Below are 144,179 nucleotides of genomic sequence, written 5' to 3'. Positions count from 1 at the left end.
TGGGGCCCCACAAACAGCTGTGGCACCAGAGACAAAGGTGGGGAGAAACTGGGCCAGCGGAGTGTGTGGTGCTGAACCGTGGCAAGCCCTGCAGGCCCGCCACGCCACTCCCAGAAGAACGGCTGGCTGCCGTCAGCCCTCAGCAGGGGAGGAAGCTGCTGGGCATCTTCGCTCTTAAAGGAAGGTGGGACTTGGGGAGGTGGCCAGTGGGGGAAAGGCAGGAAGATTGGCAGGGGGATAAAAGGAGGGGTGGAGGACCAGTTGGGGATCAGTGATGAACAAGGAGTGGGGTTGGAGCCAGAAGCAGACCAAGCCTTACTGAAAGTGAGAGAGAATGTGTGGGCTTGCAGCTGTAGGCCAGCTAGAGGGGCAACAGGGTGAAGCAACCCGGCCCACCACCCAACCCTGAGACCTCCTGGCCACCCAAGGGAGGGAGCTCAAGGGACCCCTGGCAACAGCAGCCCAAGGGGCGGGGCCCCCAGACCAGGCAGGGAATGACACACACATGGTGCTTCAACTTTTATACTTGCTGTTTCCAAATCTGTTCTCATTGAAGATTCAGGCTTTCAGATATTAGATGTCAATCATTATTACACAGATCTAGATTAAATGTTAAAATCTGGAGGAAGATTTTTAATTCATTTGTGTCATATTTATTCTATCTCCAAAGGATATTTATTCCCTCTCCCCAGCATTCATAAGATAAACTTCCTGTACACACACACACACACACACATATTTCACGTTAACTCAAAAATATAAACAAAAACAGAAATGACACTGCCCAGCAAACATTCTCACACCTAGGAATGAGTCACCACAGTCCAGGAGGTCTCATTATTGCCTGGATATTATTTGAATCACTCACTCATTGCAGACTAATGTACAATGCAAGACTGTTAATGTCATATGTGTCATTGCTTTTGGCAGCTCCAATTAGCTGAAGGTTAACACCTCTGTAAAAACAGAGGATGGGTCAAATTGAGAGGTGAGTGGGATGGGTATTTTACTGCTGTGCATAGAATGATGCTAAAATGTATAGAATGATGCTGAGAAGTAAATTAGGTGGAAAAGAACAAGGAAATACATGTCCTTTTGTTTTTCCTAGACTTACAGCAACACCAGTTGGCAGGCAACTTTTATTAACTTTTATGGCTATCCAGACCAAATGGCCTTCTAATTTGTTACACTGTTTTACCATGTGATCCTAGCTTTTTATCAGTTTGCACTCTTAACCCACCAACTACATGTATTTCAGCCCACTGTACCTTATCCCCTCATCTGAAGAAGTATGCCTACATATGAAAGCTTACATTCTGAATAAAACTTTGTTGGTCTTAAAGGTGCACTTGTCTCCTACTTTGCTTTACTTCTGTGCATACACAGAAAAGTGCATTGGATGAAGAAGCTTAATTCTATAATTCTATCATTTCAAACAGAAAAGCACCTGGAGGTGATGTACAAAGATTCAGAGCAGAAAATGTTGTCCATCTTATCATGTTTAAATCTGGAAAATAATTACTATGGGTGGAATTTTATTCAGTGTCAGTGAAACAGGCTGGCTGAAGCAGATTTTACTCCACTCCCCTTCCCCAGCAACCACTGATTATCCTTTAAAAAAATTAAAATGATCCAAAGAGCTGAGGTACGTGAACATATGAAAACTCATACAGCACAGCTGTATCGACAAGGGAAGCATTTAAAAATGGCTTGTTTGCCCCTTTCCTTCAGTGAAATCCATTGGTGGGACAACTAGGAGAGACTTTTCCCCCCTGCCCTCTTCAGTGCAGCCATCTATGCTGCATTGGTAGAATTCAGTTGTGTGTATCCTAATTATGGAATGCAGTGACAACAGTATCCTTTCAAAGTTTTTATGCCCCTATTTATAAAGTTAAACATGTGAGAATGGAACAGAGGTAATATACAGCCTTTATTCCTCTGGCTGGTGACAGGACCCAGTGTCCATAATTCCTCCAGTCTCTCTGTACAACTACCAGTGATTTGCATGTTGGAATGTAGGTACTCACAGCATTCCCTTAACTGAATGGCATTTCTCTTTGCAGAAGAGAGGATGCTAATTTCTGGTGATTCCCCTCCACCCATTATATATCTGTCCTCTATGCTATTCCTGAGGGTTCACTGGATCCCTGGAATAACATTTGAGGGGACTCATTGGGTGGGAAAAGGATGGAAAAGTGGGGGAATCATACCTTATGAATCCATCCCAATACTATGAATTTATTGTTTTCCATAAAGCCAATTTCCATTAGGGTTGTCAGGTACTACCTGGCTGTTGGCAGGGGAGTTCCATAGTGTTTTATACCAAAATAAGGGAAGGGATGGTGGCTCAGTGGTAGAGCATTTGCTTGGTAAGCAAAAGGTCCCAGGTTCAATCCCCGGCATCTCCAACTAAAAAGGGTCCAGACAAATAGGTGTGAAAATGCCACAGCATCCCTGTGTGACATGCTTGTTGGAATTACATCACTTCCAGATGACATAATTGCACTGGGCACATCAGGCACTGTTGGAGCTCTTCAGGGGTGTAGCTCCCCTGCCAGCCAATCGTGTGTCATTGGGTTGGAGGCCCTGGGTTTAGGGGAAAACCCAGTCCCAGAGGGAGGTTGGGAACCCTAGTTTCCATGCATACACAAGATCCTTGAAGGAAGGACTCCCTCTACCAGCTCACCCTGCTGCTGCTCAGCTGGGTGGCAGGGGAGAATTCTAGGGTTAATGGGGGAGTGATTGGTGTTGCCAGCAACATTGTGACAATACTTCTGGCATGACCAGGAAGTTACATTATTGTGTCAGGTGGCTCTCTAGAATTTGCCCCAAGCTCTGTAGTTAAACCACAGTGTTCAACACGAATGCTAAAACAGTAAAATGGACTGCTCCCATGGGTATTTTTTCCACTAGCAAAACCACATGAGATAGAAAGGAAGTAATCATGAAGCTCCATCACTACACCATGCTTGAGAGATGATTCTCCCCCTACTATTTTTAAGATTACATGTTAAATACAAGTTAAGTTGATGTTTCCTCCAGTTCAACTTACATTTCATCTATCATCTAATCAGGCCTCAAAACCTGATCTTTCACTGTCAACATCAGTTATCATCTCTAGAGAAAGTATTATAAAATTTTGAAGTTTTAGCATGCAAACGTTTGAAAATGTAGACACTAGAAAGAAGTACATAATGTTTCTTCATGTAAACATGACTCAGTGAAAAAATTAGAAACTTCTGAATCTTGATATAAAAAGTTAGAAGTAGAAGTTACAGAATTGGATTATATACCCTAAATTTGGGGGTTTGACCATTCCAATTATTAATCTGTTTGCTGAACATGAAATCTGATTCCCTTAATTAAAATTCATTATTTCTGTTCCTTAGGGTAAAGGCACTAGGAAATATCTTCTTACAGAACCAACCCCAAATCAAACTTTTCCCTGCAGCCACTGTGGCCGGATCTGCCTGTCCCGCATTGGTCTTGTCAGCCACCAGCGAGCCTGCAGCAGACGTGGACTACTGCACCCTTCTTAAATCTTCATTCGCGAAGTCAAGCCGAGAGAGAGAGAGTTGAATATTATGCCCACTTTTTTGTTCCTTAAAATAAATATTTCCAGATCCTTCATGCTCATGCCATACATTCCTTGCATGAAAACTCCTATATATTTTTTCATATTTTTCTTGGGGTAATTTCCAATCTTTTGTATGTCTTTGTGTTATCTTTCTCAAATGTGGTAATCAAAGTTTACTATAGCTCTTCAGCAGAGACTGTTATATTCTTAAAACAGAGGGAAATCATACTGGATGGCACAACATGATGTTTGTCAGTTCCACATATGACAATGACATCTGTGGAAAGTTCAGACACAACTACTGTGGCTCCACCAGCAGACAAATATTCTTCATGACAAGAATTCTGGAAAAAATTCCTAATGTTGCCTATCTTTAGAATCATGCTTCTGATACTAAAGAAGAAACCAAAGATACAAGTAACACTTGCAGATGGACAAACAGTTAACAGTGAGTGAACAAATTATTTCAATAGTTACAGAACAGGAAGCACCCATCAAATGTAGCTGGTTTGGCTCAAATTTGTATACGTTTTTTTCTAACTTTTTGAAGTTTACAGCCATTACTTTCTGTGAAAAAAGATAAATATACAAATTGGATGAGGTATCCTACAAAAACATCTGAAAAAGATAATTTTGATGTGATTGATACTTCTTTCCGTAACTCAGAAAGATAAAATATCATAGAAAACAAGGAGATAAATGAAAGAAAAGTTCATATAGGGCCAGAAGCACCTCCACATCAATGGATGAAGAAACAGGTTAAATATATTTTATCGAGGGGGGGGGGTATCAGTTTTTCTCTACTTAGTATCTCTCCCCACCCATCACCACCCCTGATTGAAACTTTACATTATTTCCTGTGCCCTCCACAGGGAGGTCACTTAGAAGAAATTCAAATTATTGAACAAAGGGTTAGATAATGACATATAATAAGCTCACTACTTCAGTGAAGTTGAGCTTTTATTCCGGTAAAACAACTCTGCCACGTAGCTCAGTGATGGAAGGCTTGAAGATATCAAAACAGTACCCTGCATGATGCACTTGAAAGGAAGAGTTTAATTGAGCTACAATGCCAGGGTCACTACAGAGACAACCTGGGTTAATAGTCTGAGAAGATCGTTCAAATGAAGGGGCCCTGGCCATATCTCTCAATATAACGGCCAGCAGCAGCATGCAGGTGATAAGAGCCCTTTGCTCAGTAGTTGTCTAAATATGATGAACGATCATAGATTTTGCATATTATCACTAATATATGCAAGAGTTAGTGTTCCAGGGCTAAAATGAAACCATAAAACTGTTAAGGGGTTGTTAGGTGAATAGCATTGATGTGGGGCTGTCTTCATCTCCATTTAGAAACTCGCTGACTGGAAAGGTCATTCTTCGTAACAATCCCAAATCAGTCGTAAACTTATTGACTAGCGTAATTTAAAACAGTGTGATTTGTGCATATTCTTAAAAAAAAAAAAGCCAAAGCTCACAATATTAATTCTGTATTTACTCCCTCCCTCTTGAAAATGAAACGCATTTCCTTCCATAGCATTTTTTAGCAATCTAAACTGTGAGGTTCAAAACAGCCATGTAATGTGATTTGGTAGCACTGATTCTAGAGTAAGTTAGTTTTACTGTGGAGTAATAGCCACCTGTGTCATATTACATTACAATCATTCACTTCCTTTGATAGTTTCTCATGCATTTAGATTTTACATATGGATGCTGAATAGCAACAGTCTTACAGTTACGTAGAGATAAATGCAGTGGTATGCTTCTGTATGGCAATAATAGAAGTAACTCAGTTCAGAGTTGCATTGCACACATGGAGTCTCATATAAGCAGGAACTTATCAGCTGCCTTTGTTATCAGGGGCAGTGTACATTTATCTCATGTATGTACCACTGTGGATAATATGCCTGTGTCATTCCTGTTCACATAATGCTGTTATAATCTGTCATGTACATTGGACTAGCTACATGTCCAAAATTCCAAGATCCACATTATTTTCATTGAAAACACAAGCCTCTAAAGGCCTTTTGCAATTTCTTTAGAAATACATTTCTTTTACTATATACTTTAGAAATACCACTTATATACCAATCTTGGTACAAAACTGAAAGAGCATTTTTATTTTTTTTTAAGTATTTTCCCTAATACTTTCTAGAGTTTAGTTCAAAAAAAGAGAAAAATAAACATACCCTAGTACTATTGGTCACTTAAATACCAAGTCCTGCATAAGAAAAAAGTGAGTATGTTCTTTAAAAATCTCCCCTAATTTATCAGCTTTGTTCAGTAGCAATAAAGCAAGCAGTATGCCAAAAGTGATTTCATAAACCCTGAAAATATCTAATGTATACAAAGAGAGAAAAGCAAATGATGGTATCTTTTAACATATATTTCTGCCCAAACAGATTAAAAACAGATGGTTTGGAAAAAAAAATAGTCCTTCATATAAATTAGCTATTCCTAAATTCTAATATAATATTAAATTTATTGTGGTTGTGAAGTTGGCAGGAAGTCATCTTGGCATGAAGGCTAACTTTTGTTTATTGATTTTAAAACCTGAGAATAATTTATATTTTGTGTAGAAACAGGCCCAAAACTGTAGCCCATATACTAGAATTACCATAGCTGAGGATAAATATATATGTTCATGTCCTAAAGAGGAGATAGTTGAGTACAGGTTAATTCAGGCTAATTTCAACACTTTGAAGTTCTATTGATTGCAGTGAGACCAAATGAAGACCAGTTCTTTACTAGAAGTCACTCTGCCCCTGGGCTTCTGCTTTCCTTGGATCAAGTGATCAATTCCCCACTCATCACTGTGTGGCTGCATTTTGACTCAGGGCACCCTCCAATTTCCCCCACAGTTTCTGAATCTTTTCTTTTTTTAATAATAATAAAAAAACAGAGCAGGAAGCTATGGGAGAAATTGGAGGGCGCCACGGATCAAAATGCACCCGTGTAGCATCTGGTGAGGAACTGATTGCTTGATTCAAGGAAAGCAGAAGCCTGCGGGTGCAGAGCGACTGCTAGTGAGGAATTGGTCTAAGATATGCTTTCTTATACTGAAATTAATGGGACTTACAATTGCTGGAACTGTAGGAATTATCTTTGTATCTTATCATATAACCCAGCCTTATGAAGTTTACTCTTTATAGGATTAAGCAGTCTTAGAGGCTGTTTGTGGCAGAAAGGGGTGGGGAGGTGAGGACAGTAAATATGGGTAGTTTGAATTTAGCTAGCTTGATTCAGTTTGCATACAAAAACTGTTTTTAGTACATGGACCAACTGGAGGTATAAAAACACGCTACCTGAAAGGGGGAAAGTATTTGCATCATGTAATATGTAGCCATCTTTCATCTTTCATCCATCATGTAATATGTAGCCATCTTTCATTTAAAAGGCTGCATAAAAGCATGGGTGCATATTGGTCTTCTGCTGTTTTGGTACCTCTCTGAATCAGAGTAATAATATAAAATCAGATTAACTGATTTATTTAGAAATTTTTGGAGAGAAACCACTGATATTCTGGATATGGATAAATGGTAGGGTTGCCAAGTACCTTCTGACAACTGACAGAGGGTGGGAGGAATTTCTAGCAGAATAAGGAGGGCCCCAGGTCACATTGCCAGCATCTCACCAGAAGTGACATCATCACACCAATGATGTCCAGGCAATGCTCTGGTATTTGGGCAAAAACTCCATGGTAAAAACGCCTTCTACCATAGAGGATTTTTTTTTTTGTCAAAATACCAGAGCATCACCCAGACATTCCTGGCTTGATGATGTCACTTCCTGTGCAATGCTGGTGATGTGGCCTGGGCCTTTCTCTTTCCCCTGATAAGTCCCCCTTCCAGCCAGCTGAGGGGGCAGGGTCTGCTTGTGGGAGACCCCCACCTCCAATGGCAACCCTAATCAATGGTGCTAGAAGTCAATTTAAGAAGGTTAAACCCTATCAGTTAGAAACTGTATCCATTCTGATTCCTGTGTGTATATTTCAGTGAATTTCATTTAGGCTCCACCTTTCTTCCTAATGTCAGATTTTGTAGGTTTGTAGCAGTTTCTGTCATTTGTTCATGGCTCTGTTCTTTGGATTTAAGTGTCCACAAATGAGGCTTTGTTGAGAATTTGATATATTGACAGAGGACCAACAAGAATTTGTGAGGACATCTCATTCCCCCACCTTAGTTCCTCTTTTCCTTCCCTGAAAGTCCCCATAGCCTCTGCCCTTTTTCTGCTTCCTTCTCTCTTTCCCACCACAAGCCAACCTACCTTTATTTGCACCCATGTCTTCAGATCCCTCTATCCCTCCCCTAGCAGCCTCTGCCTAGGCAAACTACTACTGAATCGTGCAGTGCCAGTCACTGGGCTGAACCCAGTTGCATGGTAGGAAACTTCCAAGGACTTTCAAGGAGCACCTCATTTCCCCCTCCATACTCTTCCCACAATATTTCCTCTTTCCTTCCTGCTGACAGTCCTTATATCCTCCCTTTTACTGCTTCCTTTGCTCTTTCCCACCCTCCCACATACCTTTTTATCTGTCCAGCAACTTCAACTGTGTGTATTATTTCTTTAATTCATTTATACTTCATCTCTGCCTACAATGGGTTTACATACAGCTTACATAAGGAGTGGCCAAATTTGCCTAATGTAAGAGCCACACTGAATAAATGTGAGATGTTCTGGAGCTGCAAAATATGAGCATCAGCTATTTGAGAGCCGAGGGAGGAAAATAGATGGGAGAGGGAGAGAGAGGTAGAAAGAAAGCACCTTTACCTATAAATGCATTCTCTGACTGGCTTGGCTTGGAGAAGTTATTTTAAGAGAAAAATTCCTATGGGGCAGTGGCAACTTCAAGAGCCGCACAATATGTGTGAGCCAGATGTGGCTCCCAAGCCACAGTTGGCCACCCCTGTCATACATCATTCCCCTCTCCTCCAATTTATACTTCCAACAACCCTGTGAGGTAGATTATACTGAGAGTGTGTCACTTGCCCAAAGTCACCTACCAAACTTCCATGGCAGACTCTGGATTTTAACCTGAGTCTTCCAGATCCTAATCTCACGTTCTAACCACAGCACCACGATGGTTTTTGTGGGATGGATGTTTCTGAATAATAGTAAACAGCCCAGCTTGGGTGAATTATGCAAGTCACATTGTAGCAAGTCTCTCTATGGTTGCTACTTGGCCTTGCCCCATTAAGTCCTCCCACAAAGGCCAAAATAACTCTAGAAGGGCAGGTGAAGTTTCCCCTCCCTTGTCCAGATTCCTACTAGGGATGGACACAAATTACCTCACAAACTAATGTTCATGATGAATTTTGGACAGTTATTGGTTCACAAATTAAAGATTGTTGCAGATCAACTGACATAAACTTCCCATGAACTTTCAAGCAGTTAATGGAGATTCATGAATGGATACATTTTCAGACAGAATGTCTCCACTTGAACAAAATGTTTGCCAAACTTTAAAGCAATATGTAGGAGAGAGAGAATTATCCAGCCTTGGAAAAAGATTTGTCAGTTTCAGTCTCATTTCCCTTTCCCTCTGCACAACAGACACCCTGTAAGGTAGGTGAAGCTGAGAGAGTTCTCCAGAACTGGTCATGAGCAAAACAGCTCTGTGAGAACTTCTTACTGATCCAAGGTCACATCAGCAGGTACATGTGGAGGAGTGGGGAATTTATCCTGGTTCTCCCAGGTCTATGCGCTTAACCACTATACCAAACTGGAGAAATGGATGGTGAAACCTTTGCCTCTCTTCCACTATCTGCTTTCTCCTAGTACAAGCAAAGCAATTGCTGCTCTTGCAGTTAAGCTAGTCAAATAGTAGACATAGTTCAGGCAAAAACTAACCTGAATAGAATGGCAGTCTTAAAAAGTGGCCCACTGACTAGGCAAGACTAGGCATTTTTTCTAGGGCAGCAAAGGAATTGCATCTTTGAGGGGTGCCCAAAAGCCCCACACTGAGCTCCTTGGTCCCATTTGCTCTGGTGGCTGGGACCTGCAATTGCCTACTCAGTGGAGTCGGCAGAAGTGCAAGGGAGAGAGAGCGAGAAGGGACCATGCCTGTATGTGGCTATTAACTTGCCAAGCTTGTGTAATTTGACAGGCGAAGTACACTGACTAGGAAAGCTTCCAGACAACTAAGTCAGAGTGTGTATTCACCTTATTACTCATCAGATTCTAGCATGAAAAGTGACCATTTTTGCAAGATGTGGGGTATCCATCCACTTTGCCAGACCCCCCCCCCCCACATCCTCAGCTCATCTGTGCAACTACCCTACTGCCAAATATGCTGAGAGCCGAGCTATATTTCCAAGCTTGCTTTCCTCCCAGGCATCCAGAGTATGGTTCTGTTCGCCGTTTCAATCTCAGAAACTCGATTTGTTGGGAAATTGTGAAACAAGCAGTCTGGTGCTTGTTAAATTAAGTTTACTTTCAAAGTCATATTTGAAATCCTAGGAGAAGAAAAAAGCTGCTTGTTATCATAATTGCACAGAAGCAGGCAGTGAAAAGGTTAACAGCACTGTTTCTGTGGAGTCATGAGAGGTGATGACACAAAAGAATTCTACTTTTAAAACCATTGCAAATGGATTGTTTGCAGCAAGCCAATAAATAAGTCCTTTCTGGAAAGCACTATCATCTGGAAGTTCTGCTGCTGAAATGGTGGAAGGGCCTTTGGCCGAGTGGTGAAGTGATTCTAAAGTTGTGATCTTAAACAGACTTACCTGTCTGTAAGCTCCACTGAACATAGTGGATCTTACTTTTGAGTAGACATGCTTAGGGTTGCTCTGTAAGCCATTTTGAGAGTGGACAACCACAATGACAGTTTCTTGCTGTCCATTCCATTCCATTCCAGCAGTGCAGGCAGGGGGTGAAGTAAATGTTTTTACACATGTTCTTTACATAGACCCTGAGAGGACCAGACATACATGGTGAAGGTACTTAGGCAGTTCTGAATGAGGGCTGGAGGATGCCCAGGCTTCTCTGGGGCTTCAGAGGATGCTTTCTTTCACCCTTTCCTGAGACATGGGCGGCCAAGGTGGAGGTCCTTTGCTCTGCCCTGAATTATTATTAGGATTAATTACTATTTTTAAATGTGATTTTTTACATTTTTAATTATGCAGAGGAATTCACAGCATGGGTTAGTAACATTTCTAAGACTGTTTGATATGCAAGGTCTTTTGCTTCATAGTTAGTAACAAGAGTTCAAAAATGGAGTTAGTCATGTCAAGGTACAAGTTACAGAATACATTCAGCATAATAACACAATAATGCTCTCCAATGTCTGACACCAAGTCCTATGAGGAAAGGTTGAAAGAACTGGATGTGTTTAGCATGGAGAGGAGACAACTGAGAGGTGATATGATCACCATCTTCAAGTACTTGAATAACCTTCATGTAAAGGATTGTGCAGAATTGTTTTCTGTTGCCCCAGAAGGTCAGACAAGTATCAACAGGTTGAAATTAAATCAAAAGAGTTTTTGACTGAACACTAGGAACCTCCTGACAGTGAGAGGGGTTCCTCAGCGGAACAGGCTTCCTCGGGATGTAGTCGGCTCTCCTTCTTTGGATGTTTTTAAACGGTATAGATGGCTATCTGACAGCACTGCTGATTCTGTGAATTTAGACAGATCATGAGAAGTGGGGTAGGTTGGCTGTGTCAGTCCTTAGTTCTTATGGCCCCTTCTTACACACCCAAGGAAATGCTGATTGTCACTTTGGGGTCAGGCAACAATTTTTCTCCAGGTGAGCTTTGTCTTCCTTCCTTCCTTGGAACAGTGGAACAGGCTTCCACAGGAGGTGGCCTCTCCTTCCTTGGAGGTTTTTAAACAGAGGCTAGATGGCCATCTGAAAGCAATGAAGATCCTGTGAATTTAGGGGGAGGTATTTGTGAGTGCAGGGAGTTGGACTAGATGACCCTGGAGGTCCCTTCCAACTCTATGATTCTAAAGTCCTGTGAATTTCGGGGAAGGTATTTGTGAGTTTCCTGCATTGTGCAATGGGTTGGACTAGATGACCCTAGGGGTCCTTTCAACACTATGATTCTATTATTCCTTCCTGATTTTGGAGCAGGGGTCACTGAGTGTGTGTATAGGGAGGAGATGCTTGTGAACTTCCTGTACTGTGCAGGAGGTTGGGTTAGATGACCATGGAAGTCCCTTCCAACTCTGTGAGTATATTATTCTAAATGTAGAAACTTGCAAACATTAACATATTTTGTGTGTTTTCAGTAGTGCCAGATACAGTGGGACTTTCATTCCAGGCACAAATATAATTTACATTAATGCCACTGTACTGAAAGTTTTCCATACATAAAAAGGGGGGAAAGAGTTTAAAAAGAGAGAAAGAAAAAGAGAAAAAAAAGGGCAAGGAAACAAAAAAAAATATCAGAAAGCATATCTTTAAATTTTAAAAATAATTTCCTGGGGATAAAAAAACAAATATACTTGCTTATTGTTACAAATACAATAAATACATGATCATTTACTCATAAACAATCCATCAATCATCCTAGTTTCCTAAAATTAAAGTTTTCTTTACTCCTCAGATCAACAGATAATCAATTCACTTTTTTCATTTGCACGCAGAAAGTCAATGAGGGGTTTCCAATTGGCAATAAAGGTGGATAATGTATTTCCCACCCCCCAATCAAATAAATAAGTTTAGCTGTTTTGGCAAGTGCCAGCATCTTTAAGACCCGATCTGCTACTGTGGGTATGCAATTCTATGATTTAAAGCTACCAAGTAACTGGTAGTGTTCCCACTCACTCTAATGTGTAGAATATACCTTTGCCCAAAGCTCACAATCAAATTCACAGTTTTTGCTGAAATCGTAATAGTAAAGCTGCTGAATCTTGTTACTCGGTAAAGCTGTACCTTTGGCAAGAGAAGGGAATTAAGACTACAGCATAGCCCCCAGCTATTCCTCAGCATGTGTGTGTGTGTGTGTAGTTCTGGTTCTTTTAATCTACCAATCCACTGACTGAACAACCAAAAACCTTGCCTTTTTTCTATACTTTAGTAGTTCAAGGACACACATTATAATAAATAGCACTCAGTAACTAGCATAATTATTCACCAGTTAATTTCTCTCACTCTCTGTAATATTAGCCTCTCAATGACTCTCTCACTGTTGGAATACCATGATGCTAAAAGAAAGTGTCTCGGCTGTTCCTTGTTCTGACATCAAGCTCATTTCCATTTAGTGACACAAACTCTTATGCCCTTAAGACGGTTCTTCAAAAATTGGTTCCACAGAATTATAAGTACTGCCAACCTGGTTTTAGCTTTTCATGTCTTGGGAAAAGATCTCCCTTCAGTAAATTCTCTATGCATGCCACAATTCCTTGTATCTTTTCAAATGTAACGAGGTGACTTTTTTTTCTTATTAGGTTAATGAGTACATCACAAGAAGAATGCCACAATTATCTTTAAGAAGCTGGCAAAAATAGCCCTAAATTAAGGAAAGAGACATTACAGTTGTCTATAAATCTGTGTTCCTTTAAAAAAAAAGTTTCCATTTGTCTGTGAGTCTTACTAGGACCCTGAAATCTAATTGGAACCCAGTCATAAAAATTTCTTTTTTGTCTTATATGAAGTAGTAAATTTTAATGTGACAAATAGGGAGAGTTCTACAAACATTTTTTGGGCTGGTAAGCTTTCCCAAACCCTTGCTAAGACCATTTCAAGTAAGCCTAAATTACATTTCAAATAATCACAAATTAAGCTGGGTTTCACATTGTAACAACACCGTCAACTTGGTTAAATGTTCAGCTGCTCAGATTAAACAGTTTTTCTTTGCAAGGGGCAACCAATTAGTTCCAGCAACAATTAAGGTGTTCAAAGCCAAAACGCTAGCCCAAATTCTCTATGGTATGTCTATATGGATCTCAGCATTTACCAAGAAAGGGGAGGGCATTCAAGCCTCATTCTTTAGACAAATTTTTGGTATGCCAAAATGTGTGTCCTACTTTGCTCTCTGCTGTTTGGTGGAGACAAAAATGTGGATTGCAGTGTTTAAATTCTGGCTCAAAATTCACTTTAGAACAGATCCTAACAGCCTTTTTGATCGTATGAAAAGAGACCCATATATTTCATCCTGGACAGAAGTGCTTATGTCCAAACTTAACCAGTTGGGTATAGAGGTTGATGATTTTTTTACTTCTTTTGAATCATATATCTTCAGATGTATTAAATTGAGACTGTGGGAGTTGGAGGAAATGAAACTACGGCCAACAGACCCTTATATTTTTATATTCTGTGTATTTTTATTTGCAACTGTTATGCCATTAAAGGTGTGGTATGGTAAAGTAAGCCTAAAATACACACTCTGATTTATAGAGCTTTGGTCCAATCACTGCATGGATCATAAACAGGCAGTCTGTCACTTTCATCATGGACAGGAAGACAATGTATTTAAGGAAATATGTGCATTTGTTCTGGGTCCTGCACACCCACTACACTATCTTCTTCCAAATCTAACTTTTAGCTCAGCACACAATTTGTTCTTCCTCTCTTTTCTTCTTCCTCTGGCTGATGAGTCTGTGTTCTTAATATTCTTAATGTTAAGGGCAATGCAGTATTCTGTTGCATGTTAAGAACAATTTATTTATTACTAAATCATCAGAAACTTTCTGAGTTTCCTTCCTGTTTGTATCTGCCATTGCCACAGCCCCTTTCTCTATATAATTAGAGCATGTATCTTTTTAAAGGGATCTTGGAATTACTATCACATCTCAGGTATATCACGGAGATCCATGGATATCTTCCAGCCAATTGCACTAGCTGTAACAGGCAAGGTTTTTGAATGCATTGAAGAGTCTCTGGTGCTATTTAGCCAGAGCTTGAATTCCATTCCTGCAGTGTCTCATAACTGAAGTTGAGAATAAGTCCCATTGGGCTCAGTAGGGCTTACTACCAAGTGAAGGTGAATGCAGTTGGCTATACATTAGATTTTGGCCCATGTTTGAGGATTATGTGATATCGTTATAGTTGGTGTACTCTAATTGTTTCTGCAAAGTTGTGTAAATAATGTCTTCTTTATGGTATTTGAGCAGGACTTCATAATGAAAAAATCCAGCTGCCATCAACAAATTTACAATGCTAGATTGTGGGATTTTGCAAATACACAGACATTTTTATTCTTTACTGAGCTATAGTTTTGTAGAATGTTTGTAAAAATGGTAATTTTGCCATCAAAACAGTCTAAAATGCCAAGCCTACTCTGGTCTTTGTTTAGGAAAACAAATACATAAAAACCCTTAGTTCAGGGGTGAAGAAAAGGCCTCTGCAAACTACGAAAGGTGCTTGCTTCTTCACATTTACCAAGAAGAGCAAGACTTTGGTGGGGGGAACTGTCAGAGCTGGCCTGACCATGTAGGCAATCTAGGTCCAGAGCATCCAATTTTCAGGGACACTTAAAGAAACTCCATACTGAATTTCTAGTCCAGGCTCCAAACCAACTTCTTGGCTTTGTTCACCTTTGCTTGAGCTGGCCCTACTTACAACAGCTGATGCCTGCAGCTGTACACTCAGTGCACTTGGAAAAAGGGATGGAGAAGGTGCTGCATCTGAACCCATCCACCCACCAAGCCTGTCCATGTGACGGCAAGCTACCTGGAGCATTTGCAATGGAGGAAGCTCCAGGTAGGCTGCCAGTTTGGTGTAGTGGTTAAGTGTGCAGACTCTTATCTGGGAGAGCCAGGTTTGTTTCCCCACTCCTTCACTTGCAGCTGCTGGAATGGCCTTGGATCAGCCATAGTTCTTGCAGATTTGTCCTTGAAAGGGCAGCTTCTATGAAAGTCCTCTCAGCCCCAACTACCTCATGGGATGTTTGTTGTGGGGGAGGAAGGTAAAGGAGATAGTGAGCCGCTCTGAGATTCAGAGTGGAGAGTGGGACACAAATCTAATGTTGTCTTCTTCTTCTCCTCCTCCTTCTCCTCTTCTCCAGCAGTCCCACTCCATCACTGGGTTCTGTCCCGGGGTAAAGATCACGTGTACCACACTGAGGTTTGCTGGTTCTGAATGAGCCACGGCCCTGTAAATGGTTGAGTGGCACTACTTCAGATGTGGTGGGCCAGAGCCAGCACGCCAGCAGGACAGGGTGAAGGAAGTTGCCCAGGTGCTACTTTCCTGGCTCTGCAAACCTCTGGGAAGGGCTGCCAGCAGAGGCAAGATCTGGTGAAGTGGGAAGGAAAGATGGAAGATGGAGAGGTGTTATTGAGGCACCAGTATCAAAGGAAATGTTCCTTATCACTCCTGGGGGTGAGGAAGGGAGAGGGGTAAATACAACCAAGTTTTGTATGCAAACAGTAAGGACAGTATGTTCAACCAAATCTGGGTTTGGAGGTCTGGTGATAGTGTTCGGGTTAATAATTGGGATAGGTATTACTACAAAGTACATCTTTAGCCTTTTATTGTGTGGTGACTTGAAACTCTCACAACACCTCTGCAGCATACAGTTTGAGTGAGCAGTTTGGGGAGGGAATTTAATAATGTCTCCTAGACTAGAAATTGTTTCAGCACTTCTTAGCCAAATGGTCTTTTGAAGCAAAACAATATATATATTCTTCCCACTTTTGTCACTATTGAAGGGGTGAAAGAACCATACTCATAATTTGACTAGACTGTCAAAATTTTTGGGCCAGCTCTGCAGATTGTCAGGAATTCTGACTCTAATTAAACATCCAAATATGGAATCGTAGATATAATAAAAGCTGAATGTGTTGGCTCGATCCTCAATTTTTATTGGAAGTTGTGGCTATCACAGGAGTGTTCTTGCACTCTGTCACCACTCCCCGCTGTCATTCAATAGCCTTGCTGTGACCCACCTGCTGCTGTCCTTGTCAGGCCAGAACCCCTTAGGAGGCCGCTGACCTTTGAGCGAGACAGTTCTCTGCTGAGAGGTTCTCCTGGAGCCTTACTGATTACTACTGCCTTTCCTCAGGGCCTGTTGTCTCCCACACACACACACACACACACAAACAATGCTGCTGCAAAGCAAACAGTGAAACAAACAGTAAACTGTGAGAGCCATGTTCCTTGGACCCTGCTTACTCAGGCCCAGGAATGTTAACAGTCTTACCTCAGAGACAGCAAACTCTTCTCTGTGTCCTCTCTGTTAACCAGCCTTAGAAAGGGCTGTAGAGCTACTGTGGCCTCACAAAAGGCCTACCAGCACATGCAGCCTTCAAAGGCCACTCAAATAGCCAGGGAGGCAAGGCCCCGTTTATTTCCCCCCTGGAAAGTGGGAAAGAGGGAAAAGATGGAAAACTGAAATCAGAGAAAATCCCCTACAGAAAATACCTGCCTTGAGGTGCATACTCTATAACACAACCATGCCAGGCCAAAAAAAAAAAAAAATGGCACAAGCTCATGCTGATGCTAAACACCACAAGGCTGGATATGACAGGTAAAGGTGGCAACAATGCACTGCAAACAAAAGGAATGATGTGTTTCCGTGTGTGACCATCATGAATGACGTAAGCTGCTTTGGTGCCCCCCCCCACCGCCACCAATGTGAAGAAAGATTGTCCTTTTCCTATTTAGAAGCTGCAGGGAGGGGGAAAGCAATGGAAAGCTGAAAGAGGGACAGATGAAGAGAAAGAAATACGGTTGCCAACTCCAGATTAGGAAATTCCTGGAGATTTAAGGGGTGAGATTTGAGGAGGGATGAGATCTCAGACAGATACAATGCCATTTCCTCCAGAGGAACCACATTTGCCAATCTCCAGGTGAGGGCTGGAGACCATACAGAATTACAACTGCTCTCCAGATGACAGACATCAGCTCCCCTTCAGGTGTGTTGGGAAAGTGCATGCCTTCACTTGGGTGAATGGAAGACCGCAAGGGTGGGGGGCACTCGCTGAGAGTCTTTTTTCTGGAGCCCATTGTATTTTCTTCACAAATACAGGTCTATATATAAATTTAGATCAACGTGCAAATGACTCACAATTAGATGGAAGTGGATATTCTAAGCATGTGTCTAGAATTGCAAGGTCTTTAACCAGCTTTGTTTGGTTTGTTAGCTATAGGCATTCCTATAAACTTAGAGTGGTTTCATACGAGAGATTTGGCCCAACCAGCCCCATCTCCCATTCAGATTAAATGTGCACGATCAAACAAGCACATCTGCCCTCTGAGCCACACCTGTTCTCAGCCCATCTCCAGATGCCTCCCATCCAGATTAAAAAGCCTCCTGGACCATCCTGGTAGTTTCCCCCTGGATTGCATTTAAGTCACATAATCAGCAGCTATCTGAATACCCGGGCACAACTCATAAGCAGAAGAGCTGTGTGATCGTGCCAAGCCATTTCTGACATGGTTGAGGTTTTTTCTCCCTAACCTCTCTCCAAGGAGCACTTGTGCACTTCTCTGCTTGAATGCACACACTGGGAGACTTTTTTTTTTTTTTAAAGAAACCCTTTCCACAGTTGAGGCACATTAACAGTATGAATGGGCAACCATGGACTGCTGCCAGGATCCTGCCTCTTCAATGGTGGCTGTCTGATCCCTCTGAAACAGACCAAACTCAAGTGGTTTTTTTGCCGATAAGATAAAATAGCGTCAATTTCCCAGTGTGAAACCACTCTTTTGGCCTCAGCAATCAGGACCAATGTTGACCTGGAGGGGGCGTTTCTAAATGTGCTCTACCATTGCAAGATATTCAGTTTTTTAAGCAATGTCCATGCTTCATTTAATACAATTTATTGTCATTGAACTGGTCTTTAAATGCCTGCTTAAAACCATGTGGAGAAATACAGGAATATCCACTCTGAAGCAAGGTTATGCATGCATATTTGCATTTATGCTGCACTTGCTCATCTAGCATCTATTTCACATTCCCAGGTAGAGCTATTAGCTGCTAGACTACAGGGCCAAAATCTTTAATTGAAATATGTTTCTGAACACAAATATTCAATATGAGCCAGACCAAAGATATTCATTAGTATACTTTTCTTTTTTTTCTTTTAACTTACGCAAATAACTTCTGAGTTCAGCTATCTGGGGAGGGTTTGTCCTTGTTGTTTTGATCATCACTAAGCAGTAGAAAATTATTTTGAGCTGGTCTTTTCTGCCACACTCAGCAACAGCAGGTGTCAGGCAGATTGTCTTTGGAAATGAGTTGCTTTGGGTATAGAGAGAGAACAGCAATCTGTAGTGCCACGGTGGTTTTGGCAGACATGACTTATTAGCAGCCTGCCCTTTTTCTTCCTACCAAGGGAGTTATATCAATGTGAAATAGCACTGTTGCACTTGCGGGGAGGTGGAAATGAGCTGCCTCATGGAAGTTTTGGTTTCTTCCATTCTTTTTTTCTTGGCTGGATATCCACAAGCATTTCACCAGCATAGTTTGTCCACCTTGATTTTACATAGTAGCTATTATTAATTATTTAAAACCTTCCCTCTTCCTTCAATGGGGATTGTTTTAATAGCAGTAGGTGAAGCATTTCTAGATTAATGATAGAATTTTGTGTGGTAGTCCCTCAAACATCTCTAGTATTGGAACAATGAAATAATTTTAGACTTGAAAGAGGATGTCAAATCAAACTTTCTTCTCAGTGCAGGAAACCCCAACTCAAAGATCCTAGTGAACCTCCAGTGAAGAGTTCTGCCCCACACTGAAGTTTTATTGTCAAACTGCTCTTAAATTTCTCCTAATACTCAACTCACATTTACTCACATGTTATTTAAGCCCATTAGACCTAGTCCTTGTCCAGTGGTAAGAAGAACTGTAAAGGCCAAATTTCCTGACATTTTCTTTAACATTAGGGATTTAATGGGATGTTGCTTACTTTCATGCCATGACAGAAGTCAGGTGTCCATTTCCATACTTCTGTCCTGGGATCTGTTTTGTTCAACATCTTTATAAATGATTTAGATGAAGGAATAGAGGGGTGATACTAAATTGGGAGATGTAGCAAACATAGTAGGAGAGTCAGGTTCTGAGATGATCTTGACAGGCTGGAAAACTGGGCGAAAACAAATAAAATGAATTTTAATTGGGGTAAGTGTAACGTTCTGCATTTAGGTACGAAAAATCAAATTCATAATTATAGAATAGGGGAAGCTTGTCTTGGCAGTGGTATGTGTGAAAAGGGGTCTAGGGGTCTTAGTGGACCATACACTGAACATGAGTCAGCAGAGTGATGTGGTAGCTAAAAAAGGCAAATGTTAGAGGGGCTCATCAGTGGAATAAGCTTCCTTGGGAAGTGGTGGACTCTCCTTTGGAGGATTTTAAACAGAGGGTAGATGGCCATCTGCCAACAGTGCTGATTCTGTGAACTTAAGCAGATCATGGGAAGGAGGGCAGGTTGGATTTTCTTAGTGCTTAGTTCACGTGGCTTTTCCTTACATGCCCAGGGCAATGCTGATTGCCAGGAAGCAATTTTTCTTCAGGCCAGTTTGGTCAGGGATCCTGGAGGTTTGGGGGGGTTTGGGCCATCTTCTGGGCATGGAACAGTGGTTACTGAGTGTGTGTGTGGGGAGGGGAAAGTATTTGTGAATTTCCAGCATTGTTTATTATTATTTATTTATTACCTTTAATTTATACCCCGCCCTCTCTGCAAGTGGACTCAGGGCGGCTAACAGTCCAAATTTCAGACAACAAATACAAATTAAACATTCAAACTTCAAACAATAAACACTATTAAAACATTTTAAAACATTTTAAAACCATTTTACGGTGCTCTTAAATAAGTACCTAAGCGGGATTGTCCTTTACTAACAGTTAAACCTGGTTGTAGTTCCAACATCTCAGTAGTGTAGGTGGCAGTCCTTCCCGGTTTTGCAGGCCCTGCAGAATTGAGAGAGGTCCCGCAGGGCCCTTATGGCCTCAGGGAGTGCATTCCATATTTCAGGTGCTGCAAGGGGTCGAACTAGATGACCCTGGAGATTCCTTCCAACTCTATGATTCTATGAATCTATTTAAGGTACAGGGCATTTTTCGCCAGGCCAGCTGGCAACTCAGCTTTTGGGAGGGAGAATTTAACCCCTTGGACTTGCTGTGTGCCACTCATAGAATTAGTCTTACAATGAATATTTGGGATCATTATATTAGATATTTAGTTTTTGACATTAAATGTATGTCATATCTGCTTTACAGATTGCAGTATTAGGAACCAGAATATATGTCTGTGTTGTGTAGATTAGGAAAATCTGTAGATTTTCTAAAGCCAGGCTCTGATAGGATAGAGAAAAGCAGGGCATAAAAATTTCTTCTTCTTCTTCTCCTCCTCCTCCTCCTCCTCTGCCTTCTCCTCCTCCTCCAATGGCAAGATACATCTCAAGACTAATCTACATCCTACAACTTAGATTTATTAATTGCTTCTGCTTCAAAACACAGGTGAAAATAATTCTTTCTTGCTTCATATAATATGTATTCTAATGCCTCACAGACATATAATATTGCAGAGAACATCATCTCAAGTAATCAATCCATAAATCTATAGATAATTATGAGAAGGCAGCCACAAACTAAATGTGATATTTATTTACATATAAAAGTAAAGCCAAAACCTTTTGTCTAACATGAAGATCAAACTGAGATAATTTGACCCTGGAACGTTGTTTATAAAAACTTATGTTAAATAACTAATGTACTATAGATGAAATAAATAAAACACCTCTCCAGAGCTGCATGGATTAATTGTAGTAATAATTTGGGGAAAATAAATTATTGTGTAATTTAAAAAAAAAAATCTCAAGCCAGCATTATAGATATTCCAATAATATTCTGTGAATAATTCATTTACAAAGCCTTCTCTCATCTATTGAATAAATTATTCACAAAGAGATCACAAATAAATTTACAAAAGAAAATTAGTTCGTAACCTTTCGAAAGACTGAAAAGCCAATTGACCTCCAGTAAAACATTTCTAAAATAGGGAATTAAAAAGAGACTGTGTGATATGCCACACAGAATAAATAAGAAAATGAAATGATAAATAATCCAGACATAAAATTCAGGTTCTTGTACTTATGTTTGGATCCAGCAGTGTTTTTGGGGTCTGGAGAGCAATATCACAGCATCACTGCCAGTTTGTACACTGAAGTGACATTGGAATCATCTAGGAATTTGTACATCTCCAACTACAGTGATGGGGAAATTCTTTGAGCATCATGATGTCACTTCTGGGTACAAACTAGAAGTGAAGTCATGTGACACTGCTTCCTGGCCATGGTTTTTGCTCCTGCTGAAGAACTCCAGCAGCCCCGGGGTGGGAACTTGCCTGCTGTCCCCAAGGAAATAGCAAGCTAGTTGTCAATTTATCAGACTACTTGTGTTAGTCTGTGGATGAAGATGCAAGAGAGAACTGGTAAAAGTGCTCATCTAGTAAGAGATGAAGGGGGGAATCTGTGTTAAGCCTGTGTTGGCCTAGGACCATTTTTGTTTTGTAGAATGGTAATTTGTTTACATATTTATCAGATCTGTTGATATCCAGAAGATTCAGTAATAATGTTTCCTCACCTGGTCTTCAGTGCTAGTTCTGAGCCTTACCTAGACTTACGGTGCAAGAATCACAGCTTTTTAGGCATGCTGACTTCAGACCTAACACTTTCTGTCGGAATTTACATCATGCTAATGTATCCTTGAACTGATTTTCTCCATGCAAATTAGCCAGTAAGAAGAGTGACGGGCAAACACTACTCTGTTTGAATTGTAATATGATCACCAATTACAAGCTATATGTTTGTTAACTGAGCCCACAGAACTGTTCTAAATTGCAAATGTGCTATGCATGCACATTTTTGCATCACTTTTCTGAAGTTGTCACTGTCCCTATCCCCTGTCCCTATCCCCTGTCTGTCAAATTCACCTGTTGAGAAGGAAAAAGAGCTATTTTACTTTTCTTGATTATTCCAAGTCTGCTGGAGATGATGAAGCAGTAAGGTTTTGCATAGATTGCTTGACTATCATTCCAGCCTTGCGTAGTTAGGAAGATGAGTTGTTTTTTATACCTTGCTTGTCACTACCTGAATGAGTCTCAAGGTGTCTTCCCTTCCTCTCCCCATAGCAGACACCTTGTGAGGTGGGGGGGGGGGCAGGCTGAGCGAGTTCTGAGAGAATTGTAACTCAAGGTCACCCAGATGGCTTCATGTGAAGGAGTGGGAAATCAAACCCAGTTCTCCAGATTAGAGTCCACCACTCTTAACCACTACACCAAAGTGTCTCTTGCTTGACATGCAAAGCTGAGTGGGTTTGTGTTGGGTGTTCTAAACAGGTTCACAAATTATTTGTGTGTTCTTGTGTCTTTGCAATACTACCTAGTAACCATGGTTCAACCCTGCTATTTCCAAGCATGCACCAACATGTTGAATAATGTCAACTGCAGACCACAAAAGGAGCACAGACACTGAAAAGGTAGCTGATTTAAAAGAGTAATGACTGTGGGATGTCATCCAAACAGCGGTAAATTGTGGGTATGCGCCAACAGCAGCTGTCTGGAAATCCACCATGCTGATTGCTCCCAAATGCTCAAACATAAAAGCAGTCAAACAGCAGCTCATTTTAAATTACAAAGAAATCATCAAACTAATCATATGGGGTGTTCAGTTCAAGAAAAACTGGGCATTGTAAGGAAAGAAAGTTCAATTTCCAGAAATCTTATATGCAAAAATCAAATCATCAGTTGCAAATGGTCTGTTCCCAGCACCTATCAATATTGGGACAATAGCACAATAAAAGCTTATGCTGAGGACCCTACTAGCTCCTAATGAAAGAACTGCTTAATATCAAGGACTTGCTAAAACCCTCTGTTATTTAAATTCAGTTAGCTTTCCACTACCCAGTTCATCACATAATGTGTTTGGTGCCTGCACTGCTGTGACATGATGCTCTCTTTCATTTTAGAAGGCAAATTTCATTTCTCATCATATTTCGTATGGTTTGTAGCTGCATGCATTTTCAAACATAAGATTATGAATTACATCTTTAATGACTACCCTTACACCACTCCATTTACATCAGAGACTGATAAATTACCACTTCTGGTACTTCAGGTCTCTACTTCACATGTTGATTGGCACTCTGCTGATCATTCTCAGAGCCCTTAGTTACCCTGGTTACTTATTTTCTTTCCAGCAAAGAGATCCTGGTTCATCAGATTTAATAAGAAATGGTATTAATGTATTGAGACAATTTTTGCCTAAAACGAAGTACATGTTGAATTCTGGCGTCAAGACTGGTCTGTTAAAATTTTATTGGTTGAAATAGTTATACCCCTAAATTTCCATAATTGCTTAGTTATTAACTTTTTAGCAGTGGATTGTTCAGTGTATCACAAGCCTCTGCAGTTAACTGACATCTAGGTACAATGAATATGAGTTTTGTGATGTATTATGATGTATATTTGTGTGCGTACCTTTAAATGAGGTCTCAAAAGGTAGTTTCTGTTCTTCCCCTCTGGGATCATATGGGAGGGCTCTCACTCATGTCTTGTCCTATGTGTGTGTTGGTTGCAGGCTTCCAGTATGTGTCTTATTATTTTCCATCTGTAAGTATTCACTCCCAATTGGAAGCAATAAAGGTACGTCTCACTGAAAATACTGGGGCCTCCTGTGTTCTGGCTATTGGGCAGGACTGAAGGATGCTCTGATAGGTAAGTTTACCCCTATCCATCATGCCTCAGAAGATACCACAAGGCCAGAAAAATGGGATCACAGCAGTAGGCTGTGTCTTAAACTTTTATATGTTGATCATACCTTGCACATATGACAGCAGAATCAATATGTATGCTGCAAGAACCTATGCATATATAGCTAAAACAAACAAGGGGTCTTTACACAAGGTGAAATGAACAGTTGGAGTTACAAAAAAAGGCATGCTGCTAATCTCATCCTCCTTCCAGATGTAGGCTGTACATAGGTATCACTTGCCTGTACATTGTAATTTAAGGGGATCAACTGATCTAACATTTCATTTGTATCTTCATTTTCTGAGGCTATTACAACAATGCTATATTTTAGGAAACATAGTTGACTGGCAGTTTTCTGTGGTCTATAGGCTAGGAGCTAGTTAAGTATTAGAGATGCACAATTATATATTAATTTCTTTTGATTTTGTGCATGGGAACTGTTTTATCTGCTTTTTGTTGTTGTTTTTTGTTGTTGTTGCAAATTCTCCTTCTGTGACTGTCAACTATGGCCTCAGACTAGGTGACTGACTGTTGGCTGGTAGTCAATTTCCCAGGGATCCTTGGCCTCATAAATCACCAGGCTTACAAAGTGCCAGAAACCACTGCCACCACCTGTATTTCAGTCCCATTCCCTAATACCACTGTGCCTTTCAGACAGGTTTTCTTGGCTCTCCAGGGTTGCTTTGGAGATTATGGCCTCTGGTCCTCACTGCCCTGGCAAGGGTCCTAGTGCTGGGAATTTTTCTCTTGTGGCTGCCTGCCTTCAGTCTTCAAACCCTTCTCCTTCTCCCTCACCCCTTCCAAGTTTCTTGGCTTCCTCCTCCATTGGTGGGCTTGACTGTCTTCCTGGTCTGTTCTGAGATTTGGACATCTACATAGGTCCCACTGACAGTCCCCTGCTGCCTCACTCTCTATGCCTTGCAGACTCAGCCAGGCTACTAGATATCCTGACTTGGTACTGCTGTCTTCTGTCCATGGTTCAAGTGTGCTTTCCTCCTCACCTCTCCCCTTCCTTTGATCCCAGCTGCCTTTCAACTGTCCTGCTGATTGGAGCATTCTCCAGCCTCCTGCTGGCTTCCTTGCACTTTTTCCAACCTGCCCTGTATTTTTCTGATGAGGTTATCAGGAGTGAGTTGATGCTCTCAGAGCCCCAAGTTGCTGTCCAAGAAATCACACCTACCTTTTTATCATGTATTTGTATCCTACATGCCATCTATAAACAATTTATGTGCTATTCAACAAAAAAAGGCATCAATTTTAATAGCAGTGTTTTGATCAAGACGAGACCCAAGGATTCTTAGCTTATAGCTATGCTAAGTGAGAGACAGAAAGTGCAATCCTAAGATAGAACTGCCTTTTTTTTAAGGGGAGGGGGAAAGACCAACATGCTGCAGCCAGCTTGCACAATTTGCAAGTTCCAAAACTGAAATGCATCACACCAGCCATGCATTTGATGTATTGCTGAGTGCCACACACACACACACACACACAGAGTTTTTGCAGTCCTGGCAGGCAGCCCAAACAGAAGGTGTACTTTACTCTTGGCACAGACAGTGGCTTGATTTGGTTAGTTCTTCAGTAACTTGCAGTAACTACAATGCAGAACATCTACAGCTTGTACCATTATCATGTGGTCTTTATAGCAATATCGAAGGATACATTCTTTTTGAAAAATTAAACCCCACTGCACAAATCTATTGTAGTTCAAGATGCTACTTAGTTTTGGAGCAATATAAACATTACAGAAAAAAATATATTGCTCTCCTGGGTGCCATTTAATTAGGGTGAGAAGTACAGTTGATTCCTTCTCTCTTACATGTTTCAGACCACATAAAATAATATGGTGGGTAGGTGTGTCTTTCATCTGCACTTGAGGTGTGATGAAATTTCACAAGCTCAATTGACATATCCCTGTTCAAATTTTGTTTCTCCCTTGTGTAGATTGAAACTTGGTGCCATTTTCTGTTGTTGTTTTCCTGTAGAAGGTACATTTTAAAAAGTCATTTGTTTATCATTTCATTTCATTTCATTTTCATTTGATTTGATTTATATCCCGTCCTACCCCACCAAAGCGAGCTCAACAACTCAATGTTATACAGTATATGTGTATTTATTAAATATATGTATTTATAAATACTACATAAACTGCATAAAAGAAGTACTTGAATCAACAATACCAAAAGCAGAAATTGCCTGTGATGACAGTGTACAGTATATTTAAGGAGTGGGGAGAAACTTGCCCCTAACTGGGAGCTGCCACAAGGTAAGTGAAAGGCTGCCATAGCTCTGCTGCAGCAAGAAAAAGGTAGCCACTTAGCTGGTTCCAGAGAGAGACCTCCCAGCAACAAACACTCCCTGTCCCCAGTCTTTGCTCAGTGAAGCAGCAGGGTGGAAATGGGAAGGGAAAATGATGTTGATCATAGCCTGTTGATCATTTACTGTTTCAGAACAGGAAGTAACATTATGATGCTCTTGGAATTTTCAAACTTTTATTGTATAAACCACAGAGCTTCAGAAATCCCTGGAGTGCCATGGCACCACTTCCAATTCCAAACAGGAAGTGACATCCTAGCAGTTTCCACCTCCCCAATTTTGAGAAATGGCAACTCTGTCATCAAGCAGGGCTCATGGGTGGGTCCCTGATGTGCCAGAAGGGAAAGTGGCTCCCTGAGTCTTGTGAGGAGGCTCAGATTACTCATCAGCACATGGGAATGGCTAGGGGTCACACAAAATGTGAAGTGGTGCCTTTACAGTGACTTGAGAGGGAAGCACTGAGGAAGAAGTACCTGGCTACCCACCATACTGCATACAAAAAGAAATGGAGAGAGGACCAGGAACCAGGTGTTTTGCAAGCTCCTCCTTCTACTCACCTGAGGCCCTATAGATCAGCAATTTACCTGAGTGTGCAGGTTTCAGATTCTTCTCCAATGTAAAAGCAAGCAAGCAAACAAAAAAGACATTTCCCCCTCTATCTTTAGTCTGTGCACTGATTCCACATGTTTGCCATTACAACTGATTGCTCTCAATTAAATGTGGCAAGCAAAATAGTTTTGATAGAGCTCTATTGTTATCAGTCATATATAGAACTCACATGAGATTTGAACATTTGAATTAATCATTACATTTCTTTTAAGCCACTGCCACTCTGATGGTTGCACAGAAGAAGCATCTCTGGTTGAAATGTTCTTGGTCGTCAGCATATTTTCAGCCTCCTGTGCTGCCAACAAGCTATTTGAAACCTAGAAAGTGACAAGCATGGCAAGTCTTCCAATAAATAGCTCCACTCCATTTTTAGAATTTTAGTATCGTAGGAGCTCACAAGGAAGAAGGTGAAGGAGGGCAAGCAGCCAAGCAGCTATAGAGATTTTACAATCAATATCCCTTTATAGAAAAGAGTGCTCTTTTTTTCTGTTAATCCCTTTTCCCTTAAGGACTAAGCGCCAAAACAGTGACTTTTTCATTCAGTGATGACTCATTAGGTGGCAAATTTTGTAACACCAAAACACAATAGAACAGATAGCAGACAAGCTTGGCTTGGGCTGGAGAGGGGAAGGTTATTCAAAAAATGACTGCTTTGCCAAAGACAAATGCTGGATTACTACTTTGTGTTTTCCAGCTTCAAGTCTAGATGGTGCTATCATGCTTGGCTTTTTGCATTGTGTTTTCTGAACTTGTGATACTGGAGAGGAGGAGAACATGCCCCGGATTCTGTTTGTGGGGGCTGAACACAAATGGAAGCAACAATCTGCTGCTATGAACCATGAATGTCAGTACAAGTCTCTGTTCTTTTTGAATGCCACAACAATCAAGATTTTAACAAGTTGAAACCTGTGATAAAAACCTGTCCCTTCCTACAGTCTCGCTCTTCTCTGGGGAAGAGCGAGACTGTAGGAAGGGACTATCACTGTTCACTGCTGGAAAGGGTGGTCTCATACTCCTGTTAATTTGACTAGAGTTTATACAGTTTACCTGAGCAGTTTTGGATTGCGGATAAATTTTGTTTCCTTCTTGTTCTGGAATTTTGCTTTATGCTGCATTTCTCTGCTCTTGCAGTCCAGTTGAACTTGGAGAATTTCTAAAATAAATTCTGGAATCAGAACTGACACACTTTACCACAACTCTCAATTTCTTCCATGCAGCTGTATATTTTTCTCCCTGTGTGTTATATGTGCACATTGGGGGGAAAAAAATACAAAAAAGGCCCCTGACTTGAATAGCCCAGGCTAGCCCAATCTCATCAGATCTTGGAAGCTATGCAAGGTTGGCCCTGGTTAGCATTTGGATAGATGGGAGACCACCAAAGAACTCCAGGGTCATGATACAGAGGGAAGGAATGGTAATCTACCTCTGAACATCTCTTGCCTGAAAACCCTACAGGGGTCATCATAAATCAGCTGAGATTTCCACCATGGATACAGTCAAGCATAAATATTTCAATACTCTTTTTGTGTGGTGTTTTATTGATGAAGATGCAACTATGTGTTCATATTGATCCACATTTCTTTTTGTGGTGTTTTGTCAGGGAATAGACACATATCTGGAGAGGCAGGATTTTTGAGAGAATTAAAAATTATGGAGTGCTGTACATACTTTGTACAAAATCTGGATATAAAAACAGGACAATGAATGGATGGATTTATCTATTGGTCCCACTTCAAAAACTAGACTAGATGCTGAGAACTTCTGAAACTGGGGAGAAATTCTGGGGGAAAGGGGGAATATTGGAAGCTCATATCTGGCAGGCAGCTCTGTCCCATTCCTGACTTTGAATTGGTAGACTTTCTTAGAGGGACCAATAAAACTGATTGCCAAATACAGGATCTCTCCTTCATGACTCTTTGAGGCTCCCATGGGACTTCACTTAATTTTAGAAAAGATTAAGTAGCTGGCAAGTCCTGGCTATTGCTTAAAGGTTGGGATGCATTCCCCATCCTTTGAAAGGATGGTACCGGTGTGCTTTCTCTCTCCTCAAGCCTCCATGCTCCTTTCCAACAAATTTCATATTCTCTTTACCAACTGAACTTATTGCCTCCCTATATACTACTTCATATTATTGTGCTTTAACAGTTCATGCCAGTAAAGGAATATAAGCCGCAATCAATTTCAAAGTTATGTTCCACCCACCATGTCTTTCCCCCCAGCTAAGAACAAACTGTAGATGACTGGAGAAGGCAATGGCAAACCACCACATAAAAAGTCTGCCTTGAAAACGCTGTGATGTGAAGTCACCCCAGAGTTGGAAACGACTGGTGCTTGCACAGGGAACAACCTTTACCTTTAAGAACAAACTAACACTTTCAAATGGCCAAAATTCACAACTGCTTCCACACTAAGGCACATTTGCACAGCTAAGTCATTCCTTTCCACTAATGTTTTCAAGTCCCCAGCAGCCTCCGGCAGGAGACTTTTCTTGCACATGCAATGTGTGTGCGGCATGATGGCATCACCCAGAAATGCTGTCATCACACCAGCAGTGCCACTCGCCAGTCGCTCTAGGCATTTCCAGGAAAACTCTATGGTTTTCCCAGATGCTAAAGCAATTTGGGAGGGAAAAACTCTATGGTACCTCCCAAATTACTAGAGTTTCCGGGAAAACCACAGAGTGTCTGGGAAAACCATAGAGTTTTCCCAGAAATGCCTAGAGTGGCCGGTGTGCGGCATTGCTGGCATGATGATGCCAACATGGGCCAGTGGATTGGGAACCTCCAGGGCAGCCCTACTTTCCACAGTCAGTTGCAACAGCATTTAAAATTGGGTTGTCAATTTCCACAGCATTTAAAATTGGTTTATGGTTGCCAAGTCCAGGTTGGGAAATTCTTGCAGATTTGGGGGTAGAACATGAGGAGGATGGGGTTTATGGAGGGGAGGATCCTCCGTGGGGAATTATAGAGTCTACGCTCCAAAACAGCAATTTTCTCCAGAGGAATGATTTCTGCCATTGAGAGATCAGTTGTGTTTCCAGGAGATCTCTAGGCCCCACCTGAAGGGTGACAATCCTAAATTAGTTCCACACAACACTAACTAAAAGGTTATATTTCCCATTAAAATTCCAGGAATGCCGGTCTCATAGGTAGAATTCTATGTTCTATGTTACCTGCCCTGAGCCTTCTAGAAATCTAACATAATAAATAAATAATAAATACATCTCTTCATGAACATTTCCTTTTGGTCTTTTGTTTACTGCTGGGCTGTGGGATACAAGATGGTGTCAGACTCATAGCTTTTGTTTTATCCAATTTCTTTTAGTTCTTTTAGTTTACTTTTAATTCATGATACTTTAATACTTTTAATTCACTGTGTTTTGGAGGATATGAGACTATATTAAGGAGGACTTGCTCTCCTGAAGGTGGTTAGACTATTTCTGAGGTGCTATTGTTTACTGTTTTGTTTATTGCCTAATTATTTCCTGTTCACTCACAGCTTACCGCAGCACTCATGAATCAATGGTTAATTATCAGTTTTTTCCCCATAGGGTTTTTCTTTTTGCAGCAATTATTCATTTTTTTTAAAAAAAAAATGGTCTTAATAATAAACATTGTCACAAAGAAAAAAATATTCTTAATAATAAAAATGTGTCAGAAAGAGAAAAACAGTATGAAAGTTCCACTCCTCTGAGTCACAGAGAATAATAACTGATTATTAGCCATTAATTCAAAAGTGATCAGGAAGTAATGAGTTAAGCTGGAGGAAGGCGGGAAGGAGAAATATGTAAAGGAACAGTAGGTGCTGTAATAAGGTGTGTGCATGCTTTAGATCAGGGGTGGCCAACAGTAGCTCTCCAGATGTTTTTGCCTACACCCCATCAGCCCCAGCCATTACCCATGCTGGCTGGGGCCGATGGGAGTTGTAGGCAAAAAACATCTGGAGAGCTACCGTTGGTCACCCCTGCTTTAGATAATAAATCTGGTATTAAAAAGATGGTAGGGAAACAATGAAAACACTGGAGCCTCAAGTAATAACCTAATGCCTGAAGCTAGAAGGCCCAGGAGAAAAAATCTCTAGCCATTCAGTTCCAACTGGGGAGGGTATGATTGAAGAGAGAACCCAGGGAGAATGAAACATTGGACCTTACCTGAAGGTTCTTTCTCTTCAGAGGTGGTGAAATCATTCAAACTTTTTAGGTCAGTAGGGCTATGCAAATTTTTGTGTGGCTCCTATTGGAGATATCTAGGTTGACCTGGTCATGTCCAAGCCCTTCTGTTTATATTGTGGTTTTTGTTTTTGTTCTTTACAATACATTCCCTTGTGCTTTCTTTTCCATTATTTCTCCACCCCTTGTGTCTTGAATTATCTCTCTCCTTTTTGGGGGTAGGTGGGAAGTGAAGAGAAATAACCTTCAGGTAAGGTCCAGTGTTTCATTCTACTTTGGTGGTGGTGGAGAGTCATCCAAACTGTTTTGCTGTACCCCCAAGCTGTGTTTTCAGTTGGGCTCTTTGTCTGAACTTCATAGTTCCATCATTTCTTACAGCACCCTCCTACTGAAGGCTGTTTCTGCTGATGACACTTGATCTATAGTGTCTCACAGAGTGGAAGATGATTCCCTTGTGTCATCTTCCCTGCTGTAGCCCTGGTGGAGAAGTTTTGATGGAGTACACAGTGAAGACCTTTGGTGGTGTCAGACCTTATGCCTTGTATGCCTTAAAGATGCATTGCTTGACCCAATAGGTGACGGTGGACTTGACACCCTTTTGCCTTGGTTTTGTGAACAAAGTAAAACAAATAGCGTATCCAACTGCCAGAACATATCCATCCTGTCCAGGTACATCCACATCCAACTTACCATGCCCATCTTTTTGGGGACAGAAGAATGGCAATGTAACTGGCCAGCTCAGATGAAAGGCTGAATTTACCTTGTGTATGAAGGATGGATCCATCCACAGTGAAACAGATTGTTTTTGGAAAATGTACAATACCTTCCATAAGGATCATGCCACCAAGTTTGATACCCTCCTAGCTAATGTCACAGGTATCAGAAAGGTCAGCTTCCATGAGTTCTGTTTACTTCAGAGGCTTGGATAATGGTTTGATACCATGGATAAACTCCATGTAGGGAACCTATGTTGGACCAGTGGAGCCAATTGTCTTGTCCCTCTGAAGGACAGTAGTCTTTGTGGTTGATTTCGGTGAAAGGCTGAGTTGGCCGTGAGTACAAAGTAAGGGCTCGTTCTAAATGCTCTTGCAAAGTTGCCTAGTTCCCTTCTGGTAGATAGTATTGCTATTTTTGATGCCTTCCTGGTAGGCATTTATTTGTGGGGAACTCACTGTCCTTATTGGAGATGTGTAGGTGATCCAGTTCTTTGTTTGTTGCCCATCTTTGCAAGTTGACCACACATGTTAATATACGTGTGTGTGTGTTGTGGCTGGCCTGCTTGATGTACTGTGATTAATAAGATACTGGGCCTCAAATATGCCCTGCCATGTTTTGATTGTCAGTTGCAGCCAGGCTGGGCCTGGGTGAAAGGCAAGGCCCTGATGCACAAGAACTAATCTGGTTGGTAGCCTCTCGGGAAGTGGTCTATTTTTGTCCAAGCTCTGAGAACCATTGTTGTCTTGCCCAGGCTAAATCTACAAATATTATTTCCATTTCTTCCCCCCTCCCCAATACTGTCAAACATCCTGCTGATGAGAAGAATGGAGGGAAAGGCATAAGCCGTGCCTGTGGGCCATGGTCAAAACAAGCATCTACTCTTTTATTAATAATTTTACTTTCTCTCTTTTTCTTCAGTTGCCAAACCAAATATTTTCCAGGTTTATTTGCTCCCTCAAAAGATTTCTGCTGCAATCTTTTCAAATTCCGTTCCAGTTCTTTATTTAACAAATGTCTCATTTGTGTTTGTAATATTGTAATCTCCCTCATAATTTTCTTTTTCCCTGGCCTTTTTCTCAGTTCCCCTTCTTTTTTCTTTATTTCATTTTGGATGTCCAGCATCCATTTTTGTTTTGCCCTCTTGTCTTTATTATTCAATGTAATCAATATTCCTCTCATTACTGCTTTATAAGCATCCCACACCATCTGAAATTCTATATCTTCTTTATCATTTATTTGGAAGAAAGCTTTAGTTTCATTTTCTAGAGATGTCACTATTTCTTTATTCTGTAGTAAATCTTCATTCAATCTCCATCTTCTCGACTTTTTAGACAATTTTGTAATCCACATTATTGGGTTATGATCAGCCCCTATTTTAGGTAAAATCTCTATGTTCTTTGTTATAAGGCCTTAATCTTTAGTACCCCACAACATGTCAAATTCTGGAAAATTCTGGAAAAAGTTTTATGTCTTGCTGAAAAAAGGTATAGTCCCGCACTTCAGGATTAAATTTCCTCCATATATCCTCTAAGTTTTCTTGTTTGACCAATTCAAAAAAAGACTTTGGCAATTTTCCTTCCTTATTATTTCCTCCCACCCCAGACCTATCTAGTGTGTTCTTAATTGTGGTGGAGGGAAGAGAGGTGGTAGATCAAGAAGGAATAGAAAGAGAATTCTTTAAGTATTATGCCAAATTATTTAAGGGTGTTAAAATAAAGAAAGAAAAGATGGAAGAGTATTTACAAAAGATTAAATTAGCACCCTTAACAGAAAATATGGGAAAGTCTTGAATGATCCAATTGAAAAAATAGAAATTGAAGCAGCAATTAATGCAATGGAAAATGGAAAAGCACCTGAACCAGATGGATATACAACTAAATTTTTTAAAACCTTCAAAGAGGAGTTAATTCCGAAACTTCAGAAATTGATGAACATTATAAGAATAAAAGGGAAAATACCAAATACATGGAAGGAAGCTGTTATTTAATTGATTCCAAATTAAGATAGAGATGTCACGAATGTAAAAATTATAATGACTATAAAATATAAACAATAATCTTGGCAGAATGGCTTAAACAATATTTGATACATTTTATAAAGGAAGATTAAGCGGGGTTTCTCCCCAAAAGGCGAATAAGAGACAATATTAGAACTGTTGTAAATATTGTAGAATATTATGAAAGACATCCAGAAAAGGAAGTAGCATTATTCTTTGTGGATGCAGAGAAGGCATTTGATAATTTAAATTGGGACTTTATGTTTGCAGTAATGGAGAAAATGGAGTTGGGGGAAAACTTTATAAGGATGATAAAAGCAATATATACTGAACAATGTGCAAGGTTATGTATAAATGCAGATCTTACAGAAGACATGATAATTAGCAAAGGTACAAGACAAGGCTGTCCACTTTCCCCACTGTTGTTTATAATGACTCTTGAAATCTTACTGATGCAAATCCAAGAAGATAAAGAAATAGAAGGATTAAAAGTAAAAGGATTTACTTACAAATATAGAGCATTTGCAGATGATACAATGTTTATAAATGAAAATCCCATACAAGTCACACCTTTGTTGTTAGCTAAAATACAAGAATATGGGGAATTGGTGGGACTGTGTATTAATAAAGAAAAATCAAAACTTCTGTGTAAAAATATGCAAGGCAACAAACAAAAAGAACTGCAGAAGATAACGGGATGTGAAGTTACCGCTAAGGTAAAATATTTGGGTGTGGAGATAACAGTGAAGAATATTGACTTGTTTAAAAACAATTATGAGAAGCTATGATGTAAAATGGATGAAGATATGATAAAATGGAATAAACTTAATTTGTCATTGCTTGGCAGAATAGCTGCAATTAAGATGAATATTTTGCCAAGAATAATGCATTTGTTTCAAACTATTCTGATTGTGCAAGACAGTAAACAATTTAATAAATGGCAAAAGAAAATTTCAGAGTTTGTGTGGGCTGGGAAGAAACCAAGGATTAAAATGAAAATCTTAACAGATGCAAAAGAGAGAGGAGGATTCCAATTACCAGATTTAAAATTATATCATGAAGCAGTTTGTCTAGTGTGGATAAAAGAATGGGTGTCGCTGTTAAACAAAAAAACTTTTAGCGTTGGAAGGTCATGGAAATAAATTTGGCTGGCATGCTTATATGTACTATGGGAAAAAAAGATGGATGTTTTTTTTCTCTCTCACCATAATATAAGAAATAATTTGCTAAATACTTGGATGAAATATAAGAAGTATGGTGATGAGAGAAAACCGCTATGGATAGTGCCAGCAGAAGTAATAAAAATAACAGCTGAGATGGGTGAAGAAAAGTGGTTGTCATACAATCAACTATTAAAAATACAAAGTGGCAAAATAGAACTGAAAACTGCTGAGGAGTTGAATAATAAATATGATTGGTTCCAAATGCATCAAATAAAGAGCTTGGTGGAAAATGATATTAAAACTGAAGAAATAAGAAGAGAGCAAACAGAAATGGAAAAAGTTCTGCTTGGAGACAATGAAAAATTAATATCAAAATTGTATAAATTACTTTTAAAATGGTCTATGGAAGATGAAGTAGTGAAATCTCAAATGATTAAGTGGGCAATTAATGTAAATAAAGACATACAGATGGAAACTTGGGAATATTTGTGGAAGAATTCTATAAAGCTTTCGACGTGTCATAGTATTAAAGAGAACTATTTTAAAATGATGTACAGATGGTATATGACTCCTAAAAGATTGGCAAAGATGAGCAATAAGATGCCAGATAGATGTTGGAAATGTAAAAAACATGAAGGTTCTTTCTACTATATGTGGTGGACTTGTGAAAGAGCAAAAAAGTATTGGCAGATGATTCAACAAGAAATTTCTAGGATCTTGGGATACGAATTGGAATTACAAATGGAAAAATTTCCAAAAGAAGATAGAACTATAATCTGGTATTTGCTTTCAGATGCTAGGACACTGTATGCGCAGTTGTGGAAGCAAAAAACAAACAAACAGAAAAATGGGATTGGATTGTAAAAGTTATGACATGGAGTGAAATGGATAAATTAACAAGAATTTTAAGAGGCTATGACTTAGAAGTTTTTAAGATGGAGTGGAAAAAGTTTTGTTTGCTCTTTGTTTGGTTGAGTGGGCTAAAAAGGAGAAAGAGATTGAGTGATTGAGAGTGATTGCTGCTGATTGCTGAGGAGTGCCTCTGCTCCACCCTCTTTGCATTTTAAGCCAAGCCTTGCCAAAGGCTGAGCACATCTCACAGAGGTCTGAGAGGAGCAGAACAGGGCAGAGCAGCTGGAGAAGTTGCTGGGAATTTCTGAGTGTTGGAAGACTTCATTCTGAGCTTGTGGGGCTGCCTAAAATTCTGAGGTGTGATAGCAGGGGAACTTTGTTTGCTCTTTGTTAGGTTGAGTGGGCTAAAAAGGAAAAAGAGATTGAGAGTGATTGAGAGTGATTGCTGCTGATTGCTGAGGAGTGCCTCTGCTCCACCCTCTTTGCATTTTAAGCCAAGCCTTGCCAAAGGCGCGAGCCGAAGGGCGAGAGCTAAAGGGCTCTTGGCCTGTGGCTCTTCGCCTGGGGGCTCCCTAAGGACCAGGAACCTAAGGACCAGGAACTCAGATCCCTGATTTCCTTGTTCTCCCAATAAGGTAAGTTAAGGTAAGGTAAGTTGACCCTCCAGAGGGGGAGCCACTTAAACAAACAGCATTTAAAGAGGACCGTATATATATATATATATTCCGGAATATATATATTCTGATTCCGGAATGCCACCTGTCGACTCTGCAACAAGGAAGGCCACATCGCCTGTGCCTGCAGATCCACATCCCGAGCACGCGTCCCGCAAAGATCTGCGCACTCCGAAGGCCAGCCAGACTTCGAGACCGACGCTCTCCACGCCCACCCATACCCGGTACAGTACCTACCCTCGCCAGTCAGGCCCTCCAAAATCCGGGTCAATGTAGGGATCGGGGGGGTGCCCTGCCAAATGGAGGTGGACTCTGGGTCAGCATCATCTATTATAGCGGCACAGACATTTTTTAAAATCCCCACCAGGCTGAGGCCTCGTCTCAGGGACCCGGGGTTTACCTTAGTGGACTTCCAGAAGAATAAGGTGCCTATCTTGGGAGTGGGCCCGGTCCCAGTCCAATACAAGGGGTTCAAGGGCCAGCTACAAGTGCTAGTGGTCAAGAACCACCTTACAAACCTTTTGGGTCTCGACTGGTTCAAGCCCCTGGGAATAGAGATCAGGGGGGTCAATAAGACTGTCGGAGTGGACTTTAACAAGGTTTGCAAAGAGTTCCCGGCCGTTTTCGATGGCACCTTGGGCTGCTACACGGGTCCCCCCGTTACACTACACCTCGACCCCACAGTGCAGCCTATTAGGCTTAAAGCGCGGCGAGTTCCATTCGCGCTCAAGCCTAAAATTGAGGAGGAACTGGATAAACTGATTGCACAGGGAATACTAGAGCCTGTCACCCACGCAACCTGGGAAACTCCCATCGTGACTCCAGTCAAGCCCAGTGGGGAGGTGCGGATTTGTGGAGACTATAAGTGCACCTTCAACAAGGCTCTTCAGGCCCACGCATACCCTGTGCCCATCGTCAGCCACGTTTTAGCCACCCTAGCCGGCGCAAAATTTTTTGGCAAGTTGGACTTGGCCCAAGCTTACCAACAGCTGCCGGTGGATGAGGCCACGGCCAATGCCCAAACAATTGTGACCCACTGGGGGGCCTTCAGAGTAAAGCGGTTGCAATTTGGCGTGAGTGTGGCTCCAGGGTTGTTCCAGGAACTCATGGACTCTCTTTTAAAAGGACTTCCCGGAGTCACTCCATTCTTCGATGATGTGCTGATCGCTGCAGCCTTGCCTGAAGAATTCGTCGCCCGCCTTAGAGGAGTCCTACAACGTTTTGAAACAGCCGGCCTCAAGGTCAAACGGGAGAAGTGCCTCCTGGGCGTGGATCGGGTGGAATTCCTGGGGTTCTCCATCGATGCCCAGGGGGTCCACCCCTCCGACGCCAAGCTGCGTGCCATCAGAGATGCTCCAGCGCCCACCAACAAGCAAGAACTCCAGGCCTTCCTCGGCCTCCTAAACTTTTATCATGCTTTTCTCCCCCACAAGGCAGCGGTGGCCGAACCCCTGCACCGGCTTCTAGACAAGAACCGACCCTGGGCGTGGGGCCGCCAGCACGCTAAAGCCTTCCAGGATATCAAGGGCCTCCTGATGTCCAACTCCGTCCTTGCCCATTTCGACGAGACCCTGCCCTTGGTCCTTGCATGCGACGCATCCCCTTATGGCGTGGGGGCAGACTCCCTGATGGGACCGAAGTCCCTATCGCGTACTACTCGCGGACCCTCTCGTCGGCGGAGCGGAACTACGCCCAAATCGACAAAGAAGGGTTGGCAGTTGTGGCCGGCGTCAAAAAATTTCATGATTACATCTACGGCCGGCCCTTTACCCTCTATATGGACCACAAACCCCTCTTGGGCCTCTTTGCATCAGACCGGCAGACCCCTCAGGTGTTGTCCCCACGGGTCCTCCGTTGGTCCATTTTTCTAGCCGGCTACACTTACACCCTAGTGCATCGCCCGGGCAAGGCAATGGGCCATGCTGATGCCCTGAGCCGCTTGCCCTTGCCTGACGTGGATCCCGATCCAGCCCCGGCTCATCAGATCCTACTGATGGACATGCTTCCAGACAGGCCATTGCTCGCCCGCGACGTTGCTGCCCGCTCCGCTCGTGATCCAGTCATCTCCCGTGTCTTGGACTGGGTGGGGAGGGGGTGGCCCAAGGGCTCGACTGGGCCGGAATTTACTCCGTTTGCAGCCCAGAAAGATGAACTATCCACCCACAAAGGCTGCCTACTATGGGGCAACAGAGTCGTCATCTCCAAACCCTTGCAAGACCAAGTGCTTAGAGCCCTGCACGAGGCACACCCGGGCATAGTCCGCATGAAGGCTCTCGCATGGAGCTATGTCTGGTGGCCCAGCCTCGATGCAGAAATTGAGGCTTGGGTTAAAAGGTGCCCGACATGCCAGGTGTCAAGGCCTGACCCCCCACGTGGCCCAGTGCAACCATGGGAATCCACCAAAACCCCCTGGTCAAGACTGCATATGGACTTTGCTGGCCCCTTCCATGGGCGGACTCTACTCATACTAGTGGATTCATACTCCAAGTGGTTGGAGGTGGTCCAGGTGCCCTCGCCATCATCACAGGCGACCATCACGGCTCTGAGGGCCATCTTTGCAACCCACGGGTTGCCGGAGACCATCGTCACCGACAACGGCACAGCATTCACGTCCGCAATGTTCCAGGACTTCTTAGCCAGGAACCTCATCAGGCACATTCGCTCTGCCCCGTTTCATCCAGCCACCAACGGCCAGGCAGAGCAGATGGTGCGCACGGCAAAGGAGGCCTTGAACCGTCTGGGCCCCTCAGACTGGCTAAAAGACTTGGTGTGTTTCCTAATGGCCTACCGGACCACACCCACCGCCTCCACAGGTCGCAGTCCAGCCGAACTCCTCATGGGCTGCCGCATCACCACCCTGCTGGACAAGCTGCACCCTGACCGAGCCCCAGACAGGCGACCGGCGCCGGAACACCTTAAAGCCCCCAGAGGGTTCTACCCAGGTGAGACAGTGTGGGCACGGAACTATGCCACCACTGGCCCCGCCTGGCTCCCTGGAAAGGTGGACCACGTCACCGGACCGGTCTCCTATGCAGTGACCTTGGAGGGTGGACATCTCCTGAGGCGACACATCGACCAACTCCGTGGTCGCCTGCCTGCCAGGGAGCCAAGGTCAGAGGCTCCAGATCCGGACAACGTAAGTCCCCGTGAGCCTGACACGGAACAGGGTTCCGTGGAGCCCGCTTCGGCCCAGCAGGAGGAGACCCCCGACCACGCAGCTGAACCCAGGTCTCCCGGGGCCGCCGTCCCAGATGTCTCCAGCTCTGCAGCCGCGGAACCACCAACCGAGTCGAAACGCCCAGTCCCCTCGGAGCTCCGACGCTCGACACGAGACCGCCGCCCTCCGGCATATCTCCAGGACTATGTCACCTGATAGCTGGAACTATGGGGGGAGGGGTGTTGTGTCCTAGGCTCAAATGGGAGAACTGTTACTTTTGGAGGGAAGCTGAACAAGCCAAAGCTTGTACTCCACACCAGGGTTCCAGAGAAGGCCTAAGCGTGCCCAATCAGGGGAAGGATTGAAACATAAGTAGCCAACATCTAGGCTCATACTGCACCCTGATAGGCCCTTAGGCCCCTGTAAATAGCCAATCCATGTACATAGTTAAAGACCAATCAGAAGGGGGCAAGAATTGTATAAAGGAGCGGGAGGTTTGAATAGAGCTCAGTCTGTGTTGGTGTTCCTGAAGTAAAGCTTGCTGAAATCACTCTCCGACTCTGGTCTCTTACTGCGCCAACCCCAGTACTTTACACTGCTGTAATTGTGTGTGAATGGCATGTATTCCAGATTAAAGAGATGGTAACCCATGCTGACCTTCAATTTTAACTCTACAGTTTGACTTCATATGAATATTACAGAAGCAAGACATTTAACTGGAAAGTAGAGATGCTATAGCTCTATTCAGCCCTGTAGCCAGGATTTGAAAAATTGGGGGGCCCTGATTTTTTTTCAGGGGGCTCATAGTGGCCCCAACCTCCATGGCCTTCTCTCCTACCACCGCTGAGGAGGAAAGCTGACAGCTCGCTGCCATACAGCCTCCCCCCTCCCCACAGCTGCTCCAAGGTGATCCCTTTCCACCACTCTTCCAACAGCTCTGGTGGGGAGCCACTCAGAAGTTTAGATACGTGCCACATGGACTCTTGCTCTTACCTGTAGCATGATCCAACTAGGCAAGCCCAGTGGAACAAGGGGAGGGGGTGGAAGGCATCACCAAGTCGCAACTGACTTCTGGGGCTACAAGATCTCCAATTCGGATTTCTTCCTGTCGGAGAGCGAGCTGAGACTGCCCAAGTGCAGCTCCCACCCTCATTCGGGTGGCCAGTGAGACCAGGCCAGAAAACCCCTGCAGGTGAACATCACCTATCCACTGATCCCCAGCCCCAGACTGCAGCCAGGACCTCCACTTGTCTGCACCAGCCCCCTACCCCCACCACCCCACTTGAGGGCCAGAATGGCCTCTTCTTGCAGGTGCCCTCTAGCCCAACGTCAGCCCAACGTGGAGCTTAACTTTCAGTCCTGGGCGCTGAAAGTGCCCCCTTGTTTCTGCTTGCTGAGGGGTCAGAGAATTCTTTCAGCCCTTAAGCAAGCAGAAGTAACCATGTATGATGGCAAAATGGAGAAGGATGCAGCTGAGGCACTGGAGGCTGGTTAGGGGCCCCAAGTCAGGGGGCTGTGCCCCCACAGGCCCCCTCATAGCTATGGGTCTGGTTCTATTATTTGCCATGGGCAGCGGGAGGGATGATGCTGGCGTTTTACTAACTGTAAAGGCACACATGCCCTAGCCTTATCCATTCACAGAACTGCCACCTTAGAACTGAAACCACATGCATCCTTGCAAGTTCGGTAATAGAATAGATTTATAGACTCCTCTTCTTCAAGTGCAGATGTTTAATCTGAATTCTCTGACAGTCTGGCTGTTTTACAGCAAGCTGGATATCAAAGTTCCTTGAGACTAAGAAGCACAGGAGTAGGGCCTTCCCTGATTGCCTGATCAATATTCCACTTGAGTTAAGATATCAGTGACTGGTTATTGTGCTTTCTGATTAAATTTCACAGCCTCTTGCCTGACATGCAAGTAGTAAGAAGTTCTATTGCAGAACTAATTGCCAGGAGGACAAGTGATTTTCTTAACCTATAATTTTCTTTAAAGCACTAGGAATAAACCAGTGTCAAAAGATGCATGGCTACTATGCTAACATTAATGTTCCAGGCACTATAAAGAACTGACTTTGATCTTACAGAGCTAGGGGTGCATTCATATACACTAAATAACATGCTTTGCAACTGGATTTTCACTGTGTAAGAATAATCCACTTGTGAACAGTTGCCATGTAAAAGCAACCAATGTGCATATGCAGGCTAGGTTTCATGTGCATGTAGTTGTAACTTGCCTCTTCAACCATTTAAGCGGCTGTAATAGAAATTTCAAATAGGTTTATCTGAGTATGTATGAAGTTCTCCCCATCAATCAGATTTGTAATATTCTCTATATGGATTCAATTAAGCACTTTTCCACAGTGGGGTTGCACAGATAAATTTAAGCACATGCTAAGCATTTTTCATTGAAGTCAACTGAACTGTAAAACCATGGAATCATAGAGTTGGAGGGGACCTCCAGGGTCATCAAGTCCAACCCCCTGCACAATGCAGGGAATTCACAAATACCTCCCCCTGTCTGTTGTGAAGCTGAATGACATGCTAGTCCAGGGGTGTCAAACATGCAGCCCGGGGGCTGAATTAGGCCCTCCAAGACTCCTATCAGGCCTCCAAGCAATTGGCTGTCATCTGCTTCCTTCTCCCTCACTCTTTCTTCCTTCTGTATAACAACTTGCTTTGCCAGGCGTGCTCAATCACACAGGAGCTACAGAGTAAAGCCTGTTTTCTCCCTTGGGGAGAGGGATAGCTTGCTTTGCCAGGCTCTCTCAATTGCACAGCAGAACTACTGAGCCAAGCCCTTCTATCGACTGAGGCTTCTCCCCCTCCTGGCCCTCTGAAGAAGGAAGGAAAGAGCCAGAGCTTCCTTTGTCTAGTTCCCTGAATCCCATGGGAGAGATACAAAGAAAGCACCTTTAAGACTAATGAGTGCTAATGTTTTATGGTAAGGTGTTTTAAAAAAAAATCTTTAATTGTGTTTGTCTGTGTTTTTTTATAATGTTTATATCTCTGCTACCTAATTTTAAATAGGTACACACACGGCCTGACCCAACATAGCCCAGCCCAACAAAGTCTCATTTATGTCAGATCCAATCCTCATAACAAATGAGTTTGACACCCCTGTGTCCATTTGTATTATACCTCTTCTGTGTTCATTCTCCAATTTTTGGCAAAAATAACCTCTCGGTTATGATTTTTTGTTGTTGTTGTTGTTCTGGGGATCAAGGATGAAGATATTTCTGGATGCAATACTGACAGTGCAATCCTAAGTAGAGTTACACCCTTCTAAGCCAGTTGATTTCATTAGACTTGGAAGTATGTAACTCTGTTTAGGATTGTGATGCAAGTGCATTTTCTTACGTTAATTCCGTTAAATGAATGGCACTGAAACTGAGAATGATTAGGTACTGAGGCTGCATTTGTGTGCCTACACAACTGCGAGCAAATACCATTGAAGTTGTCTGGGTTTTGTTCTACATAGGTGTGCTTGATTATGCAAATTTGTGTGTTGATTATAAAAATTTGCAATTCTTCTTCTAACCAAGGCTAAACTCTATCTTTTAAGGCTAGTTGCTGTGCTCATCTGCCAGATGTAAAATCATATACTGTTGGGGTGTGTTCACACACACTCAATAACATGCTTTGCAAGTGATGACTTTTGCATTGATAGACTTATAATATTTATTCCTCTCTTACACTCCTCTTCCAGAAATATATCTTAGATTTGCAGTCACAAATATCTTTGTAGAATCCAGATGTTCACACAATCCATTAATTCAGTGCACAATCTGCATGTTTGGGCAACAAGCCCTGCCCTATGGTTGCCAGTCCATGGGAGACCAGATAAGACAGAAACATGGAGGAGGTTGTCAAGCAACAGCATGGTATCATTTGTAAGACAACCCATAAATGACCTAAGTTATCTCTAGGAATCACTGAAAACTCTATGGTTTTACCATAGACATTCTGGTGAGTCTTAGAGAGGTTTTCCTAGAAGTTGCATTGTACTGTTGCTGATGGTGATTTAAAAAAAAAAACTTCTCCTGTTGGGTGCTAGAGTGGCAGCAGGTACGACCCATTGGACATGAGAGCTCCAACCCCTAGTGGGCATATGGCAACCCTACCCTGCCCTAAGACTCTTCCTCTATGACATCTAATATGAAACAGTTTTCTTACAAATGCTTGACTATATGATGAGCTAATTCCTTGCTCACCAAAAAACAGGGGGCAGAAAAAATTACATTGTCATATAATTGTCATGGAGTATGTGGCTCTTCTGATCCTTCTCTTACATGATTGTAGTAGTGAGACTGCTCAGTGTTGGGAAAGTTTAAATATATGAACTAACTGGGGCCGTGTGACCTATTATGATGATCCGATCATCTTCTCCCTACCTTCCCCCCCACTCCATAGTGCTGAGTAAAGAGAATCCTAGTGGGATTGTTGAGGAATCAGACTTGGAGACAGAGATTAGAGTTTGCACATGAAATTCTCTGAAGCATCAAGATTAGCATTAGCAATGTGCATTGCTGATACAAGATGAACCCATAGTGGTACTGTCACTGACTCCTATTGAAACTATGAATCTCATTGAATAGTAGCCTAGGGGACATGAATAAAAAATATATGGAAAGAAGGAAAACTAAAAATGAAAGAAGCATTCAAGACATCAAGCTCCTGAGGCTAGAAGTTGATAGCCACAGACATTAAGAAACACCGATGAAGATAGCGTTGTCAGGGTGATAACAGATTATGAAATGCCTTTTTAAAAGTAAAAGGATTCTGCCACATGTCCAAATAAATCAACACTCACTAGGACTCCACTGGGCTTGATTTCTTCCTCCTGCTGTAATAAGCATGCTTGATTGCCAAGGCCTGCAATTCCTGGGGCCAAATCAAAGATATAATATTAACTTCTTTCAAAAGATTCAGCAAGCAAAGCAACAGAAGAATGCAAATAAATCAATTCTGCATGCTTAAACCCATCTCCCTTTTCAAGCATGCTTGGTGATGGAAAATGATTTTCTTCCCACCCTGTCTTATCATTTCTAGAGTTATGAAAAATAGATTTTTCTTACAGTAATGAAGCACAGAGGGAGGAGTGGCTTCATCTAAATTGATTACCTTTGAGATTGCAGGCTGGTTCTCATTAGCTTTGTTAAACTGGACCAGAACCTCAGATTGAAATAATCCTTGCATATATTAAGGGCAGTGACAAGTTGGGGCTCCTTGTACTCTATTAGACTTTTACAAGGGCCCTTTTCCTCCCCAAGAAAGTTTGCTAATGTATTCCTGGTCATTTGGGTGCTTAGCAGAATTTGAGGAAATGTCTAAGGTCATATTTAGATAATCAGTGAATGAAACCAGTCTGTGCATTCTACACCTATCAACAATTTATGTTACTGTGTGACTTTAGAACAGAAGGAGCCTCTAAGTGTGACCCACTTTAAAGTAGGCTTGCCACATCTTTCTTATTTCAAATACTCTTTCCTTCTTTACAATTAATAGAAGTTCTCAAGGAAGGGGAGAGATATGCTATAACTACTAAAAAAAACCCCATCCATACCCTACTTTAGCATTTTACAAGGATTGCAGATTTGAAGAAAGTATTGTTAATGTTCTATATGCACAATGCATCATTTTCTTATGAAATCACCATGTGTTCCTCATTCTAGAGCTCATCTGATCAGGTTGAGAAGCCTTGCCTAAACTTGGGAGCCAGGGTAACTTTCCAATCCCCTTGCTTCTCTCAACTATTATAACAGGACAGGTGAATGTAAAGCACCCCACTTACCTAGAAAAAGTATTATTTAACCACATGTGCTATCAAGAAAAAAAGAGAGATGTCTTAAATTCAAATGCACTTATATACAGCATGTTTTTTTTTTCAAATTTAAAAACCCTGTTGGGATAAGAAAGAAGTCAATCCAAAGCTTGAAGTTGTCATATTACTCTTAACAGCTGGCAGCTTTAAACTGAAGCACCCAGTTGTCTCTCTCTTCTGCCAAAAGAGCATAATCATTCTAAAGCAGAGGTGTCGAACTCATTTGTTACAAGGGCCAGATCTGACAAAAATATCACTGTATTGGGCTGTGCCATATGCACCATAAAATGCACATGAGGTACTGGATATATAAACTTTATAAAGCTGATTTTGTTAGCCAAATTGCCCTCAAAAAGAGGTTGGGGAATTAGTCTGACAGCCAAAGATGGCCAACTTAACTGGGGTTAGAAACCTGTGTATACAGGAGGTGGACTCCCAAGAATTTCCCTTTAAATAATGAGAATTTTGATAAACTATAATTGGTTTTATTAGAAAATTACTGAAACATACAAGGAAATAAAATCACTCATCGATCACACAGTTCCTAAGAAAAATAAAGATGAACATTACATAGAGAAACATATAAAGGAAAGACATACAGGGCTTATACTTTACTAATGTTAAAGATTGCAAAAGGAATGTTCCAGTAGTGAAAACAATAAGGGGAGACACGAGTATGGAAGGGCCCAAAACAGTTTTGGGGTGCAAGTCTGGTAGGTAAGACAAGACATACCAAACTGGCCATGTGCTGGCCTTGATATAGCCAAAATTGTGCCCTCAGGAGATGATGTCAGGTGGTCTGTGACATGTAGGTCAGATGACCTGTGACACTGTATGACACTTCTTATACACCTCCTTGACATCATCAAAAGGGGCAGGCTCCCAGGAGGTTGACCAGATTAGTGAGTCATGATGGGTTTGTCTAAGGTAAACTACCTTAAACAAAGAAAACAATTGGTCAATTTAGAGCCACATTGTAATCCACTGTAACACCATAACTAATACAATGGGAATGGTCTGCATGAAAGGATTATGTCCTCAGCAACAATTTTTTCCTAAGGTTTCTTCTTTATATACAGCGATCTTCTAAATGGGTGACAGGAACGGTCTTTGTTGCATGGGTGGGCGTAACAGCAAGCTCTATTGCAGGGGTGGCCAACAGTAGCTCTCCAGAAGTTTTTTGCCTATAACTCCCATCAGCCCCAGCCTTTGGCCATGCTGGCTGGGGCTGATGGGAGTTGTAGGCAAAAAAAAATCTGGAGAACTACCATAGGGATGTGCAAAAAAAAAAAAAATCGTAATTACACGGATTCGGAATTATACAGGGGGAAACATTTGGAATCCCCGTATACTGCTGAATACCGCACTCGGAATAGCCTCATATACAGTAGATGCACGGCTATTTCCGAATATACGGCCCTATTATACCCTATGGGCCATTAAAATCAATGGCAAATAGGGTATATTTGAAGCTGCCTGGAGGAGAGGGGGCTTGAAGGAGAGCCCCCAAATTTGCAGGAGACCTGCAGGAGACTCTCCCCTTCAACCCCCCCAAGTCCCAAAAAGATTGGGCCAGGGGATCCCATTCCAGGGGTACCCAAAGAGGGTGCCCCTATTCCATCATTATACCTTATGGGCCATTGAAATCAATGGCAACATAGGGCATCATTAGAGGCTACTGGGGGGCAGGGGGGTTGAGGGAGAGCCCCTAAAACTGCAGGAAACCTGCAGGGGACTCTCCCCTCTAACCCCCCCCCCCCAAGTCCCAAAAAGATTGGGCCAGGGGATCCCATTCCAGGGGCACCCAAAGAGGGTGCCCCTATTCCATCATTATACCCTATGGGCCATTGAAATCAATGGCAACATAGGGCATAATTAGAGGCTACTGGGGGGCAGGGGGTTTGAGGGAGAGCCCCAAAAACTGCAGGAAACCTGCAGGGGACTCTCCCCTACAAAATCGCCAAGTCCGAAAAAGATTGGGCCAGGGGGTCCCTGTCTTTGGGCTCCCCAAAAGGCCCATTGCTAACAATGATGGGGAAAGCCCAATTAGCCACTTCCTCACTGTAATTGTCGTGGGGAAAGTGGCTCTGGGGAGCAGGGGTTTTTGAGGAGACCCCCCCAAACTGCTGTGCAGCTTCAGGGCACTGTCCCACACAAAACCCACAAGACCAAAAAAAAAAAAATTGGACCAGAGGGTCCAATTCCTGGGGCACCCAAAGCTAAACCTAACTTCACACCAGAGAATCTCCATAGGACCCAAATGCACTACATCCCTCTATCTACTCTATGAACCCTGTAGGCCTGGAACAAATATAAACTCAGTTGCCAACATCACTGCCACAGAAAACACAATCGGCTCAAGGTCTGCTCTGCAGACCTGGCTGCAGCAAACCCAGATGCCAGGTCTCCAGCCCTGCCCCAAACAACACAGGGAGAGCTAGCCAACCACAACAAGCCTGCTGGTTCTGGGTCTCTCACCCAGGTGCCAGCTTCCCTGCCACAGAACACACAATCTACAGATGCCAGCTCTCCAGCCCTGCCCCAAACAACATGGGGAGAGCTGGCCAAGCACAACAAGCCTGCTGGTTCTGGGTCTCTCACCCAGGTGCCAGCTTCCCTGCCACAGGACACACAATCTACTCTATAAAAACAAGAAAGTGACCCAGCCCACACACACCCTCACCAACCCCCACACCAAGCAGAGGTAATTTAAAAAAAACAAAACAAAACCAGCAGAATCACAAAAGGCCAAGTGTTAAAAAAGTGGCCTTTTCACCAACAAGAAAGCTCAGGCCAAATAAGTCAACAACACCCCCCCCCTTAAAACCAGAACCAGGAAAAGGGGGACAAAAGTGGCCTTTTAAACCATGGAAATTAGGCCAAACAGGCCCCCCCCCCCAAGAACCAGAAGAGAAGAGTAACAGCAGCAGCACAACACAGCAGCAGCAAATCAAACACTGAATACTTTTAAAACAGTAAAAAAAATCACTTTTAACAATACAGGAACTTTGCCAACCCCTCCCCCCCAAAAAACCCCTTCACCCTAACCCCAAGAAATCCAAGCCACCCAAATCAGGAGAAGTAAAAGGACACTGCACTTTTAAAAGTCATCTCACTAAATTAAGATATGGGCAAATTGGCAAACCCCCCCACCCCAGGCCCCCTCCCCAAGCTTTGGATTGGCTACTGGGGCTCCTCTTCCCCCTCCCCCACTCCCTGATCCCAGGGAGGCTATGGGAGAGGCGGGAAAAAGCTACCAAAGGCGGGAAAGTAGACAAGCAGCTCCCCTGAGGCTGCAGAAGCCACTTTCCCACCTTTTGCATTGACATCAGTATACTTCTGAATATCTATTCGGAGGTATACGGTGAGCCGTATTCGGCTGCTGCATAATAGGTTCCAGTTGGAATCGGCTGCAGCCGATTTTGTATACAGTTCGGCAGAACCGAATGCACATCACTAATACCATTGGCCACTCCTGCTCTATTGTTTAGTGGCTGGCTACTTCCATTTTCATCTGAATTGACACATCTGGAGTATGTGCTGCTCTTGCTATGCCCACATGGCTGCTGTACAGCAGTGGTTTCCAACCTTTTTGGCACTGGGGACCGGCACCAGGGCCAGCCTGCCCACTGCAGCTGGAAAAACTGCCAACATAGCTGCGGGCAACTCGCTGAAGAAGCAATGCTGCCCTTGCCTCTTCTCCACTTCCTCCCCCCCCCCCCCCGCCCTCTCTCTCACCTCCAAAAGCAAAAGCAGCCCTGGAGAAGGAACCAGAATCTCTGTTTGTGTTTGTATATGAGAGAGAGAGAGAGAGTGGCTTGTCTTTGTATCTCTCCCATACAAAGCAGGAAGCAGCCACCAAGCTTTTGTGAGCATGTGTGTGTGTGATAGAGAGAGACAGAGAGACTCAGAGAGAGAGAGAAGGTGGAGTGAGGAAGGGAGATGAGAGATAGGAAATAGGAAGCAGGAAGCGAAGAGCCACTGAGGGAGCTGGGAGAAAGCAAGTGATGATGAGGCTGCTGCAGCAGACCTGGAAAAGGAAGCAAATTTCCAAGGAAGTTGATTGGAGGCCCACGGGCTGCATGTTTGACACCCCCATTCTAGAGGCTTTTTACTTCTTCCTGCATCTGCATTAGAAGACCATTAGTTTCTTTTTTACCTCTTACATACCATCTTTTTCTGCCTCTTTCCCTCTGTATCCACTGATGGAGAAATTAAAAATTTAACTGGGTTTAGAGAAGGTGTCCAAAATCACTACTAACAACTGAAGTAGAAACTCTTTTCTTTATTGATTGACGTGGAAACTGCACCACCGGGGGCATGGCTGGGACTAATAAAGCCCCTAACCACACCCCTTGCAAAGCCCCAGATGGAAAGAGGTCCGTTGGTCTCATCTCCATCCGGGATGGCAAACACGGCCCCCGCCCTATGCTGCCGTACGTTGGCGTGGGCGGGAAGGGGCTGTATTGCCCCCCCAGTCAGAATAACAAGGCACACACAAAGTGTTGGATAAACAAACAGGGCAACTTTATTGAACCATGGCATGGGGCAACCTAAACTACCGAACAGGCCAAGGGAAACCCCGGACCCTTCCCTGTCCGGTGAGGGCGAGCCACCCCACCCCCAGCATTAGCCCATTTGTACTGGCTAATGCCAGGCCGGCGAAGGCCGGGTATACCCTCCACTGCCCAGGCCCCACACCCTGGAGCAGCCTGACAGAGGAGGGAACCCTATGGTGGGCATCACAGCAGACAGCCATACAGCCCAGCTGCTGTTCCATCCTGCCACTTCCCCTGAAACAGGGAAAAAACTGAGGGTGCTCACCGGTGACCTACATAGCCCAACTCACACTCCTGCCACCACAATGCCAAGCCTCCGCTTAGGCAATTGCACCCACCGGTTGGCCCAGAGCCAACCGAAGCCCCAGCCGTAGTTCGTGCAAAAAGGCCCTGTTACCCTTCACGGACAGGTGGACTCTGTCCTGCCGATATAGGTTTGCCAACTCCAACCTTATTGCAGTGTGTGGCAAGTAAACGCCCAGGCCTCCACACAGCACCTTCTTAATTGCCCTGTTGGCCTTGCGCCTAGCCCTTTCAATCCCAGCAGGATCCCAGGCCATCCTCCACACCCTTCGATTTTTGTGGTCTGAAAAACTGAAAATCCTCCAGCTGCTTAAAGTTCTAGAAATGGAAGGGGAAGAGAAGCACAAACTTTTCTGACTACTGGAATTTAAGGCAGCTCAAAAAGAAGTAATTTTTTCATTGCAGTGTCAGGAGACTAACCACCCTTGTGGCCATAATTTCTATGTCTTCCTATACTCATTGCTGCTTTATGCAGCAAAATTGCTTGTTGAAGGATCTGATTCCTGCCTACCAATGTGATTTCTAGATTGGCCCCAAGGGTTCCTCCTGGTGAAAAGTTTTTTTGAGTGTCAGTTGTGATAATTCAAAATACCAGTTACTCCTATATCATCCAGGTCTGAAAAGAATTTGGCCCATCCCCTAGCCGCGCCACAACAGTGGCCGTTGGCAGGGGGGGGGCATTTGCCTCCCTGTCGGAGGAGGAGACGGCGTGCTTTTCCTCGCATCTGGGGCTATGGGAGGGCGGAGCGCCGGGACTATAAGAGTCCCGGCCCCATCCTCAGCCACAGTTGCTTCTGGCTCTTGGCCCACCCACCCGCCCTTCAGCAGTACAGGTTTAACCGGTCGCCTTATTAGGGGCCAGGTAGGATTTTTTTCACTCTCTCCTGATTGGCTTGTGGTGAGGTGTTTTTTGCCTACCTTGTACTGCTTGTTAGAGAGGGACAGTTGGTAGTAATTGGTTTAGTGTTGGCAGAATGAGCAAGGGGCTACGGAAGCCCAGGGGAGCACCCAGGGCACCGCACCAGTTGAGTGCAAGCTATCAGCAGGAGTGGCAGATGGGCTCCATGGCTCAATGTTGCAGAATGCCAATTGTGTGATCCCTCCCCACAAGACTGGCTCTTCCTGGGTGATTATGCCAGTGTGGGGTAGGATGATCTGGCCTGGCCGGCCTGCCATGAGCCAAACCTGTGGCTCTTGTCAGGGGCAGGGTGGCTCGCTCATACATGGACAAGGAAGGGTCAGGGGATGACCCAGGGGCTTGTCCGGTTTCTGGTAAACCTTGCCATGCTAGTTATAGTTTGGTTATGTTCAATAAAAGGCTCATTTTACCAATGTTATGTTGTCAGTCTCTTCATTCCGACCTTGGGGGGGGGGGGCAACATTACTTGTGCAAGCATATATATTCCCCCTCTCCCTAGGTAAATATGTCCCAGGTCACAATTACATACAGAACATATTGGAACCATTGGGACATGTTTTCTTTGTCCTGTTGTTCTACGTTGGGTTGTAAATGCCACTACAATGGATTATGACTCCCTTGGTGGAGCACAGAATACCTATATGTATGTAGAGAACAATGTTCCCTCTAAGCTGCAGAGTCTTGTGAGCAAAAATTCTATTTTGTGAGCTACTGGCATGCAAGTTGTGAGCTCCTGGCATGAAAGTTGTGAACTACTGCATAAATTAGTATGTTCTAGGGTCATCCTTCCTGTGCTAAGACAAATTTGTGTGAGCTGGAAGCTAACATTCTGTGAGCTAGCTCACACTAACTCAGCTTAGAGGGAACACTGGCAGAGAAATTTCCTTTTTTATGAAGATAAGATTCATTTTTTAAATTCTAAAATTGTTACATGATAAATGAGTAATTCCTGGAGTCACTTATGAAAGCTATTTAGCACTTCTGCTTACACAAAACTAATTGCATTAACAAAACAATGCAAAGTTTAAGTACAGGCTCATTATAGGTTGGATACTGGCCAACATGCCATTTGAGCAACTGCCTCTAAAAGGTTTTACAGAGATTGTGGGAATCACAGCAAAGTAGATCTATGCCTCTATATTTCCAGAAGCTAGCTTGCCTTCTGGAAATATAGAGGCATAGATATATCCAAGGTGACTCACAATTCACAAATCTCAAAATAGAATATTAAAAACAGCTTAAAATAATAACTCCTGAATTATTATTTTATGAACAAAGCAAGCTATACTATCATATTACATCTGGGCATGTTGCTGAAATGGATGCCCGAAAACAATCATACAGAGAAAAGTGATGATCAGCTCAGAGTTACAGTGAATTCAGTAGGCTTAGAAGTAAATGCTTTGGAATGCACCATATATGTACCAATCTAAAATGTTATTTAAAACTAAAGGTTAGCACCCTACTATAGATAAAATATTTAGAGGCTAGATACAAGGTCATCATACAGCAGTGTTACTGATCAGATCATCACACAGCAGTGTTACTAATAAGAGCCAAGTGTCTTCTCTAGAGTTTGTTATTCCAGCTCCAGTGTTCCCTATACCTTGTCATTGCCGCTGAGTATACAAGCGTGCTTTCCTCAGTCAGCATTGTTATAAGCACTCTTTCCATAGAATCTTGTTGAAAATGCTTATGTTCACATTTTCAGACATTAGCAAAATTTCATCTGAAAAATCCTATACAATTACCCCCTCTCAGGAAAGACAAAGGATCTTAACTTCATAGAGAATGAGGGGGGTAGTGGTGGTGGTGGTGGTGGTGGAAATATCTTACATTTTTGCTTACTCAGAAATATTATAGAATCCCATCCGCTGCCTAAAGGACAAATTGTTCATAAAAAGGAGAAGCAGTTCTCAATAAAATAGATTAAAGGCTGTAATGATGGTGCCATTAATTCTCTTACAATTCAATCTTGCCTTGATAAAAAGCACAAGTCTTACCTGACTATGTTTTAAAGTCTGATTTATGAAACAATCCCAGCAGCATTACTAATAGCACAGGTAGCTGTCAAAGTACATGAAATGGGTGACAGCAGTGCTATTAAGCGGGAAATGCAGATTGTTTGAATTCTATCACATTTTTATTTCCCATCTTGTTAATTGTTGCTTCAAATTATTAAGCAAAGGGCACAGACTTTACATACATTGGGTTAATTTATTTCTTCTTTTTATTCTCCCTCTTCATGGATACCCGGTTCTTATTTAATCCTGTTTGGCCTGAATAAAGTAACTTCTGATGCTTTTCAGCTCCACAAAATAACCATTGTAATTCTTCTGCTTGAGTCAGTAGGCCTTGCAGCAGCACTAGGATAGCATGTACATTTTCAGTAGTTTAAGAGATACAAAACTGAATTCAATGTGATAGTTATGACTTTTTAAGTCATTCATGACCTGGAACTCACATATCTAAAGAATGCATCTCTATCCATATCTCCCCATCTACCAGTTGCAGTCCTCAGGTTGTACTTGGTAGCTGTCACTCTGCTTAGCAATCCCACTGGCAATCATTAAGTCTGTGGCTTTTCCATCATAGCTCTATGAAATGGGCTCCTGAAAGAGGGAATGGGGACACTCTCTCTAGAAACTTTCAGGACTCACAACAAGGCCATTTTATTTGCCAGGGCAGGTAACTAAGATCATGGCATCTGGCCCCATCACACCTTGGCAAATAGAAGGGGAAGACATGGAAGCAGTGACAGACTTCACATTTCTGGGATCCAAGATCACTGCAGATGGTGACTGTAGCCATGAAATTAAAAGACATTTGCTCTTTGGGAGGACAGCTATGGCGAACCTGGGCAGTATAATAAAAAGTAGAGACATCACTCTGCCAACAAAAGTCCATATAGTCAAAGCAATGGTATTCCCAGTAGTAATGTATGGCTGTGAAAGCTGGACCATAATGAAGGCCGAGCGCAGAAGAATAGATGCTTTTGAGCTGTGGTGCTGGAGAAGAATCTTAAGAGTCCCTTGGACTGCAAGAAGATCAAATCAGTCAGTCCTAAGGGAAATCAATCCAGACTGTTCACTGGAAAGTCAGATGCTGAAGCTCAAATATTTTGGCCACCAAATGAGAAGGGAGCACTCCCTGGAGAAGATCCTGATGCTACGAAAGACAGAAGGCAAAAGAAGAAGGGGATGGCAAAAGATAAGATGGCTGGACAGTGTTACTGATGTAATGAAAATGAATTTAAGCAGACTTTGGAGGATGGTGGAAGACAGGAGGGCCTGGCGTGACTTTGTCTATGGGGTCACAAAGAGTTGTACTTGATTGTCCGACTGAACAACAGCATCTGGGAGGGAGGGATATTTGAAGTTTTATTCTGTATATTTTAAATTGTGCTTGTAAGCCACCCTAAATCACCAAAAGGTGGTATATAAATATTTTAAAGGATTATGAAATCAATAAGATGGGAGTCACATGTTCTTAAAAAAGATCTTGAAAATAATAATTTTTGCCATATGTCTTGAGGTTGTTTGAATTCTACCTTCATCTGTTGGGAGGGCAGGGGAGAGGGCATGGATGCTCCTCAGAGTCCATATGTTCCCTTCCCTTATGCCAAGGATTAGGAGGCAGGTGCATATTGTGTCATTTCAAACAAATTAATTTAATCTGGCAGGTAAAATGATGGCAAATATGGAAGCATATTGAAAGGGCAAAGGGAGATGAGCATCATTTTTGAAAGGCAAAGCTTTGTCCCACATGTGACTTGTTATGAGGGGGGAAAGCTTGTTTGTTACTCAACAGCTATAATTCCAGCCATCATCATATACCAATGCTGCCAGTGATCCCCTTGGAACACTTACTCAACTTCATTTATTGTAGTATCACCAACAAGGAGGCTGTTGTGGCAGGATATAAGAGGGATTTTATTAGATACCCATCTCCCCATACCACCACCATTCCTGCTGTGCATTGTTAGAAAGGTGATGCATGCCTGGCTTGGTTCCAAAATTCACATTCAGGAATCATCCTTGGAAGCCACACACTAGTTCAGAGCAACCATAGTGCAAAGGCAAATATATATATATTCTTGTTGACTTGATCTGTCAGAATATTACTTGGACCTCAGCACTGGCAATAGTGTGTGTCTGAATACTGTCACGGAATAAAAATAATTCACCATGCAAACTGTCCAGCTCAAACCGTGCATAGCTGTTCTACGATATGAGGAATTCAGCATGTCTTTATTCTGCCTCTTTCAGTCTTGCTACATCTCAAATGGACAAAGCTGCCTTACAGTGCAGTCCTGAGGAGAACTGCACACTTCTAAATCTATTAAATGTAATGGGCTTGGAAGAGTGTAACTCTGTCTAGGATGGCACTGTTATACTAGTCCTGTACATGTTAGAGTGAATGTGAGTATATTTGTATGTGCAAAAGATCCAGTGCAGATTCATTTGAAAACTAAAATCAGGACCCAGTATCTAGATAATTGTGGTGTTTACACTATGAATTTGACTGTATAAGAGTTGAATGCAATGCAACAATTAATGTGTGTACGAACAAAACGCATATATACATTAACTGTAAGTCAATTCCCTATACTGTGTTCAGGGTAACCTGCTTTGACCATTCATGATTGTAGGTTGGAATCTTGGTAAAGGATAAATGTGGTTTTAAAATAATACAGGCTTAGCTGTTGGAAGTGGAAAACAAGACTCTTACGTTATAATTAAGGAAGTTAAGAACATAAGAAGATAAGAGAAGTCATGTTGGATCAGGCCAATGGCCCATCCAATCCAATACTGTGGCTAATAGCCACTGTTGGACCTCTGCTCCATATTTTTATCCAATCCCCTCTTGAAGCTGGCTATGCTTGTAGCCCCCACGACCTCCTGTGGCAGTGAATTCCACATGTTAATCACCCTTTGGGTGAAGAAGTACTTCCTTTTATCCATTTTAACCTGACTGCTCAGCAAATTCATTGAATGCCCGCAAGTTCTTGTATTGTGAGAAAGGAAGAAAAGTACTTCTTTCTCTACTTTCTACATCCCATGCATAATCTTGTAAATCTCTATCATGTCACCCCGCAGGCAATGTTTCTCCAAACTAAAGAGCCCCAAGCGTTTTAACCTTTCTTCATAGGGAAAGTGTTCCAAACCTTTAATCATTCTAGTTGCCCTTTTCTGGACTTTTTCCAATGCTATAATATCTTTTTTGAGGTGCGGTGACCAGAATTGTACACAGTATTCCAAATGAGACCACACCATCAATTTATACGGGGGCATTATGATACTGGCTGATTTGTTTTCAATTCCCTTCCTAATAATTCCCAGCATGGCGTTGGCCTTTTTTATTGCAAACGCACACTGTCTTGACATTTTCAGTGAGTTATCTACCACGACCCCAAGATCTCTCTCTTGGTCAGTCTCTGCTAGTTCACACCCCATCAACTTGTATTTGTAGCTGGGATTCTTGGCCCCAATGTGCATTACTTTGCACTTGGCCACATTGAACCTCATCTGCCACGTTGACGCCCACTCACCCAGCCTCAACAGATCCCTTTGGAGTGCCTCACAATTCTCTCTGGTTCTCACCACCCTGAACAATTTAGTATCATCTGCAAACTTGGCCACTTCACTGCTTACTCCTAACTCCAAATCATTAATAAACAAGTTAAAGAGCATGGGACCCAGTACTGAGCCCTGTGGCACCCCACTGCTTACTGTCCTCCACTGTGAAGACTGTCCATTTATACTCACTCTCTGCTTCCTATTAATTAGCCAGTTTTTGATCCATAAGTGTCAGAACTTGTAATTGGTATGTGGGGTTGTACGCCGGGCACAAACCCGAGTTAGCCACGGTGGCCGACTTCCTCCAAGCCATGCTGTGCCAGTACGGGGACCCCCTACAAGAGGAGAAAGCCATCGTGGCCCTGCAGAGAATCGAGCAAGGGAACCGCACAACCCGCGAATACGCCACCGAGTTCATGGGGCACTGCACGGCAGCGAGAGGATGGAGCGAGGTAATGAAGTACACGGCGTTCAAAAACGGGCTGAACGCAAACATCCTCGACCGGTGCTACAGCCAAGGGCGACCCGACACCTTGGTGGGATGGATCCAGCTGGCGGGAGAAGTGGAGACCAACTTGCAGCATGTCAAGATGCGCCGCCAGCAGCAACTGGCCAGGAAAGGGGGAAAGTCGGGCCTCGCTGCCGGCAAGACCGAAGGAAAGCGGTCCCCCACGACCTCCACCCCCGCTGCAGCCAGCAGGAAGTGCTTCAGGTGCGGCGACCCCGGGCACCCGGCTGCCAACCGCCCCGTGAAGCAAACACCGACCCCCCTCCAAGCCAAGCCATCCACGGGCACACCGGAGAAAGGGGGGGCAGTGCCAAGGAGCCCAGTCGGGGCACCGTCGCCACTTCCATGGCGATTGACGAGGATGTTACCACCATTGAGGAGTCGAGCGAGGGGTCTCGGGACCCAGAGCCGGCGGAAAACGACGACGACCTGCTTTAACCGGTGCCGCAAAGCAGGTCCGGGAGACGCCGGCACCAGTAACGGTGAGAACTACCGGGGGGCTATTGTTCATGGCGGTGACTTTACTGAACCCCAGCCTAAAACGCTTCATGCACACCCGCGCCCTGATAGACTCCGGGTGCACACGGGGCATTATCACCCCGCGCCTTGTTGAGGCGCTGGGCCTTAAGCGATCCCCCCTGCCCCACCCGATCCAATTCGAGCAGATGGACGGGTCAGTGATGAAAGGGGAACCGTGCACCCAAGAGACCCAAGCGACCCCTATGGGGACGGAAGACCACTAGGGGATAGAGACCTTTGTAATAGCACCCTCATCTTCTTTCGACGTGGTGGTAGGGGCGGAGTGGCTAGCAAGGCATCAACCGGACATACGGTGGGAAGAGCAAATCGTGCGCTTCCCTGAGTGGCGATGCGAGCACCACCATTGGAGAACCGACTGGGGCCCCAAAGCACCACCCCAAAACGAAAGACTGTGTCTCACTATGGAGGAGGTGGGGGTGATCCCGATGGAGTACCAAGACCTAAAAAAGGCCTTTAGCGAGCGGGAGGCGGACGAGCTACCCCCCACCGCCCTACCAACTGCGCCATCGAACTGATACCAGGGCAGGAACTACCAAAAGCCAAACTTTACTCGATGGGCTGGGCGGAGAAGGAGGAACTGAAAAAGTTTATTGACAAAAACTTAAAGCGGGGGTTCATCAGGCCGGCCACGGCCCCTCACGCCGCCCCCGTCCTATTCCGCAAGAAAAAGGATGGCAGTCTGAGGCTTTGCACAGATTTTCGCGGGATAAACGGGATTTCTATGTCCAATGCCTACCCGATCCCGCTGATAAAGGACCTGTTGAGCACCGTGGCCGAGGGCAAGGTGTTTACCAAACTCGACCTCCGCGACGCGTACTTCCGCGTGCGGATTAAGGAAGGTGATGAGTGGAAAACGGCATTCGACACGCCCATGGGACAGTTTGAGTACTTAGTAATGCCTTTTGGACTACAGGGAGTGCCAGGGGTGTTTATGAACTTTATCAATGAAGTGTTGAGAGAATACCTGTACAAGGGGGTGGTGCTGTACCTGGATGACATCATTATTTACTCGAAAGACCTTGAATCACATGTACCGTTGGTGAGAAAAGTGTTAACCACCCTATATCAAAACAAATTGTATGCCAAACTGTCAAAATGTGAGTTCCACAAGACGGAACTAGATTACCTTGGGTTCCGGGTGTCGGGGGAGGGACTAGCGATGGACCCCGCAAAAATCCAAGTGGTCTTAGATTGGGAACTTCCCCGAACCCGACGGCAGCTCCAATCATTTCTCGGGTTCGCAAATTTTTACCGCGGGTTCATCGAGGGGTTCGCCAGAGTGGCGTTGCCCCTAACAGAGCTCCTCAAAACGAAAGGGAGGGGGGAGGAGGCGAAAAAACCCGATGCGCGGCTAACCTGGCCACCTGAGTGCCAGCGCGCCTTTGATGAACTCAAATGACTGTTCACGTCGGAACCGGTCCTGGCCCACCCCAACAAACTAAAACCCTTCGTAGTGCAATGCGACGCTTCCGACGTCGCGGTGGGGGCCATATTAATGCAAAAAGACGAGGAGGGGGGGCTCCGACCTTGTGCTTACATTTCCCACAAATTCTCGAACGAACAGAGAAACTGGTCGGTGTGGGACAAGGAAGCGTTTGCGGTCACTTTCGCCTTAAAAACATGGCGGTTGTGGGTAGAAGGGGCCAGGGTTCCGTTCAAGATTTGGACTGATCACAAGAACCTAGAGGCCCTGACCGGCCACCGCAAAATGACCGCGAAACAGATACGGTGGGCGGGGTTTTTCGCCAAATTCGATTTCGTCCTAAAACACATCCCTGGAACCAAAAATTTTTTGGCCGACACGCTGTCGCGAATGCCCCAACACGACAGCCAAAGGGAAGAAGTGATGGACTCACTCATTCCCCCCTTGGCAGTGGCAGGGGGGGGGTTACCACCCGGTCTGGGAAGCAAACGGGAGCCCCTGAGTTAAAAGAAAAGGAACGCTTCGTGGCCGAGACGGAAGCGGAAGGGGGGGAACAACCCAAAGGAACCAAGAAAGGGGAGGGGGGGCTCTGATTCTACAAAGGGAAAATTTACGTGCCCATAAGTCTGAGAAAGGAAGTGCTCGAGCAGTGTCACTCCAGTCGCTTGGCAGGGCACTTCAGCTACGTGAAAACTCTAAATCTACTAACCCGGCAGTTCTGGTGGCCCCACTTGAAAAGAGATGTGTCAGAGTTTGTAAGTTCCTGCCCGACCTGTATCATGGCGAAACGGAGGGGGGGGGAACCTCCCGGCCACCTAGTGCCCCTCCCTACGGCAACCAAACCCTGGTCGGTAGTGTCAATGGATTTCATAGTCGAACTGCCCCCCTCGCAGGGGAAAACAGTGATCCTGGTGGTAGTAGACACCTCCAAACAGGCGCATTTCATCCCCTGCAAAAAATTGCCCAATGCCAAAAAACTGGCGCAACTATTCTTCAATCACGTGGTCCGCCTACACTCATTCCCAGACAAGGTCATTAGTGACCGCGGGCCTCAGTTCGTTGCCAACTTCTGGCGGGAGTTTTGTAAGATCACCGGAATAGAGCAGGGGCTTAGTTCGGACGGGCAGACGGAGAGGGTGAACGGGCTTCTGGAACAATACCTCCGGTGCTTCATTAACTACCAACAAACAAACTGGGTGAAGCTGTTAGCCTTTGCGGAGTATGGATACAACAACAGCCTCCACAGCTCCACTAAAACCTCCCCTTTCCAGATAGTGAATGGGTACGAAGGGAAACCCTTTCCGCACCTCCCACTGCCAGGATCCCCCGAGCCAACCTCGTGTCAGCAATGATGGGAGGGGATATGCAAAGGATGGGGGGTGATACAGAAAAACCTGGAGGAGGCCAAAGAGGAGTACAAACGCCACTTCGACAAGAAGCACGCCCCCCAGTGGGAACTTAAGGAAGGGGAACGAGTGTTTCTATCCACCAAGAACCTCCCTCTCCCTCAGGCGTGCCGCAAACTAGCCTACAAATACTTAGGGCCCTTCCGAATAAAGAGGGTGATCAACAAAGTAACTGTAGAACTGGAACTGCCCAAAATGTTTAGTAAGATTCACCCGGTGTTTCATTGCAGCCTTCTTCGCAAAGACCCTGGAGCCACGCCCTTTCACCCGCGCCCTCCAGAACCACCACCTACCCGCGTGAAGGGCCAGAGCCACCATGAAGTGCAGGAAATCCTAGACTCCAGGGTCCAACGTGGGGTGTTGTATTACCTGATACGGTGGAAACATTTTCCCCCTAGTTGCGATGAATGGGTCAAAGCCAGTGATGTGTCTGCCCCACAACTGCTTAAAAAATTCCACCTACTGTATCCACACAAGCCCCGGGCGAGGGCCTAGGGGGGGCAGTATGTCAGAACTTGTAATTGGTGAATCTTATGATCGATGTGCCTGCTTAGCCTAACTGAATCCATGTTGTAACTGTTGAGAAATAGTTAGCTTTGCAGCTAGCGTCGTGCCCAAATACTTTGCATTCCAATCGAACTGGAGGGTGACGGGGAGTCCTTGGGAACCATCTGCCAGTAACCTTTGAAGCTCTGCCTCCCCCTCGCCTCTCCCGACGATAAGGAGCCTAGAAAATAGAACAGGGCCTCCCGAAGGGTGAGAACCAGTTTGTTATTGTAACTAGCCTAGCTTAAAGAATGTAACCGCTGCTGCACTCGTTATTAGAATCAACTCGTCTTCTACCTGAACACAGCTCTCAATAAATGCTTAGACTTTAACCAGAGTTATGAGCCTCGTTTGATGTTCTTCAAGTTCTGACAATAAGAGGACCTGTCCTTTTGCTCCATGACTCTCAAGCTTACTAAGGAGCCTTTGATGAGGAACGTTATCGAAAGCTTTCTGGAAGTCAACGTAAACAACATCTATTGTTTACCTATTTTTATCAAAAGCTTTCTGGAAGTAAAGGTAAATAGCATCTATTGAGTCCCCTTTGTCCACATGTTTGTTCACCCCCTCAAAGAACTGTAACAGGTTAATGAGGCAAGATCTTCCCTTAGAGAACCCATGCTTAGTCTTCCTCAATAACTTGTGTTCATCAATGTGCCTACTCATTCTGTCCTTGATAATGGTTTCTACCAACTTTCCCAGTGTTGAAGTCAGACTGACTGGCCTGTAATTTCCCGGATCTCCTCTGGAACCCTTTTTAAAGATGGGGGTAACATTTGCTACCTTCCAGTCCTCAGGAACGGAGGCAGATTTCAATGAAAGATTACATATTTTTGTCAGGAGAGCCACAAGTTCAACTTTGAGTTCTTTCAGAACTCTTGGATGTATGCCATGCGGATCTGGTGACTTATTAGTTTTTAATTCGTCAATCAATTGTAGGACCTCCTCTCTTGTCACCTCAAGTTGCTGGGAGGTTTACATTAATTGATGTATTGGGAAACAGCATAACATGCTACACAGTTTTAGAGGGGAGCTGTGCTGGTCCACTGCAGAATCATTAGAGAGACTTGAGTCCAGGACTTGGAAACCAGTCCCATTGGTTGTGCAGAGAACATTCAAGCAGTGGATCATGTTGTTCTTTAGCTCTTTCCCTGTCCCAAGGTCTGTTCAACCTTCCTTACTCGTTCTTTTTCCCTCCTGCCTGGGGGAAAGTTGATTCCTTGGTGCTGGCTGACTCAAAGCTCACCCCCCACACACACACACACAAAAACCCCTCAGCACCTATTCAAGAGTCAGGTGGACAGAACTGTCCAGTTTGTGTCCAACAGCACCTTTAAGTAACAAAATTTTATTCCTGGTCTAAGCTTTCATGGTTCTACTGCATCTTCTTGGCATGCAGTGGTCCCAGGCTCAGTCTCCCACAGTTTCTCCTACCTTTTCAGAGATAACCTCTGAGACTCTTAGTGAAGTGCAGTCTCTTCTTTTTCTTCTGAATGGTGGGCAGTTAGCAGAGTATATGGGGGGGAGTTTCTCTGAGTTTTTAGGTTTATTTCTAGACATAGCCCCCTTGGCTTTTGGCTAACTAGCTGCTCAGAGCTGAGACTCTAGGTGTGTGGCAAAGAGGTGGTTGCTGAAGGAAGTAAGTCCTAGGACTGTCTGTGGCAGCCATCTCTCCAGAGTGTCAAGCAGAGGTCTTTCTTTCTTTCTTTCTTTCTTTCTTTCTTTCTTTCTTTCTTTCTTTCTTTCTTTCTTTCTTTCTTTCTTTCTTTCTTTCTTTCTTTCTTTCTTTCTTTCTTTCTCCTGCCCTCCCCTAACAGGCTCAGGGCTTTCACATTACCTACTAACTGATCCCTTTAAAGGGAGGCACTAAGGACTGGATTTGGGACTTTTTGCATGCAGACACTCTTGACCACTGAGTTGTACTCCAGTTCATTTTCTTGAGCCCTGGGAATGGTACACTCAGCATATTTTAAGTTTACACTAAAAAGTGAAGCAGACCCTTCCTTCTATAAATATTTAGCATGCCTGGTGTCCACCAAACAAAATTTTATTACTATATTCTGTTTTATTGGATTATCTCTTTTTTCTTCCCGTTATCATTTTTTGTATAAAAAGGCAATATTTTGACTGCTGTTCTTTTACATGTTCAAATGAAAACAGTCCCAATTGCTATGGAAGTTCAGCTTTCCTGCTCCACTGCCTGCTCAGGTTTACAAAGGTGCTTGGAAGAATTTAACCCCAATGTAGCATTCAACCAGTCTTTACTTTTTCATGTTCTCTGATTCCCACTGTGTATGACACTGTGAAAACAGGGGTCAAGCCCCTATTAAGAAAGGTTATGGGAGGTTGAAGAGAAGAGGATTCAGACTACCCAGTGGTATTTAAACCCTTCACCATATATACTTCTAAGTGCTCAGGGACTATGTGAAACCTTGGCATTGGCCAAAAACAAAAGACAGTTGATACAGACCCAGCATTTTTATAGAAGCATTCCAAACTTAAAGGAAACTTTCTATAGCCTAGTGGAGACATCTGAAATAATAGCCTCTACATTGCATCAGTAATTATGATGCTCTTGTAAACAATAAAAAGAATAACAATAATAACAGAACTAACTGCACTTCATAATGTTCAAAATATTTCATGAACAATATTTTATTAATTTGTAACCTTATAAGGTACATAGGAATTAAAATGTAGAAGCTAGAGACTCACGTAGAATCATGGAGTAGAGGGATCATTTGAAAATTCCCACATGGTTAGGGGTCTGCAGTGCATAGGAGTAAGTTGGGAAACTACCCTCTTGTCCATCTTTTATAAATATAGCTCAATTGATGGAAGAAAGAAAAGTGGCAATTTGCCTCTTCTCAGTGTAGCTCCCTGGCTCATATAGCTATTTGTCTGTGTGGTTCCACAATCCCAAGAATAAAATAATAAACTTACTTGCTGTCAGGAGGGACTGCTGGGAGTAATCTGCCAACTCATCATCTGCCAACGTCTTTCACCAATCAACTTGTTGTTACAATGGTGGCCAGCCAGTTTACTAATTAAATGTTGTGATTGTGTCCATATTGCAGAGAGGGTTGAAGTAAAGAGAATGGCTAGTTGCAAAAGAACATCTAATGTTTCTAACAAAGAGAAAAATTGAGAGCTTTCCATTTCACTTGCAGGTCAGTTTCTTAGGCACTATGGCCTACAGAGAAAACATATTGAGTCCTGGTTCACCCGAAGAGGCTGCTTCATATTGTAGTTCAGAAATATGGTCACAATTAGCTACACTTACTAGTCTCTTTACAGATATAGAGTTCCCATCCCTATTTTTGCCTTTGAAGATGCTTTGTTAACATTATATTAGTGTGAACAGCTAGCACTCAGTTGATTCAGGGCTCAACTTCTTCAATTAATTATTTAGAAATTAAATATAGGGTTTTGTTGACCCTAACGATCATCTAACTTACCAAGCATTGTATTGGGTAGGCTATATCCAAAGCAGTCAAAGCCTTCCCAGAACAACTCCCAGATTCCTTAATATTGTGAATTAATTGTCCAGAATTTAATGGTGCTCCCCATGTTTTTTTCATTCCCTATGATCCAGCTCACATTAGCCCTGGAACAATTAAGCTGAGCTGCCTTGGCCAATTACACAGTCTTTCTTGGAAGGAAGAAACATTTTAAACTTCACCTGACCATTATGTTGGCCATTTTCTACCATTCACTGCTCCTTGAATCTGGAGATACATGCCTTGCTTAGATTACAATAGATATCAGCCAATCAGATCCTGCTTGGACAGTCCTTCTCAACAGACTGGTCTGATTAACTTATTATTACTACTAGTTAATTTTTCCAAGTATCTTTTGCTACCTCTGGGTTGAGAAATACCTGGAAATTTGGGGTGTGGAGCTTGGAGAAGGCAAGGTTTCAGGAGAGGAAGGACCTCAGGAGAGTATAATGCCATAGAGTCCACCCTCCAAAGCAGCCATTTTCTCAGTGGGAACTGATCTGTGTCATTTGGAGATCAATTGTAATAACAGGAGATTTTCAGATGCCACCTGGGGGTTGATAACCTTACAAAAAGAACTGATAATAATCTCCTGGCATTTAAGTCATTGTGGAGCATGCTATTTCACTGTAAATGAATATGGCATACAGCAAGCAGAGGAAAGACCAGCCATGTGTACAAGGGAATCAAGGCAATTCTTAGTATAAGAACTGGGAGGTTACAAACTTGTTTCTAATTTAATCTGTGAAACAATGGAGGGCAAGCATAATTTTGCAAGATGGACCCACCAGCTTTATACCAAACTACCAAACAAAACAGTTTTGAAGTGATATGCTAAAAAAAAAAATGGCAGAATAAATATGGTGAAGTGATAACATGGGAACTGATAGAACTGAGATTTCCAATTGCCCCCCCAGGCGGAATAACGAGACATACACCAGATTGGATTAAAGGGCCACTTTATTAAACTTAACGGCAAGGGCAAACATGGGGAAGCAGGTAAAGCCAGGGGTCAAGGTGACCACCTCCTATACCTGATACTGGGCGAGCCCCCTGAGCCCCGGGTATGAGCCAGCTAAACGGCTCAGACCCGGCCGGCCCGGCAACATGATCACCGCACCAGAGTTCCGCCATCCCCCCAGCCTTGCAGCCTAGGATGCGGACACTCACCGCGTGCCGGGATCCCAAGACTTCCTGGGACAACCTTGGGCCGTACAGCTTGCAGTTCCCCAGGGAAGCCATGCACCAAAACGGCGCGATGCAACGGGAGCTCACCAATCCCCAAAAACATAACCCAACACAAACCGCCAGTGACCAACCTATAACGGCTCCGCCAATCCAATTGCCAGCACCGAACATCAGCAGTGCAAGGTAGGCAAAAACACTCCCAGACAAGGCCAATGCGTCTGGGGGCGAAAAATTCCTACCCGGCCCCCTGAACGAGCGACCAGCCTCTGCCTGCACTGCTTGACGGGTGGGCGGGCGGGCCGACAACTCATTCCAACTGCGTGCTTGGGGGCGGGAGCAGCCTTATAAGGCCGCTCCTCGCCCCCACCCTTGGAAAAAACCATTGCCTCTCATCCGCGCGGGGAGGCAATGGGCGGCCCCCACCCTCAGCGGTCCATGGACCGCCCGGCTGGGAAAGGGCCGGATTGCCCCCCCAGGCGGAATAACGAGACATACACCAGATTGGATTAAAGGGCCACTTTATTAAACTTAACGGCAAGGGCAAACATGGGGAAGCAGGTAAAGCCAGGGGTCAAGGTGACCACCTCCTATACCTGATACTGGGCGAGCCCCCTGAGCCCCGGGTATGAGCCAGCTAAACGGCTCAGACCCGGCCGGCCCGGCAACATGATCACCGCACCAGAGTTCCGCCATCCCCCCAGCCTTGCAGCCTAGGATGCGGACACTCACCGCGTGCCGGGATCCCAAGACTTCCTGGGACAACCTTGGGCCGTACAGCTTGCAGTTCCCCAGGGAAGCCATGCACCAAAACGGCGCGATGCAACGGGAGCTCACCAATCCCCAAAAACATAACCCAACACAAACCGCCACGGACAGCGCCAAGCCTCTGCTTAGGCCGCTGTACCCCACGCTACAAAACCCGAAGAAGCCCTTGCCGTAAGTCAGCCAAAAATAGCTCATTGCCCTTTGCAGACAAATGAACACCGTCATCCCGGTATAATTCCGGGATGTCGGATAAAATCGAAGGATGGGGCACATAACCCCCAAGACCCGCACAAAGGGCTTTGCGCAGGGCCCTATTGGCCTTAATACGGGCACGTTCCAATCCAGAGGGATCCCAAGCCGTCCGCCAAACACGGCGCGGCAGCATGGCCGACCATAAAATACAGACCCCCGGCCACCGTCTGCTTATTACAGCCAAATCCGTTAGGGCCTGAATCGAAAGGGCCCTCCCTTTGATCAGCCCCAAATCGTTCTCCCCCAAATGAACTACCAAAATTTGCGGAGGGGGGCCACTTAGCTCCCTAAACAAAAGGGGGAGAAGACCAGGCCATCTCATACCACGACGGCCCTGCCAAGTGATGACAGCTCTGTCACTCAGGCCCAGCTGCGAACCGATCGGAGTCCTCCGGGCCTGATGCGCCGCCCAAAAGACAATGCTGTGGCCGCATATAAGGATCCTTTTTCTCTGGTCACCAACCACAGCACCTAGAAGAAAAAACTATTAGACTGCAGCAAAAGAGAGAGGGGGGGGGGTAAAAAACCAAACTTCGGCAAAACATTCTAAGACCGCAAAGGCCGAATGTAGGAACGATATGCCCCAGACTTCCAGCGCCCAACTCGCCGGATGTCTTCGCCCCCATAACCTAGAGCGGCAGCAGTAGAAGCCGCCCCAATCCGAAATGAATGAGTACCAAATTTGCGCCCCCCAAGACCCAAAAGCTGCAAAGCCCTGCTAGTGATGGCCCAAAACTGGTACTTCGTCAACGGGGCCTCGTTGGCGTGGCGGAAGAGGGGGCCGTCCGATGACCCCCGCAGTTCCAAGTACCGCCTAATAGCGGCAACCGGGCATAACTCGTTTTCAGTGCACGAACCCACCGTCACAGTGCAGCCATGCTGCTTCTGATCTGTCTTTGAACGGCGGACCCGGAACGACACGCGGTCACTAAATAAACAAACATCCCCAAACTGCAGGGCCCTGGCCGAAACATCATTACGGGAGAGTGCCACAAGCTCCGATACCCTAAAAGCCCCAAAAAAGGCCGTTAATGCGGCACTGTGAAAAAGCGCCTCCTCAAAAGGAGAACCACAAACCAGGGCCCAGGAGGCATGAAGCCCCTTTAGGATGGAAGGTGAAATAGGTTGCCGACAATCAGCACGGGGTCCAGACTCACGGGACCAACCCTCTAACATCTTCTGTATACGGAAATCCTTAGTATCATCTCGGTGCCCCCTGGCCTTACACATGAAAGCCAGTCCCGCGAGCTGGCCCCGAATAGATTTCACCGACAGGCCCCTATGCCGCTGATGCACGCAAAACTGTAACAACTGGTCAACAGGAATGGGCCACGCCTCAGGTAAACCAACCCCGCTTCGAAAACCCACAAATTGGCTAGCAGCCCGGTCATACGACCTTTGAGTGCTGGGCGCAATCGCCAGGTGGATTGCCCGGCTTACTTCCTCCTTCCAATCAGCCATAGTTCTGCCGGGATGCGCTCTGGCAACAGGTCGGCCTCCGGGGCTAATTGGCGGAAACGGTCCATCTGTTGGCGAGACAGAGCGTCCGCCACCCCGTTACAAATGCCGGGAACATGCTTAGCCAGAAACAAAATATTCAATTGTAAACAACGTAAGGTAAACGCCCTGACCAGACGCATGACGGCGGGGGACTTAGAGGTCAAACTATTAACAACATGAACAACCGCCATGTTGTCGCACCAAAAGTGTACCGAACAATTGGCCAAAGCCTCTCCCCAGAGAAAAACAGCAACAACAATCGGGAAAAACTCGAGGAAGGTCAAGTTACGGCACAACTCGGAACTGAACCAATCCTGCGGCCATCGCTCAGCACACCAGTGCCCGCGGAAATAAACACCGAAACCGGTGGAACCAGCAGCGTCAGAGACTATCTGTAGCTCAGCTTCCAGCTGCATGTCAGCCCGCCAAAAGGAAATGCCATTAAAGTCCCTTAAGAAAGTTTCCCAAACAGCAAGGTCTTCCTGCATCTCCCTCGTAACTCGGGTGAAATGATGCGGTAAACGCAAGTTGGCCATTCCGTCGCAGAAGTGCCTCAAAAAGGCTCTACCCGGGGCAACCACCTTGCAGGCGAAATTCAAATGACCCACCAACTGTTGTAACTCAAGCAAAGTGACCTTGCGCTTACCCAACACCGCTCGCACATGAGCCAGCAAACTAACTCGCTTGTCCTCGGGCAGTCTAGAAAACTGGCGCACCGTGTCAAGCTCGATGCCTAAAAAGGTGAGAACCGTGGCTGGACCCTCGGTTTTTTCTGTAGCCAACGGAACTCCCAACTCCTCGGTTAAATCAACGAAGGCAGTCAACAACGAAAGGCACTGCCCAGAACCCGCGGGGCCCACAAAAAGAAAATCATCTAAATAATGAGCCGTGTCGCGTAAGCCCGTTCTAAAACGCAAAGCCCATTCTAAAAACGTACTAAAGCGCTCAAACGCGGCGCAAGAAACTGAACAACCCATAGGCAGAGCCCTATCAACATAATAACTACCTTCAAAAGCAAAACCGAGAAGATCAAAGTCCTTGGGGTGAACCGGGAGAAGGCGGAAAGCAGATTTTATATCGCACTTCGCCAACTCCGCACCCCTGCCGCACCGCCGGACAATATGCACTGCACGGTCGAAGGAAGTATACTTCACCGAACAAAGCTCCGGGGGGATTGCATCGTTTACCGAACCACCCCTGGGGTAAGAAAGGTGGTGAATTAGCCTAAATTCACCGACGGCCTTCTTGGGAACAACCCCCAGGGGGGAAACCCTAAAGTTAGGCAGGGGAGGGGACTTGAACGGGCCTAACACCCGACCCTCGGAACACTCTTTCCTGATCTTCTCCCTCACAATACACTCGAAACCCTTAACCGAACGCAAATTAGCAGCAAAAAACGATGTCCTAGGACCCTGAAATGGAATTCTAAAACCAAAAGAGAATCCATCTAACAGGTAGCGCGCATCGCAGGAAAAGGGGTACGAGCACAAGAGCTGCTTAAGAACCGTCAGCCGAATGGGGCTGGGACCCTTTTCCAGGGGGCTGCCCAGGCCCGCCGCCCGTCCGCTTGCCGGGCCACCGCTGCTTGGACCTAGTGCAGGCCGTGTAAGCGTGAGGGCCACCGCAGATAGGGCACTCGTGTTTGTATCTACAGCCCTTCCTGGCGCATGAGCCTTGGGAGGTGAACTCCCAGCAAAGCAGCCGTGGCTGAACCGACTGCCCCGCGACAGCGCGGGCACCAGGAAAGGTTGTAGCCGATGTCTTCTGTACCAAATGGCCACTATCGGATCGTTCCCCAGCGTTCGGTTTCGCAGGGGCCATCAGCTGCAGCCAAAGCTGCTGATTGATCTGGTTCCACTGGAGACAAGGGTTGACCGCTGCCCGCATCCGAAACTGCTCGTCGTACTGGAGCCAAGCGCCCCCAGCGAAGTCATTATATGCACGGTATATAATGTCGCAGTACTGGAACAGTGGTGCGGCTCTCCAAGGATGGGCCCTGGCAATAACCCCCGCGTAGATAAGAAAGCCGGGCAACCAGTTAGCCCAGGTTCTATCCACTTTACGGCGCTTGAGCTTCTCTTTATCCTTTTCATCAAGCTCATCTTTGGATTTTTTCTCTAGTTCCCTGTACAGTAGGCTGAATACATCGACGTATTCGCCTTTGAGAATCTTTTCCCTAGTAGCGGCGGTAAGGTGGTCGCCCAAGGGCATGGCAGGGTCCCCAAATGGGACCGCGTGAAAATCCAATGCGCTGTAAGGAACTGGTGGATGGGGTGGGAACCCCCAAAAACCAGCCTGCTGCCCAGCCCACGACAAAGGCGTGGAAGAGGACTGCTGCCATCCCCAGGGCAATACACCCACCGCCGGCCCCTGACTAGGGGTCCCCAAACCAGCGCCAAAACCACTGGTACAGTGGGCTACACCCCATGGCGCCCAGGAAACTCCAGGAACCGGCGTCGAGGACGAAGCGCTGGCCTGAGCAAGGGAGCTTTGTGTTGTCTGCTGCCCCAAAGAAGGTGATGGGCACGAATAATTAGAACCAGGAACTTGAGGCCCAACCACAGTGTTGGGTCCCACTGCTAGACTGGGCCCCCACGGGCCCCATGGCCAAGCCACGCCCTGTTGTGTAACGGGCAGCTTACCTTCACTAACCGGCGGCACCACCACGACAGCCTCGGGTTCCTCTCTTGGCTCGTCATCGGGGGGGGGGTCCGGGGTTCACCGCGGCACTACTCGCCTCCGTACCCTGCAACACAGACAATCTGGCCAGCACCTCCTTTTGGAAGGACATGGTAGCCGCCCTGCCCGGACCCAACAAGCCAGTAACCCTGCGAGAAGGACCAGGCAAACCCATGGCCTCCTCTAAGGCGGCCAACTGATCGATAATGGCCTGCCTGGTCCGTGCCTCCTCAGTCTCTTCAGGCGGAGGCAGCTCTGGTTGGGGTCGCTTGGAAGGGCGCTTAGCGGGCTGCTTGCCCTTCTTGTTGCCTTGGCCTTTTTTAGGGCCCATGTTGATGGTGTCTTGTTTTTTTTTTTTTTTTTTTTTTTTTAATAACAAGAAAAACCACACCCGAAGCAAATCCAATAGGTGGGTGAAGAAAAGCCTCTCCTCAACCAACCACCCCTTCTCACAACTTCTTCTCCCCCCCTATCTTCCTCCTTTTTTTTTTTTTTTTTTTTTTTAAGAGAAAGAAGAGGAGAGAGAATGCACTACACAATGCCCCCTAACCAATAGGCAGAGAGAAAAAAGGGGGGGGGGGGGCAACCCACCAGAATCAGGCCCGGCCCCAACACACTGTAGCAGCCCAAGGGAAAAAAGGCAAGCCCAACAACAGGCCTATAGGGCCCAACACGTAAGAGGAGGTGGGGGGGGGAGGAGGGATATGAAAATCCCAAGGCAAGCTCTCCGCAGCCCGTGTGGCCTAAACAGGCCGAATAGTAAGCCTCCCAGCCCACCGCGGGCCCCACACGCGCCCGCAACAGAACAGCCGCGCCTAAAGGAAAAAGGGAGGGGAGGGGGGGGGGAGGGCGCCGCGAAGCCTCGCGGCGTCCCGATAGCCTCACGCCGATCCGCTGCCGAGCTGCCCGCTGAACAGCTGATCGGGCAGCGAACGCCCCGACCCAGGAATCAAACGGGACGAGACGCAGCTCCTCCCGCGACGCGCGGCGACGCCCGCTCCTCGGGAGCCTCGCAGGCTCACAAACGGACACGCGGCCTCCTCCCCTCGGCCGAAAAACGCAGCAAGACTGCGCCAGGCCGACAACTCATTCCAACTGCGTGCTTGGGGGCGGGAGCAGCCTTATAAGGCCGCTCCTCGCCCCCACCCTTGGAAAAAACCATTGCCTCTCATCCGCGCGGGGAGGCAATGGGCGGCCCCCACCCTCAGCGGTCCATGGACCGCCCGGCTGGGAAAGGGCCGGATTGTAGATCCAAATAGTTTTATCAATGGCAGAAGCTATTTTCTTGGATTTTTCATTCATTGATTGGAGCATTGCTTAAACAGTCTAAGGACAAATGGTTCAGATGAAGATCTGGCAAACAATTGGAGAAGGATGTCGTCTCTTTACACAATTATCAATCTAATTAAGCAATAGTTACTGCCATTAAGTTAAAATCAGTTCTCTGAGATTAAGCAGATTCCTGATTAAGCATGCCCCGATTAAGCTGAGTGCACAGAATAAGTGTTTTATTATTATGCGCCAGTGAATGTTTTGAATTGCTCAATTAAACAATTCCAGATTCCCCCCCACCCCACCCTCCGTACTACAAGGATTAAAGATCATCCCGCAGTGGGTACAAGGAAAAGATTATTGCTGCATGAAGCTTCTTCCTTTTGGGGAAAAAGGACCATTGAAATAGCTAGCAAACCAAGATGTGCATCTTACTTTGATTTATACTATTTTAAAAAAGCAATATTCCAACAGCTGCAATAACTAGTTAAATCAGGGCTTGACGTGCTGAAATGTTATACATATCAATACCTTACAAGCTGTAAGGGGAAAGAAAGGCTTTTGAGAATGCTTGGTAGAAAGAAAATTCCCATTGTTTTATAAATGTTATGCATTTATTTGAATGTCAATACAGCACTTCTTGAAATTCTTTCCCCCTCATATTCTCATTTATGTTTTATCATAATATTTCCCTCTTGTTTGCTCTGCTGATACTTATTATCTTGATTTATGATCACAGCTAGAGCAGCTAAAAGAGCCAATTTTTTTCCATATTACAACACTGAGACTAAATAGGTAAAAAAAATAATAATAAAATAAAAACTGCTGGATGAAGGAAAATAGATTTTCTCAACTACAGCACTGATTATAGACTTGGTTTCATCAAACAGCAAGGGATATAATGACCTCTCAGCTATCTGCCCTTGTAAAAGACAGCAACATTTGCTTTCATCTCCAGCAGAGCATTTAGAAATGGTAATGTCGCTTTAGAGTGATTTAACATAAAACAAAAGAAAAAGGGGAAATGTTTGGTACTGATCATTCAATAGAAAGAAGAATGTGCTATGTTCACCTAATGTAATGTTTCTGTTGTCCACATTAAAATACTTATCATTTGAAATGCATTAGACATGCTTTTCTATGGTTCATAAAATATGACACTATTATGTTCATACATATAGTAAATGCAGCACATGATGTATCAACTGAGAAGGAAATTCTCCACTTAAAACTGAGCAGAAAAAATTACAGTTCATTTATCTTTGAATTTATAATCTATTATTTTGCCATTCAAAGAGGCTGATATATCAATTAGCAGCATAAAGTCACAAAAGAACTGTTCAGGGAAAATACAATTTAAAAATTCATTCCAAAGCCACAGAATGTTGATAAAGGGATGAAGTTTCCACTTTAAAAAATAGCTTAATTTGTGCTGCCTGCATCACATAGGAGAAGGGGTTCCCCAGTATCATAGCCACACTAAACAAGCTTTTTTTCTTGCACATAACAGCAACCTGACTAAGACAACAAGTAGCTGAGGCATCTATAGATGGGGGGTGGGGTCTGACTAAAAAGATGCAGAGATCTGATCAGTCCAAGTGCCTAAGGAGGGGACTCTCTGTGTTGAACATCATCATCTGAATCAACACCCTGACCAGTGTAAGGGAATAGCATTGATATCTCAGCACATTCTTAGTGTTCAGGCAAGGAAATAAGTAGAGTGAGATAATACCACCCTAAACTTTGAGCCAGGTTGGGTCCACATAGGTTAGCCACACTAATGATGTTAAATATAATTAATTTGTTGTTCAGCTCACAATATTTGTAGATCAGAGCTCACCATGTTTCCTAGTGTATTTGTATGGAGTTCTGTATTTTGGCCCCTACCTGCAGCTGGACTCTGTTGTGCTGCAGGAAGGCTGCTCAGAAGGAAGAAGAGCAGGGCTGCAACTGTAATCATGTTCTTTTAGGGGGCAAAGCCAGCATTTGATCAGCTGGCTTTGCCCTCTTCCTCTCAGTCTTACCTTGTCCTCTCACCTCTGGCCTTGACCATGCCACCAGTTAATGTTCACTCTTGCCATTAGAGTTTTGAATAAAGTGGCCCTTAGTTTACCCAACGTATGGTTGTCTGACTCTTTATTCCAACTGGAGAAGCAATTGAAATCAGTGCTTAAAATCTACAGACAATTTATCTTTCAAAAGTCCTGGGTTAACATCTTTCTCTCCCCTTACCAAGTGGTGTTCAAAAATTTAAGGGCTTGGTTGAAGCTGCTTTTCCCCAAAGGCTTGCCCCCCTTCCCTTCCCTTCCCTTCCCTTCCCCAACCCAATCTACTGCTCCAGTCAAGTGTGGGCTGGTTAGTGAAGTGCCCTTCATCTTTAGATGCCTCAGGGTGCTTGCCAATTGCCCTCTCTTGACTGTAGCAACCCAAAAAGCTCCTACCTTATGTTATGGTTTAACTGGTCCAAGACTAAATTGAATGAAATTATTATATCCAGTCTTAGAATATTGTGAAGCAGGTGAAAAAGGTCTTCATTCTGAGGTAATTCTGAAGGGGGTCCCAGAGAGTCTTGCTCAGCACCCATAATAAGTAACCAGTTAATTCCATGTTATTCATTAGGGAGGGTGAGTCAGCAATCAGAGGAAAGCTTTTCTGAAAGCAGTTTATACCAGTTTAAATAGTCATGCCAGTCTTTCTTTCCCACTGGTTTAGGATTGCCAAATCCAATTCAAGAAATATCTGGGGACTTTGGAGGTCGAGCCAGGATACATTGGGGGTGAAGTCAGGAGCAAGGGTGTGACAAGCATAATTGAGCTCCAAGGGAGTTCTGGCCATCACATTTAAAGGGACAGAACACTTTTTTAAATACCTTTCTTCCATATGAAATAATGAAGGATAGGGGCACCTTCTTTTGGAGCTCATAGAATTGGATCCCCTGGTCCAATCGTTTTGAAACTTGGGGGGTATTTTGGGGAGAGTCACTAGATGCTATACTGAAAATTTGGTGCCTCTATCTCAAACAACAGCCCCCCCTGGACCTCCTGATACCCATGGATCAATTCCCCATTATTCTCTATGAGAATCATTCTCCATAGAGAATAATTGCCCAGTAGACATTTCCCTCCCCCCCCCTCCACTTTCTGATGATTCTTAAGGGGGAGGGGGAGGGCCTCCAAACCTGGGGATTGGCAACCCTCTCTCTCTCTCTCACACACACACACTTACTGGGTCTGGTTCCTCCTCAACAACATCTGAACATATGAAGCTGCCTTACACTGAATCAGACACTTGGTCCATCAAAGTCAGTATTGCACCCCTAAACGGAATAAAGAGGCAGACAACATATTTTGGGAAATGGGCCACTTTATTGAAATAAACAAAAACTAGGGAAGGTGAACTGAGAGGACGAGCCCTGGGGTCACACCTGACCCCGCCAAGTCCTACAAGGGAGAGGCACCCAACCCCTGGTCCTAGCCATGCCAATGTGGCTATAACCAGGCGGCAGACGAAACATGCCCTCCCCTTACCCCCACCCCGATCACCAGAAGGGGGGGGCGACCAAAGGGAGGCATGGACCCGATCCGTATTCCAGGACATTGAGCCGTGAAGCCCATCTGCCTTTCCTACGGATCGCACGCACAACAGGTGCCCAGGCCAGGGTGCTCACCAGCAAGGTCTGAATTCCTTGCAAATTCCGCCACCGCAATGCCAAGCCTCTGCTTAGGCATTCGCGACCCCCGGGAGGCCTAAAGCCTCCCGAAGACCTTGCCGTAATTCAAACAGAAAGGCCCTATTTCCCTCGTCGGACAGATGTATGCCATCTGGCCGATAAAGCTCCGCCCTATAAACACTAATCCCAGGATGCGGTAGGAAGGTACCCAGACCTCCTTCAAGAGCCAACCTCAGGGCCCGATTAGCCTTCCTCCTGGCCCGTTCAATCCCAGCAGGATTCCAAGCAGCACGCCAATTCCTGCGAGGCAAAATTGCAGACCAAATGATCCGGACCCCGGGCCATCTCCTCACAACGACCCGCAAGTCCGAAATCGCCTGCAAAGAAAGGGCCTTCCCCTGTAAAAGGCCCAAGTCATTCCCACCAAGATGAATGACCAAAACATTGGGTGGGGAACCAGACCTATTAACAAACAACAACGGTAACAGTCCAGACCATCTGAGCCCTCAGCGCCCCAGCCAGTCGATCGTAGCCCACTCGCTCAGCCCAAGTTGAGAACCGAGCGGCGATCTTCTCGCAAAGTGGACTGCCCAAAAAATCATGCTGTGCCCGCATATGAGGATCCTCAGCCTCCCACGACGAGCCACAGCACCTGAAACGAAAGAATATAGTTAGAACAGAACAACAATAGCCCCCCCCCCAGGGGAGCAACAACGGGCACACATAGGAACGGTAGGCGGAGGACCTCCACCGCCCTACCCTCTGGATGGTCGGTCCAGGATAACCCATGGCTGCGGCCGTTGACGCCGCCCCAATCCGGAAGGAATGGGTGCCAAACCTGAAACCACCCAGTCCTAACTTGCCCAGAGCCCGAGAAGTGACAGCCCAGAACTGGTACTTCGTCAAAGGGGCCCCGCACTCGTGCCAGAAAAAGGGGCCCTGAGCAGTTCCACGGGCTTTAACATACTCCGACAGGGCCTGGACAGGACAAAGCCCAGGTTCCGAACAAGGGCCAAGCTTAATCGTCGTGCCCTTCCTAAGTTGATCCGTCTTGGACCGGTGGACCTGAAGCAGGACCTGCTCCCCTTTGAAAGACACATCGCCGTTCTGCAAGGCGGTGTCCGTGGTATCCCTTCGCGAAGCCTGAACTAGCTCGCTCACCCGGAGGGCGCCAAAGAAGGCCGTGAGCGCCGCAGCATGAAACAAGGCCACTTCAGACCACGGGCCAAACACCGCCCAGGCCTCGCAAAATAGCAGGGGATATAGGCTGTCTAGTGTCAGCTCCTGACGCTTGCTCCCTAGACCAACCCTCAAGCATCTTCTTAATTCTGAAATCGTCCCCTGTGGCCAGAAAGCCCTGGGCTTTACTAAGGAACGCCAAGGCCGCCAACTGCCCTCTGATAGTTTTAACTTTCATACCTTTGGACTTCTGCAATACGCAAAACTGCATCAGATGGGCAACCGGGATGGGCCATACCTCACCTGGCCCCGAGGCTTGACGGAATGCCTTAAACTGCACCGCCACACGATCGTAAGCCCTTCGCGTGCTTGGGGCCAGGGCTAAAAGGATTGCCCTCCCGGCCTCGGCCTGCCAAGCTGCCAAAGATGGGGAGGCATCTGTGATGGGTGGAAATCTGCCTCCGGGGCGAGAAGGCGGAACCGGTCCATCTGTCGGCGAGACAGGGCGTCCGCTACCCCGTTATTCACACCCGGCACATGCTTGGCTACAAACACAATGTTTAACTGTAGACAACGCAAAACAAAAACCTGTACAAGCGACATAACAGGCTTGGACTTTGAAGTCAATGCATTAACCACGTGCACCACCGACAGGTTGTCGCACCAAAAATGTACGACCCGGTTGGCCAGCTGCTCGCCCCATAGAAAAATCGCCACCACAATCGGGAAGAATTCCAAGAAGGTCAGATTTCTACAAATCCCAGAGCGATGCCAATCCTCGGGCCAGGGCTCCGCGCACCACTGCCTTCTAAAGAAGACTCTGAAACCGGAGGAACCGGCGGCGTCAGATGAAATTTGGAGGTCAGCCTCAACCTTGAGGTCCTCCCTCCAGAAAGATACCCCATTGTATGCGTCAAGAAACCGCTCCCAAACCTCCAGGTCTCTGCGCATGCTCTCAGTTATCCTGGCCCTGTGGTGGGGGAGTCGCAGGTGCGCCATAGCATCGCAGAGGCGACGAACAAATGCCCTGCCCGGGGCAACGACTCGGCAAGCGAAATTTAAGTGCCCTACAAGCTGCTGCAGTTCGAGGAGTGACACTTTACGTTTCGCCTTCAATGCCTCTAGCCTGACCCTGAGCCGGTGGACTTTATCATCCGGCAACCGCGATGTCTGCAGCTCAGTGTCCAATTCGATGCCCAAATACGTGATGCGAGTTGCAGGGCCCTCGGTTTTTTCGTGGGCGAGAGATACACCCAACTCGCCCGCTAACCTAGTAAACAGGTCGAGCAGCCTGGTGCAACGACCCGACCCAGGGGCGCCAGCGAACAGGAGTTCGTCCAAATAGTGAACCACCTCGCTGCGGCCCGACGTGCCTAACCAGCCACTCCAAGAAAGAGCTGAAACGCTCAAAGGCTGCGCAAGACACAGAGCACCCCATGGGCAATGCCCTGTCCACATAAAACTGCCGTCGAACTGGAAACACAACAACTCAAAATCGTCCGGGTGGACCGGCAACAGCCGAAATGCCGACTTAATGTCGCATTTAGCCATTTCCGCTCCAGGCCCACAGCCCCGGACGACCTTAACAGCCTGATCAAACGACGTGTAACGAACCGAACATAGGTGATCAGGAATGCCATCATTGACCGATCCCCCAGCGGGGTAGGACAAATGGTGAATCAGCCGAAATTCCCCCGCGGCTTTTTTAGGGACTACGCCTAATGGTGAGACCCTCAAGGTGGGGACGGGGGGGGCTTTAAAAGGGCCAATAACCCACCCATCAGCGCATTCCTTTGAGATTTTTTTCCCTCACCACATGCTCCAAACCAACAATAGAACGCAAATTAGAAGCCGTGCTGGGGACCCTCGGCCCCACGTACGGAATCCGGAAACCAAACATAAAACCATTCAACAAATAACTCCTATCCGCAGCCCTTGGGTAATTGGCAATGAACTGCTCAAGGACCTTCAGCCGAATGGGGCTGGGACCCTTTACCCAGCGTTTGTGAACCGTCACCGCCCCCGGGACGCTTGTGCCCGCCCTTCGGCTTTGCCTTGCTGTAAGCCAAGAAGGCATGTGAACCTCCGCATAGCGGGCACTCGTGCTTGAATTTGCAAGCTTTCTGTGAACAGACTCCCTGAGAGGTGTACTCCCAACACAACAGCCGGGGTTGAACCGGCTGGCCCGCCGTAAAGCGGGCTGTTGGGTTACTTGCCTGTTTATGGACCAAATGCCCACTGTCAGCCCTATCACCAAAATTTGTTTTAGCCGGGGCCATCAGTTGCAACCACAACTGTTGGTTGATTTGGTCCCAAGGCAATAAAGGGTTGATGGCCGCCCGCATGCGAAACGTCTCATCATACTGTAACCAGGCTGACCCCGCAAAATTGAAGTAAGCCCGGTAGATGATGTCGCAGTATTGGAACAAGGCGGCAGCCCTGCCCGGCTGGGCCCTGGTGATGACTCCAGCGTAGATGAGGAAACCTGGAAGCCAATTGGCCCAGGTCCTATCCACCTTCCGCCTCCTGAGTTTCTCCTTCTCCTTCTCATCTAACTCCTCTTTGCTCTTTTTTTCCAACTCCCTATACAAGAGACTGAAAACGTCCATGTACTCCCCCCTCAGAATCTTGTCCCTTGTAGCCGGGGTCAAATGATCACCCAGTGGCATCGCCGGATCCCCAAACGGGATAGATAACAGGGGCACGGACCCATAAGGGTTCTGAGGGTATCCCCAAGGAGCGCAAGGCACAGCAGGCCATCCAAAAGGATAAGCTCCAGGCATTTGACCCCCCCCAAGGCAAAACTCCTGTGGCCGGCATGGGTGCGGCAGACCCAGCAATGGCCGGCACCCCACCTGCCACATGTGAAGATTGGCCCCAAGCCGCCGGAGGGAACAGAGCACGCCCCGGTGTGGAACCATCCGCGGCCCAGGAAGGCCCCGGCAATGCTGGGGGTGACCCTTGACTGCCTTTGGGGGGACGGGGACATGCTCATACCCACCAGACTGTGGTGGCGTAGTAGGGCCCCAAACCCCCCAAGGCCAGTGTGTTTGCTGTGGAGGCAATGTCGCCCTACCTTCCTCTGGAGTGGGAGTCACTGCCACGGCCAGGGGTGGCTCCGCTGGTTGTTGGTCGTCTGTCTCCTCGTGGACACGGCCATCACCCCCCGACGCAGCCGCTTGGCCGAAATCTGAATCCTGCGGAGGCTCCGCTCTTGACCTGGCGACCATATTCTCCTGCAGAAAAGAAAGCCTGGCAAGCAATTCACTCTCGAAAGTGAGAATCCCTGATCTCCCCGTAGCGCTATGGCGCCCAGGCCAGACTGCCTGAGAACCAGACGCCGCTTGCTCCATCACATGGACCCGATCCAAAATAGCTTGGCGTATTACAGAGCTATCCAGGTCCTCAGCAGGAGGGTCAGTATTCCTCCTTTTAGCAGCGGCCTTAGCCGGCTGCTTCCCCTTGGAAGGGCCCTGCCCTTTTTTGGGTGCCATAGCCAAAGCGGGCAGCAAAATCCTGCACAGATCAGTGCTAACTGGAGGCAGGGAATGTAATACAACAAGATTCCAACCCCCAATGCTGCAACAGCAGAGAAAAAACAGCACCAAAGAGGTAGCAAAATAAGGAGGGAGGGGGGAGTGTTATCCGCCCACCTGGAAAGGTAACCAGGAACCCACAGCTATAAATTACCCAGGGGTACTCCTGCCCTACAGGCCCAGGATCAACCAGCCCCCTTCAGTAAAGCCCTCCCAGAGAAGGCAACTGCGACTGCAGCAACAGCTCCCCAACCCTCTTGCCACCCTTGCGGCCCCAAGCGAGGATTGGAGTAAAAACACCCGTGGGGGGGGGTGAGGCAGCCTGCTCCCCAGGCCCTCTAACAGGCCGCGCCACAAAACACCCTCCCGGGTCAGCTAAAGCGCCGCCGATCAGCTGGGCTGTTCGCTGCTCCAAGGGGCGGGAGGGGTGGGGGTGAGGCGGCCCGCTCCCCAGGCCCTCTAACAGGCCGTGCCACAAAACAACCTCCCGGGTCCGCTGAAGCGCGCTCCAAGGGGCGGGGGGTGGGGGTGAGGCAGCCCAATCCCCAGGCCCTCCCGCCGGACCGCTCCAAACAGACCGTGCCGAAGACAAGCCTCCGAGGTACGTGTGGAGCGCCGCCGAACAGCTGAGGCCTCCCACTGCCTTAAACGCCGCCCGGCCACTCGCCAGGCCCGACGCTGCTGGGCACACGCTGTCTCTGACGCGCCAGAAGAAGCCGGCCAACGGTAAGTCAGGCCGCCTTCCAGCCTGAGGACACTGACGCAGCTCCCGGACAGGCAAGGCAGCAGCACGCTGCTGCTCCAGTCCAACAACTCCACAGAACTGCGTGGAGAAGGGAACCCCGCCCTAACAAACTCCCCGGATGCCCGGGAAAGCTGCCCCTTGATCCTCCAGGGCTGCAAAGCATGGCCCCGCAGCGCGCAGCCGCTTTGCGGCCAGGGCGGGGCTGAATTGTCTACTTAGACTGGCAGCGGCTCTCCAGAGTCTCAAGCTGAGGTTTTTCACACCTATTTGCCTGGACCCTTTTTTGGAGATGCCGGGGATTGAACCTGGGACCTTCTGCTTACCAAGCAGATGCTCTACCTCTGAGCCACCGTCCCTCCCCAAAGAACAGGGGCTATGCTGCTCTCTCTCTCTCCCCCCCACACACACACTTAGTTGCTCTGAAATGGAAGCAAAACAAACCAAGGGACTGTGTTGCTGACCCTTCCCAAGAAATACTTCCTGCTCAACTTTAAAGGCACACAGACACACACACATTTTGAAACAGACCTGTTTGCAGGTTTCTAAACCTGCCAGACATCTAGAGCTGCATGGTGGCTGTGGGGGCAGGGCTTCCCCTGCCAGCCAGGTGGCTGGGGGTGGGGAGAAGCCTGTAAAACCAGGGGATTCCCCGCTGGGACCTGGGGATTGGGAAGCCTACACTGGTTAGACTGCATGAAACATGAATGATCCAATCAGCACTCCAGGGTTCATTTAAAAATGGGGCTACCCCCAAACTGCACCACTCACAGGCTGTGAACTGGCTTTATCTTCTTGCTATAAACAATTTAAGGTTATGTGAATTACAGATTTTTCTCTGTGTGGTTTCTAATAGAAATCAGTTTAAGTATAGGATAGATATGTTCCTGCGCTTATAACAGAGATGTTAAACTAAATTATGTTGCACGTTCAAAAGATATTTTTTGCTGATATTTGGAGTGCCACTTATTGAACCAGAAAGTGACTTCAGTCTTTCCCTTTGCAGAGAGAAAGAATGCTAAATAAATTAATTATCTTTTTCACATGAGGTGTGTGTGTGTGCGCGCACTTAACTCTCACTTTGATGTACAATGAATAAAAAATGGACTGACAACTCTAAAATATGAAGACACCCTATCGGTGTTGCCTGGCATTCTTACAAATCTGATCCACTCATGCTGCTTAAGCCACAGAAGCCTTTGAAGTTGGAAAATGCTACCGGAGGATCTCATAGCATTGGTAATTAAGACATAGTGTGGCAAATCAAAGGAGACGTGCTTCCAAGTATCTATAGTTCTTTCCTTTTTTTAAAAAAAAAGCAAGCTGAGAGTCATGATAATAAATCAATTGGCTTTGCCTTTCAGGAAGAAAAGACCTGTAGCTTGTTATATTATAACTCAATCCCATCCTGTATACAAGATCAATTTTCTTTCTCTTCATGCTTTATGATCTTTGAATATCTTTTTCTTAATTTTTCTTCTCTTACAAAAGGAGACTAACATTGCAGTTTTGAAGAAAAAAAATAGTCTGTTGTTTGGCTTCCCAGAGGGAAGAAAGTGATATCCCGCCCCCTACTTCTGCTATTACCCATCCTTTCCCCCTTCCCGTTTCTGCATTGTTCCTGTTCTACCTTTACTTCCAAGCTGAGCAGGCAAAATGCAGAATATAAAAGGATTGTTAGTAGAACTAGTATCATAGCATTCTGGAGCCCCATGAGCCTTATGTTCCAGTTAGTAAGGCTTCCTTTCCATGTCATAATATATTAAAACTATATAAACTATGCCACATTATCATAAAGACAAATTGATAGAGGCTCTAATTGGAAAGATTCTCACACAAAGCTGCTATTTTAATCTGTTTACTACAGACAAACCATTCCACTGGCATGGATTTTTGGAAAAAGAAAAGCAAAGGATTTCGTTAAAATGTTTTGGGACTTTATTTTTTCTCCCATCTCTGCTATTTTTTATGAGTCTGCTTTTGCTTCTAGACAGGTAGAGCATTGGGAGTTATAAAATATAAACCAGGAAGCTGGTGGAGGCTTTTGTATCAAAGAGAGAAAAAAGAAAAGTAGCACCGTATAAACACTCGCTGCGTATTCAGACATCATGAGTGAATTCTACTTTGTTTGTGGATAAACTCAAGCTTGGTTTATTCTCAGGTCTGTATGCTCCTCCATTATTTTCTCCTTCTAGTTTAGAAAGTCAATCTACCCATCTACCCAGTGCTTTTTTTTTTTTTTTTTTTTGCAGAAGAAGCCTAGCAGGAGCTCATTTGATATTAGGTCACACCACCTGACCTGGGAGCATGTGGCTGCAACAAAGCAGGTTGGGCCAACTGGAGCCCAGGTCAGCCAGGTGGGGCTCTGCTCCTGCAGGCTCTGGCAGAACAAAAGCCCTGAATCTACTAATCATTTAAGCACTTGAACAATTTAGAGTTTGTCTCTTGCCCACAACTGGGAGTGTATAGAATCCCAGAACACATGGTATGAAATTACAGCTTGAATAACAGTGGGACTTTAGGATATTTATTTAGGAAATGTGTATGCTGCAGTTCCAGAGATCAGTTCAAATAGGGTTGCCTCTCTCACTAGTTGCCAGCCAATGAGTGGTGACCAAAGCAAAGATACTGCTACACTGAGGTTATAATTCCTCAAAATACAAAGATTCCTGCCCTTACTGACTACTCTCCTCCTCAGTTTTATGCCTTTTATCCCCCTTCTCCTGGATGCTCCTAGGTTCCTGCTTCACTTCCCTTACTCTTGAGGAGACCTTTCTCTCAAGGAGACCTCTAAAACAGAGGAAGCCTTTCCTCCACAGAGATCTTGTGATAACTGTAACCCCCCCCCCCTCATGTGTTCCTTAGTTGTTTCTGCACAGCCATCTTGCTCTTCCTTTTATCCTGCAGCTATACCACTGCCTGCCTTAGGACTGTTTCCATGCTCTCCCCCTTCCTTCCTGGGGTTCAGGTGCTCTGCTGCATGTCACACCCATTCCATTTTGTCAGAATGGACAAAATACACCCCCGAAAAAACAGCTGATTCAGCTGCATTCAGGCTGTACAGGGCTGCATATACTGCAGCCACGAATTGCTGCTGAAATTTGGAAGCCATTCAGCCCCATTATACCCTATGGACCATTGAAGTCAATGGCAAAATAGGGTATAATGAAGTGCAGCTGGGGGGGCAGGGGACTTGAGGTAGAGGCTGCAAATTTGCAGGGCTGCTGCAGGGGGCTCTCCCTCATGGAACCACCAGGTTTCAAAAAGATTGGACCAGGGGGTTCAATTCTAGAGGCACCCTATGATGGGGGGGGGGGGAATTAGTCACTTTCCTCACTGTAATTACAGTGGGAAAAATGCCCATGGGGGAAGGGGGTTTGAGGGAGAGGCACCAAACTTGCAGGGCTGCTTCTGGTGCCTCTCTCCCACAGAACCCCTAACTTCCAGAATAATTTGACCACAGGGTTCAACTCTAGGGGCACCATCTATGATGGGAAAACCTACTCCAGGCAGCAGTCAAATTCTCTCACAGATTGCCCCCCAAGGTCAGAATAAAGAGTCAGACACAATGCATTGGTATAAAATTGGGCCACTTTATTAAATATCAACATAAACGGCAAGGGCACCCAACCAATGGCCTGGCCAGGGCTAGGGGTCACCACGACTGCTCCCCTGCCATTAGTGGGCAAGAGACCCAGCCCCCCAGCCACAGCTGAGTTACTCAGCTCCCTCCAGGCAGGCCCAGCAGGGAGGCATGCACCAGAGGGCCCAAACCCAGACACATGTCTCGACGGAAAGGCACCCTCTAGTCAAGCCTCCAGGACGGTCTGCATTCTCCAAACCAGGGTCTCCAAACCCCAAGGTTGAGCATGCCAGACCCCTAATTCCCCAAAAGAGGGATGCTTCACAGTCCTCCCCTAGCCACGTAGTGCCCTAAACTCCCAAAACCTGCCACTACTAAGGCCAAGTCTCTACATAGGGCTTAGCGCCCACTGGGAGGCCCAAAGCCACGCACAACCCTTGCCGCAAACCTCTCAGGAAAAGCATGTTACCCTTTTCCGAGAGATGCACCCCATCCCCTATGTAGAGGTCAGGAAATTTTGACAAAATGTCTGGATGGGGCAAAAAGTGGCCCAACCCCCCTTAGTTCAAATTAGAGAATCTCTCCGATTTAAAAATTGAGATGAAGCATGGACTTTCCACATGCAAAGGAGTTTCATATTGAACCATTTTTGTTGTTCAGTCGCACAGTCAAGTCCTACTCTTTGCGACCCCATGGACAAAGTCACGCCAGGCCCTCCTGTCTTCCACCATCCTCCAAAGTTTGCTCAAATTCGTGTTTGTTAATCAGTAATGCTATCCAGCCATCTCATCTTTTGCTCCCCCTTCTTCTTTTGCCTTCTGTCTTTCCCAGCATCAGGATCTTCTCCAGTGAATGCTCCCTTCTTATTTGGTGGCCAAAGTATTTGAGCTTCAGCTTCAGCATCTGACATTCCAGGGAACAGTCTGGGTTGATTTCCTTAGGACTGACTGATTTGATTTTCTTGCAGTCCAAAGAACTCTCAAGATTCTTCTCCAGAAGCACAGCTCAAAAGCATCTCTTCTTCTACTGAACCATAGCCCTACATAAGAAATACCTGTGGGGAATCCTACACTGTAAGAAAGAAAATTTTGGAAACTAGAACAGGACACTTTGGATATTAAAAGAAGCTTCTGAGAAGTCAAGGCTGCTCAAGGGAACCTTAACTTATGTGGCAATAATTTGCATGGATATCACTTCTAGTCTTTTAAAAGCAAGTAACTTGGAAACCTGTCTCTGTACTGTATTTATTCCAGTTCTTGGTTCTGGCATGGCATTCACCTGAAGAAAGAAGCATTCCTATATATGAAAAGAAAGCTGAGAGACCAGTCATTGCAAAAATACTCAAGACCCAGGAACCTTCAGGACTTCATAGAGATATTGGCGTTCTATCTCAGTGGACATAATAACTTGCTCAGCTCTTAATATTCCCCAGAATTCAGACTCTGTTAGTTTTAAAAGAGTGACTGGTCTCTTTTTATAAAGGGTCCCTGTTTAGGGTGAGTGCCTGCTTGGGGTGGGTGAGGGTTTTCTTTTGGGGGTGGGGGGTTGGTGAAGTCTTTAGACGTTAAAATTTTGTTCAGGGTTTAAAATCTTGTAGAAATATTTCAATACTTTCATTCATGATATTACTGTATTATTGTTGTTATTATTTTGTTGCTGGATGGGGGCAGAGTGTTTTGTTCACTGTTGTTAATCGTTTGGTTAAATTTCTGATCACAAGTTGTGTTAGTGGTTGTTTGCAGATTTAATTATTGTTACTGTTTTGTGGATGTTGACATGTTTTTTAAAGAATTTACTGGTGTTTCCTTTGTTCCTTGGGGTAGATGGGCAGCTGCTGTTGTGGGGTTATGTCTTGTGGCTTGGTTCTCTTGGATACTGTTGCCGCTTTTTTGCATTTTTTTTGCTGCACAATGTGATTAGTTGTGAACTTATGATTAGTTTTTTTTAAGTCCCCCCCCCCCATTCTGGTTCTTGGGGAGGGGACTGGTGGTGGGTGTCGGTGTGTTGCTGTGCTTCTGTGTGCTGTTTTGTCTTTGGTTCAGGTATTTTTCTGATTTTTTTTCTTTCTCACACCCCTATTTATAACCTCCTGGTAGGTCCTGCATATCTCCCAGAATTATAACATCTCTAGACTACATAGATCAGTTCACTTGAAGAAAATGGCTGCATTGGAGGATGTACTCTATGGAAGTCTCTCCCTTTCCCAAATCCTGCCCTTTCTAGTCTCCATGGCCTAATCTTCAGAAATTTCTCAACCTGAATTTGTTAATCCAAAGGAGAAGATTCTGCCCTCTTTTATTTTCAGCATGACCAATTTATATGAAAGGCTAAATGTAATTTTAAAGTGAGAGAAACAGAAAAAAACCCTCAGAAGTTTAACAGCCCATGGCCAACAGACAAAATGGGAGAATTGCATTTGGAGAGAGAATGGATAGGAGGAGGTGTCCCAACTAAACAAGGAGTGCAGTAGAGACTGTCATATATGATTTTGGACAGGTGGGGTTTGGAAAAGATTCCTCAATAAAGTGAATTCTTAACGCTGTTTAGTTATTGTCTAGTTGACAGTGGACCTGGTTTAGTAAAATAAAAGGTTTGGGTAGTGAAGTAGTTCACAGCTCTCTAGCTTAAGGGACTTGTTACTGGTAAAGTGGTATAAAACAAGATAATCAGAGAAAAGGCCTGGATTATATTACTATGAGGAGGTAAAATAAATAGTTTTCTCCCATCTGTTACTCTTCAGCATCCTATATTAAATTGTCCATGTACAAAGCAAGAGTTTTGCAAATCAAGACAGATAGATTCTATTATTACTATAGATTCAATTAATTTAACACTGTTTTTCTCTCCAAATAGCCCAAACCAGCTTCTACTATTCTCCTCTATTTTATCCTTAACAACCATCCTGTGATGTGTATGACTGGTTCAAGATCACCCAAGAGGACATATCCTGGACCTGGATGTTCTATTTCTCTTTATTTGGGGCATTGCAGCTTCCATGATCATATCCAAACATGTGGCAAATTTTGAAATCCTAGCTTCGTGCCTGTCAAAAACAAAATACTTTAGCTTCCATTGCAAATAGCATAGGGTAGAGGGTTGTCCTAGAAATTACTTGGGTCAGAATTTTCTGATTGCCTTCATTTTTGGCACTGTGATTTCTGCAATCACCCTGAAGAAGGTGGCCAGTTTTGAGGATTATAACTTCTTTTTTGATGAGTTACACCTTTCACAGATGGATGTACAGAAAGACAGACACATTATTTTATTATTATAGCTTATAATCACCCTGAAGAAGGTGGCCAGTTTTGAGGATTATAACTTCTTTTTTGATGAGTTACACCTTTCACAGATGGATGTACAAAAAGACAGACACATTATTTTATTATTATAGCTTATTTGTCTTCTTTCTCAAGTCAGAGTATCAGTAGAAATGATACTCACACTCTAATGTAAGAGATTATATTATATATCTATTCCAGATTGAAACAATGATACAATGATTTCCCCCCTCCTTGTCCCCTCAATATTTATCAATTTCTCCCATTGTTGATGTGAGGAAATTGTTCCAACAAAAAACTGCCTTTTCAAATTAATCTGCATTTTTCCAACTCAAGTAATAAACTAGGTTATGCTTCTCATGCAGTAAAGTGACATAATGGGTGTGAAATCCAGCAATGCAACTCTCTCAAAAGGAAAATATTCATAAATGTTTCCTATCCAAGCCACTCATTTCAATCCCAGTATCAAATAGAATCTGGTTTGCACCTTAGGCAGTCAGATTATATATACATATGATGATTTCAGGTCTGAATTTAAAACCCATCAAGGGAATGGTAGAGATAACACCTCTCTTATTATAGTGAGGGGGAAATCTCATATAAATCATCTTGAATATTGAAATGGTGGAGTATGTACCTGGCTAGTTTTCACCTTATTCTTTTAGAGAGGCAAAGAACCAGATATTGACTAATAGCACCATATGGTAATGGTTCTCCAGGGATGCCACCAAAATGCAGCCTCACTTTTTAAACTTCAAAATCCCTGCCTTCCTCTTTTGTTTCCCTTGAGGGAATTGAACTTGGAAAGTTTTATTTCATTATCACTTTCATCATACCCAGATTCTCCCACAAAAGATATGCGATTTTTAAGATTATTTTGTTTATATTTAAAATAAATGCATATACAAGGTACATAATGGATACAGGGTATAATGTAAAAATGCCATAAAAGCAATAAGCAAATTGGGAACAGAAGTAACTAATAGTACAGTTGTAAGCAAAATTGCATTCTTCTAAACCCATCAACTTTAATTGGCTTATTATAAAATATACAGAACAAAAGCTTTATAGAAGCAACATATGAAAACTGAAAGAATAAAAGAGTGCATCTTTGTGTTCCCATGCTACTTCTGCCAGTTCAGATATCTTTGTAGATGTCTAAAATTTAAAATATATACATATTCACCACCACCAGTGCAACCATCTAGAGAATCATGAAACAGAATTGCACTATGCCTCTCCTAAGCAAAGTTAGAGTGCTATCAAAAGGTATATAGTTTGGGTTTGATAGACTGGCCGGTTTAGATACCTTGACACAATAACCCACTAAGGGACTCTGGAGTCATTTAATGCCAGTAATTACTCTGTATCTTAATTTGAGTCCCAGAAAGCAATGATAGACTCCTGCAATGAATTAACATAGCATATATAACTATTTAAAATATATCAGAGTATTTTAAACATGTTGCAATATCTTCATATTTGCCTACTGGTTGTTCTTCACTGCACACAAAATAAAGGTGCATGTACAGCTCTGTGTTTCTTGCTCTCTCTTGAAAGGAATTAGTGAGAAAAGAGGAAATGTTACTTGCAAATGGGGAAGGAAAGAGGCACATGGAAGAGGATGCAAACATGGAAAGTTCCAACAACATGATTTTTATTTTCCAGCCAATTTGTATGATTATTTTCTGCAGGTCCCACTGCTCTTGTAATTAGTTCTCTCCTAATTATATTACCACCTCAGTGAGTCTGATGAAATAATGTTAGCAGGATTAAAAAGCACCCACAAAAATGGATCATCTTGCAGTTTTTCAAGTTTATAATTGATTGGGATTAAATGCTGTGGATTATGATATCAATGATAAGTAGCTATTAACCATTATTGTTCCTATGAAATCAAAAAGTAAGAAGTAAAGTTAAGTTGTGTTTAACACATTGATCAATATCTTTAAGAACCCCAATTATAGAAAGACGTGTGATGATTTTGCAATAATCAAGCACTGAAAAAATAGCTATTACTAGAATTCTCTCCATCTTAAAAAACCAGTAAATGAGATACTGGGCTATGCATATATGATTTGTAAATGAGCTACTATGACATCTCTAGGACATGGAATTTGTGGGATGGAAGAATATAGCAATGAGTTGTATGATAGGCATCAAACAATATTATTGTGAATTATGAAACTGGTTCCTTTAAATATTCCTAATGTATGGGCTTTGGTCTGAACTTGAATGTCTTTGGGAACCCAGAGTCTATCGGCCACTCTGAGCCTGCTTCGGCGGGGAGGGCGGGATATAAATACGAAGAATAAATAAATAAATGGGATCATTAACAACTACATATATCTTCTCAATAGGAAATGGTTCTATCAGAGCTTGGATGAGACAATTCCCCATCCAAGTTGAAGGACAGATATGTGACTCTGCATGAAGAAAGAGCAGTTTTAGATTATGGGGGAGACAGAGAGAGAAGCAGATCCATATTTGTTTCATATTAAATGTGTCCAAGTGAATCTGCCACATCTTCTGCTATGGCAGGAGATTTTCTCTCTTCCTGCTGCCACTTCTTTGGGTGTTAGGAGAAAAAAAAAAGCCAGCATCACATATGGTGTGATGTCATTTCTGGGAAAAACCTGGAGGTTCTCTCACATCCATCTGGGAATTGCTGGAATTCTGTGGCTGAGTGTCCAGCTGGCAACCCTGGTTTTACTTAGAAGTTAGTTAAGTTAAATCTGTTCTATTGTGTTTACTAGCCTTAGTTTCTGTGTTTGTTACTGAATAAACTAAGCTTTGTTATAACGCAGCCTTGTCTATGAGCCTTATTGAATTTGTTGCAATAAGATTAACAGCAAACACATTCAATGGGGAACAAGCACACTATAGTGGGAGATCTCTCAATATTGGTCCCCCATCTCCTGCTTCTTCACAGGTTGACAGTAGGGAAAATGAAAGGAACTGTTCAGTGATGTGCCAGTGCATGATGTCATTTTCAGTACAAAACCAGAAGAGATTTTACTGTGTTGGAGTGATACTCTAGGCTTCACCCAAACATGATGACATTGCTTCCAGTTTTGCACAGGAAGTAGTATTGTCATGAGGAATGGAATTTCTTTTCTCAAAGTCACTTTTTGTGATACTGCCATTGATTCCTCTTAAGCTCTTTCTTTCCTTTCAAAAGGAAAATGTCTCTTTCATTTCTTTTTGCTTTCTCTTTGTAGTTTTCTGTTACACCTAAGTACCCTTTTGTGACTTCAGCCCTTGCAGGGGTTTTTTTAATGCTACATACTGCAGGATGCTCTAGCAGGAGAGTAGATAGATCTGGGAAGGAATTACCTGAGCATATGCAGAATGAGATTTTGTAGAACTTCTTGCTCCTCCTCTCTTCAAATTTCTCTTTGACCAGAATTGAATTGATCTAAAATGGACCCCAAATTCCTCAAAAGAGGAAAATAAATAAATTGTTGGATTTCAAGGAGAAGTTGGCTAAAGGAGAATTAAGAGAATCTTTCTCAACAACATTAACCAGAAATTATGTTGGCAAACCTGTCCTCACCCCCATCCCCCCCCCCAGAGGGTAGCCCTCTCTGCAGGTGTCAATCCTACTTAAAATATTGCTGTGAAGAACCTGAAGCATGTAGAGTGTTTAGGATCCCTCTCTCTCTCAAAATCTAATATGCAGTCAAACCAAACAGTGGTACCTTAAAGACTAATAAAGTCTACTCTACCACAAGTTTTTGTGAGTCAGAACTCACTTCATCAGATAGAATGTGCGATAGGAGATCTGCTGCCCTATAGGACTGCCTCTTTGCCTCACCTATATTCTATTTGTGCATTTGTCAACAAAGCAAATTGTACAAATACACCAAGTGGAGAGTATGTAACAGTATAAAGCAAACTTTGTTTTATAGAAGGATCTGAGTTCTAAAGGCCAATATAATTGCTACAGTATTGGGGAAAACAATGAAAGGAGTGATCTTTCATAGACAAATTATGAAAATCATAATCATAAAAGATCCAGCCTTCTGTGGGCACAGGTGCATGTTCTGGATGGGACTGGCCTTACCCCCCCTTTTTTCCTCTCCATAGACCCCGTCATCCCATATGAACAGCACAGTATGCTAGCGATTATCTGCAGTGGGACAGCCCTATGTATCTGCTGTATATTCATTCAGTCATCTTCCTTTTCTTCAGGATATTACAAATGATTGAAGGAAACTCAGCCTCTCCATGGCATCCGATGTTCACTCTCATACTATATATGTGTTGTGCTACCCATTTTTGTAGATGTTTTTGGTGGCCCTGTCTATTACTGATTTGGATTATAGGAATTCTAATTTGGATTATAGGAATTCTCACTTCAAAAAGAATGTGGACAGAATGGAGTGAGTGCAGAGAACAACAATGTATGTTGACTTGACGAAGTCCTCTAAATGCAACAATGCTACAGGTCACAAAATCAAAGTGATTTCTCCCTACATTCCTGAAAAACAAACATCTTTTTTCATGTTGAGGAATGATCCTTTTTTCATTCAGTTAATGTTTCATCTACTGCTGAATGTGCATACAACCAGGTTATCACTTTTCAAATATTTGCAGATATTATCAGCCGACTGATAGCCAACAGCCTCATTTTGTCCAGCTCTACACAATGAGGCAGACTCCCATCAGGCCATGGGGCAGGTCTCCAACTGTCAAGTAGCAGCGAGGCTGCCAATCACCGTTTGCTTGAAGTGGCAGCTTGCGTTGACTTTATCTCCAATCTATTTGAGTATAAATGGATGTTTGCAGGGCTTTAAGACCAAACAAATCACCTAAAGAGGAATAATAATTGTTCTTGTAGCAGGAGCTAGGCTATTTCATGGACAAGTTGGGTTGGCAGAAAAGCAAATCAATTTATAAAAGAGTGTGCAGAGTTAGATAAAGCCAAGGCCCAATAGTTTTACCTGAGAGATTTAACTTGTTTTTCAAAAGTCAGTTGCCTACAGGCATTCTGCTGCATTTTAGTGAATGGTCACTCATTTTAAGCAGCAACACAGTCTCAATAAGCAGGTACAGCTTGTGAATTGTCACCTGCATTCAGTGGATTTGTTGAAGTGAGATCTAACTTTCCCTCATGGAGATAATGCCCAAACAAAATAATTCTTTGAAAGAGTTAATTTGTTCCTTTTCTGTTTAGAGGGTTTTTGCTTGGTCTTAGATTTTAATTATCATCAGAAACCCATAAACTGTAAATTCAGGCACAGAGTTGCTGTATCCAGATATACAGGTATACAGGTAAACTCTAGCAGTGTCACAGATGTTGTATAGACAGATCCAGCTCTACAGCGTGCTACATTAGCATGAATTACTATATGCTGTTTTTCAAGAAATGTATGGACTTTAGTTTCTAAACTGAGTTGGGCAGGGAATTATCAGTTTTGCTTATGCAATAAACCACCAATATATCTATTATATTTTATTTCACTCTGTTCTTATCTTTAAGAAGCTCAGAACTGAGGCATGATTCTCCTCTTCTCCATTTCATCCTCACAATAGCCCTGTGAGCTACATCAAGTTGAAAGAGAGTGATTGCTCAAGGTCATCAAAGTGTTTCATTGCTGAGCATAAATTTGAACATAGGTAAAATAGTATCCTAGGAAAAATTGGCAGCCTACAGTATTATCCTGGCTCAGATGTTAGGCCAGGACCCCATCCAAACACCACTGATCCCCTTCCAGGGCTTTCCTCAACCCTCAACATTCCCTCCCTCCCCCAGCAACTTTGCTGACTCACCAAGTGAAACACCAGGTGGCTGGACTGTTGACTCCCAGAGCAGTGAAGCTGTAGAAAGCTGTGGGACCAGCAAGCCTGCTCCACCCAACCACACTGAGTGGGTGGCAGTGGAGTGCAATGAGTGCATGAGAGACTCCTGTGAGCAAGGCCCAAGCAAAGATGAGAGGGCATGTCTGGGCCACCAGGCTGGAGGAAGTCTGGCATGTCTTTCCCAAGAGAGAAGGTGCTGTCAATGAAATGAATAGGGGAGATGATTCCACTTAACAGTGCTACAGAACAATGAGACCCAACACCTTCAAAGGAAGACAGAAGAGGCATAGCTCGGCAACGCCTAGTGCAGGAACAGGAAGTCTTGCATTAAATTGGAAGGTTAACCAAGAGGGCGGGAGGGGGGCAGTTTGAGCAGGAAGTATAAAATGGGAAAGCCCAGAAAGTTGAGGAGGAGAAGGCTGGCAACCTGCAGAAGGCATCTAGAAAGTGCAAGAGGTAAGTACTAGTAGGCTGAAGAGGGGAATGGTGTCATAACCACCCCCTTATGACCAAATCTGAGACCGCAGGTCATCTCCTGAGAGAAGGGAGCAAGGGCAAGAGGAGACATAACAATGGCTATTGGTGGGGCAGTCCCAGGCATGACAGAGGGGTGTGACAAACATACAAAAACTATCCAGCTGTTGCATCATTAGACTGAACAACAATTCAATTCTCCATCTATAGGGTGAACTTGTCAGCTCTTGTCCTCATAAAGTCGTATTCTTACATCATCAAAAAGTTTGCCAGCAGCATTTCATATCTTTATTTATGTTGCAGGAAAATGTATTTATAAAAAATAGTCACAGCAAGAACAGCAAATAATCAAAATCTAAAATAATATTAAACACCTCTTTATATCATAGAGACTATTATGGTTAACTACCATCAAACAAAAATAATAGCTAGAGATTCGATATCATAGTATCAAGACCTTTAATGACACGATTCCCACATTAAGAATTTATTAGAGAAGTATTGTTTAGTACATTTAAATATGTTCCCATGCAATGTTTGCATTGTTAGAAAAAGACAGAGAGCTTAGGACAGTTCTTATTAAAAGTAACAAGCAATGGCTGGGACCCAAAGCTACAAGAAGCTCCCAGAAGGAGCTCACACTAGCTTAGTGGCATTTTGACTATTTTCCCTTTGAACAACTGATCTCCATGCCATATCACATGCTGCTTTTGAAATTCCCCTCAGTTTCAAAAGTAATTTGCCATGAGACATGGGGAGCTGATGTTAGAGAAAATAAAGTGGAAAACCCTGCTGGGTTCATGGAGTGAATTCCATGGTTCCTTGGGTCCTGGCAAATATTCTGAGAGAGAAACGTATTATGATCTCACTGTGTTGCCAATGGTCAATCTCTATAGGTCAGATTCTCAGCTATTTACCTTTAAAGGAAGCAAAAGAGCAATCTTAAGAACACTTTCCTGGAAGTAAGTCCCATTGAATATTTTGATCTAAGCAGCATTTTGAGTAGGCTTTCTTAGGATTGCTGTTTTATAGTATGAACAGAACAGAGCTCATGTTACAGTTCCACTTAGATGCTATCCTGTGGTCACATATAAATGGAAGTGGTATGGATCTGTATATCCATTCAAAATGGGTTCTGCAAACTCTGTGGTTTTGATCTAACAATGATTTTCATACCCTGTACTTTGTTGCCTGTCTGAGCAAAGCAAAGCAGGTCTATTGCAAATTAAATCCCATGTTATTTGAAAGGGTTCATTCTCAGGAGAGTGTCCTTAAGATTGCATCCCCACATCATGCATCAGATGAGCTAGGCTCCTGCCAATGAAAGCTCTGATATAATACACTAAAATAGCCACTAATCTGTTTAGGTGAAATCCAGCAAATGTATGTGTACACGAGTTGCAAAAGAGCTCCATATAAAAACCAGTCAGGAAGACCCTCCCCTCCTTTCTGTTGTATATGCATGAGATCTGAGCACTGCATTGCAGCCAGTAATTTTACTTCAGCAGTCTTTGGTGCACTAGAACAAAGCATGAGTCAAGTGCATCTTTAAGACCAACCAAGTTTTATTTAGAATGTAAGCTTTTGTGTGCTCTCTAAGCACACTTCATCAGACGAGGGGATCAGGTGTTGGTGCACTAGAAAACAACTTTGCAGTCAGCTCAGCCCATCCATGGGCCCTATGCATGCCTCAGCACCCGTTTGTGCTAATAGTCACTAGTGCATGTGGAGTCCAAGGATAAGTGGACTGCTACATCATCAAACAGTGTAGAAGGCAAGCATGTTAAAATCAATGGATGCTCCTATTTAGTTTATTTTTGTATTTATTTGTATTTATATTAGTGCTTCCAGTTATCATCTTAGAAATACTAATTGCCCCCCCCCCCATTCGGAATAACGAGACAGACAACAATATGGGATAAAGGGCCACTTTATTTAAACTTAACGGCAAATGGGAAAATGGGGCCAAGTTAAGCCAGGGGTCATAACATCGACCACCTCCTCAACCCGAAAACTGGGCGAGCCCCGGGCCCCGGGTGTGAGCCGACCCAATGGCTCAAACCCGGCCAGCCAGGCACAAGATCCCGTTTACAGAGCTCCACCCTGACCCGAGCCGTGCAGCCTGGGATGTGGACAACTCACTAGTGATGGGATCACGAGGCTCCCTGGAGCCTACCTTGAGCCATCACCCCAGCTTAGGTCACCCCAGGGATGCCGTACACCCCAAAGGTGCATTGCCAGGGAGCTCACCAATACCCCAAAAGAACATGTTCCCAACAGTAAGACCGCCAGTGACCAACTATAAACAGCACCGCCCTAGCCAATTGCCAACACACCTTCCACAGTGCAAAGGAGGCGAAAACACTCCCAAGCCAGCCAATATGCTTGAAAGCAAAAAAATTCCTACCTAGCCCCAAAACAGGCGACCAGCTTATGCCTGCACTGCATGATGGGTGGGCCGAAAAGCCCTAAACGAACTGTGCCACAGGGGGCTGGGCCAGCCTATATAAGGCCGCCCACCCCCAAGCAGTTCTGGGCAAAACCATTGTCTCTCCTCCAGCAGGGGAGGCAATCGACAGCCCCCAGCCTAAGGTGACCGATTGGCCGCTCGGCTGGGTGGGGCCGAATTGGAAGTACTGCATTTTAATTCCTTTGACAAATGGGAAAAATTGGGCTATTAAGAGTCAAAGAAGAAGAAGATGATATTGGATTTATATCCCACCTTCCACTCCAAATCTCAGAGTCTCAGAGCAGCTTACAATCTCCTTTACCTTCCTCCCCCTCAACAGACACCTTGTGAGGTGGGTGGGGCTGAGAGAACTTTCACAGAAGCTGCCCTTTCAAAGACAGCTCTGCGATAGCTATGGCTAACCCAAGGCCATTCCAGCAACTGCAAGTGGAGGAGTAGGGAATCAAACCCAGTTCTCCCAGATATGAGTGCACACACTTAACTACTACGCCAAACTGGCTCTTGTAAATTCCACCCATCACTTTCTATATACTGACTAGATCTTCCACAAAGGACATTTGCATATGACTTTTATGAACTTAGACTCTTTTTGTTCTATCTATACCCTCAACTGCTTCCTGAGCTCTCTCAACTACTTCCTGTATAATAGGGATTTAGCCAGCAGAGGAGCAGTTCAAAGCAGAAGAAACATAAGGTATTCATAGCAATGGCAAAACTCACTTACATATCTGTTGTGGGGGGGAAAGCAGCTGGCAGAAAAGTTAGTGCACCTCACACAAACATAAAGAATAGCTTTGCTGATTGGTATAAATTAATTACCTTGAAATGTATGGAAATGCTGTAGGAAATGCTTCTTACGCATTTACTCTGAGAGAGGACACAGAAATGTCACATTTTTTTTTTAATGCCTGAAAATTTAAGGAAGGGGAAAAGGGGCTGTGCCATCTTACACACTCAGGCTCAGATCCATCTGAAGATTCCATGAATCACAGGGAGTCTTCAAATGACAAGGCAAGTGACGTTTGCACCACCAAAGCTGTACTACAATTTCCATGGTGGCAGAATTACAAAGAGAATTACAAAGACCTATTACAAATGCTGCATATTTTAATAACAGCTCATCTCCCCACGGTGAGCACAGCTGCAGGCTTAAAGGATCTAAGTCAGCAAAATACTGAATTCTCTGCATGTGTTTAAGTTGCAGTGAAGTTGATGGGTCTGAAACTTATTTCCAATGGATTTTTCTTAATTATTTGGCCAGAACTGCAAAAACATAGAAAGGATGAGAAACAGAAACAAAAAGCCAAAGACATTCAGTCTTAAATGCCAACTACTAATTAGTTCAGCAATCAAAACTAAAAATCCATGAGTCTTTTGTTCATACGTATGTTTCTATGTTATGTTAAGGTAAATCCAGAAACATGGACAATCCTGGCTTCATCTTTTAATATTTTTGAAAATGTTTTGAATTGTTGTTACATCTCTTTATTATCCCTCTCTTGAAATCGGTGTTGAAATTTGTCAGAATGTAACATGATTAATCTCAGAAATGTTAATTCAGATCCTGAAATTGGCTGTGAATTAGCCCAGATTTTGTTTAGTTATAAGGATGTGCACTCATACAAAACTGCACCCATGGGACAGTTCCCAGAATTCAGTGATGACTTTTGGTCACAGAAAGTAAATTTCTGGATATTGCTCCTTCAGGGCATACAAATGTGATCCCTTTCAAGGAATTGTGTAAAGCTTTTGTGCTATGCATGTGATAACTGCTGCATGGGGTAGGGCTGCCAAGCCCCAGGTTTAGACAGGGGTTCCCCCACCCAGGAGGTACAACAGGTACCATCGAGTTTTTCCCTCTCAAATGGCTAGAGCATCCAGTAAAACCACAGAGTTTTCCTGGAAACACCTAGAGTGGTTGCCACGCATGCAAAGCGCTTGTGAAGCAAGTCCCCCACCGGAGGCTGTGAGAGACTCGGCAACCCAAGCATGGGGGTTGATAATCTATAGAGACTTTCCAATTGGACTGGTATTAAGGGGTCAGCATCCAGGAGCAGCTGTTGAGCCTTAGTGTGTAACTTTAGAAATACAAGGAGCAGTGATACAGTGGCCAGTGGAAAATGTGATGTTGAGAAGGAGTTGTGGCCATAGGAGGCATGAAAAGACATTAGGAAGCCTACTTGGAGGACATCCTATGCTTGGATATGTTCAACCACTGAGTCCTGCCCCCTCCCTGAAAAGCTCCAGGCTATATAAATAATCCTTCTGGTACTCCTGCAAAAACGTATGTAAGGGATAGGGTCAGTCACGCTGCATCCGAAGAACTGTGCTTGCACACAAAAGCATAAACTGTGATTAAAATTTGGTGGTCTTAAAGGTGCCATTGGACTCAAACATTTTCTGCTGCTTTAGACTAACATGGCTACCCACCTAAATCTATCTTCATGGCTAGTAATGATTGATAGACTTATCCTTTGAGAATCTATCTAAGCCCCTTTAAAGCTGTTCATTCCTGTGGTCATCATTACATCCTCTGGCAGCAAATTCCACATTTTAATAATTCTCTGTCAACTTTTACTTATGCAAAACATTTGACTGAAGCAAAGCTCTTCATCATTCTGCATCACAACTTTGCATTACGCACAATTTTTGCTCACTAGGGCAGCAACACATTTATTGCTCACTAGGGCAGCAACAGAACAATTTATTTGCCTTTCTTTTTTATGTTTCTTATTTTCTGACCCCCCCAAAACAAATATGTATACCAAGAAAATAAACATCTGAGGGGGAAACATAGCTGTAAATATTTATCTAATTCTTTAAGAAAATTCAAAATTTCAACAATATGTTAATAATATTAAAGCAGCCTGTTAGGAATACTGTTATGACATTTGCAGAACAATTTACCCATTTGCATGGTCTGGTTCTCTTTTAGAGCTAAACCTAAATTGCTAATGCAAAGTTTCATTTGGAACCTTCAAACATTTAAAGAACATTATTCCACCACCAAGCTACAGCTGTGTACCATATGAGCAGGTAAAAATGTGATGGTGAGGACTATAGTGACAGTTTTGCACTCTTAGTAGATCCATCACCATACAACTGTGCATCTGTTATATATCTTAGTGGTAGGGGTAGGAGGTAGTGCTCACTAAGCTAGCATTTAGAAACATTTAGGCAAATGAAAGACCGTTCTATTTTTCAAGGAGAAGTGAGCTATATATTTTTTTAAAAAAATACATATACAATGAAGCATTCTTCTAATCCAAATAAAGCTTCTGACAGGTTCCTTTCGATCATTAAGGTAGATTCCTAAATGCTGACATTTTAAATGTTACCAGTACTGCAAATTCCTCTATGATATGCAGAAATAAAAATCCACTGGGAAAATGGTCTTCTAGAATTTCATGCTTCAGTAAATCTAAACACAGTTTTATACAGGGGGGCGAGGACCCTCAGTCTAGTACCACCTCTGGCAAGCCAGTGTGGTTAAGGCTGCTAACACTATCTCAGTAAATTCCAGGAGATTTGAAGGGAGAGTGGAATTTTGGGGAATATATGTCATTTCCAGGTGGTACTCTAGGGCTTCCTCCTAATCTCTCTGGTAGAGACATGAGAAGACTCCTAGAGTGTCACAATGGAGGCCACATTCCAGTGATATTTCCCCTCCACACACACCTCAGTTTTTCAAGAGCAAAAGGCAGGGGTTTGCATACTGCAGTCCAGACCAATTGCACGCCTAGTTATGTTGTTGTGGTTAGAGGGGTTAGCAGTTTTGGGTCCCCACTGGGGAAAAAAGCAGGGAATAAATGAAGTAAATAAACAAACAAATAAAAATGTTTACTTCTAGTAAATAAAATAAATAAATTGATTGAGAGGCAATAACGAATGAAGCTAAGAAATTAATTATTTCAGTTCAGCTTTACATGTAAGCCATTTACATCATGACCATCAGTAGCCAGGTAAGCCATTTATTCTTAAAATGTCTGTTTTCTACATTGAAAATTTATTGGGTTGGATCCTATAAGTATACAAGCAGATCTTGCCCCGGTAGCAGATATTTTCTGCCTTCCCTCAGCTATCTTTTCTGAATGTTTAGGAGAAAATGCTCTGGGAGGGTGATGCACATGTCACCAAGAACAAAAACAAAATCCTGCCCAAATCAAGAATCTGCAGAGAGGAGGGGAAAGGAAAGAAAATTATATCACTACTCTGCCCCTGGCATGAGGAGAATTAGGGCAAGAAATCTTGTTCCAGTGGAATGGAGGAGAATTAATTTCACTCCAGTGGAATGGAGGTAAACTAAAACCATTTTTAAAAATTAAACTTCTGCATGATGAGGTAGTTTTGAGCAGACATATGGCAGAAGTTAGCATTAGAAGCATATTAAGTGAAAATAATCACTTTCTTTGTAAACCAAAGATGGAGGGGAGTAAAAATCCAGATATCATGTTAACCATAATGGTAGCTCAGAAAGCAAAGGGAAAGGATATGGAAGTACTGTTTTGAACACTGAAAATGTTTTGAAGGCATTTGGTGGTTTTTATGAGACTGTATACTTCAAAACCACTAAGTTAGAATTACGGACAAGTGAAGTTTAATAACAAAATTAACAGACGGAACACTCTTCAACTCGAAGGGACACTCTTGAATTTTATTCATAAATTTGTTTGTATAATTAAACAATTTAAGCAAAAAAAACTACACAGTGACATATAGCTGGCCAGAAGACTCTTGATTAATATTTTTAACTGCTAGTCCTCTAGTAGAATACCTACATTCTGGACAGATTCACTAATGTCAAAAGCCTGAAATAAGGAAAACATTTATTTTCTGTGTGTGTGTGTGTGTGTGTATATACATACACACACACACACACACGTGTGTGGTTTGCCATTGCCTTTCTCTGCAGAGTCTTCCCAGGAGGTCCCCTATTCAAGTATTGACCCTCCTTAGTTTCAGAGATTTAATTATTTTTATTTATTTTATTTAAAACTTTTATTAGCTGCCTTTCTTCCTTCTGGAATGGAAGGCAGATTACAATATAAATAAAACAATGATTGAAAATGCAATATGAATAAAATAACAATTATAAAAACACAAAAAGTTCCCAATTTAAAAACTGTAATTAGAATTTCCAGTAAATAAAAACTAAATCACTGAAATGCAGTCTTAAACAATACAGTCTTCAACAGTTTTTTGAAGACAGTAAGGGGGCCAGGTGAAAATTGGGTTGTACCATATTATTCCACATGCCCATTTATTTTCTACCATGCCCTATATTTTCTAGTTTCATTTCTAAATGATGATTACAAGATACTTATAATTATTTTCCCAGTGGTTGATGTCTATCAAAGGAACTAAAACATAATTCTCATGTGCACTTTAAATCTTGCCAGATAATAAGTATAATCTCTGGATCCCAGGTTAAGATGTCTCCAAATATCACAAAAATGAAAATCTTTGAAACATTGGCCAATTTAGTTTGGAAATTCAAATTATCTAGCTGAAAAATTTTAGGTGGGTTAGGTGGTCCAAAATTTCAATCAACCATGTAGTTTAAATCACTGTCTAAAATTGTCTTTAAAAATATATTTAACTTAAGCAGGGTAGTCTCTAAAATCTGCAACTGTGACATGTTCAGTGCATAGATGGAAGCTAATATTAGACTTTCTGATTGTCCAACAAACCTTTTACAAAAACATATTGGCTCATGGGGTATATTTAGGTAACATTAACTGAAAAACTTGTTTTGTGCAAGAGTATAATAGCTATCCCCCTAGGTTTGGATAATCTTGTTGCTAAAAACTGAAAGGGATTTTTTTTTTCATTGAGAAAACTTAACATCAGATTTTAAGTGGGTTTCCTGTAAGAACAGTATATCTGGATTGAATTGTGGTAGGTTTCTGGACATTCTTTAAATGTTATTTTATTATTAAGTCCCCTTGTGTTAAGTGAGATTATTCTGTAATTATTTACCATTATTTGTAATCAAATTAAACATGTCCATGTTGCTTCAATTCCAACAGTAATTTCAAGTTTGTACCAAGAAATGTTGTGAAATACTAATACATTAACTAAAATTTAACCAATACCATAGAAGTCTTAATATCACTCCTGTTAACCAATACACAATTATATTTTGCTTTATATTTGGCAATCTGAATAATAACAACAAAAAACTAACTCCCACACTATTGAAGTAGAACAAGTAAGAACCTCAATATCCTTTTAACTCCGCTTGACAACCTGCCACCTTCCCAACTATTACACTGATCAGTCTAATCAACTGTATGAAATTACTGTAACAACAACAATTATTCACACACAAACACACAAATCAATTTGTTAGACTTGTTAGGGGAAAAAAAAACTATTGGGAACTTGAACAAATGCCTCCACTCTGAGAATGCCTCAAAACTCAATGTTTTCTTTCCAGATAACAACTTCCTATCAGGAGCCAGGGCTTTTTGTGAGCAGGAATGCACACGAATGCAGTTCTGGCTGGCTTGACATAAAGAGGTGTGGCCTAATATGCAAATGAGTTCCTGCTGGGCTTTTTCTAAAAAAAAAACCCTTTCAGGAACCATGAAACTCCATACCTCTCCTATCCCCCTAAGAGACCTAGTAATATGTATACCATACAACAAATTTAAATCTTAAAAATAGATATGTGTAACCTCCTTTCCATTATTATTTTCATTGCTTGGGTCCTAGTGAAGGTCAAACAGAATCTTATTCTCTTTTGGTGGAGTGGGTGGGAAGATTAATTTCCTCTTCTGTGATCTTTTCCCCTTCAAATTTAAGGTTTGTAGAAGAGTGTCACAGTCTCCCTGCACCCTCCGAGGCAGCCCTGGGGTCGCCTTCGCTTCTTACACCTCCTTGTGATCCGAGGTCTCAGAATGGGATGAGGTCAGGTTACTTCACCCCTTTAGATCCTCTGTCCCTGGCTTGACCATCAAGGCTCCCTTTTCTGTCTCTCTCTCTGATGCTGGGCAGCCCCTCCAACTCCTTCACCTTTCCTTCCTCCTCAACCTCTTCCTGGGCCTCCCTTTCATTCCCACCGGAAACCCTGCCCATTCCTGTCCCCTCCCTCGCCCCTTAGCCCCACGGTCAAGTCTGCTGTAATGTCTGAGTAGTTTAGGCCCAAACACCGGTTCAGGAGAGGGCTCCTGGGTAAAAGCCATACTGTATTCAAATGCTGCTAGCTCAACCTCTCCTTCCCCCCTCCTTTCCTTTGTTATGTAGCACAGCTTGGTAACAAGAATATGGGAATAAGATTGTGGAGCCTTCTCAGAGATAACGAGCGCTAAGGAAGCGCCCAAGGCCAACCAAGGCCTGAGAACAATAAAAGTAACAACAATGTGTGAATGTGCCCTGCATAGTGTGCCCCCCCCCCTCAGGAATGCTTTTGATTTGTACCTTAAAAGTTTGCCCTTTGTGTATGCTCGCCAGTCTCGCAATCTTTCGTCTATAGTCCTGCAACATGTTACAATAAACTAGGAACTTCTTATCAAGAGAGTCTCGTTATTGAAACACCAGACTTGACATTTTGCGAGACTCACTTTTTGGGATCTAACCGCTCTGGCAACTTGAAAGGCCCAATGGCCGACCAGATTCCGGACGACGGAGAACTCCCACTCGAACCGGGACCCGAGGGGCCAGCCCCGTGGCACGTCTTAGACCCTAGAAGAGCCGCGGAGTCCCCCCCGGAGTTCCAGCTGGTACTATCGCCCCGGCAATACCAGCAGCGGACCTCGACCACCATCATGGACCAGGCCCCGCTGCGCCGAGAGGCCATCCTGAACCGCCACATCAGGTTAATTCAGGTGGCTGGATCTGAAGCCACGAGCCCGAGCTCGGGGGAGACGGGAGAAGCGGACAGCATCATCGTCGTCCAGGTCAGAGATGATGGAGACGACAAGGTGGGAGGACGGAAGGCTGACTGCGGGGAGCGGAGGCTCCGGGACCAGGATGAGGAGGACTACCAAATGTTCCGGTCGATGGTCCGCAGAGAGGTGGATGGAGCCATAGGGGGTCTGAGGGATGAGGTGCGCAACCTGACCATCCAGCTCGGGAGGGCGCTGGGGATACCTACCTCCCGAAGACCTGCTGCGGCCCCGGGGGGGCCCTGGGGCCGCCCTAGCCAACCCGCTGCACTGGCCGCCCCGGCGCGTGCGGGGCCCGCCCCAGCTCCTACCCCGCCGCCGCCAGCGCCTCCAGCGGGGCCGAGAAATGTGAGTCGCGAGCTGGATGCCACCTTCAATGGGGACCCGGAGGAAGTGAACTACTTCGGGATCCAGGTGAACAGCTTCATGCACTACTGGGGGAACTCCTTCCCGGATGAATTCAGTCGGGTCAACTACCTGGGGTCGAAGCTGAGAGGGGCAGCAAAGAGATGGTACGTGAGCCTGTGCGAAGCCAGGAGCCCAATCCTGGACGACGTACACACCTTCCTGCAAGCCCTGCTGACCCAATTCAAAGACCCGCTGCAAGAATCCCGAGCGTTGGCAGCCCTGCGGGACATGCAGCAAGGGGCCCGATCCATCCGCGAGTACGTGGCCGATTTTCAAGCTAACGTTGGCCGTGTCAGGGGTTGGAACAAAGTGATGAAAATCAAGCAGTTCACCAGCGGGCTGAACGCCAGCATCCTGGATCGAACCCTCACCCAAGCCCACCCGACAACCCTGGTGGGGTGGATTCAGCTGGCCGGTGAGGTAGAAAACAACCTCAAACGAGTGGCTATGCTATGGCAACACCAATCGGGGAAGGCCCACCCGAAGGGGGCCCCGGCGAAGAGCGAACAGGCCAAGGCGAAGAAGCCAACGACTGCCCCGCCAGTGGGACCCCGCAGGTGCTACCGGTGCGGAGACCCGAACCACCTGCCGTCCGCCTGCCCTCAACCCCCGCCGGCCCGGTCATCCCCGGCCCCGCCGAAACCGGCCACCCCAGCTCCAAAGAAGACTCCCAGCCGCCCTAAGGATGCGGCGAAAACCAGCATGCTGGTGCAGGAGGAACTGCAGGAAGAAGAAGTGCTCCTCTCCGCAGAATTGGCCAACCTCGCCTGGGTGGAAGAACCGGTGGGAAACGAGCCTGACCTGCTGCTCTGAAGGGCGCCCAACGGCAGGTCGACCGCGATGAGGCGCCGCTGACGGTGAGAGTAAAGGGGAGACTGTACTTTGTGACGGTTAAGTTACTGAACCCCAAATTGGGGAGGTTCATGCAGATCCGAGCCCTAATAGACTCAGGGTGCAACAGGGAACTGATTTCTCCCAAAGTGGTGGAGGCATTGGGACTAGAAAGCTCGCAGCTGCCCCACCCCATGCTGTTTGAGCAAATGGATGGGTCTGTGATGTGCGGAGAGCCGTGCACCCGCGAGACATTGCCCTGCCCCATGGGGATAGAGGAACATTGGGATCAAGAATTCTTTGTAATCGCCCCCTCCTGCTCCTACCCGATCGTGCTGGGGGTGGGGTGGTTGGAAAAACACGAGCCCCTAATCCGGTGGAGGGCGCAGACCATCAGGTTTTTAGACCCAGGGTGCAAACGACACCTCTGGGACCCCGCCTGGGGACCCAAAGCCCCGGTGGCACACGAGAGGGTGTGTGTATCGGTAGAGGAAGTGCACCCGATCTCCGCGGTCTACCGGGACCTAATGCAGATGTTTAGTGAGGAGGAGGCCAACCAACTGCCCCCCCACCGAAGCACCGACTGCGCCATAGAGCTGATCTCGGGGGAAGCCCTACCCAAAGCCAAGCTGTATCAGATGGGGTGGGCTGAGAAGAAGGAGCTTCGCAAGTTCCTAGACTTAAACTTAGCGCGCGGGTTCATCCGGCCGGCCACGGCCCCCCACACCTCCCCAGTGTTATTCCGGAAGAAGAAGGATGGCTCACTTAGACTTTGCACAGATTATTGTGGGATTAATGCGGCGTCCATGTCCAACGCCTACCCCATCCCCCGCATCCGGGACTTGTTGAGCACGGTGGCGGGGGGGGGGGAGATTTTCACCAAACTGGACTTGCGCAACGCCTACTTCCGCGTGCGCATCAAGAAGGGGGATGAGTGGAAAACGGCCTTCAACACCCCGATGGGACAATTCGAGTATTTGGTGATGTCATTTGGGCTACAGGGTGCCCCGGGAGTGTTTATGAACTTCATCAATGATGTGTTGAGAAAGTATTTGTTTAAGGGGGTGGTGGTTTACCTGGATGACATCATTATTTATTCGCAAGACTTGAAGTCGCATGTGAAGCTAGTGAGGGAGGTGCTCAGAACGTTGCTGGAGCATCAATTGTATGCAAAACTGTCTAAATGCGAATTCCACAAAACGGAACTAGACTACTTGGGGTTCCGGGTGTCCGAACATGGCCTGGCCATGGACCCAGCCAAGGTCCAGGCAGTGTTGGAATGGGCTCCCCCGAGGACACGTAGACAGCTCCAATCTTTCCTCGGGTTCGCAAATTTCTACAGACAATTCATAGAGGGGTTCGCTCGCATTGCCCTGCCCTTGACCGATCTCCTAAAAACCAAAGGCAAGGGCCCAGAGGCGAAACGGCCCGGGGCGAGGTTGGCCTGGACGGCCGAGTGTCAGAGAGCATTCAATCACCTGAAACGGCTGTTCACTAGCGAGCCGGTCCTAAGCCACCCGGACAAGCAAAGGGCCTTCGTGGTCCAGTGCGATGCCTCCAACGTGGCCGTAGGAGCCATTCTTATGCAAAGGGATGGGGAGGGGAAGCTGCGACCCTGTGCCTACATCTCCCGAAGGTTCTCGGACGAGCAGCGCAACTAGTCGGTGTGGGACAAAGAGGCGTTTGCGGTCATGTTCACACTAAAAACTTGGAGGTCTTGGCTCGAGGGGGCAAAGCTCCCCTTCGAGGTGTGGACCGACCACAAAAACCTAGAGGCACTGACAGGGAAGCGCAAAATGAGTGAAAAGCAAATTAGGTGGGCGGGCTTCTTTTCCAAGTTCGATTTCACCCTGAAGCACATCCCTGGGACGAAGAACTTCCTAGCAGACGCCCTGTCAAGGCTCCCGCAGCACGAGAGTCAGAGAGAGGACGTGGTAGACTCCCTAATTCAGCCGTCACAAGTGGCGGCCATGGTCACCACTCGCTCTCCCAAAAAAAAGGAATTAGAGGGGGTGAATCGCGAACGCATAGAGCTAGAAACCAGAAGGGAGGGGGAGGAGTGCCCCGACGAAGTGCAGAAAGGGGGAGATGGGCTGTGGTACAAAGGAACATAAGAACATAAGAACATAAGAGAAGCCATGTTGGATCAGGCCAACGGCCCATCAAGTCCAACACTCTGTGTCACACAGTGGCAAAAAATGTTATATACACACATACACTGTGGCTAATAGCCACTGGTGGACCTGTGCTCCATACACTGTGGCTAATAGCCACTGATGGACCTGTGCTCCATATTTTTATCTAAACCCCTCTTGAAGGTGGCTATACTTGTGGCCGCCACCACCTCCTGTGGCAGTGAATTCCACATGTTAATCACCCTTTGGGTGAAGAAGTACTTCCTTTTATCCGTCTTAACCTGTCTGCTCAGCAATTTCATTGAATGCCCACGAGTTCTTGTATTGTGAGAAAGGGAGAAAAGTACTTCTTTCTCTACTTTCTCCATTCCATGCATTATCTTGTAAACCTCTATCATGTCACCCCGCAGTCGACGTTTCTCCAAGCTAAAGAGTCCCAAGCGTTTCAACCTTTCTTCATAGGGAAAGTGCTCCAGCCCTTTAATCATTCTAGTTGCCCTTCTCTGCACCTTCTCTAAAGCTATAATATCCTTTTTGAGGTGCGGCGACCAGAACTGCACACAGTACTCCAAATGAGACCGCACCATCGATTTATACAGGGGCATTATGATACTGGCTGATTTGTTTTCAATTCCCTTCCTAATAATTCCCAGCATGGCATTGGCCTTTTTTATTGCAAACGCACACTGTCTTGACACTTTCAGTGAGTTATCTATCATGACCCCAAGATCTCTCTCTTGATCAGTCTCTGCCAGTTCACACCCCATCAACTTGTATTTGTAGCTGGGATTCTTAGCCCCAATGTGCATTACTTTGCACTTGGCCACATTGAACCGCATCTGCCACGTTGACGCCCACTCACCCAGCCTCAACAGATCCCTTTGGAGTTCCTCACAATCCTCTCTGGTTCTCACCACCCTGAACAATTTAGTGTCATCCGCAAACTTGGCCACTTCACTGCTCACTCCGAACTCTAAATCATTTATGAACAAGTTAAAAAGCATGGGACCCAGTACCGAGCCCTGCGGCACCCCACTGCTTACCGTCCTCCACTGCGAAGACTGCCCATTTATACTCACTCTCTGCTTCCTATTACTCAGCCAGTTTTTGATCCACAAGAGGACCTGTCCTTTTACTCCATGATTCTCAAGCTTTCTAAGGAGCCTTTGATGAGGAACTTTATCAAAAGCTTTCTGGAAGTCAAGGTAAACAACATCTATCGGGTCTCCTTTGTCCACATGTTTGTTCACCCCCTCAAAGAAATGCAACAGGTTAGTGAGGCAAGATCTTCCCTTGCAGAACCCATGCTGAGTCTTCCTCAATAACCCGTGTTCATCAATGTGCCTACTCATTCTGTCCTTGATAATGGTTTCTACCAACTTTCCCGGTATTGAAGTCAGACTGACTGGCCTGTAGTTTCCCGGATCTCCTCTGGAACCTTTTTTAAAGATGGGGGTGACATTTGCTACCTTCCAGTCCTCAGGAATGGAGGCAGATTTCAATGAAAGATTACAGATTTTTGTTAGAAGATCCACAAGTTCAACTTTGAGTTCCTTCAGAACTCTCGGATGTATGCCATCCGGACCCGGTGACTTATTAGTTTTTAATTTGTCTATCAGTTGTAGGACCTCCTCATTTGTCACCTCAATCTGACTCAGGTCTTTCAACACCCCTTCCAAAATTAGTGGTTCTGGGGCGGGCAAAAAGTTCTCGTCTTCTACAGTGAAGACGGAGGCAAAAAATTCATTTAGCTTTTCAGCCATTTCCCTATCCTCCTTCAGTAATCCTTTTACCCCATGGTCATCCAAGGGCCCCACTGCCTCCCTGGCTGGTTTCCTACTTCTAATATATTTGAAGAAAGTTTTATTGTTGGTCTTTATGTTTTTTGCAATATGCTCCTCATAGTCCCTTTTTGCCTGCCTGATCACAGTCTTGCATTTGATTTGCCACAGCCTGTGTTCCCTTTTACTAATCTCACTTGGACTGGTTTTCCACCGCTTAAAGGAGTCCTTCTTACCTTTTACAGCTTCCATTACTTTATTTGTTAACCACGCAGGCCTTTTCTTATGCCTGTTTGTGCCTTTCCTAACTTGTGGTATGTATTTTATCTGAGCTTCTAGGATTATAGTTTTAAATAGCGTCCAAGCTTTCTCAAGGGTTTTGACCGTATGTACCTTTCCTTTCAGTTTCTTCCTCACATGCCTCCTCATCTCAGTGTATTTACCCCTTTTAAAGTTAAACGTGGTTGTGGTGGTCTTTTTGGACAACTCCCTATTTATACAAACGGTGAAATCAATAACATTATGGTCACTGCTCCCAAGCGGCGCAATCACTTTTACATCTCTCACCAAGTCTTGGGCATTACTTAGGACCAAATCCAGGATCGCCCCACCCCTGGTAGGTTCTGAGACCATCTGCTCCATAGCACAGTCATTGAGAGCATCAAGAAACTCAATCTCTTTCTCTCGACCAGAACACATATTGACCCAATCAATCTGCGGGTAGTTAAAATCACCTATTACAACACAGTTTTTACGTTTAGCCGCTATCTTTAAGCCTTCCATCATATTATAATCGTCCTCTCTCTTTTGATTTGGTGGGCGATAACAAACTCCCATAGTTAAATTTCCTTTTGGGCCCTCTATTTCAACCCAAAGCATTTCTAAAAGTGAATCTAAGGAGACAAACTGTACGTGCCCAAGTGCCTGCGCAGGGAGATTTTCCAACTTTGCCACTCGTCCAAGTTGGCGGGGCACTTTGGCTACGTGAAAACGCTGCACTTGGTCAACCGGCAATTTTGGTGGCCGGCCCTTCGAAAAGATGTGTCCGAGTTTGTCACAAGCTGCCCAGTGTGCGTGATGGCTAAAAGGAGGGGGGGGAAGCCGCCAGGACTCTTGCAGCCGCAGGAGACAGCAAAACGCCCCTGGGCCATAGTGTCCATGGACTTTATTGTAGAACTCCCTCCCTCCCGAGGGAAGACAGTCATCCTGGTGGTGGTTGATACCTTCTCCAAACAGGCCCACTTCATCCCCTGCACCCAACTGCCCACAGCAAAGAAACTGGCAGCTCTGTTTTTTGACCATGTCATAAAACTACACTCATTCCCAGAGAAGGTCATTAGCGACCGTGGGCCTCAGTTCGTTGCCACCTTCTGGCGGGAGTTTTGTAAATTAGTGGGAATGGAGCAGGGATTGAGCTCAGCCTACCACCCCCAAATGGACGGACAGACGGAGAGGATCAACGGGGTGCTAGAGCAATATTTAAGGTGCTTTGTGAACCAACGACAGTCCGATTGGGTTGATCTGCTCTCCTTTGCAGAATATTGCTACAACAACAGCATGCAGAGCTCCACCAAAGCCTCCCCCTTTTCCACAGTGTTCGGTTACAAAGGGAAACCCCTCCCCCTGCTCCCGGGAGGGGGCAGTCGAGACACCTCCACCATGTTCGAGCAATGGTGGGAGGGGCCGAGCAAATGTTGGCCCATCATAAGGAAGGGATGGTGGCTCAGTGGTAGAGCATCTGTTTGGGAAGCAGAAGGTCCCAGGTTCAATCCCTGGCATCTCCAAAAAAGGGTCCAGGCAAATAGGCGTGAAAAACCTCAGCTTGAGACCCTGGAGAGCTGCTGCCAGTCTGAGAAGACAATACTGACTTTGATGGACCAATGGTCTGATTCAGTAGAAGGCAGCTTCATATGAAAACTTGGAGGCGGCTAAGGAAGCTTACAAAAAGCAATATGATAAATCCCATATCCCGGCGGGAGAATTCAAGATAGGAGACTCTGTGTACCTTTCAACCAAGAACCTACCTCTAAGCCAGCCCTCACGCAAACTAGCGGTCAAGTTCTTAGGGCCATTCAGGGTGAAAAGGATAATCAATCCAGTGACTGTGGAGTTGGACCTGCCCCCCGCCCTAGGTAAAATCCACCCTGTCTTTCATTGCAGCTTGATCCGCCGGGACCCCGGGCCGTCCAGCTGGCATCCTCCCCCCGTGGGGGCCACCACCGCCCTAACCGACCGATGTGCCTTCAACCAAGAAGCCCCGGAGCGTGACGCAACCAAACACCCTCCCCACGCAGTGGAGGGGGCTTGGGGGGGGCAGTATGTCAAGTCTGCTGTAATGTCTGAGTAGTTTAGGCCCAAACACCGGTTCAGGAGAGGGCTCCTGGGTAAAAGCCATGCTGTATTTAAATGCTGCTAGCTCAACCTCTCCTTCCCCCCTCCTTTCCTTTGTTATGTAGCACAGCTTGGTAACGAGAATATGGGAATAAGATTGTGGAGCCTTCTCAGAGATAACGAGCGCTAAGGAAGCGCCCAAGGCCAACCAAGGCCTGAGAACGATAAAAGTAACAACGATGTGTGAATGTGCCCTGCATAGTGTGCCCCCCCTCAGGAATGCTTTTGATTTGTACCTTAAAAGTTTGCCCTTTGTGTATGCTCGCCAGTCTCGCAATCTTTCGTCTATAGTCCTGCAACATGTCACAATAAACTAGAAACTTCTTATCAAGAGAGTCTCGTTATTGAAACATCAGACTTGACACCCACCCCTCTTAACTGGAGATGACAAGGCAAGAATGCCTGGCTGTCATCAGCTGACCCCAGGCTGGGGGAGCATTTCCATGCTGCTGCTGGCTAGCTCCTGACTGGTGGTGCCAGCTGCCACAGCTTGGGAAGTAGTCTTCATACTTTTCCCAGGCCGCCCTCCAAGGCTCTTCCTGGCTTCCACCCCAGTTGAGGTGAGTGTCGGGCCTGGGGGCAAGGTTGCTGGCTAGGTGTTGCTGTGGGCTCCGCCGTCATTTCAGGGGTGGGGAAGGGCAGCTTGCCAAGTCCTGGCCATGGCTAGTTGGAACAAAGAGTATGGCCTGAATTGTCATCTACCACATAGTAGAATTTCCCTTTAAAGGTGATATGAAGTTTTCACGGCGTTATCCATTTGTATTGGTAGTTAGCTGCTTGGAGAGTACATGTAACTGGCTTAATTTCCTTTCTTTTCTGGATCACTCAGATGCAATATCAGAATATATTGTCACATCCATCTCCTGATATTAAAAAATGCCCTCTGAATTTGGCTTCATCCAATATTTTCTTTTTAACACAATCCACCATACATACAGGTACCATAGAGCTTTTACCTCCCAAATGGCTAGAGCATCCAGGAAAAATCATAGAGTTTTCCTGGAAGTGCCTAAAGCAGGCCTGTACAGGAGCCACCATATTGATGACATCACTTCTGGGTGACATAATTGCGCCAGCGCACGAACTTCAGGAAGTGAGGAACTTGGCAATCCTAGACAGTCATAGTAAATAATATTACTGTACTCTGTCTTCTGTATTAATTGGTATCACATCTGAGTTCTACAAATGACAAACCCAGACCCCTGATTAAACAATACAGTTCTTTTCAATTTCCCTCAGAAAACTGAATTGCATGTATTTCAGCTAGATACAGACTTACATTAAGACAGTTTCACACAGGACTTATTTTGTAGCAAGAATTCCCTTGGATATTAGGTCACACCCCCTGATGTAGCCAATCCTCCAAGAGTTTGCAGTAGGCCCTGTAAGCTTTTAGACGATTGGCTACATCAGGGGTTTGTGGCCTAATATGCAAAGAAGAAGATATTGGATTTATATCCCGCCTTCCACTCCAAAGAGTCTCAGAGCAGCTCACAATCTCCTTTACCTTCCTCCCCCAAAACAGACACCTTGTGAAGTGGGTGGGCTGGAGAGGGTTCTCACAGCAGCTGCCTTTTCAAGGACAACCTCTGCCAGAGCTATGGCTGACCCAAGGCCATGCTAGCAGGTGCAAGTGGAGGAGTGGGGACTCAAACCCGGTTCTCCCAGATAAGAGTCCGCACACTTAATCACTACACCAAACTGGCTCTCCAAAGGAGTTTCTGCCATAAAAAAGTCCTGATTTAATGTATCCCTTGGTTGTTAACAAGGAATCCCTCATTCTTGTCAAAATATTGATTGCTTTTACTGCTTTATTTTGCAGTGTACAATTAAGATTACTTGTGTTGTCTGCTAGGAGTTGTAGGTATGTTAAGAATAATGCATGTGAGAGAAAAAAAATGGGGACAAATACCCTTCTAAAATTTAGTATTAAGAATGTGAATGTCACAGACATGTGCATGGAACCTAAATATGATATACCATTTTTAATACTTGCCAAATAATTACATTTATTTTCTTTAGAAATGTATATGCTGCCTTTTCAGAGACCTGCTGTCAGTTGCTAATGAAGTAAGAGAAAAATCAATAAAATAATAAAAAATAACAACATCAAAATGATCAATATTAAAGCCCTGAAATAAATCATAAAAGCATGTTTGGGTTAGAAAATATATATGCTTTTGTCTGACACTTAAATGAATGCAAGGTAGGCACCAGGTGAACCTCAAAGTTAAGAACATTTCCAAGGGGAAGTGTTATTAGAAGTGATACCACTGAAAGCACCCTGTCTATGGTTTCCATCTACCTCATCTCTGCAGGAAGTAGCAAAGAAAATAGTGCTCGAGAAGTTCTAAACTGGAAGGCTGAACACTATGGGAAAAGGTTCTTCAAATAGTCTGGCCTTAAGTCATTTGGGGCATTGAAGATAGGAACCAGCACGTGCTAGAAACAGATGGGCAGCCAGTGTAGATCTCTCAGCAAAAGGGGTCATTCTTCCATTCTTAGGAACCATACTAGGAAGCTTCCTGCTCAGTATCTGGAAGCTAAGGTGAAATAAAGCTCAGGGGAGAAATAAAGCCTCAGAGTCTTTAAATATGTGTATGCTACCATCTGTTAAATGTTAAATACATTTGTTATATATATTATCACCTGTGAGTTAACATCGTCCCATATGACCACTCCTCTCTATCCTTTCCTGACAGAAAAAAAAAATTGTTAGAAGATATTCTTGGGAATTGAAATTCATAAATTTGTTATGATCAGGGGACAGAGGGTTAAATGAAGACTCTGGATTCATGGATCACTTCAGCCATCTGTAATCTCCTGCTGGTTAATGTATTTTCTTTTTGAATGGGGCTGTACATGAAAAGACAAAAATGTTTCCATTTTTAGCTAATACAAATGCTGTCTATGCTCTTAACCATTGCAATACCATATCTAAAACTGGTCTGATGAGAATTTCTACATAACTTGGAGGCTGATGGGCTCCTAAACCAAAGTTTAGGTTACTGACTTTCCTATTCAAATGGTCATCTGTACTGTATTTCATTTTGTCCCAATCCACATTCCAGCTTTGTACATTCAAGAAACAGTGCTTCATCAGCTCTAGTGAGTAATGAACTAGTTATAATAAATGGTTTTGAATTATGAAGGTGCAAAGCCTTGTTGGTTTTTTGAAGTATCTGGCCTACATATAGTATGATATTTTTCAAACATTTCTGATCTGATATCAGGTCAAATAGAGTCTACTGTCTACTTATTTCAGATCCAGCCTTTTAAAACTCCAAGTTAGGAAAGGGTTAATGTTATTATAGTGCATGTATTGTTTTCCCAAGTTGACCATTATCCTTGCTTTCTATTTTATGTCTAACATATGGCAGGATCTATGGGGGTTTCTTTTACTTTCCTTCCCCCTTACACCACTTCTTTCACTCTTTGTATTTTATACAGAGAGATTTGTCTAGCAAATCTAATACTGTGCTTTAAAAGCCAACTGACATACGAAAGCATTAACAAACTGAGCTGTATTAGATTACTTGGAATTTGGTGAACAAAAACGACATCTTCCCCCTCCTCCCCAAAAGATAATGCTGTGGAAAAGATGGCTCCAAATAATTTGGGGCTAAACATCAAGTGTCCCTAGTGTCAGTAAACAGCAATTTATCATCATCTTAAACATCAATAAGGCGGCCCCGTGGCGCAGAGTGGTAAAGCAGCAGTACTACAGTACTGTGGTCTGAACTCTCTGTTCATGATTTGAGTTCAATTTCGGTGGAAGCTGGATTCAGATAGCCGGCCCAAGGTTGACTCAGCCTTCCATCCTTCCGAGGTCGGTAAAATGAGTACCCAGCTTGCTAGGGGGAAAGTGTAAAAGACTGGGGAAGACAATGGCAAACCACCCCGTAAAAAGTCTGCCATGAAAAGGTTGTGAAAGCAACATCACCCCAGAGTGGAAACGACTGGTGCTTGCACAGGGGACCTTTCCTTTCCTTTCCTAAATGTCAATATACTTGATTCTGAACATGGGCCCATATATGGATACTACACTCCATAGAATGGTGCCAAGAGTGGACAAAACAGTTCTTTTTGCAAACCAGAGAAAAAAGCCTAGGTTTGCAGAAAAATCTAAATCTTAAACATGGGAGTTTTTTTTTTTTTTTAAATCCCCAAATGATAAAAGGAGCACCTGTTGTTTTAAGAAAGAGATGTCCTCAACAGCCAATGCTAGGCAACTACAGCAGTATTTGAGGTTTGGTTTCTGTCAGGAAAAGATAGAGGTGGGGCCTGTGTCAGTTACATTTACAGTGTCATCGTAACCATAGTTACGCCTTTGTAGGTTTACTGAAGTCCATGGGTTTAGAAGGGTGAAACACTATTTAGAATTGTACTGTTAATATCTTCCACAGCAGATGTAAACATTAGATTCTGAGATTGTTCTATTGAATGGTATAGAGAACAAATGTGATAGCAGCCTAGATTGGACCGCCGAGTATTTATTAACATTGAGGGAAAGTTCATATTACTTGTCAAGCTTACCTACTAACGCCCCCACCCCCCCCAAAAAAACCCCTCAAACCTATTTTAAAATTACTTAATAGAACCAAATAAAAGTATGGACTTGCACATACCATTTCCCCCCTTAAAGGAATCAGGAATCTCACCCCTATCCCTTCCAAATAAAGGAGTTAAAATTCCATAGTTGAGCAGGACATTAAAACAGAATCATACATTATGCTTTAGAATGTAGTTCCTTCCTTCCTTCCTTCCTTCCTTCCTTCCTTCCTTCCTTCCTTCCTTCCTTCCTTCCTTCCTTCCTTCCTTCCTTCCTTCCTTCCTCCTATTTGGGAGAGGGGGTAAGAAAGAAAGAGCACAATAAAATTTAGAGGTTCTGGAGCTCTGCTCCTGTGAGCTCCTGCCAAAATGAGGCCTGTGAACATCAAAGAGGTTTTTTAAAATACCACCCTGTGTACCTTTTACTTTTACTTAAAAAAAAAACACCTTTCATTTTCTTCTCTTTTTATAAAAGCAACTATTGCAGTTTCCTACTGGAACCCCAGTCTATGAATCACTCTTTTTGGATCATATGCCATTTTTACTTCTCTAAGGGCACATTCACACTACACTATATAATGCGTTTTACATCTGGATTTTTGCTATTCTTACACAGTAAAATCTGGATGTAAAATGCATTATATATACCGTTTTCACACACAGCTTACCTCGCAGTCACAATCCTATTCCCTCTGCAGCATCCGGTTGGATTTCCCACCATTTGCGCTGGAGTTACAGGAAGTGCCGCAGCTTCTGCGTAGCAAACGTAAACTGGGTTTTAGCGGTTTACGTTTGCTACGCAAAAGCCACGGCACTTCCTGTAACTCCGGTGCAGATGGTGTGAAATCCAACCGGATGCTGCGGAGGGAACAGGATTGTGACTGCGAGGTTAGCTGTGTGCGAAAATGGTCATAGTGTAGTGTGAATGCACCCTGATGTGACAGAATTCATACAATTAGAGATATTTTCCTGATGGTTTTCAACTGAATAGAGATGGACCATTTACTAAGCTTTGAAACCATGTACCTCTGGACATAGGAGACTGTATTTTGGTTCCAACAGAGATAATATAAGATCAGATATTCATAATATTTGACAAATAGAAAGAGATGCTAAGGCAGCCATATTTAAATTTCACACAAGAACGTCTACAGAGAAACAATATAGATGTTCATCTTTTATCTTGAGTTCACCTGCTCTTGAAGAATACTACACTTTGCAGAGAAATTCTGAAACTTTGTAAAGTTTTTGTTGGAAAATTCTCTTCCACAGTTTCCTTTCAGATGAATGGGAGATGTGCAAGATTTCTTCTGTCATCTTTGTTAATTTCCATTCTTTTCAGTGGGACTAAAGGGGAAATTGTTTGAAAAATTATGCTCTACTACAATTGTTCTGAGAATCTCAGCACATTTTGTTCTGGGAAGATAAGCCAATGTGCTGTAGTTGATAGAGTGTCAGCCTAGGATTTGGAAGACCCAAGTACAAGTCTTCACTCTTTCATGAACCTCACTGGGTTGCCTTGGGCCAGTCACACACTCTCAGTTTAACTTACTTCACAGGATTATTGGGAAAATAAAATGGATGAGAGGAGAACGATGTAAGCCATTTTGGGCAGAAAGGCAGCATATAAATTAAGTAAAATAAGTAATACTGTGACTTACAGACATAAATAAGTAATACTGTGACTTACAGACATAAATAAACTAACAATGTAGAAGGAAGAATTTTGTATGTAGTTGTAGTATTGGGAACTACTTTTTAAAACCATGAACATAACTACTTTGTGGGTGAATGTGAGCATGCATGTTCATGTGCGTATAAAAATGGTTTAATCTAAATTTCCTAGGAATCTTCTGTTTTATTAAACCAAAACTGTGTTCCTTAGTGCAGTATTTCTGAACAGTAAATAACATGGTAATGACTGATTTGCCACTAAGTTATGAGGAAATTCCTTTAAATGTGATTTATACAGAGAAAATTTAATTCAGAATTACTTTGTCGAGAGCTGGTATTTCAAAAGGAGAAACTCAATCTCTTATTTGATGATCTGTAATGAGAAAAGCTATCTGACCCCTTAACTAGCAACAGTCATTTCTATTCATAGCTACCTAAACATATTGAATGTTAAATTAAACAGTGCTCTTGCTTTGGTTCTCTCTAGTCAAGAAATTCTTAAAAATAGGAATAGTTTTCATTCTTTAAAAAAAACCATCAGGAATTATAGATATAGTTGCAGAGATAGTCCTTAATGGATAAATAGCAAAATTTTGAAGCTCTCAGTAAAATAGTATCAATTAAATTGTTATTCCTTTGTATACAAATATGAACAATTTATGCACCCTAATACAAATAGAGAGGGAGCTGTCCAAAAAGGCCTACATGAACCACACCACTGAGAAAAATTCTTGTCTTACAGAAAGTACATACATCTAAGAGCTTTTAGATTCATTTAAGCCTCTTACCTCTCTGATCTATGAGCTGGTTCCAGGCCTGTAGCTATGGTGAGGTCTGGGGGGGGGGGGAAGGCCACTTCATTCAACCCCCCTTTCCATCTGTATGGCCCCTCCCTTTGGAGGACCTCCAATCTGCCCCCTTTGTTCACTGCCATTCGCTGGCACTCTGTTCCCAGATGTCCTCGGACATGGGGGTCCACCTGCTCCTGGTCTTACACACACAGCTGGGCCTTTTCAGAACTGCAGGGCTCCTCCAGAGTTGCAGTGCCACATCCTGCTTGTGAGCAGAGCCTCATGACAGGGTGGAAGATGCTGCTGCTGCTGCACCATCAAAAAGTGGGAAAGAGACAGAGAAGGCGGGAGTGGAGCAAGCAAGAAGGCAGGCAGCAGCCGCTTAGGAGCTTCTGCCTACTTGGCTGGGTGACAGGGAGGGAGGGTGGGATGGAGAGACAGAACTCACCAGAAGGAGCAGCCAGGCAAGAGAGACTGCTGCTGAGGGAACAGGAGCTTCAAGGCCAGGAGGAAATGTAGAGAAAGAAGCAGATTTCTGCCTTCCATGCCCTGAAAGATGCTGAAAAGTTTCCTGGAGCGCTTGTCTGCTGCTATTTTTCACAGATGTGTAAAAATTGGCTCGCCTTAGGTGCACCCCGTGTCCCCCCAACAAAAATCATGTCTGTGGGCCCCACTAATCTTAAAGTTCTGGCTATGGTTTGGTGGTTCATACATGCATGCACCTCTCTTGATCTCAACGCAAATGTGAATTGATGTGAAATCACAAACTGACTTGTATGCCTCACCAGAAACATTGGCTCCAGTACTCAAGGCAACAGCAAGAGATGTTTCTTTTCTAAACAAATTAGTAATGAAATAAAAGAATCTTAAATTTGGAAAACTGAAAAAAAGAATGAATTAATGAATATCATTAATCAGGGAATCATTGGTTTATGTCCTGTGTTTGGCAGCGTGATTTGTTTGTTTACTTATTTACATTATTTATAGTTGGCCTTTCTCACCAGAACTCAGGGGGGATTGAGTGAACACAATCAACATGACTGGACATTCGACAAACAATGTGATAGAATTAGGGTTGTAGAACCAATTAGAATTCTAAAAACAGGACTGAAGCAAAGCATAAGTATTAACAAGTCATATTATGGTACAAAATTACATAGTAGGATCTTTCTTACAGCAAGCTATATACAGTAGTACAGTTTTCTCCTTGCTGTTAAGAGCAATGGCTATGCTTCCTTTCTTCCATCTCCAATAGCATCCCAGAAACTATTTCAGAGATGTGCAAGGAACAAATATATCCCAATATTAAAGAATCATTACAAATGATCATCTTTGTAAATATTTTGCATTCTCATCATTCAAATTAATCATTGAAATCTATTAATCATTGAAAAAGTACAGAAAGTATATTGCATCATTAGTGGTTTAAAGCACAATTGATTTAGCTGACTTCTTGAGTGTTGAATGCAGTGCCAGCGGAACAATGTATTTGGTTGTTCTTGTCTAATAAAACAGATCCAGGGAAATGTGTAGCTTTGATGGAAATTACTTATGAATGCAAAAATATTGCTGATGTAGCTGGTGATGTAATGTCTGGCAATTTATTTGTTTGTTTTTTGTTTTTTCATCTTGGATTTTTTAAAAAGAAAATTAGAAAATGGATACATTAAATCAGGCCATTTTTGAGAAGGAACTCACAGTAATGCAGTTCCGGCTGGCTTGGTATTAGGGGTATGGCGTAATATGCAAATAAGGCCTGCTGGGCTTTTTCTACAAAACCCCCCAGCATTAAATACAATCAAATCGACTAACTCAACATGTATTGAATTGCTTGACAACATTTAAGGTGAAAACACTAGAACACAAACTCAGAATTCATTTATCATAAAATATTGAAAAATAAGCATTTTTCATCTGTATTACACACAGGCCTCATTTTGAGCAGGAGCTCACAGCAGTGGAACTCCAGAATCTCTAAATATTATTGTGCTCTTTCTTTCTTACCCCGCCCCCCAAAAAATACTTGCTTCTGGGCTCCATTGTTCCTTTCCTTTCCTTTATTTGTAAGTCTGCTGTGAAAACATTGTGACTGGTGCTTGCACAAAGGACCTTTCCTTTTCCTTTGGCCAATGGACTTAAGCTCAGCATAATAAACAGGACAATTAATAAAACTGCAAACAAAGACAAATTTACAGAAACAAAATTTCACAATCGTTTAAAAATCAAGTTAAAATCTGAGCTCCATTGTTTAAACCCTCTGTGAGAATTTAACTGAACTCTAAGATTTGACAATTTTTCTCCACAAATAAAAGGGAAAATAACCAAAACATATAAAGCAGACAGATGGAAATCTTCATCATGCCACTGTGGCCACATAGGAGAAAGTAATTTAAAAAGTATGATGGAAGTAAGGTTTTATTATGACAATTATAATTCAAGAGCATTTTAAGGTAGATGCTGAGCTGATATAATTTAGTACACCTTCCAGTGATGTCAGGGGTGTGTGGCATATGCAAATGAGTTGTGCTAGTGAGCTCCAGCACCTCTTTTTCTATGAAATGACCCCTAACTACCCATCTTACCTTTCTGAATATTGTGCATACCAGAGTTTTATCACCCATCTAGTTCCTCACAACACCAGTTAGTTATTAGGCCAGGCAGGAACAAAAGGTGCTGTGAAAGCAGTCACAGAAGTTGTGAGACAAATATTTATCTTTGTAAGGATTTAATTCTACATAGTCCTTTTCCTCCCTTCCTCCAGCACTGTCAGTGTTAAGAGCACCAACCCCCCTTTTTTTTTGTGGGGAAAAAACTTCACCTCTAGAAGGTCCGGCCCCTTCCCAGCCGAGCCTGCTAGCAGGCCATAGGCTGGGGGCCGTCTTTGCTCCTCCGGAAGGAGGGAGGGGCAGAAGGATCACCCGATATACGGGTGTTTTCGCTGGGCGCGGAGGCGGGGCTATATAAGCCCCGGCTCCCGCCCAACACGCAGTTGATTTTCGGCTCTCTGTGGGAGAGCCACGTTCCGGGTGCTGCTGCAGGGCTAGGCCTGGGCAGCTTTGGGGAGCGCGCGCTTGCGGAGGCTGGTTGGAACGGCGCAGCGGGTTGGAGCGGCGCAGCGTTCCTACCGATCAGCTGTTCGGCGGGTCCTCGGCTGGCAGGCGCGCGTGCGGCGGCGAGTGGAGCGGAGCCTTCGTCATCAGCTGTTGGCGGGGAGGCCTTGCCGACGAGACGCGCTTGCGGCGGCTGAGTAGAGCGCGAGCGGCTTGCATTTTGTCTTAACATTTGGGGGTGGCCAGGAAGGCGGCGCGAGGCGGCTCCAGTACAAGGGGCCGGGGACGCGGCCGTGCATTTGGCGGTCCCCTTTCTCGGGGGTTTTTTCCTTTGGGGGTGGGCTGCTAGCCTGTTGCCTTAGACCCCCCCCCCTTGGCTACTTTTATTGGAGGACACGGGGCTCAGGGCTTGCGCCTTTAGGTGCCTCCCCCACCCCCCCCCTTGTCCTCTTTTTCTTACCCGTGGGTTGTAAGGTCTAGGGGGCTGGGAAAAGCTTGCCTGGGCGCAGAGGACCCTTGGTTATCCTGTCATAGCTACTCAAGTTTTTACTGCCTGTTTGGTGCTGGGGTTTGGCTGTTGGCCACACATTTCTAGAGGCTGCATTTCCTCCTACTGTGGGGAGGGTGTTTTGTGGAAGGCGCTTCTGATTGGCCGGTTGGCTTCAGCCTGATCGCAGTGCTGGTCAACCGTGAGGTATGGCTCCTAGGAAGGGACAGGGTAAGTCCAAGGGCAAGCAGCCCGCTCGCCCACCCCGTGGGCGGGGTCAACAAGGAGCTCCAGCTGTAGATCAGGGCCAGAGTGAGCGGGTTCGTCTCGCCATCATCAATCAGTTGGAGGCCCTTGAACGGGATCAGGTCGCCAGGGGCGCACCCATTTGGGAGGGTCGCCGCCGTGCTACCGGCAGGTCGGCGCGCCTGACCTTTGAAACTGAGTTACTTGCAAGGCTGTCTGCTTTACAGGGTGGGCAGTCGGAGCCCGAAGTGCCCCCGGAGCCTGACCAGGAGGAGGACCCAGATGAAGGCCCGTCAGGTGTGCCATCGGGCGAAGGGGCATCGGGAAGCAGTGTGCCGCTGCCTCCTGGAGGCTCGGGTGGCCCTCTTGGTGATGGTGGTAAGCCTATTACCCTGCCAGTTCCTGGCTGGCCTTGGGGCCCTGCCCAGCCGACCCCTCATTTGCCGGGTACGAGTGGGTTGGGGTGGGGGCCTGGGTGGGTAGGTGCTAGCGAGCAGGTGGGCCCTGCTCAGCCATGGGCCTGGGGTTTTCATACCCCCGGTTTGCCATCCAATGTAGTTCCTGCCTCCATTAGTCAGCTCGGGGGTGCTGGGGCGCCGCCCGCTGCCACGCCCTCGCTGCCCTCACCTGGCATTTTGCCGTGGGGTGGTCAGCAGGGGGCACAGCTGCTGGGAACATGGCCTGCGGTGCATGGGGCTGGGTGGTTCTATCCCCCAAACCCCTATGCCAACATCCCCTTTCATGCTTTTCCTTACGGTGACACCTCTTTGCCATTGGGGGATCATCTCACGCCGACTACACGCGAGAGAATCCTCCGCGGGGAGTACGTGGATGTTTTTGGTCTCCTGTTTAGAGAGTTAGAAAGAAAAAGCAAAGACGAGCTCGACGACAGGGACAAGGAAAAGTTGAAGCGTAGGAAGATTGATAGGTCCTGGGCAAATTGGTTGCCCGGCTTCCTAATTTATGCGGGGGTTATTGCAAGAGCGCAGCCGGCTAGGGCGGCCGCCCTCTTCCAATACGTAGATATAATCTATAGGGCTTATACGGACTTCGTCGGTGCAGCCTGGCTGCAGTACGACGAAGCCTTCCGGATGCGGGCCGCTGTCAATCCGGCAATGCCGTGGGACCAAATAAACCAGCAGCTGTGGTTGCAGCTGATGGCTCCCGCGAAACCAAACGCTGGAGATAGGTCTGACAGCGGCCACCTGGTACAGAGATCTCAGCAGCAGCAGTCCACCCCAGCGGCCCGCGTTCCCGCGGGCCAGCCGGTTCAAACCCGGCTGTTGTGCTGGGAGTTCGCTTCCAAGGGGGCCTGTCCCAGGAAGCCCTGTAAATTCCGCCATGAGTGTCCCCTGTGTGGCGGTCCCCACGCGTTGTCGGCCTGCAGTAGGTCTAAGCCGGGAACGGGCGGTAAGCGCCCCGGTAGCGGCGGCAGCGGTTCACAGCCACCTGGAAAAGGGGCCCAGCCCCATCCGCCTGCCGGCCCTCAATAGGCTACTGGCCGCATATCCGTGCAGGGCCGATGCTAGCTATTTGCAGGATGGTTTCACGCTGGGGTTTCGGATTCCGTATAGGGGGCGTAGGGCCCCCTTTGTGGCTCCCAACCTTAAATCTGTGGTTGGACTCGAGCATGTTGTTCGGGAGAAAATAGCCAAAGAATGCCAAGAAGGCAGGGTCCTTGGACCCTTTGATGTACCACCGGTGCCAACATTGCGGGTGTCCCCGCTGGGGGTGGTACCCAAGAAGGCAGCTGGCGAGTATAGGATTATACATCATTTGTCTTATCCCAGGGGAGCTTCGGTGAACGATGCTATCCCGGAGGAACTTTGCTCAGTGCGTTATACTTCTTTTGACCAGGCGGTCAAAGTGGTTCGCGGATGCGGGGTGGGGGCGGAGTTAGCGAAATGCGACATTAAGTCTGCATTTCGACTCTTGCCTGTCCACCCTGATGATTTTGAGTTATTGGGTTTTTCCTTTGAAGGGAAATTCTACATGGACCGGGCTTTGCCAATGGGATGCTCCATTTCGTGTGCAGCGTTCGAGCGTTTCAGTTCCTTTTTGGAATGGGCGCTCAGGGTTAGAACGGGGGTTAGCGACACGGCGCATTATCTTGATGACTACCTCTTGGTGGGCCCACCAGGATCTGGTCAATGCGCCAGGTTGTTGCGCTCCTTTCAGGAGTTAGCCCTCGAGCTGGGTGTGCCACTGGCACACGAAAAGACCGAGGGCCCCAGTACGGTCCTTACTTTTTTAGGCATCGAGCTGGATACCATCCAGCAGACATCCCGTTTACCTGGGAATAAGGTCGTCGACCTTAGGAGGCGGTTGGCCGCCTTGAAGGGGCAGCACAAAGTTTCCCTCTTAGAATTGCAGCAGATCGTGGGCCACCTTAACTTTGCCTGCAAAGTGGTGGCCCCAGGTAGGGCCTTTTTGCGACGCTTTTGCGACGCCGTGGGCCGGCTGCGCCTCCCCCACCACAGGGTCCGTGTTAATGCTGGAATGAGAGCGGACTTGGAGGTGTGGGAGGATTTCCTTGAGTCCTTCAATGGAGTTTCCTTTTGGAGGGGGGAGCTGAAGATTGAGGCTGAGCTTCAGATTTCCTCGGATGCCTCCGGTGCTAGCGGTTTCGGGGTTTATTTTCGGGGCCATTGGTGTGCCGAGCAATGGCCGGCTGATTGGTTGGACAGCGGGCTCTGCAGAGATCTTACGTTTCTGGAATTCTTCCCCATCTTAGTGGCTGTTTGCCTGTGGGGGGAGCAGCTGGCCAACCATTCAGTCTTGTTTTGGTGCGATAACATGGCTGTAGTACATGTCATCAATACCTTAACTTCAAAATCGGCAGCGGTCATGAATCTGGTTAGGTTTTTTACCCTGCGTTGCCTCCGGTTGAATGTTTTGTTCCTGGCTAGGCACGTACCGGGGGTGTGCAATGGTGTGGCGGATGCTCTGTCTCGCCAACAGATGGAGCGTTTCCGGCAGTTGGCCCCAGAGGCAGATGCCTGTCCGGCGGAAATGCCCGCGGAGCTCTGGAGGCTTGGGAACAGGAAGCCGGTAGGGCCATTCAGTTGGCGCTAGCACCTAGCACAAGGAAGGCATATGCCAGAGCGACCGCTCAGTTTGGTGAGTTTAGGGGGGCTGTTGCACTCCCGGATTCCTGGCCCATCCCTGTGGAGCACATCATGCAATTTTGCGTGCGCCAGAGGGAGAGAGGCCTGGGGCTAAAAACCATAAGGGGTCAATTGGCAGGGTTGGCCTTTGAAAGCAAGGCCCGCGGCCTCACGGAGTCTACCGGAGACTTTAGGGTCAGGAAGATGTTAGAGGGCTGGGCCCGTGAGCGGGCACGGCAGGTTGATGACAGACAGCCCATATCCCCGTCAGTCCTCCGTGGACTTTTTGGCGGCTGGGCTAGGGTCTGCTCTTCCCCATTCGAGGCGGCGTTATTCCACGCCGCCTCGCTGTTGGCCTTCTTTGGGGCCCTGCGAGTAAGTGAGCTAGTTGTACAGTCAAAGACCGACACTTCTGGGAGGGCGCTCCAATCCGGAGATGTAAAAATCACCAATAGTCAGCTGGTTCTGACGATTCGCAGGTCCAAGACTGATCAGAGGCAGAGGGGAACCGTCATCACGATCGGTATGTGTGCTTTGCAGGAGCTGTGTCCGGTCAGGGCCGTTCGCCGTTACGCCCAGCTTAGAGGCGAGGCCCAGGGTCCTTTTCTTAGGCATGATGACGGTTCTCCTCTTACCAAATATCAGTTTTGGTCGGTCACAAGTAAGGCCCTGCTTCGATTGGGTCTCACTGGCGTCAAATTTGGGACGCATTCCTTTCGGATTGGGGCGGCTTCTACAGCTGCCGCTATGGGTTATACGCCTTCTGCCATTCAGCATATCGGCCGATGGCGCTCGGCGGCTTATAAGTCCTATGTTCGCCCCCTAGTCACCTAGCCGGTAGGTGGGGGGGGGATCGGTTTATTGTTGGGCATTTTGCTGACTGTTGTTTGTTTTTTCAGGTGCTGTGGCTCGGGGTGAGAGACGGCGGGTTCTCATCTGCGGGCACAGCATGGTTTTCTGGGCTGCCCATTTCTCCAGGCGATCTCCTGTGGGCACCCAGCTGGGCCTCAGTGAATGGGCCACGGTCGAATGGCTGGGTCGTCGGGGTCTGCGCTGGCCCGGCATCATGCCACTCTTGTTCAGGGAGCGGCGGGCACTACCTCCACACATTCTGGTCGTTCACTTGGGAGGGAACGACCTGGGGCTGCTGCGTGGGAAGGCGCTTTCCCAGCAGGCTTTGGCTGACCTGCGTGAAATTCGTCGCAGGTGGCCTGGGGTTGTATTGGTATGGTCGGCAATTTTGCCGCGCAGGGTGTGGAGGTACGCCTTTTCGCCGGGTGGAATCGAGCGGGCCAGACGCAAGGCCAATAGGGCCATTCAGAAGGCCATGGAGGGGGGATTGGGTATATACCTCCCTCATCCGGCCATACGGGTCGATCACATCGACTTGTATCGGCCGGACGGTGTTCATTTATCTGATTTGGGCAACCGGGCCTTTTTGGACGAAATTCGGCAGGGGGTGCGGTTGGCTCTGGGCCACCCGGTGGGGCGCTAATGCCTAAGCAGAGGCTTGGCATTGGCGGTGGCTGGATTAGGTTTGGCCACAGGGTTTTTCCAGGGGAGCACCTATGGCCTAGCACCTTTGGTGCGGTGCTCTGCAGGAACCGTAGATGGGCTAAACGGCTCAGTACGGTGATGCAGAACACAGGGAGCCTCACCTGGTTGGATCTTTCCATGGGGACTGATGCCAGCCCGGTTGGTGATGGCTTGAGGCCTGGCCGCTCAGTTACAACCCGATTACGGCGGGTTTGTGCTGGGGGCAGGGTGGCTCGCCCTTTGGACAAGGCGGGGTCCAGGTGTTGACCCCAGGGCTTGTCTGGTCTGTTTTCTCTCCCCCTGCCAGTTATATCTGTTAATTATAATAAAGCGGCCCGGTTTTAAACCCAACAACTGTGTCTGCCTCTTCTTTCCGACTGGGGGGGCAAGGTCCGGCCCCTTCCCAGCCGAGCCTGCTAGCAGGCCATAGGCTGGGGGCCGTCTTTGCTCCTCCGGAAGGAGGGAGGGGCAGAAGGATCACCCGATATACGGGTGTTTTCGCTGGGCGCGGAGGCGGGGCTATATAAGCCCCGGCTCCCGCCCAACACGCAGTTGATTTTCGGCTCTCTGCCCGCCCACCCTTCCCATTGGCAGTACAGGTGTATACCGGTCGCCTTTTGGGGCCAGGTAGGAATTTTTTCACTCCCGCTCAATTGGCACATGCTGGGGTGTTTTTCGCCTACCTTGTACTGCCTGGTAGGTTAGGTTTTGTTGAGTTCTAGTTGGTCGCTGGCTGGATTAGGTTTGGCCACAGGGTTTTTCCAGGGGAGCACCTATGGCCTAGCACCTTTGGTGCGGTGCTCTGCAGGAACCGTAGATGGGCTAAACGGCTCAGTACGGTGATGCAGAACACAGGGAGCCTCACCTGGTTGGATCTTTCCATGGGGACTGATGCCAGCCCGGTTGGTGATGGCTTGAGGCCTGGCCGCTCAGTTACAACCCGATTACGGCGGGTTTGTGCTGGGGGCAGGGTGGCTCGCCCTTTGGACAAGGCGGGGTCCAGGTGTTGACCCCAGGGCTTGTCTGGTCTGTTTTCTCTCCCCCTGCCAGTTATATCTGTTAATTATAATAAAGCGGCCCGGTTTTAAACCCAACAACTGTGTCTGCCTCTTCTTTCCGACTGGGGGGGCAAATGTCCCCTGCTGTGAACAATCTCTCTTAATTGTGACCAGATCATATTCTGAATGTTAAAGCATAATATAATTTGGCATAACTTATTTATATAATTTTTGTCATATTATATATATATATATATATATATATATATATATATATATATATATATATATATATAATCACAAAAAGGCAACTGCCTACTTTTCATGTTGTCACATATGCACAACTCAATGGAAAGTTTTAGTTATCCCCAAATAAGATGAGACCTCTAAAGCTAAATGAATTTGTTTGAGTTTAATACCCATTTCAAAAGACCATGATGATTAAAAATGATGACGGCCACAGGAATGCAAAATTAAAGATGCCTGTGAGTTTGCTTCTCAGGACCAGGCAACATCTGAAATGACTTTGCATTTCTCTTCAACATGATTCCCTTGAGACAACTGCAAATGGACTGTCACTGACTTATAGATTTTTTTTTTCTTTTTGTGTTTTTTGCTATATTGAATTTCAGTGGCTGAATTTCAACAAAAGAATCTATGTGTGTTTTAAATATGAGAGAAGAGAAAGCATGAAACTTGGATGAATGGCAAGATCTCCAGAACTAACAGCACTCCAGAGGGAGTACGATTGTCAATCAAAAAGTGTGGTGTCAATTTAAACTTCTCCACATCCATTTGAAGCATTCAAATAAATCTATACAGTCATATGCAACAGAGAATTATAAAACCAGTCATTCAATAGGGTTCATAGTCATTTACCTGCAAATTTAATCATATTGTCCCTAGAACACTAATGTAACCCAGAAAATCTAAATCTAGCCAATTCACTAACATTTTTAAGGAGTTCCTAACTAGGAAATAAAAATCACCAGGCAAATTGATAAAGGAATGGAGGGGGGGGGGAGCCAACATCAGCCAATAATTTAGAAAAAGAATGGGGGGGGGGGCTTGACAGAATCATATCCTACCCTGAATTCTAAACAAGCCACAACACCCAACTCCCTAATAGTCTTCCCTTATTGGATCATACTTTATACCCAGGAATATTTATTGCGCTGGTTCCAGACTAAAATGGCAGTGCCCAGCAATTCTCTCTTCCTGCTGCAGACCTCTCTTCATGCCCTTCCTCTCAGTCTCCCGTATCCCAGGATAAACATTTTGTGGAGATCAGTGGGCTGCTCTTGGAGAAGGGGAGCAACAAAGTTCAATATCTGTATATAATGAAGTATGCATGCACACAAAAGCTTATACTCAGAATAAAACTTCGTTGGTTTTAAGTGCCACTGGACTAAAAGTTCAATTCTGCCAAAGAAAATTTTAGTCTGGATTTAACCTATGGCATCTAACCAAGCACATTTCTTCTTCTTCTTCTTCTTCTTCTTCTTCTTCTTCTTCTTCTTCTTCTTCTTCTTCTTCTTCTTCTTCTTCTTCTTCTTCTTCTTCTTCTTCTTCTTCTTCTTCTTCTTCTTCTCCTTCTCCTTCTCCTCCTCCTCCTCCTCCTCCTCCTCCTCCACCACCACCACCACCCTTTCTCCTACATGTATTCCATTCAGCCGCATTCTAGGAAGGCAATTAAATCATGAACAGGGGGTTGGAATAGATGGCCTGTATTGACCCATCTAACTCTGTAAATGTAACTAGAACGTGCTTGTAACTGAGACAGAAAGGAGTATCATTTAGGTTTTAGCTGGGTCTTCTCTACATTGAAGAGATCTACTTCAGAGCCCCTATGGATTGTAGGGGAAGTGGAAAAGGCAGAGAGAACTGATTTTTTTTTTTTAAAAGCTTTTAACTGAGGGATTCTTCTTTTTCTTCAGAACTACTTTATGAGAACTACAGAGAGCCAGTTTGGTGTAGTGGTTAAGTATGTGGACTCTTATCTGGGAGAACTGGATTTGATTCCCTGCTCATCCACTGGAATGGCTTTGGGTTAGCCATAGCTATTGCAGGAGTTGTCCTTGAAAGGGCAGCTGCTGTGAGAGCCCTCTCAGCCTCACCCACCTCTCAGGATGTCTGTTGTGGGAGGAGAAGATATAGGAGATTGTGAGCCGCTCTGAGTCTCTGATTCAGAGAGAAGGGTGGGGTATAAATCTGCAGTCTTCTTCTTCTTTAAAAACAAAACAAAACATGTTTTCACATTCTTCTTCTAGCCTGGGGACTATTTTGTGGATATAGCATATTCATTGTTGTTTTCTAATGTTTTTATGTGCCTGGCTTGCTTTTAATGGAGTGTTTAATGCTGATAATTCTTACATTGTTATTTTTATGGTCTTCATATCTTGTTTTTACTTTGTAAGCCATCTTGAGCAATTCTGCAGACGTGGCATGTAAAGTTAAATAAAATTATAATTCTTATAACAGTTACCCCTTCATACAGATCTAGACCTCCCAGACCTCCTAAATTACTATTTTGTAAGTTGAAAAGAGGCCAGGGCAGAAGTAGTCCAATGTACTTTGCTGAAAGGATGGAAATATTCTGACAGACTATTCTGACAGAATAATGAAAATGGCCAGGCTGCCAAATCTGTAAGTTCAAAGTATAGTTCCTCAGAAGAATGGATTCTTTCTCTAGCAACTACAAAGTGAAACTGATTCACTGAATTCTGAATTATACACATTAATTGTATATCTCTCCTCTAAATTTTGGCATCTCCCTCCTCTAAATGCTCTAATTGATGCTGCTGATACTGGTTACAATCAGCAATATAATCGATAATGAAGTCTCATGTCTGCTTGATGTAAAAGTATTGAAAAGTATTCCAATTTACTGATTTGTCATTAGATACTGAGTAACCAACAAATGGAGAGGTGCCCCCTCAATATCATTAAAAAGAGAGGGGTTTATGGGCTCTTGTACATTTTTTTTGTTTTTTTTAAGGATATATATTTTTCCAAGATGTTCATTTCCCCCTCTGCCTAAATTTGTTACAAAAAACATGTCCAATTGTTTTACTAAAATTTATTTGTTTGAATATGCCTATTTTAAACTAGTCATTTTTTTTTAGCATTTAGCACTTTTTTCTGTAATATATCCTAAGATGCAAATTCTGCAAAGTTTGCAGACAAATTATTGAGAGGACGGAAAAGCCCAAACTAACTGCAAAATCTAAACCAAACATTTCTGAGGTGTGGAATGCCTATAGTCTGAAGTTCTTATCTCCTAATTTGCAATCATTCAGTAAATATTCAGTCATCAGCATAACAAAATAATTATCATGCAAAAGGTGCATAATAGGGAAAAATCTACTTTATTATTGTTATGAGCTGCCTTGGGCACATCTGGTAAGGCAGCATACAAATTTTCTAAATAAATAAATAATCCAAAGATGTTGAACAACAATGTGCATTATTTTTTCAACAGAGAGTTTCTTTAAGTCAAACATGTTCATCCATTATAATTTTGCACCTCAGTTTAAAAGAGTCCTCTAGGGCCATAAAAGTTCATGTCAAATCAGGAGCAATCATTTTATGTCTCTAAGAATAATGTTTCCTGCACCTCCCTCTGAATTAGTCTGAAAATAAACTACAAAAAAATATAGCTTGCCTTTCATGCCTTGTGAAAGCCCATCAATGAGGGTATTCTCTGTTATCTCTTCAACACTTCCATTCAGAGTTTTCAGCCAGCAGGAGTCTGGGAGGCATGTGGAGGGCACCATCTGATGACTGCATGATACCTTTCTAGGAATCACTAGAAATTTTATGGTAAAACCATAACGTTCCCAGCAATTCTTAGAGCAGACTGACATCACTTCCAAGTTTTTTCAAAAAATGATGTCCCACTGTTGTCCAATGTATTTTTAAACATTATTTTCCCCATGTCAAGAGAAGAAAAGGAAGAGGTTGAACTCATACCCCAGCTTTCACTCAGAGTGGCTTACAATCTCCTTCCCTTCATCTCTGCACAACAGACATCCTGTGAGGTAGGTGGGGCTGAGAACACTCTTTGAGAACTGTGGTTTTGTTCAAGGTCACACAGAAACCCTACAGGAAAGGCAGTGGGAACTCTACAGAAGAGGCTGTGGGAAGGAGGAGCTGTGGGTGAAGCATCCCCCTCCTCGGTGGGAAACTGGTAAGCCTGATTTCATTCTATTCCAAAAGACTAGATCCATAACAGAGAAAAGAAACAACAAATATTTAAGATCTGGATCCTGACCCAAGTATCCAAATATACAATTGTGATCATCATAGGCAAGTATATCACTACTCTATATGCTGTGTGAAAGGACAGTGGTTTTAGACTGAAAGTTTTAGACAACACACTAGCAGTTCTAAAACAGCAATTTTAGACAGTAATAGTCCTGCTGGGTCCTGTTCGCTTGCAAAATAATGGCCTGTTGACAGTGGCCATAGGAATGCCTGAGGGATTTATATTGCATGGCAGCTAGGTCACAATGTCACCCAGTGACATTCACAAGCTCAAAAGGGACAGCAAGACATCAAAAAGACCTGGAAAAAAAATCTAAACAGAATGCACTGGTTGGGTTGCTATTATGAGAACTACAGGGTTAACTGAAGCTCAGCTTCTTGCTGCTGTTCAACAGCAGATACTTTCAAAAGCCAGTGGGTATAGTTGTAAGAGATTCAGACTAGGTTCTGAGACAGTGTTGTAGGTTTGCCTGCCAGATAGAGAAAGCTGGCCCGAGCCCTCAGATAATATAGGAAGACTCACCAAACAAGGTAAAGATTCTGCCAGGTGCAGAGGGAGAATTTAAGGCCAAAGTCAGTGTGCCATGCCCTCAGTGTTGCACTGTACCTCCTCCACACATTTTCCTGGAATCCTCCTGGGATCTGAAGCTGAAGTAGAAGCCCCACAGTTGCTGGCCTTATCCAGGGGTCACTAGATCGCTTGAAACACCAGAGGGAGGTGCAGGAGCTGTGTCATACCACATGGTTGGCAGTCCAGTACCGGTCAACCTTTGTCTGTGAGTTGGAGTCACCACAGGATTAGGGCTGACAGCCCTGTAGGCTGTTCAGCCACTGATGAGTTGCACCTGTCCTTGAAGGACTCAGCAGGGTTTTCCTGATAATGGCAGCCAAAAAAGGGTGAGTCAGTGTGGAAGCAATTTGCCCACAACCCTTGTGTGTCTGCTGTTGGTCTGTGCCATGTTCTAGGCCTTGTTCTAGTGTGCCATGTTGTAGTGTGTTTGACCTTCTGGACTATAACCTCTTTGGATTTTTCCTGTCTGGTTAGACACTTGGACTTTTGAATATTTGTGCTTTGACCCTGGACTATGTTTGGACTGTGCTTATTGCCTCTTGCCCAGGGTCCCTGCCTGAACTTGGACAGAGGGCCAAGTTCAGATTCCAATTTTGCTGGGTGACCTTGGGCCAGTCACAAACTCTCAGCCTAACTTACCTCACAGGAGTTTTTTGGAGACAATATTGAGGAGAATGATGCTGCTTTGGGTTCCCATTGTGGAGAAAGGTGGAATATACTGGAAGTAAATAAGTAATAAAACTAGCTTAAAATTAAAGCAAGTTAGTAGGTGTGTGGGAAGGAAGCAGAGAAAAAGGAGAGGACTGCTAGGAGAAAGGAAAATGTGTGGAGGAGGTACAGGAGAAAGTGAAGTGCCTCCCCTCCAAGTTCTTATGGCTACCCTACAGCGTAACTGAGTCTGAGCAGGGCAGCCTGCACTACACAACTGGATCATTGTTTTCTCAGTACCAGAGAAGAAGAGAAGAGAAGAGAAGAGAAGAGAAGAGAAGAGAAGAGAAGAGAAGGGAAGGGAAGGGAAGGGAAGGGAAGGGAAGGGAAGGGAAGGGAAGGGAAGGGAAGAGAAGAGAAGAGAAGAGAAGAGAAGAGAAGAGAAGAGAAGAGAAGAGAAGAGAAGAGAAGAGAAGGGAAGAGAAGAGAAGAAAGAGAGAAGAAGAGAGAAGAGAAGAGAAGAGAAGAGAAGAGAAGAAGAGAGAAGAGAAGAGAAGAGAAGGAGAAGAGAAGGGAAGAGAAGGGAAGAGAAGGGAAGAGAAGGAAGAAGAGAAGAGAAGAGAAGAGAAGAGAAGAGAAGAGAAGAGAAGGGAAGAGAAGGAAGGGAAGGAAGAGAAGGGAAGAGAAGGGAGGAGAAGGGAAGGCTTCAAGTTGGTAGAAAAATGAAAGTATAGGGTAGGATAGAAAGGGAAATGATAGGTAATGAAGAATAAAAAAGTAGGGAAGCAGGAACAAAGGGAGAGGCTATGGGAGCTTTCAGGGAAGAAACATTGGATAAGGGGAAAATTAGATGCTCCTTGCAAGTCCTTGTGGGTTACCCACTTGTTATTTTCTATTTGTAGTTTGTTCAGTAAGCATTACACAGTCCTTCAGAGGTTCACAAATCAGTAGAAAAAATTTCTGGTCTGTTTAATACAAAAATAGATTTGTAAAACAGCAAATCATATTTACAGCATGCTGGTGACTTGTTACATTTTATATGCATATGTTTTTGCCATGACAAGACCTTGCTTTGTAATTAATTTACCAATGCAGTTCAGTGTAATCCAATCCACGTCTATAAAATGTACAATACATAATGCAGAAAAGTACTTTAACAGAGCTGTTCTGAAAAATCATTTGGTGTGATGGTGAAACATCAGGAAACCGAAGCAGAAATCTGAAGCAGGAAACAGAAATCTAAAACACTGCTACAGATCCCAGAGGGACACCTTTTTTAGATGTGAAGTATTCCCACCACAAATCTTTACATTCATGCATTATATAAATCTGAGTGCTCTTTGGGGAACAAATAGAACAGAAAGAAAAGAATCCCAGATTGCCCCCCAAACATATTCATGCAATGTTATATAGTACTATAAAAAATTGCTCATCATTAAATATCAATCTGTTCATGTTTGCATTTCAAGCCTACATATTCAGGTGCAGGAACTGACTATGCTGAAAAGTAAATTTATTTTAAACAAGTGGAAGGGAAAATGAAATTAAATTAATTCCTGGCCAAAACATTCCCAATGTTTGCACTGAAAGTCTGAAAAGATTTACAAGGATATTTATCCTTGTATTAATAAAACACATGATGATAGTCACTTTTTGTAGGATATCATCTCAGTGGGGAGACTCCAGCCACAGAAGGTTCACTTGTGTAAAGAGAACTTCCTGCTACCCATTAGACTGAATCCACTGAACCACAGGTGCAAGGCACTTGTAGAAGGGGGTTTCCACTACCTCTCCCTTCCAACAAAAGCCCCATATAACTCTTCAAAATCAATACTGGGGGAGGGAATTACATGGACAAAAATGCCATGCTATATGGGGGAAAGCCACCAAAAGAATTGGACTCGTTATTACTACCCCATACCTACAAACGATCCTGCTTTGATTCAGTACCACTACCTATAAGGCATCACGATGCCTGGCTGGGAGACAAGCAGCGAGATCACTCCCTGCGAAGTGCTGGGTTTGCGGTGGGGGCGGAGGGAGCGATCTCGCCGCTTGTCTCCCAGCCAGGCACAGAGGCACGGAAAAAGCATGCCGCCCCCCCCCCTCCGCAAACCCAGCGCTTCGGGAAGCGCTGCGTTTGCGAAGGGGGGGGGGTGATTCCTCTGTTCCTGGCTTCAGCTTTTGCTTATAGCAAGGGCTGGGATCCCAGCCCTTGCTATGAGCAGCAACTGAAGCCAGGCAGACAGGAAATCTGCCAGGGAAATCTGGCAAAATCACTCTCATTCACCTCCTCCATCAACAGAAGACACTTGGTGGAGCAAACTTGCTGCTGTGTAAGATTAGCTGTGATAGATTCACTGCCATGCAAAGTAAGGAAAAAGGGAAGTGATGTGAGCAGTGACCAATTTCTAGTCATTTGGGAAAAACACACAGTACAGTAGCAAAAGAGTTGCATAAGAGGAAAAGCCACATCTAGGGTTTTTTTTTTAATAATTATCTCTGTGGAATCTCATTACAAGTTGATCACATCTTCAGAAAGGTTCAAAGGAACCTGCAAATTCAAGCTCCTCTCTTTAGGCAGTCAAGCTTTAGGTACACTGGTAATGAAACTGTGAAATACTAGAAAGTCACAATACAAATTCAAATAGTTATTATTTATTATAAACATTTCTATGCTGTCTTTGCACCCAATTCAGGGTTCTGAAGATTGCAAGCTGTGACAAGGTGATTGTCATATTAGTCACCTCTATAAAACAATCACCCTGATGTTGCATCAGTTTACCAAAATTCTCTTTCAGAAATTGCATGTTAGGCACTCTTTAAAGATTTAAACAATTTTTAGGTTTATTTGAACAAACCGATAGGGAAAGGAATCAGTTACACAATGTTTGGGATTTGGACTTGGTAGACAGGAAGTTATATATAATCACAGAAATGCATCTTATGCTGTTGAATAAACAAGAGACATTTTTAGATTTAGGGCTGTTTGGCATTCACTGAAGGTATAACAGATGTTATAATGCTTCTAACACGGGTTGCCAACAGTAGCTCTCAAGATGCTTTTTGCCTACAACTCCCATCAGCCCCAGCCAGCATGGTCAATGGCTGGTGCTGATGGGAGTTGTAGGCAAAAAACATCTGGAGAGCTACCATTGGCCACCCCTGTTCTAACAGATTGCTTGTTTTAGTTTGCCTTTTGAACTTCATGCTGGTTAATCACACAGTCTTGAGAATCTACTCAGCTTTATCCCTTTGTCCAAGACTAGGGTTTTTCAACTAGAACCTTTTCTTTGGCAAGATAGTTATTATCTTCTCTTTAAGATCAATAAACTAGGCTTTCGGCATGTTGAGGGACTTTCAATGCACTTCAAACCATTTGCCAAATCCTTGTCTTCCAGATTGACAGTCTTTTCACACTGGATATTAAACTTAAAACTGGACTGCAGGGGTGGCCAACAGTAGCTCTTCAGATGTTTTTTGCCTACAACTCCCAGCGAGCATGGCCAATGGTCATGAGGGGAGGGATGGTGGCTCAGTGGTAGAGCATCTGCTTGGGAAGCAGAAGGTCCCAGGTTCAATCCCTGGCATCTCCAAAAAAGGGTCCAGGCAAATAGGTGTGAAAAACCTCAGCTTGAGACCCTGGAGAGCCGCTGCCAGTCTGAGAAGACAATACTGTCTTTGATGGACTGAGGGTCTGATTCAGTATAAGGCAGCTTCATATGTTCAAACACTAGAAAACTCATTTCCCTCTCAAGTTGTGTTTCTTTGTTTCACATACAGAGACTGTTTATACTGTTGGACCAGTCTCTTCCAAAACCCATCCTTTTTTCCAAAGCCACACCACACTGGCTCTGAAACAGATCCTGCTTTTTAGACTCCTCTTATACGTCTCCCAAAGCCACCACTCTCTTCTTCAACCAACCTCCAATTCTACAACTTCTATTCACCCTCTTATCAACATTTAGCAAGTTCCATGAGCTGTCAGGTCAGCTAACTCACTCTCTTGCAAGCAGCAGTGCTTATAAGAATGTCTCTGCTTGCTTTCTGTCACACAAGCACTAAAAATTAGAACATTCCAGATGTTAAATAATCATGTAAAATACATACAAAATACTTAAAGCAATTATATAAAAAACAAACACATAAAAATGAATATATATACATAAAACCACAGAGATAGTTAGTGAAGGAACATAAAAAAGGTAAAAGGTAGTCCCCTGTGCAAGCACCAATCATTTCTGACTGTGGAGTCGCATCACAACATTTTCATGGCAGAATTTTTATGGGGGGTTTTGCCATTTCCTTCCCCAGTCATCTTCACTTTTCACCCAGCAAGCTGGGTACTCATTTTATCGACCTTGGAAGGATGGAAGGCTGAGTCAACCTTGAACCCAGCTTCCGCTGAGATTGAACTCAGGTTGTGAGCAGAGAGCCCAGACTACAGCTTTACCACTCTGTGCCACAGAGAAGGAACATAGAGCAAACTAAAAGAGTCTTCACCACTGATAGAAGGCAGTGATAGAGGGGGAGAGATTAATCCTCCTTGACCTTTTCTCAGGTTGCCTCCCATCTAGCATCAGATGATGGGGGTACCCAAAGTAGAGCTTCCAAAGATAGAGTCATTGGGTAGGTTTATATGGGAGTAGGCAGTCCTTCAGGTATGGTGGCCCCAAGCTCTATGTTGTTGTTGTTGTTATTGACCACCTTTCCCTGAAGGGCTCTAGGCACTGCACAGTAGGTTAAAATAAACAGAATAATTTAATTGCAGTATACATGAAATCAATAGGACTTACCAATGGCATAAAATTGTGCATTGCACCTCCCTTGGTCAGATCAGGGACCAGTCATGGAGGAGGTCATGAGAGTAACAGTGTGAACCATTGCTGTCCTCAGCTGTAGGCCTGGTGGAACATCTCTGTTTTACACATCCTGCAGAATTAAGCAAGATCCCACAAGGTGTGGTTGTCACCAGGTAAGGAGTTCCACCAGGCCAGAGCCAGAGCCAAAAAGAATGCTGACTGGAGTGGGTCATAGAAATTATATCATTCCAGTCTTGTTCCATCTACACTGACTCCCAACTTCCTTCTGTGCACAATTTAAGGTGATGGTATTAACTTTTAAAGCCCATCAGTCCTGGATATATGGGGGTGGGAGAGGAAGTGGCTATACTCATCTGGGAATCCTTCTCTTTCAGGGCACTCCCCATTTCAAAGATTCCTGGTGTTGATTGTGTGGGTCTGGTGTCGGAAGCCAAGGAGAATTTGGCTGTCTGGCTGGTGTGCAACAGCATCCTTTACCTTCTGGAGAATCTTCAAGGGAAGTCCCACATAGAGTGCATTGCAGTAATCTAATCTAGATGTTACCAGTTAACAGTGGTAAAATCTTTGGTGCCCAGAGAAGGCCATAGCTGGTTTACAAGCTGAAGCTGGTGGAAAGACACTCCTGGCCACTGCTGCCACCTGTTTATCTAACAGGTCCAGCAGCACACCCAAATGATGAACCTGCCCTTTAGGAAGAACGCAGTCCCATCCAAAAAAGAAAATATCCCCATTCCCAGGTTAGACCTTCCTCCTCCTAGTAGCTCATCCATTTTGTCAGGATTACGTTTATCTGCCTGCTACAGTCATTGCTGTAAATCAAAGAGTGAACATCTTTGATTTATCAAAGTTATCTAGTAAACCCTGAAATCAGTTCACTGTGCTGTGCATACCGTTCAGCATGCAGGACCCTGATTCTCTTCAAAGAAGCTTGTGAGAAGTGCTTGAGGACATGTCATAACTCTGAAAAAGAGCCCTTTAGCTACAGTGCAGACTATATTTAACACTATTGGGGAGGTTATACTGTGCACTAAAGTTTTTTTAGTTTGTAGATCTTGCACAGTAAAGGAAAATTAAATGACTACAAGAATTTTCAAGAGATTCTTTTGCTTTTGATTTATTAGAACTTTCATTAAACAGGCAGCAAAAGCCATTATGATGTCTCTGGAGGTAGCTGTACAGGTCAGTTCATACTTAATGTGAAACCAAAATTTATTTTTAAACTGTGGTTAGTTAGTGATACCAGGATTTGGCTCAAAGACAATTATGGAATCTGATTGTGTCTTGGCAGATACTAGCTTCAGTGGGTTGGGGGTTTTTTTTGGGTTTTTTTGTTTTGCTCTTTCTGCCATCTTCTTGCCAGACCTAGCTGCAGTTCTAGTCTCCCTCAATGTGCCCTACTGATGGAAATGTCTTGCTACATGTACAGCTTGCTTGATATTGGACAGAAGCAATGTGAGGGAGAACAAACTTTTCTTGGTAAGTTTTAGCTGATGTCAGAACGGCAAGAAGCCATAGAACACTGCTGGGAGTCTAAAAAAATGAGCAGGCCCACATACAAAGCAGTCCTGAGAGACCGTCCAGGATGCCAGAAGAGTAGGGGGCTTCAGGGACAGCAAGTGGCAACCTGAGGCCTGTATTTCCCTGCTTAGCCCATCTTCCATGAAGGAGGGAGGGAAAGCATGCAGTCATTAGCTCTGCAGCCACCAGCCTATCCATCTACCTGTTTCACATGGTTGCAGCTCTTTCCTGCCCACTTGCACCCAGATGCACCCAGAGAGAAGGGGTCATTGCAGAGTGCCAGTAATTGGGACCAGGTTGAGCTTTGCACCTGTTTGCTCACTCCTTCCCAGATCCATGTGAACCCAACTTGGCTTGGGGCAAGACAGTTCTGCACTCTCCAACTAGCAGCAGGGTATGGAAGAGGCCAGCTAATGGTGGGAAGCAAATGTCCAGATAGAGGTTGGCCTAGAGCACAGAAAACACTTGGCCTGGCCTTGAAAGGAAACTGTCCAGGCTTCTGTGTTAACCCTTCTGTCAAGGACCTTGAAATCAGTGTTAAGTAAATGCCAGAATGGGAACTTGTTGCCCAGGTCTATAGCTACGAGAGGGCTCTCACCAGGCAAAGCCCCCTTCCCAATTTATCCAGCCAGAAGATTCCTGGCTATGGTGCTGCTGTTGGCTGTCGTGAGATAGCTGAATTGATCAAAGAAGAGTAGTTTCTTTTTTCCTTTTCTTTTTTTGAGCTGCTCTTGCCTGGCCCCACTGTAGGCAGAGCATCAGCAGGAAAGAGATCAGGATCAAGGCAAGATGCCACATTTATATTGAAGACTAACTACAATTAATAAACAAGTTTGTATCCTGGCTTAAGACTTAAGTACCTTAATGGACTATAGTTAGCAGAGTGGATTCAGGTGATCAACCTTCTATGGTTAGTTCAGTGAACCAACCCAAGTGCTACATCTTTTTCAGCACATGCTGCAAGCTAGAATTTTTGGTTTTCAAAAAATCTCTTTCTATTTGCCCTCTGGTTTTTTTTTTCTTTAGTACAAGTGTAGAGCTACTTGCAACAAGCAAGGCATAACTTGATAGAATCATTTGTTGTCTGAGAATTAAAAAAAACAAACCTGGCAGTAGCAAAGATTGGTTAAGTTGATAAATTATATCTTATTCATGCTCAAGGGAAGAAACATGCACTGAAGGTAGCTTTGAATTAAATTACATGTTGATACATCGAGGCAAATTTGCTGTTTTGCTCATTTACAATACCTCATGGACTTTAGGAAAGCTGCGATTTATTGCTAATTGAGCCAGAGGACCTCTCTTTCTGTCATCTCAAATCCAAATATATTTGCAGACCCATCTTCAAATGACTCAGGATTTTAGACAGCCTATTTAAGAGCCTAGGGAAATGATCATTAATAGCTGTCAGAGGATTTTGCACTAAAACATGGTACATCAATGAAGCTGATGGTGCTGCCCGTTGCCTGAAGTAGAAGGCAAAGAGCATTCTTAAAACCATGCATGGATGAATATCAATATAAGAGGTTCCCTTTGGCAGAACTCTGCAAGGGAAGGCAGATTAGAAAATAATATTTGGGGGATGATAGAAACTTTTACAACTTTGCCTTGTACCCCCTGAGAAAAATTCTTTGATATGTCTAGGAGCAAAACAATATTTTCTGCTGCTCTGAAGGAGGAAAAATATTTTGTCTTCCAACATTCAGTAGACAAAGCTTATAGAAGAGTAGACACATGACTCCCCCTCCCATTGCAGCCCACTGAGCCCCCTCCCCATTCTGTTCTCAGAGGCCAGGGTACTCTCATGAATAGCACAGGGAGCAACATCTGGGTAAACAGTCACCCACCATTCTGCTGACAGAAGTTCCATTTCATCTTTCAAATGTAATTTATTACATTATTTATATCCTGCCTTTCCTCTTAGCTCAAGGCAAATTACAATTAATAAATAAAACTACAAAATAAAATAAAAATCTAAGTTGTGTGTGTATGTGTGTGTGTAAGATGCTTAGGCTTGTCAGGTGGGAGCTCCCTTGTTACTCAGGGGTGCTGCCTATATCTCACTAAGATATGGGGTCTCCCAGTCTTTCACTCTGAACCATGATTCATTGCATGTAGATAGTGTGTGGTTCAGCAGAACAGTAGCAGTCCCAGGCTAAGTTCCCCCCCCCGCCCCCCCACAATGGAACATGTAAAACAATGGGTCTCAGGTAAAGTATTGGTCATGACTTAATCTCTGGTTAGCAATTGATGGCTAATTTCTCCTGTCTCCAATACTCCTTCCTGACACCTTTTTGTGTTACCTTATGTTAATCTGTAGACCTATTTACACAACCCTCTCCTTCCTGTTTCCCTTCCTTCAGAATATTGATGTTAAACTGTTGCTAAACATTAAATCATGATGGCTCTTCCTGACCAGCTATCAAGAGTCATTCTAATCTTTTGTATTGAACTGAAAATCTATTCATCTCATCCCAGAAAGCCCATCTCCTGTCTCCATTCTCTGAGCAAACAGAACATCACACTTTTTGTCTAACACCTGGGAGAACTGTAAGCCAAAATGCCCTCAAAATGAGGCTGGGGAATTGACAGGTGGGCACCTGGCTTAAAAAGGATCTTTTAATCTATGTACACAGGACACACGTTCAGAAATTATTGCTTAAAATTACCAGGGACACTAATTAAGTAAAAACAATTAAAAATTTATTCCAGAAAAATATAGAAACACATACAATATAATAAACTCATAAAACATACATACAGTCCTAACAAAAATAGAGAGAGATTCAGAGACAACACAAGGATGGACAAACAGGGTGATAATTACCAATCGTAGTCTTCAAGGAAGGCTCCAATGGCAATGAATGAGGACTAGCAGGAGGGGACCCTCAACTGATCAGGAATCGGGGATGTATCTAGACAGCGGAACTGGGGTACTGCTAGATGCACACCTGTGAGGAGCTGGGTCACAGGTTATAAGGACTACCTTGAGCCCTCAGGGTATGGGAGGTACAGGGGCAGATGACAGTGGTCAGCTGGTACATGACCTCAGAAAAAGGGGAGGCCCTGCAGTGACCATAAGGGATGGACTTCTGCAGTAGCCAATAACCAGTTAATTG

The sequence above is a fragment of the Heteronotia binoei genome, chromosome 6 (assembly GCF_032191835.1).
Source record: "Heteronotia binoei isolate CCM8104 ecotype False Entrance Well chromosome 6, APGP_CSIRO_Hbin_v1, whole genome shotgun sequence".
NCBI classification, from domain to species: Eukaryota; Metazoa; Chordata; class Lepidosauria; order Squamata; family Gekkonidae; genus Heteronotia; species Heteronotia binoei.
This window is presented reverse-complemented; position numbering follows the sequence as displayed.